This window comes from Numenius arquata, chromosome 8, assembly GCF_964106895.1.
Source record: "Numenius arquata chromosome 8, bNumArq3.hap1.1, whole genome shotgun sequence".
Taxonomy (NCBI): Eukaryota; Metazoa; Chordata; class Aves; order Charadriiformes; family Scolopacidae; genus Numenius; species Numenius arquata.
In genome coordinates this window covers 34,725,830-34,864,098 of record NC_133583.1, presented here as the reverse complement: position 1 = coordinate 34,864,098, position 138,269 = coordinate 34,725,830, and the positions used below count along the sequence as shown (strand labels likewise).

Below are 138,269 nucleotides of genomic sequence, written 5' to 3'. Positions count from 1 at the left end.
AACCAGTTCATAACCCATTTAACATGCTATCTATAGGTCTAGCATGGCGGTTTTCCCTTTTGCTCCCATCATCTGAATACCATGAAGCAACACGTGAAATTCCTTCCAGCTACGGAATGGCCTCTTGCAGCCAAACGGCTGCTCACAATGAGGAGAGACATCGCATTGGCTGGTCCGATGAGACCTTCAGCAAAGCCCGCTTGCTAACATGAACTGCGTTTGCACTCTTTCCCTCTGGCCTCTCTTGCCTCCCACCCCTGTGCCGGGGATCACAGCCCTTTCCAACGCCGAGCACCACATTAATGCTCTCCCAGTCCCACAGATCCTGGATGCTGCTCCAGCCAGCCCTGAAAAGACCCCTGGGTGTGAGTTATCCAGGCTTAAGGATTTTTAAAATATCTTCTCTAGCAGCTGTTTTCTCACATCCTCCTTCTTTCCTAATGGCCTGGAAAGCATTTTTCTTATCCCTCGTCCAGCTCTAGCTCAGCAATCTCTGTACAGTTCTTTGCTCTCCTTCCTAACAGGTTTGGCATCTCCATATGGTTCCTTGCCTTTGGTTCCCAACAGCCCATAAAGTCCATTTCTATTGCTCAGAGCCTTATCGGACCTAGATAATCCTCTGCTGTCTTTGGCATCCTTCTCAGCTTTCCGTACCTTGCTGCTATCAGGCTCTGTCTGGTCCCTCCGTGACACATCGCTTGTCTATTTTCCCGTCCCTGCTGCAGTCTCCAGGCAGGAGGACCCTCAGCTGGAGCCAATTTCCTGTGTTTTCTTGACCACTTCATAAACCCCGCTCAAAGCCATCCCTGTCCCCACACACATTCCTCTGTCTAGGCCTTTCCTCCCTGGGGCAGCTGCCTGCTTTGCCACTGTCGAGACATGGGCTCTCCTGCAGCACCCAGTGTACGCACCAGTGGGCGGTCCTGCCCACCAACCCCCTCTGGGCTCCCGTCCCTGGCCAGCGAGCTTCATCACCTAGTGTGGGAGCAGCAGATGGGATGCATGCCATCCTGGCACGCCAAGAGCCCCCCAGCCACCTCTCCATCCCACTGGCTGGACCAGCCCCGTGGTGCCCCAGAGCTGGGTTGGCTGCCCTCCTGGACAGCATCTCCTGGTCCCCAGCCCCATGGCTCCCCCGGCACGCAGCCCCGTGGGCGCAGCTGACGCAAGACGCCTGGCGCTGCGGAGGGTTGGCACCCAGCCATGGGCGAGTCGGACGCCAGGCAGCAAATCCCAGCCTCTCCGGCGCAGCACAGCGTGGTGGGGGCTCGGTCCCAGCATGTGGGGCCCCACTTATCTGCTCTGCCGGCTGCCTGGGCGGTTTTCCTAGGATGGGAGAAGCTGATGAGAAAGCAATGGTTTCCTGCCGTAGAGATGGACCCATGCTGTGGACAGATGAAGGAGGTGACGGTGTGATGGACCTGGTGTCCTGTCCTAGCAGGGATGGCAATGCCACCCCTCCAGGAGCAGAGCCCCTGCTGTATACAGGCCACCCTCACCTTCCCTGTCCTGAGCCCTGGTCCAGCAGGGACTGACAATGCAAACAAGCAACGACCGGCTGACGCACACTCTGATGTCACCATGTACACCTTTGAGATCACAGGAGACCGGTGAAGCCTCCGGGATCTCAGTATGGCAGGGGGAAGCAGGATGGAGCTGGTTCATTGGCTCAACCTGCCTGGCTGCTCCTATGGGACCGACCCCCAGCTCTGCCCCAGTGCCCGAGGCAGTTTCAGGAGGAGCCACACTGTGGGTTGCCCCAACAGTGGGAGCAGCCATGAGGACCACAATGGGAAGGGAAGATCCAGGTGGGTACTGAGAGGCCAGGGATGCTTCTCCTGAGGAGAGGTCACCGGGCTTCAGCCTCTCTCGGCTCCCTGAGCTTGCGTGATGCCGCGCAGCCGGCCGCTTTTGGCGCGATGTGACATCTGGGGTCATTTCCTCCCCGGGTGACTCAGCCAGGGCTGAGGGCGCCTGTTTGCACCCGCACCATGGCAACCCGCCGCCGCAGGCGGCCCCACTGTTTGCAGCCGTTGCCAGAGATGACAGCCGCATCCCATTGCCTCATGCAGATTGTATGCAGTAACGGCAATCTCTGCTCTCTCCGGCAGCAGCACGGCTTCCTGATGTCACCTTGGCCCAGCCCTGCCAAGGGGAAGGTGTGAGCTCTCCTTCTGGGAAAAAAAAAAAAAACCAAACAAAAAACTTTGCTCTTTTATTTTTTTTTATTATTTTTTATATTGCTTTTATCCCCGCAAAGGCACAGGCAGGAGCCAGCCTGTCTCCTGGCCAGGCCCCCGGGCTGTGCATCGGTGCTTCCCACGCTTCGCTGCCAGCCTGGGGCAGCCGGAGCTCTGCTCCTTTCCTCGCTCCTCTCCTCGCTCCGCAGCAGCGGCGGCGACGGCTGAGCAGACATCAGAGCAGAGAGCAGCTGCTCCCCTTGCCCGTGCAAGGGAGGCTCTGGGTGGCCGTAGCATTTCACACCCTGAGCAGATCAGGCAGGCTGCACCGCTTCCTATCACAAACACTTCCAGCTCCTTCCCAACGCTCTCTCAGCTCTTTTGTACACGCACTCTTTCCTCTCCCTGGGATGCCGGTTAATCCAAGCGGGAAAAGGCACAGTCTGGCAGCCAGGGAGAACATCATGCGGGCAGGAAGGAGCAGAGCAGCACAGGGGCTGTGAACACAGGCAAATGTGGGGCAGCGATGTTAGCCCCACACTGTGTGGGGAAGGGTCAGGGATCACAGCTCCCACCAGGTATGGAGCAGCCCCAGCATCTGATGATGAAGACCAGTTGTGGGCTTGTGTCTCCGCCAGCTAAGCAGCCTTCCCTGGCTGGGGAGAGGATGGTGCCTTCCAGACCAGCCACCCTGGGATCTCTGCTGATGGAGTCCAGCTGTCAGCACACTCAGAGCAGCCACATCAGGTTGCAAATAGGCACCTCCTTGCTGGAGAGCAATGAGCTGCCTCCCGGCACCACCCTCACAGAGGTGCTGATATTGCGGGGATGGCCAGCACACCTTTAGCACACTGAATAGCATCACATAGATCACCGGGTCCCCGAGAGGGGCCGTAACGGCTACGCAAATACTCTAGTGCTGGTTTTCCTGGACACAGTCAATTAAGTCCGCATTAGGCCTGTGTGGGGGCTGTAGTGCCAAAATTCAAGGTCAGCTCCCAGCAGTTGGATGCTTAAGAGAGGCGTTGTTATTTCAGCATCTGCACTTTCACATGATAAGTGAACTGGGAAGGATTAGAAAAAAAGATCTGGGGTCTTGCAATTCTCTGTTCTCAGGAGTTTCACCCTTTCCTTTTTCCTTAAACAACCAAGTTGACATTCCTCTGCACCGAGTGAAACTCCCTCTGCCCTCTTCCCCCTGGGCCTTTCACCCAAGACTCACTGAAGAAAGACAGAGGCTTCAAGGGGAAGAGCTTATACCTTCCCCCTTGGAAACTCTCCCTCTTTCCTCAAAAATAACATGAGAGGAGTAAAAGTAAAATGCAGCTCTAGCACTGTATGCCAGCTTTTCTTCTCAGGCTCCTTGCTGGGGAAAGCCACCCAGGACCTGGCAAAGGTCCCCAAGGCTCTGGGCATGAAACCACCCATCCCCTCCTCTCCTTGCTCCCTGACTAGACCTCAGTCTCCAGTACCATGATTCATGGTCTCGTCTGCTTCTCGTTACGCCTCTCTTGCCTTCAGTTATCTTCAGCTGCTTTAGTATTTGTTTGAGGATGTTGTTCCCCATCAGGAATGAGGTTTGACCCCCTCTTTGCCACCTCTGCAAAGCTGTTTCCGCTGGCGGCGCGGGGCTTCCCCAAGCCGCTGCTTTGCAGAGCTGAGCCGGGAAGTCGCAGCTCTCCACGCCAGCTTGCAGAGCTCCTGCTGCCCGACATCAGCTGCACAGTCCCTCTCACCATTGCCCAGATAAGAAGGCAGATTTCTGAGGTGTTAGGAGATGGGCAGACACTTTCTTGAGCTAAAAGAGAGCAGAGCTCTTTGAGTTTAGCACAAATCAGCCTTAAAAATACCCAAAGCAGTGGTGAACTGGATACCGCCCAGTCACAGACCAGCCCCATGAGGCCCACATAGCAAAGAGCAGGAACCCCCTGCAGCTGCAGCCCCGTGGAACGCTCCCTTGTCCCTGAAGGGGACACAGCTTTATTTGTAGAAACACACCAGCAGGGAAACAAATCGCTCGCCACCCCACGGCAGGTGCCTGGCCCCACCTGGGCCGCAAGGTCTGCTGTGCCCCCAAGGCATTGGAGTCTGCTCGGATGAGACATAAAATCACCACCAAGGGAAGTGCCAGAGGTGTCACATCAGTGTCCCTGTCAGTGCTGGCAGGGGAGGGTCAGCGGCCCCAACAGTGTCTCAGTGAGGCAACACTGAAGCAGACCCCCCCCCCCCGGCTCCCCAACACATGCTAGCCCAGATGTGAGCTACAGCTGGCTCCCGCAGGCACAATGGCAGGACACAGCCCTGTCCCTGGGCTGCGGCTCCTGCTTTCGCTAAGGACAGCCCTAGGGAGCGATGCTGAGGGCAGCACCCCGCTCTAAGGCTTCCAGTAAGCCGTCTCCTTGCCAGCTGTGGGCTCAGGGAGACATCTGTCCCCTGCTTCGGATTAAGGCCTGCCCCATCTGGGCTGGGAGGAAGATGCAGGGCCAGGCAACCCACACCCACCCCTCCTGCTTGCACTCTGCCTTCACCGGGGGCTGAAGCAACATCAGCACCTCTTATAGATTCATAGATTCATAGATTGGTCCAGGCCGGAAGGCACCTCCAAAGGTCATCTAGTCCGACCTCCCCGCAGTCAGCAGGGACACCCCCAACTAGACCAGGTTGCCCAGGGCCTCGTTGAGCTTCACCTTGAATATCTCAAGGGAAGGGGCCTCAACCACATCCCTGGGCAACCTGTTCCAGTATTCCACCACCCTCATGGTAAAGAACTTTTTCCTAATATCCAATCTAAATCTCCCCTTCTCCAGCTTAAAACCATTGCCCCTCGTCCTGTCGCTGCAGGCCTTTGTAAACAGACCCTCCCCAGCCTTCCTGTAGGCCCCCCTCAGGTACTGGAGGCCGCTATGAGGTCTCCCCGGAGCCTCCTTTTCTCCAAGCTGAACAACCCCAGCTCCCTCAGTCTGTCCTCATAGGAGAGGTGCTCCAGCCCCCTGATTATTTGGTGGCCCTCCTCTGGACCTGCTCCATCAGGTCCATGTCCTTTCTATATGGAGGGCTCCAGACCTGCACACAGTGCTCCAGGTGAGGTCTCACCAGAGCAGAGTTAAGTGGCAGAATCACCTCTCTGGATCAGCCAAAGGACCCCCCAGCCTCCCTTCTGCCTCTCTCTCCTTTTTTCTTCTGTACAGAAAGCCACAGAGCCAGGGCGGGGAACAGCAGCAGTTTAGTTTCTGAACCCGTCCTGTTTCCTGTCCTTGCCAAAACCTCTTCTGCTTCCCTACCCAGGGCGTTGGGGCTCGCCCGCACCCAGCTGCCAGAGGAACGGGTGACGTTGTTTGTGTTTTTTTGTCACAGTGATGAACTGTTTGTAGCAACTATCACTCTGCAATCCGCAAACTTCACTGATCTCAGCCCAAGCTTCCGAAATAATGGCAGAGGAAGCACAACCCCTTCCTCCGCGGTCAGCAACGGTAGTGTTTCAGGTCACTGAAGCAGGGGACCTTTGTGCTGGGCATCACCATGATGGAGATCACCCAACACCTTTTGCTGTCCCAGAAGGGCACCTTGGGGCTGGGGCCATGCCCTGACCCCACCTGCAATGGCAGCGATGTCCCCATGGCTGTTGGGTGGCAACCAGGAGGGACATGGGGGCTGCCAGCCACCTCCCAAGGGTCTCCTCTCTGCCTCAGGAGTGGTAGGAGCACCCAGTAGGGCACACTGAGCCAGCATCCCTCAGCTGCTTCCAAAAAAGGCTGGGATTTGCCCTGAGCATCCTGTTCTCGCCAGCTCCCCTGTTGCAGCAGCAGCACAGCCAGGGCATGGCTGCAATGGGAGGGGAGGGAACTTCCCTGCCTGTTCCTGGCTCCCACTGGGGCTTAGAGCCGAGAGCATCGCAGATGAGCTGCCTGTCTGTGCAGCTCATGCTCCAGGCTACAGAGATTTACTGTTCAATGGAGAAAATATTGTGTCTGCTGACAGCCCACCTCCCCAGCACGCCGGCCGCTGCTGAGCATCCCTCCACCTCGGAGGGGAGCGCCTGGCTTGGGCGTGGATTTCCTATCCAAATGCAATACAGCTGTTCCTGCTTCCTCTCCAAAGACCAAAGTGAGTTTTAAAAAATCAATTTATCATGTATTTTTTCTTTGACCAAGGCTCCTTGTGGATGTGGCCCGTGCCTGAACTGCCCAACCTCACGGCATCAAGGCTGGAGCAGGCAGAGAGCATGACTTGTACAAGCACAGAACTCGGACGGGAGTAACCTGAGAGCAAGTCCTGGGGCTAAACACCAAATCAGTGGGAACGCCTGTTGCGGCGCGGTCAGAGAAATAGGGCAGAAGGAGCTTTTTGGGAATCAACACCCAAGGGCTTGTCCCCAGAGCTTGCTTGAGGGACTCCCAGTTACCCACAAGGCATAGCATAGAGTGAGGCACCTGCAGGGTCAGGTTTAGCTTCTTTGCAGGTTTCCTGAGGCTGCGCAGACCTTGCACAGTGCCTACCTCCCTCTGTGCACCCAGGGCAGGGAGAGCTGTCCCCAGCCACCACACCTACCTTGCCAATTGGGAGCAGGGACTGAAGCCAACAGCATCCCTGGGCAGCACGCAGTAAGAGCAACACTCTGCCTCCTGCCCCAGCTGCAGCCACTGCCCACAGAAAGAGCTTTCAGCTGGAGGAATGGATGGCCCCAGCCTCTCCCCCGGCAGCACTTGTTTTCCATACCTCTCACTGGTTCCCTGCTCGTGCCTTCTAACCTGGCCCCTTGCACCTGGAATTAGCTGCTCCTGTAAATGACCCTGTTGGGAAAGACCAGGAGCCCAATTCACGGGTCCCTTTCCCAGCTGGACACACTTATGCAAGCCCAGAGAATGACGAGGCTTGTGTTTGCTGTTATTTTTAATGCTAAGGGTAAATGCTATCTCACTGGCATGCTCAAGGCTGCTGAGATTATATCACTAGTTTGCTTTGAAGCCCAGTTCGCAGAGGAAAGCCATGTCCCCAGTGCCCCAGGGGCAGGCTGGGTGCCAGAAGTGGTGCAGAGCGGCATTGTGTCTTGCTGGCTGGGAGCCGTGGGTGCTGGCATCCCCGGGAAGCTGCTGGCAACAGCAGCGGTGGGAGTGGGAGGGCAGGGGGCCCTACGAGCCCCGTCTGGCTGGGACACATGGTGGTGGCCACACAGAAATAGCCAGGGTTTGCCTTTGACACAGACGCCTGCATTTATTGTGTTAAATGGGTGGGAGGGGAGACAGCGCCGGCTGGTCAAGTTTGTCCCACTGAAGTGTGCTTGGTGGGTGCAGAGCCTTTTGGCACCAGGCACACGGGAAGTTTTAAGATGCTTATCAGGTCAGGCTGCTTTTGACACCAAAGATTTTGACATTAGACATGTACCTCTGACCCCTGAGGGTTTTGGCCAAGTCCCAGTAAGGCCAGCATGACAGTAAGATGCAGAGCAGTCTCTAAGGAAGTGCATGCATAAACCGTAGACAAAAATACCCCGGTGTGTTATGAATTATCTCTGAATATGTAAATGGGGTGGTTCAGGTTAGGGAAAGACATGGTTAAGAAACCATTTTAGAAACATCCCTCAAGTTGACATCTTTTATATCTGTCAGTTCTGTTCTTCCAGTGGGACAAAGAGTTTGAAACAAGAAAGAGCCAGCTCTCTCTTGTGAGCCAGCTCTCGCTTTGTAATACTGCACCTTTGCTTTTCTGATGGAGGGAGGCTGGCTCTGCCTTGCTGGTAACCTCCTCCTTACTTGGCCTTTCCGTAGGGCTGCTCAGAGCAAAAGCAGCAAACACCAGGTTTTCCTGATGTGACAGTCAACTGCTTCCCAGCAACACACCTCCCTGCCCCAACTGAGGGCCGAAAAGTGCCATCTCAGATCCTGGAGCGAAGAGCTGGGGGCTGCCCACGGGCATGGCTTTCCAGCAAGCACTGCCAGGGGCCAGGATGAAGCCAGGAGGTTGTTGAGTGCTGGAGAGTCTGTGGGTCAGCAGCCTCAGCCCCTTGTCCAGCAGCACCGCATGCCTCTGCTTGAACCCTGTTACAGCCACAGGCAACAAGAGGTGGCTCATGGCGGGAGCCACCACGCTTTACTCTTCTGCAAATGCCATGGCACAGACCCAGCAAGGCTGTAGGTGGGGTATGACCTTCCCCCTGAGCCCAGGAAGACCAAGCCTCTGGGCAAGCACTGGTATGACACCCACCACCCCTCTCCCTTGGGGCACACTCAGCCTGGGTACTCACAGCACCCGGGGGCTGCTTTTGCCCCGCATGGCTTGGGCAGCCCCCGGGTTGGGCAACCATGGGCAGGATCCCATGCACCCCAAGAGCAAAAGCACATGGAGCCATCACATGGTGTGGAGCTCGATCCAGAGGCCACGTGGGGTCCTTAGGCAAGTGGCAAGTGCTTTGCAAACGAGTCCTGCGGGACCTCCCCTTACAGAGAGCACAACCACTGCATGGGGGAAGCATCTTTCGGTCTGGGTTTATTAAAGACTGAGAATACAACTGTGGGCCCAGCCACGAGAGCCGGGTGCCAAAAGCAGGGCTGGGTTTTGGCTGGAAGGGTGTGGTCTCCTCTCCAGGCGGCCTTCAGCGATACCGGCCAAATTTCCTATCCGGCAGGGCGTCCCGACGCCCCCACCCCAGCAGTGCTCCATCTGGAGCAGAGCCCCTTTCCACACCAGCCTCAGCCTTGGTTACTTATTGCTTTTAACGTGCTAGTCTAGTAGAGAGTGAATTAAAAACAAAAATGCATGTCTGTCGCGGTGCGTTTGTGCTGTCTTCAGGCTGTGCTGGGAACCCTGGCCGTCAGACCTGGAGAGGGATGGAAGAGAGGGGCGGATGAAGTCAGGCTGGGCTGGGAGTGGAGACGTCCCAGGGACAACATTGCTCCGGGGCACACCCTGTCCTTGCCGACTGGCCACAAAGCAAAAGCCTTCGGCGTCAGAGCTAAGGGGGTGCTGACAGTCGCTTGGGGCTGGCGGAGAGGAGGAGCTGGCACCCAGGAGGTTGCTCCCAAGCACTGGCGCCAGGGCTGGGAGTCACAGAGAGACGCCGAGGCACACCTGCCTTCCCCGCTTCCCTCGGGGGGTCAGCCCCACCAGCCCGTGCAGCCGGAGGCAGAAGGGGAGCTCCGAGGGGAAGCACCAACCTGAGGTTTACTTGAACGTGTGGCTCTCAGCTCCTCCCCGGCCGAACCCTGGAAGCGAAACAGAGTGGGGTCAGCATCGCTGCGAGTGCACCGAGGGATGCACCTCACCAAGAGACAGGAGCCCCGAGCCCCCTTCCCCTCCCTCCCACAACCCCAGCCACAACAGCCCTACCTTTGGGCCCGAACAAGGCAGCGTAGCAGGGGTGGTTGCAGTACGGCTTGCCATCGTGCTGCGGGGAGAGAGAAAGAGCATCAGCCCCGACCATCCCCGATAGCCCTTCAGCTCCATCTCTGCCCATCCCACCGCTCCTGCAGCCCCTAGCTGCGGGGGACAGGGACCTCCTGGGCAGCAAACCTCACCTCTGCATGGCCTCCAGATGTCAGGGTCTTGTTACACTTCTCGCATCTCAAGCAGGGCCGGTGCCAGTCCTTCCCCAGAGAAGTCACCTTCTCGGCTGCCATGGAAAGGAGATGGGTTAGCTGAGGCACTGAACGGGTGCAACAAGTCGGTTTTGGCATGTTGGCCTCCCTACCACCAACCCTGGGGAGGACATTTTGGGACATTTTCTCAAGTGTACTTGTCCAGGACAGAGGGCACTGTGTTTCAAACCCAAGTGCTTGCTGTGCATGCACATCACCATGCCCACATCCAGGCACCTGGGTCTGAAACCAGCCAGGGTGAACACTACTGCATCCATGGAGATAGACCAACCTCTATCCATCTTCCAAAGATTTGGGGATCTATCCATCTTCCAAATATTTGGGGACCTCTCCCCTTCCAACACCTGCAAGAGGATGAATTTCTCCCCAGCCAGCTGGAGCCCAAGTGATCACTAGAGTTTGCAGGGTGAAGGGGGGATGCTGGCAAGGACCAGGAGGCAAAGCCATCGCCATGCCCTGCCCCAATAGAAACCAGTCCCCTCCAGCCGCCGGCAGTCTGGCCACAGCTCTGATTTTGCACACACCATGGAAAACCAGAGCAGAGCTGGAGCTTGGCCGGGGTTCAGGCGGCTGCGGAGGGGACAATGTGCTGTTTGCTGAGGCCAGGACATGTTTATGGAGAACAGGGTGGCTTTTAATTGCGGCACAGCGGGGGAGGTGGGTATTTTCTGCAGACACACGTGCTCTTCATATTGGCAGCTGTGCTCCTGGGAATTTATTAAGTGATAAAGCAGAGCTTTCCACAGTAACCTCGTCCGAGAACTCTCCCTATGTCTGCAAAAGGAGGTCGAGCAATGGGATCGAGCCGCTGCTGACAGCACATGCCCCGGGGGGGCCTCAACAGCCTGAAGCACCTCTTCTTTGGAGTCCAAATACGTCCACAACAGCTTATGCAAGGAGCAAGCCAGTGGCTGCAGAGGTGGGAGCGGGGGCAGCGCCCAAATGTCACGAGGCAGCCCCGCTGCTGTCCCCAAGCGGCACAAAGAGCCTCCTGTGCCCATAGCCTGGTGGGGGCTGCAGCATCCTCCCCTCGGGCAGCCCCAAGAACCCAAGGCTGGCTGTGGTGGAACCCTCCCATCCCAGGCTTTCTGGAAAGAGCTCAACATCCCCCCCTCTCACACAAGCATTTGCCCCAACACTCAGGCAGGAGCTCTGCCGAGGGTTGCTGCAGCAGGGCTCCCTCCAGCTCTCGGCCACTCAGCTGAGATGCCCCTGAAAAGCTGGTGTTGGCCCTGCAAACCCTGACCCCAGTCCTCTCGGCATCATCCCCTCTTCACTCTTGCTCTCTACAGACATGATTTGGCTGAAAGCAGCCCAAGGAATGCTTGAGCAGGACCGCCAAGCTCTGAGAGCCCCAGGGTGCACTGGAGCAGAGCTTCCTCTGCCGGCACTCCTTATCTCCAAGCACAGAAATCAGGCAGTGAGCTCAGTCCTCCAGCCACTTTTGAACCCTCCTCAGCCTCTGCATCAACAGAGGATGGTTTCGTAAGAGCAGCCTGATAAGCGTGGGGGCCAAACCCCTCCTTGATCAAATGGCCCCGTCCCCACACCTCCACGGCCGCACCTGTAGGCTTGGCAAACCCAGCTCACCCCGACTGGGATCAAAGCAGGTCCACAGGGACATAGGAAAGGCAGACACTGACACCAGGACCTTGATAGCTCCTGGTATCAAGCCACGTGGGTAAATGAGGTGCCCCAGGACCATTGGTTGCAGGAGGGAGCCACGAACTGTATTGTGCCAAACCCCCACCTCAAAGCCTGGCTGCAAGCAGTGAGTTCAGGTTTAGGTGGAGATGTTCCCCAACCACAGGAGCCATGTCCCCAGCAGCCCTCCAGGCAGCACCCACCCCAGACCCAGCACACCTCCCCAGGGCAGGCATCACTAACGAATGGACATGGCTCTTCGGCAGGGACAGCAGCCCCTGTGTTTGAGCCTCCGATTTCTTTGGCAGAGCCAAAGTAGAAGTTGGGGCACACACACAACCAGAGCAGAAATAAGGCAGAGAGACCAGAAGTTAGTGACAGCACTTGGGTCCCAGATCCCTCATCTCTAGTAAATTAAAAAGCAGCGAGTGCTTAATAAGCTGCTCCCAGCAAACACACCCTCCAGTTCATCTAAACCAGGGAAGTGGGGATGCCTGGCAGCCGGATCCCACCTGCTCCAGCAGCTGCTCCCAGCAGGGCAAGAGGCTCAAATCCCCCAAATATCGCCGGGGAGGACAGCGGGACCACGGCACCAGAAGGTGCAAGAACCTTGAGCTTTGGGGCCCCAGGTTGGGGGGGAGGACACCTGCCTGAAACCCAGTCAGCAGCCCAACAAGGCTCATGCCTAGCCTGCAATGGTGGATTAAAAATAACACCGCACGGCTGTCATCTCACTGCGCTAAACAACGCAGGACAACGTGCGGGCAACCCACTGACCCAGGAACATGCCTGAGGGCAGGATTTTCCCTTGGGAAGGTGCTTGCTTGCCCACCCAGTCTTTCAGAGCAGCAAGCTACACTGGCTGGGCCTTTGGGCTCCAAACTGACATGGGGCTGCGAGTGATGTGGGAAGGAAATAGGGCTGAGCTCCCATGCCGTGCTGTGGCCCTGTCTGCAGGCTGGAGGTAACCGCTACATCCCACACTGTGCAGCGAGGCACCTTCTCCTTGGGTGGACTTATAGGGCCACCCACCCAGGGCACCCATGGCGCATGGGTGCGCAACATCAGGGAACCCCAAGAATTTCCAGTGCTGGGGCGCACGACATCGGGACACCCTGGACCCGCGGCACTGGGGTGCACAGGGACCTGTAAGCACCAGGGTGCCCCAAGGACCCGCAGCGCCGGGGTGCCCCGGGGACCCGAAGTCTGGCGGGGTGCAGCATCGGGGCACCCCGGCTTAAGCAGCCCGTCCCCGCGGGGTGGAGGCGGCCGGGGAGGGAGCAGGAAGTCCTTACCGAAGTAGACCTCCTTCTGGCAGCGGGGGCACTTGGGCATGCTGGCGGTCGGCTCGGCTCGCCGCTGGCTCCGGCTGTGGGATGCTCCGCGGCGGCCCCGCCGGAGTCACTGCCCGGCCGCCCCGCCCCGCCCCGCCCAGATGTGCGGCCCCGCCCGCAGCTGGAGGCAGCCGCCCCGGGCACAGCCCTGCAGGGGCTCCCAGGGCGCGGCCCCGCACCCCTTCCATCCCGCACCCCTTGCAGCCCGACACCCTCTGCACCCTGCAGTGCCTCCACCTGCACCCCCCTGCCCTTTGCATCCTGCAGCCCTGCACCCTTTACACCCCCACACCCCTTGCACCCCTACACCCACTGCGCCCCGCACCCCCTGCACGCCCCACACTCTGCGCCCCGAGCCCCTGCCCACGCCTGCGGTGTGCAGGTGGCCGAGGGCCCCGCTCTGAGTGGGGCTGGAGGTGTGATTGGCATCTGTCAGTTAACCACGTTCCCAGATGGAGTCATGGGGTGCTGACCACCAGGGCTCACCCCCTCCGAGCACAGACCTGTGTCTCCTAAGGGAGTGTAAAAGTCGACCCTCAGACAGCGTCTCCTGCCCGTGGGGAAGTCTGGGGTATGAGGTGAAGCAGGAGGGAGCTGTAGGACTGTAACCCCCCTCTTGCAGGACCTCAGGAATGGTGTGGGTGTGGGACATGGCTCCGCTCACCCCAAAGAGCCAGCCCATCTGCATTGCTGACTGTTGTCATTTTATTAGGAGCGAGGACTTGCTGTTCCTATGTGCTTGGCTGAGAAGGAAATGAAAAGCCTATCCAAAGGTCTGTTTTGTATGAAACAATCTTCCCCAGGGCACGTTGCTGTGCTGCAAAGGTCACGAGGGCTTGTGAAACCCAGCACCAAGACGCCTAGCGTCTGCCTTCCGAAATGCAGGGCACGCCTCACCCTCCCACGGGCATGAACAGGGCCCTGTTGACACCGGAGCCCACTCATGGGTGCAGGAGGCGGCGAGCTGTGCCTGGAGGCACAGTTCATGGTTCAACTGGGATTGCTTTGTGACTCAGGCTGGCTCCAGCCTCCCCTCCCAGCAGGAGCCCTCATCCCATTGATGCTCCCCACTGCTGCCCTTGGTCCCAGGGTCACCCCACCTGCCGGCAGCCCTACTGCAGGCTGGGGAGCACCTCCAGTACACTGCTGCAAGGGCACCACTGGGCTCAGCAGGGTGGTCAGCATCCTGTGCTGGCAGGGACATCACTGGGAAGCCCGCTGCCCCAAAAGTTGTGAGTCACGCCGAGACAGTGTTTTACAGCATGGGAGGAGAGGTGTCCTGCTAGGACTGCTGCCTCCACCTTGCCTCCTGCCAGCCCGTCCCACCCTGAGGCACCACACACATGCAAGCACGGTATTTCAGCCACGCCACATCCCCCTGCACCAAGCCACAGTGCCCCATGAGCACCTGGCTGCATTGCCCAGGCCAGGACCCCCTCCCTGCACCACGGGGATTCAGCTGGCACCCTGATGAAATGTGGGGGACAGGGCATGTCCTCTCCCTTCTCTGGGGGCCCTGCTTCCCCTCCCATATGGTGCCAGGCTGCTTTGAGGCCACTGCCCAGCTAGGACAGCCAGTCTTTAGCTGTGCTCCCTTTTAAGGCAGGTTTTGTGCCGGCGGGCAGCCGAAAATTGTCCTCTTGCAGGTCTCCTCCAGCTGGCCCAGCCCTCCAGCCAGTCCCCACAGACCACTCAGCCCACATCAGGAATGCTCCTGTCCCAGCCAGGGCAGCCTGTGCCCCCACATGGCACCGCACACCGACCAAACCAGCTGAAGCAGAGCCCAGCTGCCCCCTCCCCTCAGTTCCCCATGCACTTACTGGATGGAGACTGTTCATACCACAGAGCAGGCACAAAACCCATGGCAGTTCTCACAAAGCGGGTGCTGCTGAGCCGCATGCTGCTGCTCTCTGCCAGCCTTGCCCACATGGGGCTTTATGTCTGGCAGCCACCCCTCTAGCCCCACTGGTTTAGCCTGGCCAGCCCTGCTGTGGGGTTGCTCACACTTTGGGCTACCCCCAGGCTGCTTCACGAAGGGGTGAGCCGAAGCCTGGTGCTAGCATGTGGTGTGCCATGAAAACCTACAGGAACTACGGAGAGCCAATATCAGGGTGAAGGTTTCCATGGGTCAGTAGCCCCAGTTTCTACGCCCTGCCGGGGCTGGGCATGCATCCTGCTCATTGCCACTGCCCTGCTCTCCCCCCATCGGTCAGTGGGCACATCCGGCAGCAAGGCAGCACAGCAAAGCCGTGCCATGGAGAGTCCCTGGCAGGGAAGGAGGAAGGGCTGCAGACGCTCCCGGAGCACAGCAGCACCTCGGGAGCCCGTGGGATGCAGCCTCTTGCTCATTTTACAGGGAGCAAGTCCATAAACACTTCTAATGCCGGTGTGTGAAACCCATCAGAGCGCCGTGGTGGGGCAATAAACTGAGCCCTTGCCGGCCCGGCTGGAGGGAGCTGGCTGGAAATGCAGCAGCAGCCCAACTTTTGGAGAAACCACTCCTTCTGCCATCCAGGGTCCTCCCAGGAATCAAAACCATGCCACGACTGTCTGCAAGCTGTTTTGGCGTGGCATTGAGCGGGGGCCACTCATCCCTCGGCAGCAGGACACTGCCCGTGGCAAGTGGCACGGCAGGCAAGGCCTGCCGTGGCCACGGCATGGCCACACAGGCAAGGGCAGGCAGCGGGCAAGCTCTGGTGCTGGGCAGAGATGGCTTCAGGGAGCAGCAGGAGAGGGGCAGGGGCGGTGTCTTCAGCAAAGCCAAGTCCCAGCCTGAGCACCACTTCAAAACAAGGTTCATAGCCTGCCAGGGAAACAATCCAGCCAAGACCATAGGAGAACAGCCTCCTCAGCAAACCACAGCGTTATCTTATCTGGAGACCTTGTTCCAGCTAATTTACCCATTAGAGCAGAGCACACCTCAGCTGTCTGTGCCCTCTGATAGGAATCTGTGGGTGAGGCTCCATCTCAGAGCATCAGGCGTCAGCACTCCTCGATGACGTAGCAAGGGTCCTCAGAAAGACCTGGGCTATCCCTTTTGTTTGTTTGGGTGGCGTTGTTATGGCCAGGGTCCCCTCCCTGGTCCCTTAGTGAGCACCGGCGAGAGCCAGCACCACCTTCCCCAGGTCCATCTGCAGCATATTTAGTGCAAGGTCCACCCCAGGTGTTTCCCAAGCTATTGGGGCAGGGTTTCCAGGCGAGAGCTCCTGGGCACACCGGAGCTGTGGGCACACGCTGCCTGCCCAAATATCCCCCTCAAGCAACTTGGTCCCTGGTAATTATCCAAGTAATGACTGGAAAAGTCATCGGCAGTTTAGCTGGCAGGGCGGGTAACATAAGCCGATTTGGGTTTGTTTTGCTAACATAGCAAGAAAAAAACAGCTATTTCCGTGTAGCAAAGCAGCCCATCTGCCAGGGCGGCAGCTCCCGGCTCCCCTCTTGCCCCCTCTCACTGAAGCAGAGCAGGGCTCCCACACTTCTTATGGCGTGGCCCCCCAGCACACTTGCACAGCGGGAGGATGATGCACTGGTGAAGGCACGACCCGGGGGGCTGGTGGCACCCCAGTCCAGTGTTTTCCCTGCAGTAGCACAACTGCAAGTCCTGCAAAATCTCCCTCCCCGGCCATATTTCAGCCCGTGCTTGTGCAAGTCAAGGGCCTGCTCAGCCAAGATGATTTGTTGTAAAATATGCCCTACCCAGCTCAGCATGGGACTCTAATTTGACAAGAAAATTACAGGGTGGCTTAAAAAGAAGCCCAGCAGAGGCTGGGGGTTGCTGCCGGGCATGTGATCCCATCAAAAGGCCCGCGAGATGCAGGCGCTGCGAAGCAGCACAGGGTACCCCGCGGTGGGGGGCCAGCGCACCCCCCTCCACCCACTCGCCTTCCATCACCTCCGGATTTGCACGCGGCTAATCCCATTACCGGCCGGCCGGGAAAAACAACAGCACGAAGGCGGCTGTCAGGGCAAATTACACCCTAAGGAAAAACTCTGGGGTACGTCTTCATAAAGCCGACAGGCGGCCGACGGCTGGGAGTAATTGGGAACAGGACGGCAGTGGGAAAGGCAGTGAGGGAGAGGGGGGCTTGGGGAAAGGGCTCAGAAAAGGCCACCCTGGGGGCTGCTGGCAGGGAAGCCCAGCACACCCACACCAGCACGCTGCCACTGGTGCTGTAAAGCCCCAAACGGTTTGAGCCTGTGAAACATGCTCGCTGCCGTGCCACAAGCTGTGCTCGCTGCCCTCCTGGACGCGGGGCAGAGTCCCCCCCTCCCTGGGCATGGGCAATCACACGGCTATTTCTAGCAGAAACTGTAAAAACATTTCCAGCCCGGTTAAGGTAGCTGGCTGCCCACAGCAGCCACTTGTCGGGTCAGCTCTCAGCCTCAAAAGCCAGGGCGTGAATGATTATCACGCGGTTAATATTACACTGCGTGAGCAGTAACAAACACGGGAGCCCCGGGGCCAGCTCCCAGCCCGGCGAGGCACTGCCACACGGCACAGGGACTCGGGGGGGATGGGGTGAGCCCCACTGCCGGCAGAGCATGGGGCTGCCTGTGCAGGCCCATGCTGGGGCTGCATCTGGGATTTCCATCCATCGGACAGAAGAGCGCGGTAGCTCTCACCCACCACTCCAACCCTTCCAAATCCCAGCTCCACAGAAAAATCTTCTCCAATTTCATCCAGGCACTGTTCCCTCAGTCTCCCTGCGTACGGTCTGGCCAAAGTCTCCACTACCATCTGCTCTTTTCTGCAAGCTTTCCATTAGTAGCATCCCAAGGAAACCTCCTGGCTAAATCCTGCCGGGGGAGGGTTTGGTGCATTTTCCTGGCACAGCCCCGGCTGTTTCTGTTGTGGCTATCAAATCCAGCCAGGATCATCGAGGAAGCAACGCCCGCTCCTTTGGGAAGCTGCCCAGCACTCATGAGGCATCTCCTCTGCCCGCCAGGAAGATGCACATCCGTGCTGGGGGCTGGTGGGGAGCTGCTCGCAGGGGACCAGTGCCAGGGACCACCTCCCCAGCCCTGCCCTGGCGTGGGGCACTCGGCAGGCAGCGCTGTTTGCCCTGGGCTGGGTCCAGGCTGTTGACACCACACCTTTTTTTCCTGGTTAAAAATTCACTGGAGGTGAGGCAAAGGGGAAGGGGTGCAGAGGTGTTTGCTCTCTCCGTCAGCACGCTGCCCGGCGTGGTCATGCCATGGTGGCAGCTCAGGGAGGGGAGAGGGATGTAGCTGCAACGCTCTGCCTTACCCAAGCAAGACGGAGAGTCAAGACAGAGCAAAAGAGAGGGAGAACAAGAGGAGGAGCCACAGGTTTGCACACCCATTAGCAGCGTGCACACCTCCATCCCACCAGCACAGGTATTCCTCCCCTGCAAACAGCCCCAGGGCACTCCAGGAGCCCCCCTGAGTTCCCAGGGCAGTCCCATGGCTGCTTACCCCACCTGGTGATATAAAGGCTGCTGCAGACCCCAGCCTACATTCTGGGGGGAAATTCCCAGGCAGCAACAAGCTGGGGAGTTGCTGAGGGACAGAGCCAGCACCTTCCTCCCCAGTGCCATGGCCAGAGTCTGCAACAGCAGCTCTCACTGTGCGACAGCCCAGTGCACTGTACTGGCAGGGGGATTTACAGCCCAAATCCTCCTTTGCTTGGTTTCATGCCATTCCTCCTCCTTCATCCCTGCCTGCTCTCCTACACCCTCTCCAGTATTTACACCCAGTACTTTAACCTTCCCTGGGGCCGAGCCAAAGCCTGTCCAAGCCAGGGAAAGCCACGCCACTGACTTCACGGAGTATTGAAGCAGCCGGTTCTTGGCCCCTGTGGAAGCAAGCTGTGCTTACTGGGGTCGCTTTTAATATCCCGTCTTAAATCACATCTTCCAGCACTTCATCCCTTTTGGCTCCTGTTTATTGACTTCCCAGCAAATGCTTTAAATGCGCCTTGCTTCGCTGCCCAGCTGTGCTGCTCCAACCCCTGTCAGGTCAGAGCTGTGCTGGAGCCACATCCATGCTGTCCTGCCATCTTCCTGCATTTCGGGAGCCCCTCCACACCATGATCGTTGCATCTCCCTTCCCTGCATGGACCGTCTCAGATGTTGTAGCACAGGGCTGCCCTCATCATTCCTACCCCCACAAAGTCCCTCCCTGGTGTTTTGCATGTGTGCAGCCTGCTGTGCCCCCCCTGGGACCAGCCTTTGTACACTCACTGGTCCCTTTTCTGTGTCACTAATGACAGCACAAGTGATGCAGCCCCGTTTCTGGTGGCACGGGTGCCCTCACTCTTCTGTTGAGAAACACCACTAGGTGACAATCCTGCTTCTCCCACAGCTTAGGGATACCCGAGCTGGCACCCATGATCAGAACTGCCCTCAAAACAGGTTGATCCCACCGTCATGGCAGCTGGTGGGATCCCTGCCCTGCACCCAGCGAGGAGCTTCAAGGCATGGCTCCCTGCTGAGCTCAGCTGGCTCCCAGGAAAGCTGGGAGCCAGTAAGGGTAATTGCCCAGGACAAGTTCACAGGGCTTAGGGGAATTCCAAGCAAAGCTGCATCCACTTTGTTCTCTGTTTTCCTTCGTACCCTGGAGAGCATGTCTGTAATCACCAGAGGCCTCCAACTTTTTTATCCCACTAGCAAGTCTGAGCTGAAAAAAAATAAAATATTTGACATCCCCAAGGGAAAGGATGTTTTCCAAGCCTCAAGTAAAGGAGCATTTTCAGCTCACATAGGCCTCCCAAAAATAAATACAAAAATGCATCAAGGATTAGAGGCCAGAGCTGCCTTCTCTGCTCATGCAAAGTGCCACTCTGCTGTGTCGGTGCCTCAATCCCCACACCAACCTGGCAGCACAGGGACAGCCCCAACACCTCAGTACACACACAGAGATAACCCCATGTGGAATCTCAAAGCTCTGCTACATCCTTCAGCTTCCTGGTCTTAACACCCACGCTGGGGCACCCACTGTACCTGGGGGCCACCTTCTGGCACGAGGAATGCCCGGCCCACCTCACCCCATCAGGATGAGGGGACAGTGAAGGGACATCACCCACCTGGAGCTTGAGCAGCTGGGTTGTCCCTTTTGGGGTAGCAGGAAGCTGTGATGGATGCAGGCTCCCCAGCATCCCCTTGCGCAACAGAGCTGGATTTTGTCTATTTTTATTTTCATTGCATTCCCCTGATACAACTCTCATGGGGAAAAGAAAATGGAAGCAAAAAAAGAAAGGAGGAAAAAAAAAAGCCAGCCCCAGACCAAAATAAAATCCTGTGTTTTATGGCAGCTGCCTGGGAGCAGGCAGCAGCCAGGATGCTATACCTTCCCTTGCCTGCCTGCCCCATAGCCCTTCGCATTCAGATCTAACCCAAGTACCAGCCATCAGTGCATCCCCTCCCACCCCTGCTACTGCCAAAACACCCTCCTTCATGTCTCAAGACCACTGGCTTAAATAGCTGCCAGCAGCCCTGCATCAGCTCCTTCCCATCCCATCACACTCTCAGTCTCAGGTGAGGGCCCCCTGCAGCAAGCATCCCACCTGGAGGCACTGTGGGGGGAGCCTCCTGCTTGGTCCCTCACTGAGGGGCCAGGGCCAGTGTCCACAGCGAGGATGCTGTCAGGGCTGCTGGGCTGGGCTGGGGTGGGCTGGGTGCACAGCGTGGGGCCAGGTGGGCACTGGGGAGGGCGACACTCCCCCCTGAGCTGCAGGCAGGGTGGTAGGGAGGAAAATCAGCCTGGGTAGTCCCTCCGGGAAACTCCCTGCTGCAGGGGATTACTACAGGCTAGCAAAAAAAGCTGTCATATTAAACTCATTAATTAACGATGAGAAATAAGGGTTGCCAAGAGAGCTGGATTTGTGCCAAGGGCTTCGCTGGCAGCTGTGCCAGGTCCCAGATGGGCAATGGGGTCCCCCCACCCCAGCACTGCTGCTGCTACGTGGGGCAAACTTGGCAAAGTTTGGCTGCGAGGGCCCAGCTCTCTGCTGCAGGTCAGGGAAGGAGCCGGCAGTGACACTGCTCTGATTTCCGCAGCAGCCTTGTCCCTTAAAACATCAGAGGGGTCAAGTCTCTATAGAAACCCCACCAAAACACGAACACATACGCAACCCATTTCCCGGCCCAGGAACTGCGCTGCCGAGCCCTCCGTGCCTGGGAAAAGGCTGCGTGCCGCTGGGATCACTGCCGGGAGAGGGAAAACCAGCAGTTCCCGTGTCCACCGCTCTGCCAGCTGCCTGAGCCTGGGGCCGAATGCTCTCCGCAGGCACAATGCACGGTAGAGCCAGCGCTCCTGTTCTGCAGCACCCACCGTTCCCTAGCCATGCCCGGGCAAGGCCAAGGCCAAGGGCTGTGGCCAGCACCCACCCACCCCTCTTCTGCATGGTGATGGAGCAGCTCCGGGGCTGAGGCTGCTACAAGGATGCAAAATATTGCAGGGGCCACCAAATCCTTGTTCTCCCCAGCAAACAGGGATGGTGGGGTACCTGTGTCCCCGGCAGGGGCACTGTCAGCAGGCAGCCCGATGGGCCTCTTGTAAGAACCTGCAGGAGGGGACAAGCTGAAGCAGCGGTTCCCAGAGCCGGTGTTTGCCTTGGCAGCCCCGGCCTCTGTGCCTTGCTTTCCAGACGCCGAGCTCCTAGGGGGAATAGCTGGATGTCTAAAACCAGGACTGGCAGCAGGGCTCTAGTATCTGGCAGGGCACATGGCAGCTCCCAGGGGTTGGGGAGAGGGGTGGAGGAGAGGTGGCCTGTGCCCCCACACTACATTCCTGCCCCGCTGCTGCCGGGCTGGGCTTTCCCACCAGCAGCCCCACTCAGGCACTGCGCCTGCTCAGCAAGCCCAGGCTGCGGGGAACAGTGTCCCCTGCTGCATTACACCCCTCTCTTAGTTTTTCACCTTGCAAAGCCAGGGAAGATAAGATCCCATCCCGTCCCATCCATCTGCAGGGTCAGCACAGCCCGCTCCAAGCCCATCCTGCTCACAGCCCATAAAGTGACCATGGCTCTGGCTTGGGCAGCTTGGGCTTGGCTGGGGCTAAGGCTGCTCTGTCTTGCCCCAGGAGGAGCCAGCTGTGGCAGGACCATAGTAGCAGGGTCCCCACACTGTCCCAGGACCAGAGGGATGCTGCACAGCACACACAGCTTCCCCCACCTCCACCCAGAGCTGAGCCACACAACACATCTCTCAAAACCTTTATTGTCAGCAAATAACAAAAGTCAGCCCCATGGTGGCACAGGGAGCCTGGAGAGAGCGGGGTGCTGGCACCCCAGGGCTCGCTGCCCCAGGAGTCCCTTGCACCAGGCCCCTCCACGACCGCCTGGGCAGCAGCGGGGCCGGGCGTGCACATGGGGGACGGGTGAGACTGGGGGGGGCACGTGTCATTCTCCAAAGCAAGGGGCACATTTACAACTGCTTATAAATAAACAACAACAATGAGAAACCTCCGGCTCTGGGAAGCAGGCAGGCGTCCCGCCACCAAGCCGCCAGCCCAATGCGCTCTGCCCTCCAAAGGCGGGGAGCAGCCCACTCCCCCAGGACTGCGGCCACCAGGTGTCACCTGGCACAGGCTCTGCTGCCGTGGGGAACCAGGCTGGATGGGGGGCACCAACCCAAACCAGCCAGCAGAGGGGGTTGGGCTCCTGCCCGGGTACACGTACAGAGACGCCCTGGGGGTGCAAGGATGGGGATGCAGGGAGGTGCCAGACCCTGCAACCCCAATGGCATCTGGGGTCCACAGCGGGCTCTGGGGAGAGCGAGAGCCAGGACATGGAGCCCAGGAAGGACCGGGAGAAGGGCAGTGCTGCCAGATGGGCCAGAGCCCTCGGGTGACACACGCCACAGCTGCACTGGTGAGGAACAGGGCTGGGTGCTCTGACCACCAGCCCCTATCCCCAAACGCCATGGGATGCCTGCCCGGCTCCACCACCCTCAGTGCAGGGGGCAGCACCCTCCCACTCCCACGGTGGGACTCCTGCCTCCACCTTCACCCCACTTTCAGCCCCTTGAGTGCAACCCGTTGTCCCCTGCACATGGTGACATCCCCACACCCGTTCTGCTGCCTCTCACGCTTGGGGGACTGGTGGGCGGGCTGGGGAGGGCAGAGCACATTGGGAACCACCAGAGACACCTTCTACCTTTGCTTTTAAACACTGAAGCTTATATTAGAGACTATGATATATAACCCGGGGGGCAGGGCTGTCCTGCCCAGAGTAGAGACAGCAGAGAGAGCACAGGTCCGTGGCCAGCCTGGCAAGGGTCTGCTCCGGCTGTGAGCAGGAGGTTAGTACGGGGGCACAGAGCAGGCGGCCGGGCAGGGGGACTCCGTCTAGGGCTGGTTCTTCGCCTCAGGGTCTTTGTCATAGATGTAGCTTCCCACAGCTCCGGTGTTGACGCCTGCACAGGGGGAGATGCAGGAGGTTGAGGACCCGTGCAGGAAGGTGGCACGCTCCAGGGAGATGTGCCCTCTGGGCAGTGGCATAAGCATCGAGAGCAGTAGCCCAGGTGGGGCGCGTGCCCCTGGACCGGCTGCCCACCCACGCACCCCCAGGCACTCACCCTTGGGCCCGAAGAGGATCCCGTAGCAGGGCTTGTGGCAGTACGGCTGTCCGTCATGCTGTGCGGGGCAGAGAGAGAAGCAGGTCACCCGGGGTGGGCAAAGGCTAGTCCCCAGGACACGTGCCCCTGGCTGGGCACCTCTCCCACTCTGCTCACCCCCTGCAGACAGCTGCACCCCGGCACCTCTGGGCTGCGGGAGCTGCTCCTGCCAGCCATGCCCTGCCCTCTTGCAAAGGCAAGGGCTGCCACACAGGTGTGACATGACACAGCTCAGCCAGGAGATGCCACGCCAGCATCCCCCATACACACTGCCTGGGGCTCTCGGGGAAGGGACATCCTTACCTCGGCGTGGCCCCCCGGGGTCAGTGTCTTGCTGCAGCGCTCACAGCGTAGGCAGGGACGGTGCCAGTCCTTCCCCAGAGAAGTCACCTTCTCAGCTAGAGCAAGGACAAGGAGGGAAGGTGATGTCTTTCCCCTGCACACATGCAAAGGGGGAGCAAGCCCCATGGAGACATCACCTCTGCATGCAAAATCCTGAGACAGCCCTGTGCATCCCAGCCTCCCATGTCTCTCCCACCCCTCTGCTGCCTCACAAGTGACAGGTTGGCTGAGGACAGCTATTAAGCCCACACCACCCACCTGGGATGTGACAGCGGGGGACAGGACACACATGAAGCCCTGCACCCAGGAGCTCCTCCAAGAGGACCCATCCCTGCAGGCTCCTCGGGCAAATCCCTCTGCGCCCCCAGCCCCACCTCTGAGCAAAAACCCCCTCCCAGCCCCTCTGTATGCCCCAGGGGTCCTGCATGAAGCCCCAGCACCGTGGGGCCATGCCACCCCAGGGCATGAATCCACTGCCTGCTTGCCATCTTACCAAAGTAGACTCTCTTGCCACAGCGCGGGCACATGTTGGGCTCCCCGGTGAAGGTAGTAACACTGGAGGCTGGAAGGAGAGAGGGCATGGGCGTGAGAAGAGGGACATCTCAGTCGGGACACACGGGTGTGGAGGACCCCACACACACCTTGCACTCCACACCATCAAACGCGGTGGCTCTGGACCAGCTGAATGCCATGGTGGAGGGCCAGGCTGCCCATCCTGCCCTGCCCCTCACCTTTGCTGGGTCCCTTGGGAGGTGCAGCGTTCACCTTCCTTTCCTCCACCTTCACCGGGTGCTCGATGGGTCCCGGAGCAGTCTGCCCCTCGATCTGCGGCTTCTCATAGATGTAGGACCCGGCGCCACCAATGTTCACCCCTGCAGTGGGGCAGAGAAACGTTGCAGTGGCCTGGGAGCACTCAGGGTCTCCATCCTCTTCCCACCCCCTGTCCCACCTCCCCCAGCCCCAATGAGCCACAGGGCCACTGCAGACACCGCTGCACTTCAGCCCCGGCTTGCTTTCTCCTGACTCAGGCTTTCTCCAGCCACGTCTGGGATAGGAGAGTGACTCCACCTTCTGTTTGAATGAGAATTTGTTTTTGAAATATTAAAAAAAAAAAAAAAAAAAAAAAAGACAGCTGTCAGGACAGATCCCTCCCTCCAGCAGCTCTCCTCTCCCTCTGCACAAGGGGGCAGCAGGGTTGGGACTGCAAAAGAGCTGGCTTGATGCTCAGCCCATGCCAACCTGGTTCCTGGGGTGTGCTTTTGGGGCCACGGCTCCCTGCCAGCAGGGATGGGGGAACCTGCCCTCTCCTGCAGCCCTGGCCGTGGCCACAGAGGCATGGGGGCAGCATGGACGTACCTTTGGGGCCGAACAGCGTGGCGTAGCAGGGCTTGTGGCAGAAGGGCTTCCCATCGTGCTGGGGAGAGAGGGGAGTGTTAGGATGCTGAGCGGCGACCACGATTCCCTCGGGATCGCTTCCATCCCCACTGGTGTTCAGAAACCACCACGGCCATGCCTACACCCCAAAACGCACCCAGCCTGTGGGTCTGCCTGCGACAGCCTAACGCCACCCGAGCGCTCAAGGATCTCGCCTGCATCAAACGCTCGGGCTGTTCTGCACATGTCGTACCATGGGGCTGGAGCACCAGCAGCCTGCGGCACTTCAGCTGAGAGGCATCTCCAAGCCCCAACCCGGCCGTGTGCCACTGGGACCCAGTAAGGCACCACTTTGCCCGTTAAGCATCCCGTGCACAGTCAGGCCGTTATTAGGCGCGTACACAGCGCCGTGGCTTCCACCTCCCCCCTCGCCTTGGCCTGAGATCAGAGGCCCCGCGCGGGCACCGGTCCCGGCCCAGGCGCTATCAGCCCTGCTATCGGCTGGGGGCGATTATCGCAGGAAGGCATGAAGCGGGCGATAAGCCCCGGAGCTCCCCACAGCCGTTTCTCATGGGCCAGCGGGAACCGAGTCCAAGAGAAAAGAAAAAGCGTTTGTGGCTGGGGCGGGGGGGGAGGGGGTTGGGGGGCAGCGGGGCTGCCACGCACACAGCTCCATGTGGAAAACCCACTGGGACCGCATCCTCGGGCACGAACCCACCCCATCCCCTGCTCGGCTCAATGCGTCATCCGCTTTGTGCCCCGTGCTCCTGCCCTCCGTCCCCTCTTGCTGCCAGGCAAGGACGCCTTGCCCAACACGGGCAGGGCGGTAGCTGAGCAGAAGCGATGTCCCTTCCCTTGCCACCTCGAGCGGTGCCGTGCCGTGGGCGAGGGCTGGCAGGGTGCGGGGGCAAGGCTGAGGGAGCGAGCAGGCAGCGGGCTGGCAGCAGGCAGCTGCCAAATATTGCAAGGCATAAATACCAGTGTGCTCGCAGCGTTACCCTGCCGGAGGGGAGGGTAAACATTTAGCTGGTCTCCCCGCGACACCTTTCCAACCCGGCCGGACACGCTGGCTTGAAAGGAGGGAGAAAAAGCAGGGAAGGGCCAAATCCTGCTGTTGGCGCAGTCGGTGGGGGCTTGGCTGCCGTCCCCCATGGGTGCAGAATCTGGCCTTATATGGAGAAGTAGCAAATGCCCAGGGTTTAACCTGGCCCGAAGCACAGAGCCACCCGCACAGCCCCACCCTCCCCGGCAGGACTGGCCCCACTCCCACGACGGGCTGGTGGCAACCAGCACGGCTGTCCCTGCTGCCACCGCCTGCTCCCCAGCTGTGCCGCACGCTAAAGCCTCGCTAAAGAGCTGGTGACACTCTGGCATGACAGGCACTGCGCAAAACCCAGGGCACCGGGTGTCACGCTGGGGCATTGCACAAGAAAAACACAGTTGCTCCCGGGCCCGAGCACCTGCCACCGCCGGCACAGCACCCTTGCACTCCCAAGCACTGGGCAGCTGCGGTGGCATCGCACTCCAGTGCAAGCCCCAGGACACCAAGAGCACTGATTCTGAGCTAGCATCACCATGGCAAATGGTGCATCCCCGATTTTCAGTGGTTTTCACCACACTGCGGTGCAGGCTCTCAGCACCCGCATGCCTTTGAAGCCAGTGTGATGCCCAAACAAGCCTGTCCGGTGCATGGAGCTGCTTCAAGCACTTGCCAGGGCACACTGAGTCTCACCACAGGCTGCTGGGAGCCCACACCGGGCTGGGCATCACACATGGTGCCAGCACCACTCTGTGGCTCGCCCAGGACTGTGCAAGAGAGCTCTTGAGCACCAGGGGTCACAGCATCTGAAGCCACAGTGTGCAATCCTGCCCTTGCATGCCACAGGAACAGCCCATCCCCATGGCATCGGGTACCTGCCCCAGCCCAATTCCTGGGATTCCCCATCCCTGGGGTGCTGGAGAGACCACCAGGCCACCCCTGCATGGCAGCATATCTCCTCCTCCCCATCCATCCCAGCAGCTCTTACCTCGGCGTGCCCGCCCGGGGTCAGGGTCTTGTTGCAGCGCTCACACTTCAGGCAGAACTTGTGCCAGTCCTTGCCCAGGGAGGACACCTTCTCGGCTGCAGGGAACAGGAGAGAGGGGTAAGCGACTGCCCAGCACCGGCTAAAGCCCCTGGGGAAGTCAGGCTCCAGGCACCATGGGGGGCTGCACTTGAGGAGGGCTGCTCATCAGCACGCTGTGCAAATTAGCCACACCACAGGGACCGTGCTGCTGCAGCCCCACAGGGTTCTCAAGGCCATTCAGGCCATGGGCACGGGCCCCCCCTGGGCGCCTGCAACCTCTGACCCCCCCATCCCCGGTTCTGCCATCGCACAGACACCCTTTCCCACGCACCAGTCCAGCAACGGTAGCGTTATTCTCTCTACTCCCTGCATCTATTTTTACCCACCACGTTACCCAGAATGACCCTGCTCCCATTCAAATATTTGGTGTTACCATGCCCACCCCACCCGGTTAGTCATGCCTCCCCCACGCACACGCAGCCTCTTGGGCTCCTGGGAGTCTCGGCCGCAGCTCCAGCCCTCAGCCTCCCAGTGCTGGTCCCAGGACACCCGCTCACCTCCCGACGGGAGGATGGGACAGCAGACATCCTCCAGTGTCACCAAAGATGGACGTTTGGCCCTGGAAAACACCCGCCTCTTGGGTGTATGGGTGCTCACCCTTCGCCCCCAGCCCGGGAGCAGGCATGATGTGCCGACGGGTATGCAGGCACCATCCCTGCATTGCCCCGGAGTGCCACAAACCTGCGGAGCAACTCGCTGCCGGCACCAAAAACAGTTTCAAAGCATCAGCGGGCAAATTCAGGGAAGGAAAATGCTTCCAGACCGGTTACGCAAATGCATCTCCTCCGGCTGGCCCTGAGCCGTACATCTCCAGGAGCACCCCGGGAGGTAGCACGGTCTGCCAGTCCTCATCCTGCATCCCCGGCCTCCTGCTGTCCCCCCTCCCTCCCAGCTCCTGGGGGGCCAGGTGCTGCCCTGTGCCCCCCACCAATTCCCGTGTGCCCTCCCTCTCCCCCACACGTGTGTGGAGACAGCTGGAAAACAGCATGATCCCTCTAAAGCCACCGTAAAACTAAATCAGAAGAGCCAAATAAAATATTTAACAAGCAAATAAAAGCGAAACCGGAGCCTGGCCCTGCTCTACAAGAAGACCTCCTCCGTAACGGCGGGTTTCCCAGCCCTATTTTCCCTGAAGACCTCAGCAAATGTCACCTGTTTGCATCAGGTCAAGATGGGGGTCAAGAGCTCCCCAAGGGCCGATCCTGGCTTCCAGAGCCACCCTCCTCCCAAGGCAAACAGCTGTGTCCGGGGCACACCGCAAGGCCAAGATAAGCCGAAACAACTGCCATTGCCACCCAAAAAAACAGCCCTGGTGCAAAACAGGGTGGGGGGTGGCAGAGGAGGGCAGTGCGAGGGGGCAGAGCAGGAACCATTTCACTGGGGTGCAGGGGGGAGGCTGGAGAGCACCCCCAAGCAAGCACATGGAGGACGGGCTTGGGGAACCAACATCAGCTGGAAGCAGCTCCAAACCGCCCTCCTGGTGATGCCACGCACGAGTCCAGGTTGGACCAAACCCCAGGTTGGAGCAGACGGCTGGGGGAAGGGATGCCCCTCCGCAGCCGGGGCTCTGTGCCCGCCTGCTCAAAGCTGCCAGGGCAAATCCCTGCTGGCCCCCAAGCCCGGGGGCTCAGGAGGGCTCACGCTTCCCCAGCGACTCACAGCAGGCAGCACGCGGGGAAGGGGCAAGGGCCAGAGCCTGCCCTCCCCTTCCTCTGCAGTCCTCGGCTGCCCCTGGGGGCAGAGGACCAGCCCAAGGGCACACAGCCCCTAGCCCCCCAAGCACTCCCCAAAAGTGAGGGGGACACAGAGGTCCCAGCACCCAACTGCCTTGGGGCTGTTGCAGGAGCCCTGCATCCCCCCAGCCGGAACTGGTGCCTCCCCGGGGCGACCAGGGAGGGAAACGGAGCGTGATGGTCTGAAAGCTGAGCCAGGGGCTTGGGGCCAAAGGGCCGCTCGGCTTTGTCACAGCAGATGCACAGCCAGGCCAGGCTGCACTTTGGCTGCGTCACCCCCGGCTCCCCCCGCCACCCTGGCCCAGCGTCGTCACAGCCCCAGGTACAAAGCAAGGAGGAAACTCCCGGCGGATGTTTTCCAGAGGCCATTGCAATTACAGCCAGCCACAGCCCACACCAGCTCCTTCCTGCCCCCGCGAGATGGGATGCTCCCCCAGTGTTCCCCCCCCTCCACCGTAATATTTCAGGCAGCTGTTAAATCCCTGCTGCTCCCTGACAAATACACCCCCCCATCCTCAGGCCGCGCAGAGCAAAAGGGACCTCACCATCACCTGCAGCCCCTGGCAGAGGATGGTGCAGGAGGGAAAAGGTGGCCCAGTGCACCATCCTGCTCCCAGGGCACGAGGACAGCCCGGGAACCACAGGGACTGCCCCTTGCCTGCGGGTGGAAACGCCACGCAGAGGTTGCTCAGGCATCCTCTGGCTGCAAACAAGGGCTCCCAGGGGCCATGGCGGGGCGGGACAGTCGGGATGGTTTTCCAGGCAGCATTGTTCGTGCCGAGCAGAGGAAGCAGCTTGGAGCCACCCCAGCCCATTTCCAGGGCAGTGGCGTCCCGCCCGTGGCCGCGCTGGCCCATAAATCACTGCGGAGGGAAAGCACCAGGGCCCAGATTTCCTGTCACCCGGCCACATCTGTTCCACTGTTGCATCAGCTCCAGAGTAGAAGTCTCTGCCCATGTCCTCCCGCCACGGCAGAGACCCCCAGGCAGCTGCTGGGGGGGGCCCCGTTCCGCACCCCCACCAGCACTCACTGCAAGAGCAGCCTGGGGCGAAGCAGCGCCCGGGCTCCGTGCAGCCCTGCGCAGGGGGCACGGGATGTCACAGGGCTCCAGTGCAGGCTTCACTCGGTCAGACATCACACCGCACACATCCAGCCTCTGCCACCAAACACCATGCCCCACCATGCCAAGCCACCCGAGGAAGGGATGGGCCAGCGCCCGTGTCCTCTCAGCATCACACCAAGCACACACATGTCCTGCCCCTACTTGCTGGATCATGCACCTACATGCTCAGCACATGGCAAGATCACAGAAGCCTAGAACGGTTTGGGTTGGAAGGGACCTTAAAGATCATCCAGTTCCAACCCTCCTGCCACAGACAGGGACACCTCCCACTAGACCAGGTTACTCAAAGCCCCATCCAACCCAGCCTTGAACACTTCCAGGGACGGGGCATCCACAACTTCTCTGGACAACCTGTTACAGTGTCTCACCATCCTCATAGGGAAAAATTTCTTCCTGATATCTAATCTAAATCTCCCCTCTTTCACTTTAAAACCATTACCCCTTGTCCTATCACTACACTCCCTGACAAAGAGTCCCTCCCCATCCTTCCTGTAGGCCCCCTTTAGGTACTGGAAGGCTGCTACAAGGTCTCCTCAGAGCCTTCTCTTCTCCAGGATGGACAACTCCAACTCTCTCAGCCTGTCTTCATAGGAGAGGTGCCCCAGCCCTCTGAGCATCTTCGTGGCCCTCCTCTGGACTCACTGCAATAAGTCCATGTCCTTCTTGTCCTGAGGCCTCCAAAGCTGGACGCAGTACTCCTGCTGGCCAGGCTTCTTTTGATGGCTCCCCTTAAGCCCACCGAATTTAAACCATCCATGCAGCACCCCCTGGGAAGTGCAGACCTAAGGGTACTCACAGCTGCGGGAATTTGGCCTCTGCCAAACATGCATGACGAAGGGTTTGCCTGCCCTGGGTTACCCACCTCGCCATGGGTGGGCATTGGGTGTCATCGATAATAAACCTCTCTCCTAGGGGAAATGCCCCCCCGTAGGAGAGGTGGAGGCACGGCCAGCTGCACGGCCAGCTGCAGGACACAGCCATGGGGTGGGTTTGCAACGTGCAGGGGGTGCAGCTCACAGCAACAAGGGACACCACCAGAGCCAGGGAAAATCAGAGGCAAGGAGCAGGAAAGCACCAGAGGGGGCTGCCAAAACAGTCTGCTCCCCAGGCTCCGCGCAGCCCCACCCCAGAGACAACGCGGCTCATCCCTTAATTACCCACTGTGCCCGGGCAAAGCAGCTGGCGTGGGCCAGAGCTAGGTGCATCTTTTTGGGGTGGGAAGGGAGCATCCCTCCTCCCAGCCTCAGCGCCGGGGGCCACGCCGAACCGGCTCCGGGTCCTCGCACAGGTATTTCCACAGCCTGACGTCAGTGCTGCTTCCAGCCCGAGGCTTATTCAGCAAAAGCAACTGTAGCTGAAGCCATGCCTCTGCAAAGGGCTGGGCTGTGCCCCATCCATCCCACCACAGCCCTGGGAGGATGCGGGGAAGGGCTGACAAAGCCCAGCCCAGTGATAAAGATGCCAAATCCCCACAGAAACCCAGCGACAGGCATCCCTGGAGGAGAGGGATGCTGTCAGAGCGACTGCAGATGCACTTCAAAGCAGTCACAGGCACAAAAGAATGAATAAAAGAGATAAGAGCAGGGAAAGGAGCCTGGTAAATGGCTGGAAACAAAGCCAGGAGTCCAGACAGTGGCAGCCTCATCCCCTCCTCATCCCCTCACAGTGCAGCCAGGAGGTGGAAAAAGTGGAGGGATGGCTTGAGGAGCTCATGCCATGCCATGCCATGGTACTTCACCGGCCCCCCAGAAGGGTCCGCACTGCCTTCGCACCACCCTGTCCCCTCCTGCCCTCCTCTGGCATGGCCAGGCCGCTCCTCTCCCCATCACACAGCCTGCGCCGACGGTTACGCCACACTGTGATTTTGTGGCCAAGACGTATATATTTAGCTCCTCCGCAGCAAGGCGAGGCGAGCCCTCCGGCCCCAAGCCGCTCGCTTGCTGGGCTCCCTCCAAGTGCGCAACAAAGCCAGCTCAGTACGGCCTCGCCGGGGAGCGCAGCCGGGGGCGGGGGGAAAACGAGGAATACCCCAGGCAAGGGGGGGTCCTGCTTTCCAGGGCCTCACTTTCAGCTCAGTGGAGAGGTGAGGTGTTCCCCAGATCCTGAGCCTCCACGTAGCTGAGCCACTTGGGCACAAGCGAGGGTTGTTTGATTTCCAGCTGCAGCCCTAATGCACGGCATGGCTCCCGTCCATCCCGCCGCTCCCTGCCAACAGAACCTCACCTACTGCAGGCACTTCCCTGGCTGCGAGCCTTCGACCTCCCGCTCTGGTTCAACGGGGCGAGGGCAGCCTCCAGGCTAGTCCCCCTCCATTTTCCACGGGGCTGCTGTCCTTCATCAAGCTGCATCCGCACGAGATGCACCCCTCCGGCTCCGAGGCCGGGCGGCTCGGCCGGGGCTGTGTGGGAGAGGGTCAGCAGTGTTTCTTGCCGGGCACTGGGTTCAAGAAGCAGGTTCTCAGCCTGCTTTCTTGCTGCGGCGCAGACCCACACGCAAGACATTACAGGCAGGAATGCAGGCAGCCTGCAGCCCTCCTCTCACCCTGCCGCACGGCGAGGGGCAGAGCAGACGGCAGAGAGCCGGGGCACAGGCAGGCACACGAGCAAACCCTCTCCCTGGGTAATCGCTGGTCCAGAGCACCGTGCTCCTCCTGCACGCTGAGATACCATCTCCGGTGGGCAGCGCCAGGAGGATGAGACAGTTTCCTGGCCCGTGTCAGTGAGAGCAGGAATCAGAGACACACTGGAGCAGCCAAGCCTGTCTAAGGGCGCCTCCGGTCCCATGGCTACTCACCTCCCCACCCTTCTGGCTCCCTGCAGCTGCAGGACACAACCAGCTCCAAGGGGTTGTGTCCAGCTGCCCCGGGCTGTGGGCAACACAGAATGAACAGAGACGGCAGTGGGAGAGGATGCTTGGGACCTCCCTGGGGGCCGCAGCACCAGTGCTCCCCACCAGCAATTGCATGGCAGGCTGGTAGAAGAGTTCTCCCCATTCGTGTGCCAGGACCTGACCCCCACCATCGCCTCCCTGGTTGCTTCAGGGCCTCCCAGCCCATTGACAGTGACGGGCACCACCACCCCACCACAGCCAAAAGTGGCACAATGACACACACTCCAGGCTCCGTATTTGATTGCAACATTGCAATGACAGATTTTCCATTACCTCTCGCTTGGGCGTTCCTGCTCCGCCTTTCCTTTCCAGTCCCATCACCTCACCTCTCCCCATCCCTGTGCTCCTGCCAGGGACAGGGAGGGAGGATGGGAACACAAGGAGCTCTGCCTGAGACCTGAGACGTGGGTGCAGAGCTCCACAAAACAGATACCAAATGGAGTCACTCAGGACCAGCCGGGCTTGCGGAGAGCTGCCTGCCAGCCCCAAGCCTCCGGCACCCACAGCCCCCGGAGCAGCACTGCTCCCGCAGGCTGGCGGAACAGGGAAAGAAGGATACCCAGGCCAGCCACCACAAACCCCTCTGGGCACGTCCACACATCCCTGTGTCCCACAGCAGCTGAACCCCAGCTGCCTACAAGGCAGGCAACCTCCTGCAAACATGCACACGAGATGCCGTGCACCGCGGCGTGCAGGAGCCCCAGCAGCTCCGGCAAAGCGTGCACTTCACAGGGCGCGAGAGCAAAGGGGGCTGAGGCCTCACACCGTCCCATCCCGCCCTCCCACAGATCACAGTCTATAGCTCGTGCTATTTTCCTGAGGGAAACGCTGATGCTAATCAGCCTATCCTTCAGCTTCCCACAGAGGCATTCCCCCCACCCAGCAGGGCCCTGCGCAGGGAGCAGGGAACTGGTGCATCCTTAGTTACCATTCTGCAAGGTCCACACACGCTCCAAGCGCAGCTGCCCCGAGACATGGGAGCAGGCAGGTACCCAAGGAGCCCAGCCAGCCTTCGCGCTGGCAAGCCGGGGGCCGTGCCGACACTGACATGCCGCCCGCGCTTGAAGAGCCGCTTCCTTTGTTAGGGACGGCTGTAATCAAAATAGAGCCCTCCTGCCTCTCCTGCTGGGCCACCGTCATACCCAGAGCCAAGGACAGCGGTTACTTATTAATTGCAGAGCGGCTTCTGCAGCTTGGATTTCTGCAGGGCCGCTCCAGCGGTGCAGTGCTCTGCAGGGAGGGCACCCCACACCTCACTGCACCCCATGTCCAGCTGCACCCCTCTCCTCCAGCACACTCAGGACATCAGCATCTGCTGTGGTCCCCTCTGACCGCACTAGGCTTGGACCCTCCTTGCTTCCCAGCTGGACGTGTCCGTGTCCTTAGTCCATCCCCAGCACCCCACCAGCAGACCATCCCCAGAGAGCAGTTTTGCTGCAGACACAGACAGGAAAAACCGTGGGGCTACTGGGCAACTCCCACATGCTTTTAGGATGCCCCTTCCCAAAGAAACAGAGCAGCAGCCTCCCACCAGCCCTCAGACACCCCAGCACGTGCAGAGAGCTCCCCAAAAACTGCCCGCTGGTGGACCCTGCTGCACGTGTGCTTGCTGCATCCCTGGGGCTTTCGCCTGCCCTGCGCTTGAGATGGGAAAACAGGAAACCCCCTGCCGACGCGATCCCCCGCAGTTCCCTGGGAAGAAAGGACAGGAGGCGGAAAGGCTTGGCCAGGGCTCCCAGCGACCCTGCAAAACTCATTTAAGGCTAGCGATGCAAAAGGGAGCGGGGGAAATGTGTGGCTGTTTGGCTGCAGGCGACTCTGGTCCCTCCGGCGCTTCCTGCCAGAAGAGATAACCCAACCCCAACCCACCGCCACCTGCCAGAGTGGGATGGGAACCAGCCCCGACAGCCGCCGGCAGCGCTGCTCCTCCGGTTAAACATTCACTTCATCCCTCCAACCTCCCCAAAGCAGGAAAGTTAGCCCCAGCCGCTCCTGGAAACAATGTCACAGACCTCAGCCTGCTTTACAAAAAAAAAAAAAAAAAAAAAAAATTAGAAAAAAAGCCAGAAAACTATTTTTATATTTCCCTGTGCTTTTTAAAGGAAAAAAGCTCATTCTGCAGCTCAGGAAACGCCCACATCCTCCTGACTGCGCAGGGAGGAGCCCGCTGGATTTTTCCAGGGAGCATGAAGCAACAGGCAGGCTGGAAATTAGTTTTCCATCGGTACCCACGACTGTTGGCGTTGGTCAGCCGCACAGGCACCGTGCGGGGCCGGGAACGGGACACAGTGGCATTTCTCACACATGACCCACGGCTGCAATCCCAGGCATTTGAGAAGTTATAGTTGCCAGCGTTCATTCAGCACAGGCGAGGAGCGCTCCTGAACAAGCGGGGCTTTATGAATCACCTCCCCGTTAAGCTTCGGGCCAGCCGAGGAATTCACAAGCGTTACCAAACCCCGGGCGCAGCGCTCCCGTCGCCTTCCCACCAAACCACGCGGTCCATGGGGTGGAAACCCCAGAAGCCGCGTCCCCGAAAGGCGTCTCAGAGGTTGCACCCAGTTTCTATGCATTAAATAAATGGACCTGGGTTTATTCTGCCAGAGCCTGGGTGGTTCCTCAAGGAAAAGCTCAAGGCGTTCAGCAAGGACAGGCTCCAGCCTATCTCAACTCTAAGCAGGGAGAAGTTTTTGGCTTGCCCCTGTTTTGACTCACCCCCTGGTCTCTCTTAGGGGCAGCAGGGGCTGTGTGGCCCCTGCAGGCAGGGGTGTGATGGGGGCTACCATTCCCCCACTGCTGGGGACCTGTCTCCCCCCTGCCTGCAGGACAAGGCGTCCCCCGGGGGGGCAGGAACGGGGAAGGCAAGGAGCAGCCGAGACCTGGATGTGGACCAGTACATGTTCACAAACCCATCCGGGGAGAGAGAGCCAACACTCAGCTGGGGGCATCGGGTATAGCATCATGTCCCCTCAAGCCACATCTCCAAGAGACCCACAAGTCCCCCAGCACGTGGGGAGAGAGCGAGCGAGCAGGCACTGTTAGGGGCTGGCGCTTCGCCTCCTGGCACAGCCTGACCTCCTCCGGCAGCGAGGGAGGGGTCCCTGAGCCCCCCCTCAGGCCCCCCCCACGCAGGGCAGGCTCGTCCCCAGAGTGAGAGGAGCAACTCTGACCCCGGGCCAGTGCCCAGCTGGCTGTACGGACACGCTATTTTCTGCTTAAAAAGGAAAAGATTCACACAGAGAAAGACATCCAAGGGGCTGAGCCCTTCCTACCCCCACACAAATAGGTTTATTTAAAGGAGGAAGAGAGCAAATTCCTATTTCTCTGTGTTTACTTGGAGATGGCCGGAAAGGAATGAAAGCACCAATGCCTCAAACGCTCAGGCACCATCAGGACCCTTTGGTATTCCTCCACCAAACAAACGTGCTGAGGCAGCAGGGGCTGGACCAGAGGGAGATGGGCAGGGAGGGATGCAGACAGGCAGCACCGGGCTGGGCCCCGTGGCCAGCAGGTCCCAGGGGACAGCTCGAGCTGGACCGCTGGATATGTCCCTAGAGCCACCCTGAGCCTGCAGCACAGTCCCAAGGATGCCCACCCCAAAGATGCCCGCCCTGAGGCAGGGTCGCCCCCGGGAGGCTCTGGGCTGGGCACTGTCACACAGGGGGCAAGCGGGCTGGGACAGGCTCCTTGAGGAGCGGCGGTGAGGCACCAAGGCGGGGGATCAGCCCTTGCTCCCACCTCTGCCCCCGGCATTTTCTGCAACCTGGGTGGCGGCACTCACTCCAGGATGCCCGATGGGAGACACCCCAGCCCCAGTTCCCAGAGATCCTGACCAGCCGCAACCCCAAGCAGGGCTCTCGGAGACCTGCAGGGACTCGCTGCTGCCCAAAGCCGGTCCGGGCATGCTGAGATGGACCTCCAAGCCCAGACGCTGCCTTTGAAAAAGTCCCGTAGAAACCCCAAACCATTCATTAGCTCACCCACCCGGGAACGGCCCTCAGAGGGCTGGGTGAGAGGAGAGATGGGGAGGGGTAAACAGCACACCTGGAGCGAGGTTTGCAGGGAATGGGAACAAATTGGCTGGGAGAGGGTTTTGTTTGCACCTGCCACCGCCTGCTCCTCCACACCAAGAGACCTCCCTCTCCCCTCCCCGCTCACAGGAGCCCCCTGCCCAGCACCACGTCCATGTCAGATGGGCTGGGTTCCACTATGACCCAAGCCGGTGGGGACAAGGGGACACAAGTCCCCCCCAGCACCAAAACAGTCTGCGGGCACACACCCCAACCAGGACTCCTCACCCCTTGCTTCACCTCCTCAGCCCAGGGAGCAGGGGAGGGTGCCCGGGACCCCCCTGCCACCCACACCCCCCGTGTCCCCCACCTCAGGACCAGCCAGCAGCATCCCCCAGCCCAGGGGATGTGGGTTCGAGTCGAGGAGGAGAGGGGGGGGAAGAGCAGAGGGGCCGCAGCAGCTGCGAGGATGGGGCCCAGGGGAGAAGCAGCCGGTGCGGGGCAGGGCTCTGGGTGCGCCCCGCTGGGGAGCCGCGGCCGAGTGGGGACCCGGAGATGCGCCGGGCTTTGGGGGCGGCGGACCCGGGGACACACCCCGGCGCCGGGACGGAGAAGAAAACCCGAGGATGCACCGGGGCTTGTGGAAGGGGAAGGCAGGGATGAGCGCCGGGATTTGGGGAGCGGGGACAGAGCGGGGATCCCGGGGATGCGCCCCGGCTCGGGGAGGAGGATGCGGGGCCGGGGCCCGGGGATGCGCTCACCGAAGTACACGGTCTTGTCGCACTTGGGGCACTTGGATGCCATGGCGGGAGAGCAGAGCGGAGCGGAGCCGAGCCGTGCCGTGCCGAGCCGAGCCGCGCCGTGCACCCCGCTCCGCCCGGCCCCCGCCCACTGGCCCCGCCGCCGCCCGGGGTGGGGGGGTGGGGGGGGCCGGGGCGGGGCTGCCCGCGGAGCGTTTGCCCGGCTCGGTACGGCTCGGTAACGGCGCGGTCCCCAGCGCGGCAGGTGCACGGTCCCGGCCGACGGAGCCCCCGCCCCGGGGCAAACCTCCCCTTGCCCTCTTCCCCGTCCCCGAAAGCCCCAAGGATGCAAGCGCTCACCGTTCCCCTTTCCCGGGGAAAAAAAAAAAAAAAATAAAAAATTAAAAAGGTTGCAATTAAGAAGCGTGACTCGTGGGGTTTTATCAGCTCGGTGCCCGGCCCCCTCCAGTGCACGCCCGAGCAGCGGTGTCACCTCGCCTCTCCATGGGTGAGTCCTGCATCCCTGCACCGACGCACTGGACCGGCAGGTCCCATTGCCACGAGCCCCAGCCCCTGTGCGAGAAATGGAGAAAAGTCTTTCCCCCTCTCTTAGAGGCAGCTAAGGGACACTTAGTCCCCCCTCTTAGGGACAGTGGGGAACCTGGGGTGGTGCGTTCAAACTCTCGGCACACACACACAGCCCTGCGTGGTTAGGCTGGTGGAGGAGATGGACTGTAGAGGGGTGTACAGCCAGTTGCTGTGGTCCTTTGGGGTGGCAGATTGGTGTCTGAGGTGGCCCAGTACCAAATGCACTGGTCGAGAGACTACCAGCTGCATCCTGACAGCAGCCACCCTCAGAGAGTCCAGCCCCAGAGCTGGGGCACGCACAGCCATGGCCACGCAGGAGCTGGTTTGTTGGGACGGTGCCCCGGTGGGGTGGAGGGTGCAGGGGCTGGTAGTGTATCTGGGAGGGGACCGGCAACAGCCCCCCACCCCGGGAAGCGCCATGCCTGCGCTGGGTATTCTTAGACACATTTTTTCCGGATGGGGTAACCGAGAAACCCAGATTAAGTAGCCGGGATGATAGGCCTGATATGGGAGACCTTGGCGGGGGGACGAGGGCGAGAGGCCCTAGGGGAGCAGAGATAGCGGTGACGGCAGGCGGGCGAGAGGAGGGAGGAAGGCACGTCTCCTGGTGGCCTTGCTAGCACAGCATGGCACGCATGGCATGGCGTCACGGGGCAACGCTGCCCATCACAGGCATGCCATGGCCCCAGGGCATGAGTTGAGGCTACCGGTCCTGGGCTTGGGCATCTCCCATCCCATCTGCCAAGTGAGCAGAGGCGCTCGCAGTCTCAGCACTCTCAGCCCTTCCCCGCCATAACCCTGCTCCCGCAGCACAGGCTGCCTTGCCACAGCGCCCAGCAGCCTCCTGCTTCCCGGCGCCATTTTGTTCTGTTGCCATGGAAACGCCCATGTCAAAAATCCCTCCGGCTGCCGCCGCTGCAAAGGGATGCTCGGGGAACCATGAAGCAATGCTGAGGCGGGAGTGCCGGCTTCGCTCACTCTAAAAGGTACCCCATGGTGGGGTGCAGAACCCCTGCACCGGGGGAAGCCCCTCTGTGCCCAGATGGCTGGATCCTGCACCAGGGGGCTGCTGTGGGCAGGGAGTGCACGGGAGGTGGGTATTCAGGGGAGGCGAGTGGGACATCAGGGCCCTTGGCTGGGGTGCTCCAGGGGCTGCACCCCTGCACCGCTGCCCCCCAGGCTCGGCCGGGTGTTGGTAAACAGGAAATCTGCTGCTCCCGAAAGCGAAGCCGTTGCATTATTCATCAGCCGGCAGCCTGGCTCTCCTCTGCCGCCATTGTCATCTAATTCCTCCTTTCTCTGCCGGCAGCTGGTGTGGCTGCCAAGCGCCCTCCCGGCCTCAGGCACAGGGACAGCACTGGGAAGGGGACCCAGGGCTCCAGGATGGGATGGCGAGACCCACAGGGACAGTTGGGACAGGGGATGCTTGACAGCGGGTTTCTCCACCGGCCGCGCACCCTGCCGGCTCCGGAGGACCCAGGCGTCCCCGTCACTCTGCACCCAGCTGCTGTCACAACAATGTGGGGCTTTGTGGCCTGCGGGGTCCCCGCGCAGGGGCAGGTGGCAGTGGTGCCCCCGGGACGCCCCAGCCCTGCACAGCCCCAGGGAGGGGTCGCTGAGCCCTGTGGGCTCCAGGATGGAGCCGGCGCCACCAGGGCAAGGCAGGAGCTGGGGATTTGTGGAGGTATTGATTTCTGGGAGGCCAGCTGCCTCCACCAACACAGCCCCACGGGCACTCATGTGGGTCCCTCTGCAGTATTCAGTGTATCTGCTGCCCCAAAGCACCCCATGGCAGCAGGCAGGTGCCAGCACAGGACCACCAGCATCGTCCCTGCACCTGCAGCAGCTCCTCTCCCCCACCGTGAGGAACATCCCAAAAAGGGTCTGCTGTCTAAATCCTCCGGATCTGCAGGAAATCTCAGCTGGTGTACCAGCCCTAGGGGCTGGGGGGGGGCAGGAGGAGGAGGAGGGAGGAGGAGGAAGGAGGAGGAAGGAGGAGGCTGCATCCATCCAACAGCCTGATGGGGCAGGGGGGGCACGGATGAAATCCCAAGCTTGGTCACGCTGCAGAACCAGCACCCAGCCCAGCTCTGACCCTCCAAGGGCTTTTCACACATAGAGGCTGGGGGGAATTAAGACAAATCACCTAAAGGTGTGAATCCCTGCCTGTAAATGTGCTAAATCCCAAGCGGATATGCTCGTTCTGGAGCAAAGTGGCTTTAACTGGCCGTGTCTTAATCTGCCTTGGCTTAGTCTCGGCATGCTCCCGCACCGAGGACAGGGCTGTCCCGGGGCTACTGGGATAGCAGGATGGGTGACTCAAGTGGCAGCAGCTGAGCAAGCAGGGGTGGCACAGCTGCTCTGGGGCCAACACGCCCGGTGCCAGGCAAGGGAGTGCACCCGTGGGACAGCCTGCCGCTGGGCCGGGATGCAAGATGCATGGCAGTGGCACCGTGACATGTGGGGGATGTCCCTGACCCTGCTTTGCCACATTCCTGAATGGCTGCATTAATGCCCAGACTGGGCACTTGTCTGCCACTGCACCAAGGCCAGAAAGAGTGGGCTGGTGACCAGCCCGGGGAGTAATCTTCAGCAAATGATGCATTTTACATCAGAAATTTGGAGCTCCATCCCCACCCGAGGGCTGAGCCGGGGTTTCCCTGGCAGCAGGTGCCAAAGCTTCCTTTAAGCAGCCAGGGGAGGTTTCCAAGGGGGATTGATGCACCCGCAGCAACGCCTGGGGGTGTCCCCAGGCCCTCGCCCCCCCCCGGCAGCGGGTGACCCATTTTCCTCCAATGGCGCTTGTCCCCGTGCAGCGCCGGGTTTTCCTGAGCCGCTGTGACCAGCTGGCTCCCCCAGCCCAGTGCACGTCCCATCCTGCAGCACTGATGTTTCATCTTTGCTGATCTGGCGGTGCCCGTTATTACCCACTCAGGGTAGGTGGGGGCATGGCGGAGCTTTCCTCCACAGCACCTGGCAGCCCAGCATCCCCATCCTTGATAAAGTGGGGGGTTTTAACCCAGCCCCTTCCCGCAGGGATGCTGCAGGGATGTGGCTCCTGCTCTGCTCTGTGCCACAGCCACACCTCTGCGGCATCCTCCTTCCCGGGTAGGACTGAGACCAAAGCAAGCCCAGATCCTAAATCTGGTGCCAGCATATGTGACCATCCCCTGGGCAGCAGCAACCGCTCCCAGGCCCGAGGGTGGCTGTGAGACATGGCGGGGGTGTTTTGCCGACCGTGCAGGGCCAGCCCTGGCCACAGAACAGGGATCACTTCCACCAGGAGCCTTCAAAAGGCGTGAGGCTGTTTGGGACCTCATCCTAGGGCAGGTCAACCAGAGAGCTTTGCAGGGAGATTAAGGGAAAGTAAGGAATAAATAAGGAATAACTTTCCCCAGGCTGCCTCTCCTTTGGCTCACCTCTCCCCCTCCCCGTGCTGACTCCCCTCAGCTCTTTCTTCTTCCTTCAGATGCAAATACCACGAAAACTCACGAAGTGAGACGGAGCCGCTCAGACGGGGAAGCTGGAAAGCTTTCCTCTGCTTGCCTCTGCTTGTGTGTCTCATGTTTTCTGGCACCTCGGATCGGTTGGATTTGTTACAGGGCAAGAAGAGACTGGGGGGAAAATATCCAATAAAAAAGGTTAAAGAAAAACAGCCTGCTGCTGCCTGGGTTCGCCCAGAGGACAGTCATCTATGCGTGGCCCCACAGACCATCAGCAGGCACATTGCATGCACCCAGACCCCTCCATCCCCCATGTTAGGGTCCCCCCCAAGGGTGACACGCTGGGTCTTTATGTCACCCCTAAAGCTCCCACGCCCTCAGATGCAGCCCAGGGCCAGGTGCTTGTGGTGACAAATGGCAGAGCAGCCAGCTGCTGCCACAGGCCATGGCGAGTGATGGCCACTGACTGCCTGCCCCAGCTCTGGCCGCATTTTGCCTTGGTCCTCACCATTTGGCAGGAGCTTCACGGCAAAACTGGTCGGGCTCCATCCATGGCCTGGGAGCAGTTCCCAGCGGGTGCTCAGGGATGCGACAGAGGAGCCTTTCATAAAACCAGGAAAAACGTTTGGGTTTTGTTGTGTTTTTTTTTAATTTATTTTTTCTCTGCACAGCCCTCCTGGATGCGAGGTGTCTGCCAGCCTGGACCCAGCCACCCCCTGTCCCTGCAGCTGCCTGAGGCCGGGATGCGCGGGAAGGCGGAGGGCGAAACCCGCTCCCCACCACAAGGACCCCTGGCCTGGCTGGGATGGGGATGCAGCCACACGCAGGGGGACACAGCCCATGGATGCCGAGTATCCAGGCTTGCTGCCGAAGGGTGGCTGTGGGATAAGCACACAGCTTGGGAAGCAGAGCCCAGGGGCTTTGGGAGGATTGGCAAGAGATGGGAAGATGGAGGATTGGAGCAAGAGCGTGCTGAGGGGCTGGCAGGACCTGGGTCTCGTCAGGCAGCACATGCCACAGGCCAGGGCTCGGCACATCACCGCCCAGCCCCGGCGCCCGCTATCTGGAGCTCCAACCATCCACTTGTCTCTCCTCTCCTTTAAAAGGCATCCGAGCCCCTGCCGTTATCAAGCCAGGGCAGATAGCACTGTCACGCCTGTGATAAACAGGTTTACAGACATGTCCTTGCAAGCAGGAATGGATGTCCCCATCGTCCCTGCCTCCCCTTCCCAAGGGGCAGTAGCTGCCAGCCTGCCCAGGGCCGGTGAGCATCCCAGCAGGCTGCAATGTGGATGCTGGGGATGCAGGTAACTTGGTGTGGACCACACAAACCTCCATGATGCCTCCATGAGGCGGGATGCAGGTGTCTGAAAAGCAGTGCTCTAACCAAAAAAAAAAAAAAAGGCAGCAAACCAGCTGGAGAGAGGTGAGCATGGCTCTCAAACCCCCGGTGGAACCGAGCACCATGGGGGGGGAGCTGCACAGCCAGCCCCGGCCACAGCGGGGAGGCCGTGCGGAGGGAGGCTGGCACCGGCGGCTCTCCCCTGGCTTTTCCCAGGGAAGGAAAGGGTGTCCCAAGGGATGGGCTGTGCTCAGAGCCAGGTTTTGGTGGCAAAGTTCAGCTTCTGGCGAGGCACCACAGAGTGGTTTGTCATTAATTTCTCCCCGACCACGTGGCCCATCCTGGACACCGTGGCCAGAGGTTGGGCCAGCCAAGGTGCAACAGTTTCAGGGGCTGGCGCGGTGGCAGGACAAGTGTCACTATCTGTCGCCCATGTGCACACCACCTCCAGGACACAGCTCTTGGTGAGCTCCTGGGGCAGGGAAGGGGCTGGACCCTGGTAACCTTGCAGTGTCCTGCAGGTGCTGCGATGTCCCCACGTCTCCTTTGGGAGCACGAGAGGGAAGACCCACCCCTTAGGATGCATTTGCTCCTGGTCCCCAATCAGACATTACGGGCCTTTTCCTAGGCTGCAGGGCAACGAGTGTGCAAACACACCCAGCTCAGCTCCACATCCACATGTTCCCCTCTTGTATGTCCTGCCCGGGGGCAGCCAAGATGCAGGCAGCAGGGAACAAACCCACTCCTGCTGGAACCACTCGGACAGAAAATCTCCCAACAAGCGTGACCTGGCTGAAACCCTCCGGCGAGGACCTGTAAATCTGCTGGCTGTGACGCTGCCAGCATCCCGCCGAGTACCGGATCCAGGTGGAGAGTCCCCGTGCAGTGGGGAGGGGAGGAAGCTGTCTGCAAAACGATGCTGAATTTATGTTACTCACGCTCACTCCAGGAATGCGGTGAACGAACTTGCAAAGCCCAGGGCAGGAATCAAGTGTGCTTCAGCCCTGACCTTGCCTGACTTTCTTCCAGGCTGAGGAGGAGACGGGGACAAGCCCCTGGCCCTTTCCCCTCCCCCGACCATCTGAATTTACCATGTGCCTCTTCTGGCAGCGGCTTCCCCCTCCTGAGAGCCCACACGGTGAAACGTGATCGTCGGAGGCAGAATCTTTCACCGGGTTCCAAAGCTGGCCCAGCAGGGCAAAACTCTTCTGTTCAGCCCCCAGGGAGGAAGGGGAGGGGAGTGGGGACAGGGGACACACACCAACCTCCTCCCTCAGGACCCTCATGCTCAAGACACGAGGATCTCCGCAGATGCCATCAGTGTTGGCTCTTGTAGGCTCTCCTGGAAAAGTATTGACTAAAAAGCACATTTACAGGAAAACAAACAAACAAACGCTCGCCAGCTAGAGAGGACTGTCATGCCAGGGCTTGCCCTTCTGCAGCCACCTCTCTTTTCTCCTTCTAACGCTGCTGCCAATGCTCATTTTAAGCTAAAAGTGTTTTTAAGCCTGTGCCCTCTGATGGATCAAGAAAACCAGAAGAGTTTCTGTAACTCTATCAAAACACTTCCTCCTCCTCCCAGTCAAAATCTGCTAGAATTTATTCTTGGTTTTCCCAGAAATCCCTCAGGCTTGCACAACTCCCATGCCGCCACCCTGCGCACAGTCGTGTGCCTGCGCCATCATTTGGGCTGCTCAACCGCCCCCTCCTCCTCCACGGCTCCATCTCCCACCTCGGTGGTGGAAAGCAACTCCACCATGAGGCAAACTGACCATCCGAAAGAGACTCTCAGGCTTCCCAAGGTCTGGCTTGTGTAACGCTCGCAGGGAGAGGAGAGCCTGCAGCAGAGCTGGCACGGGCTCCAAATTTCCATTTCAAAGGAAATTTCAGCGTGTATTTTGCTTTACAACTCTCCAGTAGTGTCCTGGTTACAGTCCACCTCCCACAGCAGGAATGCCAGGTTGGGAACTGTTAGTTTTGGTCATGCTTTGCTTTTTTTTTTTTCACATTATTTCAACAGCGCTGTTACAGACAGCGCGCTGCCTTCACGTTACAGCATCAAAAGCCAAGATCACAGGGAGCTGCTCCTGACAAGCTGGTAAAATTCAAAAGGCAAAGTAAAAAATTCCAAAGTTAACTAAAAAAAAAAAAAAAATCTGTAATAAAAACATTTTTGTCAAAGTATTGCAGGAATGTTTGGATTTTTGTTTTGTTTTTGAAAGGCTTTCCTGACCCAGCTCCCTGCTCCTTTTAAGCCTGTAACATGGTTAAGCATCGTAGCGGGTCTGGAGGTCAGCACGCTCCCTCCACGTGAGCACGAAGCACAGCCTTCTCCGAGGGACCGGAGCTGAGCCTGTGACACATCTGCTCCCACATCTGCAAAGCAGGACAGCAAGCGAAGGATGGGGATGCCAGGGACAGACGGCTACGGGAAAATATCCAAATGCACGTGGTAAAACTTACTACGGACTGGAGACCCTGCTCCAGGCAGGCGAGCACTTCCAAACGCCAGGCTCTGCACCATGAATCCAACACCAGTCCAGCATCTCCCATTGGAATTTGTCCCTACAATCTCAAGGGCTATTTAGAGGTGTAAGCAAGGAGTGGAAGGGACACTGAAAATGGGACACTGACCCAGCTGTATGCACCTTTATTTTTACAGGGCTCTAGAACAGGAGAGTGAATGATCAGAGGCAAATTCCTGCAGCAACAGCCCATCAGCATATGAATGCGAATACAGAGGAGTGGGGTTGGTGCAGGAGAGGCTTGGTGACAGCAGCCGGCTTAAGAGCGTGACGGCTCAGGCAGGTCCATGGTGGGACCTGTCATTCACTCTGCACTTCCCAAGAGCTGGTGTTTTTCTTTAGTTGCTGAAGGTATCTTTCCAAGCCCTCCTCCCAAGCCGGTATAAACGTAAGCCCGTGAAACACACGGGAGTGAAGTCTGCTACCGCACACCGAAAAAACGGCATCCATATTAAAGGACACGCAAGGGATCCTTCAAAGTCAGGGCAGCACAGGATTTTCTCCCTACTTGCCTGGACCCATTCCCAGAGTAATCGCTGGAGCTGCTCCAAGAAAGCTTTTAAGTTGTTGGAAACTGCAGGGCTGGCACCCCCAAGTGGTTACTCTGAGCTCTTCGTGCAGCCCAAACAGCTTCTCTGGAGTCTCATCGACGGCTCACCCACCAACAACCAAAGAGCATCTCCCCCAGCACACAGGGATTTCAGAGCTACAGCTGAGGCACCGGCTCCAAACCCCTCTGCAGAGGGGCTGATGCCAGTTAGGACACAGATTATTTTTTTTCAAAGTGATTTCTTCAGATTTCATTTCGCAACAGGAAGGAATCCCTGTGAGACCTTTCCCTCACAGAGAAAAATCAAGTGTTACAAAACCTTCCTGCAGTCGGCAATATTTCTTACGTACCTAGGGTTAATCCCACAGATTGATGGAGGCAAAGTAAAGCTGCCAGTGGTCTCTGGTGCAGTCTCGCACCGTTACTCCGGCCTGGAGCCTTTCTATCTACTAAGCTCAGTGCCCTTCCTACCGTAGCATGTCTTTCCGGAATGGCTGTCCCCTCCTGCTGCTTTGAAGTTATGGACAGGAAAACGTCACCAGCAGTACAGGACACACTGACAACATCTGCTCAGTCGCACAGCTGCTCACAGAGTAAATCTTACCACTCCGAAGCAGCAAACGAGACCAAAGATTGAGCCCGCTTTGCTTATCCCAGGAAGGAGCGAACGTAGAAATGAAGAAGCACTTAAAATGTCAGTAGGTTTGGTCGCTAACCCCCAGGGATCTCACTCTGCCACATGCCAGAGTCATGCCCCTGATCAGCGAGACGCATGAGCCACCAGGGACAAAAGGCTCATTGAGAGCTCCAGCGCTGCATCTGCTGCCGCGTTTAAAAGGAAGGAGGAGGGAGTCACAGATTTAAGCGCTAGAAATGTCTAAACTGCATATGAGGGGAATCAAAGGACGACTGACTCTTGCCCTGCACAACGCAATGGCAGCAGAGGGACGCGCCGCAGTTAGGCAAACACTGGAGAGCCGACGACAGCTCCGGGATGGGAAGGAAGGAGCGCCGAGGTGTGCGTGCCAGGGAGGCAGCACCCCGAGCGAGGGTCTTGGCAGCTATTTCAGAAGAGACAAAAAGCAGATGTTTCACAAAAGCTCACTTTCCAGGTTTATTAAGTAAAGTTAACTGAATTGTTTTCATTTTGTGGGGATTCCTTTCCGCCTAACCCGGTGGGTTAGCAGAGTTGCACAGAATCACGGTTGGACTGTGATAACCCAAATACAACTTTGGCTCATCTCACCGCTGACACATATGGAATGACTTGGGGGTTATTACATGCTGTGTCTGCTTGAGGCAGGTACATGTACAGATCAGCACAAGTTGCAAATGATAGTTTACATCCTTTCAAAACAGAGCAGGGCATTTGGCAAATGCACTGCAATGAGAAGACATATGAAAAAGAAATTATACAGACTTGCAAATACATAAGAAGTTCAAGAGATGCAAGAAACCTCAAACACAAGAAATGTCAAGGGAGGGGAAAAAAACACTTAATTTCAGACACAACGTGTTCAAATGAAAACCCAGCTGTAATTTAAATTCCCTTCAAAATGGGAAACATACAGTAACGCAATTAAAGAGAAACCAGGTCTCATCCTGGGAGAGATGTGTCCAAAAACACTGATGCACAAACAGGTTCAGAGTTCTAAGCAAAATGTCCCTGGGCATTGGTGTACTTGACTCTTGGAGCCAGAGCAAAGCAATTCATTACACTTGCTGGACTGCTGGGCCTACTGCTGGGTCTTGGTGGTATAACAGCACGTAGGATTCCAGATGTCAGAGAGAAGGCAGCACGCAAACTGCTGGTTACTGGGAGAAATGCCACGGGCCAGACCTCCCAGGGATCGACTAGAGTAAGGACACCTAATTCTGGTAGCCTGGCCTCCACTGCACACAATGTTAGTGTAATGTTCTGCAAGGTTCTTCAGTTCTTAGCTCACTCCTTTCTCAGCCTGAGTTGTTTCTGTCTTGGGCACGAGCACAACTGGCCGTGCAAAATGATCCAAAAAACATAAGGGACAGGACCAAAGAAAACTGGCTGAACCTGGGGCTGGCTTTCAGCTCCTATTTCCAAATATCAGTTAAAGGTTGGAAATTTATCTACAAAAGAAATAATATAAATGAAATAAAAAATGGCACCGTCCACAAAATTAAAAAAAAAAAAAAAAAAAAAAAAGAAAAATCTTACAACACAGCCTCATAAAAACGGCCTTGCAACGAGAGCTCAGTCACAAAATGAAGGATTCTAGCTCTTCGTACATCGGAAGAGGAAACAAAGCTAAAAAGTACTAGTCCACATTCTCTTAATAAGTTAAACTTACTTTCCCTCCCCCTGTCTCTACAAAAGGGGTAGAAGCAAAGGGGAAAAGAGGCTACCAAAAATTAAAAAAAAAAAAAAAGGAAAAAAAAGAAAGGAGAGAGAAGGAGAGAGCGCGCGCGAGAGAGAGAGCAGTCTGTGGTCAGAGGCTCAGAGCAGGGCTGAGTTCCTTTTAAGGGTTTAAAAGATGCAAAACAGTTCCTCAAAAGTTCCCTCTCTTCAACAGTTAGTTCAATGCTGTAGCCATAGAAACTCAAGTATATATTGGAGGAGAGATTCTTTCAGGCAGATCCACCGTCATCCGGAGAGCTGCTCAGCGTGTGTTAATCCTCAATGATTATGGGTTCATCATTCATGGGCTGGCGTAGCTGCACTGCCTGGATGGGCCGGAGGATAATAGGCTTGTAAGGGCGTCTGGCGGCTCGCTTGGCTTCAGAGGAGGAAAGCAGCTTGCGGATTTTCCTGCAGACAGTAAGGAAGAAAGGAATTGATTACAGAGACCGGACGCTAAGGCATTGTAGGTTTCTCGACTTCTCTGTTTCTCCAAGTGAAACCAGGCCTGCACACAGAGGCTGCTTGCTAATGGGATGGGCTAACACTGTTTATTTTGGCAATGTCTTCCCTGGGGAACTTTTGTTTTCTGATTTATAAACCCACCAATGAAGAGGAAATTGCATTCTCTGTTCCAGAATCCTTCCCCTGCAGAGCAGAAGGCATTCGGGTCCAGCCTCATAGGACCTGGGTCTACTGCTGCAAATATAACACGTGAAATAGTTTTGACACCAAGTTTCCATACCACTAATTTATTCTGATGCAGGCAGACGCATCAGTTGGACATGCTACAGGCAGCTTTGTGGGAATTTACAGAGCCAAGCTACAACCAAACATCTTTTGTCAACAACGGTCACTCCCCCGCCTGCTAATCCATCTCTCACAGAGCTCCCTGACATTCCCCAGCCCCAAGCAGGTGCCCACAGCTGCCTTTTCACAAGAAACCCAGCACAGCACAAACCAGCAACATTTGGTCTCCCATGGAGCTATGCCCTCAAGGCTGAGCTGCCGCAGGGGAGCTCCGTGATGGCCACTGACCAGTAAACCAATACTGGAGCCTTTCCCCCACACCAGGAACACTAACAGAGTGCCTCCCCCCTCTTTTTTTCTCCTACATTGTGTGTGTCCAACCCAGAAATGGATAATATTCACATCTTGCATTTGTTAAGAACGTCCCTTATGTGTTACAAGATTAGCAGCAAGTCTTATCAGACACCAGAAGCTGTTTCCCATGCGGAGAGAAAGTCAAAGAGAGAAGGAAGAATGGAGAGGACACACTGAAGTTTTAAAATTAGCAAAATAAGGTAGAAAAAGACAATACAGAATGATTTTCCTTTTGTCAATACCAGGCTTAGAGCTAAAGGAAGTATCCTCAAAAAAAAAACCCCAAAATCGGCAACAATGAAAAACGTACTATGCATTTAACATGAGGAATTCATTTCCAGAGGATGTTGTGGTGGTCTAAGGCATAGAGATTAGAAAGTGATATTCACAAGAGTAGTCTATAGAGTGAGTCTATAGACTCACTATACGCAGCCTTCAGTCCAGGAACTGGGGCGACCAGGAGGGTCTGATAAGGAGGTACTGCCTATCCTTACAGGCTCCTACCTTAACCATTTTTTAACTTACCATGAGAAACACAATACTCATTAGAGTAAGGGCAGCCACCTGGCTTTACAGTCCACAACTCGACTATCTTTCTCTCAAAGATAATTTTTACATTTTTGGTTACTCGACATGGTTGGGGTCAAATTTTTCATATAGAAAAGAAAAAAAAAAAAGACAAAGACGACAAGACACATTCATAGAAGAAACTGATCAAAATGCTGCCCCCACTAAAATTTACCTTCTCCACCAGCAGCACTGACAAATCAACAACTTCAGCTGAAGATTTTGAATCAGCTCTGGTGAGATTTGGTCACCTCTTCCCTTGCTTTTTTTACCCACTGAGCTGAACAAGCCTGCTACATAGAGCTCACACACAGACACACACATCCTTTGTTTGCTCAGTGTCCCCGTTTCTCCAGTGTCTTCTGAAGTTGAAAGGGTACAGGGTGGGGAAAAGGAGAGAAGAGGGTGGGGAAAAAAAAAAAAAAAACAAACAACTTGATTCTTTCCAAGAGTTTTTTAGCTAAAGTTGATCTACTTTTACTCAGTGAAGTTTCTTACAGTATCCGTGTGTGCTCAATTAGACACACCGCCATCAGAAACACGGCTTGTAGCAGTTGTAGATTCTGATCAGGTCACTCGCTGCCTCCGCTGGCATAAATTATAAATGCCGAGTTCCTCGCTGTGAGGCTTGAATTAAAAAACTTATTCCTTTCAATTGACCAACTTTTCAAACCATTCCCCTCAAAGCTATCCAGTTTTCTAGCACCGTTCTCAACAGCGCCACACAAAAGGGGGTGGGAGGGGTGCAGGGTCGGGGGTGTGTGTGTGTGTATGTAAAACTTTAGGGAAACCTACTTTCTGTGACTGAAACACAGCCTGACCCTCAGCTGGAGGAAGATATGCAGATATTGCTGCTAGATCGGAGCCAACACAAAGCTCAAATTGTTTCAGAGCTCACAAACAAGCCTTACATTCCTGACAGTGGAATGCAGCAGATGGTTCAGGGAAAAGTTAGAGGTGAAACGCCCGACAGAAAACCCGTGCCACTTACAATGCTACATCGCTCAGGCTTCCATGCTTTTCAGCAAGCTGCCAAACATCTCCTTTCAGCACTCATCAGCCAGCTAAGCAGCAAGGCTGTCAGACAAAGAAGCCCGTTCTTTTTTTTTTTCTTTTTTCTTTTTTTTTTTTTTTTTAATGGAAGAGAGAAGGTCTCACTGAGCTGATGTCTATCGCTGTGCTTCGATTTCTGGGTTAGAGATATGCTGGGTGCTCTGGGACTGATCTTTCCTGCCTCAGCTAGTGGTTCTATATGAGCAGACAATTTACAGTAAATTGTTCTCACGACCAACATCACACTTGATGAATGTTCTCGCTGTTGTGTACAGATCAAAGGGCAGGACCCTGTAGTAGTACTGAGACATTACTACCACAGACCTGCAGTATTTCTTGTGGGTTGGATGATAAAGACGTCAGGAAGTGTTTTGTAGATGCAGGATTACAAAATAAGCCTTGAGCATCCAAGGACTGAATTAAGAGACTGTATACCCTGCATCCACAATGGCACGGGAATTTGCCAGAGCTGCAGGTCTGTAACAGGATCCCAGAAGCTCTTTACCAGAGCAAGATGAACAGGAAGAAGGAAACTGCTTCCCCTGAAAATTAAATACTTCTCTCACTTCAGTTTCAATTATATTCGGGATCCCATGGCTTACTTTCACAGCATCTCACAGGAACAGAAAAGGAGAAGGGAAAGACAAGGTAAAGATATGAGCTGGTGTGAAATGCACAGTTGCGTAAGAGTCCATAGGAACAAGCCTGACAAAAAAAATTAATTTCATGTTTCTCCCGAGTTGTAACAGGGGGGTTTCCTGCACTGAAATCTGATGATCCAATAGATCAGTGGTTACTAACTTGAACGTTACCAGTCTCAGCTTGTCTATGAAGCCCATCTTTGATACTGGGCCCACAGAACAGTCACTTAACACTCAGACCGCCTTGCAGGCTAAGGAGGAGGTTGGGGATGCCAGGGCTCTATGCACTTCATGCTGAAGTAATGAATACTCAGAGTAGCGCCAAATTTAGTAGTACCAGAAGAGACGAAGTACTCAGAACTCCTGACCTCCGTGGTCACTTCTAAGGGCTCAGACATCCAGTAATTCCCATGTCCATCTCTGAAAGGTACTGGAGGGAAAGTAAGTGCTTGTCTGCCTGTAGGGGCTCTGATACTGAAAGTGTTGATAACTGCAGGCTCAGACACAAACAAAAGCCAGAGAGTACTTCTATTTTTGCAAAGAGGGCTGAAAAGCAGGAAAGTTTCTTTTACTATTTTTATCCTGTGGGCAGACTAACAAGAAGAACTAGGAGAAGCAGTACCACCATAGGAAGAAGATGGACAGTGCAGAGCTACATCTCACCACTACTGGTGACAAATATAAACCACCAAAGGCGACTCAGCCCCCAGAAACCCTCTGTGTCACTTGCAGGTCTCAGTACTCAGACACACGAGGAAATGTTCTGAGAGGTAATACATGAGACATCAGTGCACAGAGGTCTCTGTATAGGAGACTCCATTCCTCAGCATCACCCATGCACCAGAAGGCCCCTGTGCTGTTACTTGAGACACTGCGGTGGGACCTCCAAAGGCATTTATGGGTCTAAACCAGGTGATTTCCCCACCTCAATCTTCCTCTCCTCGTTGCCCTTCTCTTACAGGAACAAGAAGAATCTGCTTTCTTTGGAATGCAAGCACACGATGAGGCACATCAGACATTAGGTATATCACAGCCTTTTATCCACTTCAACACCAGCAATGGTCTCAGCATTTAGTTTGTAGCAACAGATCTGTCTAACCACAAAGTCAGCTGCAGCACCCACAAGGAGCATAAATCGAAAGAGCTCCCCTTAAATCCTCTTAAAGATCAAGTTTCCTACCTGGTTTCTTCAGTGGCCATGTAAAAAACATCATCTGGTGCATCAATCCAGTTCATCCTCCTCCTTTTCACTGGAGGCATGGATCCACCACGAATTAATCGAACTTTTGTTGGGTATGATTTCCCATTGAGCAGCAAGTTTCGGCTTGGTCCCTAACATGATACATAAAAAAGTACAGTTATGGACTGCAACTAACCTGCAGTAGCATTTGATAAGCACTCAAAGGAAAAGAGAATTACTCAGTTTTCTTATCAGTTGTTGAGAGTTTATGGTAAACATTTCCCCTCTTGCCCATGACTGAACACAGAATTCACATAAAAGCAATTGTCCACAAGCAGTAGAAGTTAGGCACCTTTAATATAGCACAGGACAGAAATACTCCAGCAACAGGACAGATAATAAATGGAAGGCATTACCAATCGTCTGTTGCTTGTGTCTGAAAGATGACATCAAGTTTGAAAGACTGAGCATAAGACTTAGATTTCAGCTACCACCATAAATCTAGAACAACTCTATTGATTTCAGGGATGGAAATCTAGCTACACAGCAAATCAAATATAAAAATCAGAATTTACAGTTATTCTAGGGTACCAAACTTACCCATATCCTTTTTGCTCTAGGAAGGTTAATATTTAATGATATATTAAATATGTTGTTGAAAACAAATCTAGAACTACAAAGCTTAGCAGCTTTTATCCTGAAATCCTTTTAGCATTTAACAACATAGATCTCCCATATGCAATACATTTGCTTTGCGAATCAACACAGGTATAATTTGCCAGACCCACAGTAGCCCTCTCCCACTCAACTGGAAAAACATGAGCTGTTATTAAGAGAGGTGCAGATGCAAGGGAGCAAAGGATTAAACTTCTCAAATGCAGCTGTCCTTGATCATTTGAAGTCCAGTTCTGCTGCCCCTCTTCCTGCTGATTAGCACATTGATAAATCACACTGAAATCAGTAACGCTGGACAAGTCAGGAAAGATGCAAAGTCAGGGCCCTGAAAAGTTCATACTAATAAATTAAAGCTGGTCAGAAAACATCCCAGTAGAAATTTAATTCTGGTATTTAATCCTCCGAGGCCAGACAATCTCCCCAGGTGCATCAGGGCATCCCCTTCTGCCCATGAAATGGCAAACTGAGGGTGTACATGGGGGATGTCTGGCCCAAGAGATCCACCTCAAAAGAAAAAGGTGTGGACATGATGTACTCAAGTCCTGAAGTATCAGGTTATGGCAAAAGCTCAACCAAATTTTAACACTTTGACTCAGAAAGGGAAGACTTCAGTCTGACAACCAAAAAAAAAAAAACAAAAACCAACAAAACCCTGAGTCTGTCACATTTTTATCTGAGAAGAAAACAAAAAATGATGGCTCTTTTTTTTTTTTCTGACCAGCCTTAATTAACTGTGCCAGCAAGATCTCCTTCTTGAAGAAAATTCGGACTTTAGAGCTAAACAAACAAAATCTCACCTTTTAAATTCCTACGCTCTTCAAAGCTGTTATATACAAGTGCAATAATGATTTGATTTCTTAGTTGCCCAGCTCCATGTTATACAAGACAACTTTGGCACCACAGCACACCAGTGAAATACTTCAAGAATTGCTTTTATATTTGAGATTTATTAAGGAAAAAGTTCCAAATAAAAAGCTCTTCTGTTGTTTGGGTTCTTCTACCCCCCTCCAGATTTCTCCAAGAAAATTCTTTCATGAGTGTTGCAAAGGATATTGTCTCTGCACATGCTACATACACAGAACAACTCCGTAGAAAGTTCTTGGAAATACCTAGAAGGGGCATCCCTGTGCTTCAAGGTTGCTTTTTCTCTACCTGCACGGCACAATCTCTTTTAAATGGTACATCCTGAAACGTGGACCTTTAATTTTCAGTTTAGTAGCACACTTTATCAAGTAACTAGAAATCAAGGCAGTTCAGGGGCTTCACCCTAAAACACCTAAAAAGCGTCAGGTTATCACATGATCTCTCCCACTGCACTGAGCTGGTTTATACAGCAGACACAAACAAGTAGCCAGTCTCCTCAGTGACAAGAAATGAAGCTGAATTCATGGAGGAATACAATTTACCACTTGTATCAGATGCTCAAGTAACAAACTAAATGAATGCTTCGTTGTAACAAGCAGCCTAGCCTGCTCTAATTATAGCCTATCCTCACGATACTGCACACTATCCGAGAACATTATTAGATTTAATAATGCTTGTGGTCTCCATTCAGTGACCATCATTCATACCTGCTGCTGACTGACCCCTGGCAGTGACTCTACTGACACTAGTACGTCATGGCAGTTCACCTAAGGAGGCAAGCTCCACTTTATCAACACCAGAAGATCATTTTTTGGGGGAAAAAAAATTATGCTTGAAGTTCTCTCCCATAAGTTTCCCATAGGCCATGCGTAAGGGGGAAAAAGTGATGCACAGCCTTTGCACTGGCCTCTTCACACCCGAGGTGAATTTCATGAGAAAGCATTTTGCCAGAGACACATCAATCAGACTGGCTATTTGCTTCTGTCCTTTGATAAAACTCAGCATAATGGATGAAAGGCTAGGAATCATTTTTACTCAAAAAAAAAAAGAACATAAAACCCAAGCATTCTCAGCAGACAACTTGCACACCGACTTCCTAAAAACAATAATAAAAAGAAACTGTTTTCCAAACAAACCCTTCCATCATTTAAACCTTCCTCCTTCAGCGAAACACATTCCACCTAGAAACACATCCAAGAACTTTGCTATAAACAGCCACTCAGTTTCTGTATGAGCAGAAACAAAATGTTCCATTCAAAACAGAATCTCATGTATATATAGATAAGATAGATTTGAGGTTTAAATTGTATTTAACCACTTCAATGTTTCACATGCCCCAAAATAATTATTTTTTTAAAACTTTTCAATTAATTGGGAAGTGTGACCAGCTGTAAACAGCAAAGACGGAAGTGAAACACTAGGGTTTAATGGGGTGTTCTATCTAGCACGGGTTAATAATTCTTCTTTTCCCTGTTTTGGTTAAATGAACATTCTCTTACCATTTGTCTGGTTTGTCCGTGGTTAGGCAGACCTAACAAACAGGAAAGAGAATAGAGCTGGTAAGACCATTGCTTTTCCAAGACAGAAAAAAGTACAAAATCAAAACACACGCAGCTATGATCGCAACTGTGTTGTTTTGCTAAAACCAGTTGTCTACCAAACTAACTTCTCCCCTTCTTGAAAGGTAGCTGAGAAAAGAGCTTCCTTAACAACATGGTTTGAAGAGCAGAGCCCCAAGTTAAAAACATGTTCCATTTGCTCAGTCTTTTCTCCATTTACTCACACCTTTCCTCAAACTACCACTAAAAGTACACCTCCTCTTTCAAATCTCAGGTTTTCCTCAAGTCTTGGGAAAAATCTGGCATTCCGTTTGAGTTTCGGAGGAATTCATTGACATCAAGAAGGAGAAAGTGGAAGGTACTATACACTGCCAGGACAGCAACAAATAAAATCTTTCCTATCATCCTTGGATCCCTAGGGAACTCTTCAGCTCAGACCTTAGCTACAAGCTGTTAGCAAACAGATTGTATCTGCTGAACCTACCACAAGTAAATACTTCCACAGGCGTAGTAGTAGCTCCATCAGTCACAGAGCACAGTGACTGCAGTTACTACACAAAGCCCTTCCCTAGTAACACAAACACCACCGAGCACAATGGCTTGGTTCTACTAGCCTATTTGCTGCACTGTCAGATACCCTGTCATGCTGCCATAGCACATGTACCAAACCGTACTTTACATATATGAGACCTTGTAAGACACACAAAGGTCTTGAGATATAAAAGAACGACACATTGCTACAAGGCAGCAGGGTATGGCACGGAATGAACTAGAAGACCTAATAAACCTTTTTGGTAACACCATTTAGTTTTCTAAGATGCATGCTCCCAGAAAACACCATTTCATTAACATCAGTGCACCAAACCACCTTTCTCAGCCCCTTCTGGCTGAGAACCAAAATGTCAGTACATCAAATCCAACAGGTACTAGAGGACAGGCATCAGCAAACGCTGTCGCTGGCTGCACACGGTATCAGTGTGAATTCTGCTTTCACATTTATAGCAAGCTTCCCAGCTTAACTTCTGAAACTTCCCATTGCTAATGAGTTAAGCTGTGATGAAACAGCAAAGCTTTTTAAAGAATCCAGCAAAAATGAATTTTTACAGTTCGCGGTCCCATACTCCAGCAGATTCCTTGATGTTCTCCTTGGTAAAGCCAAACACAATGTACTCACAGCAAGTCTGCCAGGAAACACATGGCACAGCAACGTATCGGGAGGGAGAAAGGCGGAATGGGGGACATTCTCTGAGCATCAAGTATCACAACACCACATTAAAATGAACAGTTTATATTGTGTATTTTCCACTCTGTGTAGATGTATGCTGTTAGCTACTTCAAACCTGAAGACACATAGTTTCAATTTTTGCAGCATTTTTGAACTTAAGTACACACAGAGATGAAGAAATAGTTGCCAGAAAGATTTCCATCAAATCTGTAGAACAGATGTACCAGGCACCAAGTAAGAAGACCAGTAACAACCTTTAGATGTTGACAAAAGCAATGTAGGCGCCAGATAATCATTCCTTTTTACATGGGAGCAGCAATTGCATCCAAAACACAGCTGTGAGCAGCTGTTGGAGATGGACAGACAAAGAGCTCCTCGGATGCTGGGAAACAGCACAGCCAGCAGGACGCAACCTGAATCTGTTGGCTTCAGAGCTGAGCTCCAGTACTTGTTTTTTCTTCCCTCTTCCATAACAGAAAGATAACATTTTCTCCATTCACTGGAGCTCTGAGAGATGTAAATCAACTGCTGTTAGTCCCTGGACTGAAGCCATACATTTCATTTTAAACCACACTCCTGATCATCTCTTTTTTTGTAGTAAGAACATTCTTGATGCCAGAAAAGACTGGCCTACAGGAGCAGCTGATACGTGGCTGCTGTAATGGCTATTGCTGGATACACAACAGACAGTAAACAGTGCTATTCCCAAGCACCAGAATTAACCCAGAATATTCTGCGGTGAGAGGAGATGTTGAGACTGACACAAACTAAGCGAAGGCTGAGCAGATTTGCTACTTACTTTGAGCCCCAAAGCTTCAGAGCCCTCCAAAGGCAAAGCAGCAGTGCTAAAAACTGGGACACACCTCACCCCCTAAACAGTAATTTCTAGAATAAAGCTGCCCATAACAACTTTTTTCTCCAGTAAAATAGGACACAAAACAAAGATACAGCTTCAATACAATTTATACTCTTGCTATCACAGCAGTAAGGTATCAATTAGCATATTAATCTTAGCTATCTGGGAATTTTCCCTTCAGTCACACTTCAATAACTGGAGTTTGAGAGAATGAAAACAGACACTAAAAAGACTAGCTTCAGTTTGCAATAAAAATGTCATTAGAATTATGTGAAACCGAAGCACGGCTATTAAATGAGCAACTTTTACCCACCGTGGTCACCAAAGAGATGCAGAGAGACAGCACAACATCTGTAACCCATTGTAGAACAGCTGTCAACTCAACAGGATGCATCTGTACTGGAAACAATGGATTCTCACCCAAAACTACTTGGTGACTTCTGTGTGAGAGATGAGGTCTGCGAGACAGGCACCCCGAAGAACTAAACCAATCCTTCGCCTCTCGGTAAGGAGTGACAAGCAACTCGCCATATGAAACTTAGTCCTCCCCAAGGTGCTTGCTCCATTCTCACAGATCGAGGTTTGAGAGAGACTTCTCACACACGTACATCCACAAGTGGTTTAAAAAAGTAGGGCAGCATATGAATATAAACCAGGAACAAAATCCAACAAGGTTCTCACAGCTCCTCTACAGGAAAAAAAACTGTCTTTATTTTATGGGAGGATGTCTAGAGAAGCCATAAGGTAGAAAGTGTGAATATTTCCGTCAATGATATCTAAGGACCGACTGCTTGAATTTACATAGCTCCACATCAGAAACTATAGTAAACTCCTCCAAATAAGGAAAAAAAAAACAAAAAAAGGTGACCAAACCTTTAAAACCACAAAGTGTAAAGGTCTACAGTGATGAATCTAAGCCGATCTTCCACTCTTCTGCAGCCAAAGAAATTGAAATATATTCTGAAAACTCAAGATTAAATGTTTTTTCCCATAGCACTGAAAAAACCCAGAGCCCTACATAATCTCTTCCCATTCAATTTCTCCTGCCAAAGTCTCAAAGGAAGTCCCAGAGGATAAAACGCAGACACGGTAAATTGAAGGTATTTCTGCAGATAAGCACAGATGTCCTTTGCCATAGACGATTCCACATTGTAACTGAAATGGCAATAAAACAACTAATCACAGCACAGAGACTGATACCCCTCATGCCTCAACTCCCCACAATCTGGTGACAAAGACCTCAGAACTGTTGCTCAAGCATAAGCACAATTACTGAGATTTTGGCTCAAAACCAGACACAGCAAGTTACTATGCCCTAATGATCCTTTCATTCTCCAGGTATTGAAGCTGCAGGTGAATATAGTTTCATGCAAAAAAAATGCAGGTGGTGAAGCACTGTAACAAACAGCAACTGCAAGTCTGTTACTACTGTTATTTTGCAGCTTTATCTTTTGGGGATGGGGGAAACCACCTCTCAGTCAACCAACCTGTTTCTTTTCCAAGAATACCATATCATTTGAATCTAATGCTTTCAGAGTTGCTAAATTTAAAATGAGAGAACACCCAAACTTCCTGCAGCAACTAAAGCACCAGCCCCAGAGCATGCTGCAGGAGTAGGGAATAGTTGGCACCCGACAACACTGAGGGGAGCAGGGGAATCTAATTTCCTGGTGGGAAGCAAACCAGCACATCTGGTCCCACTGGAAGCCTGAGAGTAGACACGCTCCCTCTTTGATGATCCAGTCCCACTTGAGTCCCGCGAGTCCAAGCGAGAGGTCCTCAGCATCTGGGTGGCAGCATTCAAAAATTACTCCCACTGCACAAATTCAGACTGCTTTTTTTGCCAGCTCCACACAGCACACAACTGCCATTTCGAGAAGCAGGAGAGCCTAAACCCTCAGCAACGTGCCCAACACAGACGAGTGCAGGGATAGTTCCGTGAAGTTACAACAGCAAACACTGAGAAGCTGCAGAATAAGCACCAGCCACAGCCACTTTTCTACTTGGGTAGAAATCTTCTGGTGCTTTTCCATGCCTGAACATACACACCGTTGCCTGTATATTTAGACCATTCATAGCCTGGCACAAGTCTGTACAGAGCTGACCCTAGCACCAAGGAGGAAGAGTAGACCAACTTCCAGCCGCTGGACACAACTTGGGAGTTGTAAGAATTTATATTTACTCAAAGTTACTAACTCCAATCTTCAGCATATCCACCACACACAAAAATATGGGTCCTTCATCTCATGTTAACATAATACATCTTTTCTTAGTTTCTTTTTTTTTTTTTTAACCAATTAGGACATCGAGCAATTAAGTCACAGATGGTATTTTGGTTTTAACTTCTGTTTACCAAAGAGAAGTATCATGCGGAACATGCAATATGCAGCAACATTCATAAGCATGTCTTCAGTCACAATGAATGAGGAGAATTTAACACAAACTTCCACAACCAGCAGGTTTACTATACTAAAATACATTGCTCTCAAAAACCCATACACTCTTCATATGCATTTTCCTTTTCCAAAAGTAATCCTCCTTCTGGGATTCCATCTTTCCCAGCAGTAACAAAAACATCAACAGTTCCACATTTGTGAGCAAGCTAGAAAAAAAATATAAAAATGCATACATGAATGAGGCTTGATGAACAGGGATTTAACTTCCAAGTTACTGGTTCACTTGAAGTAGTCTCTGTGTGTTGACATACACGCACATACAGTTTTTGCAAGCTCATAAGAATGTTCTAGTACCCCTCTCTTTCTTAAACTGCCAAGAGCATGATACTGCTGAGAGCAGATCTAGTGTCCACCTTCTAACGATCAAAGGCCATAAACTTTCAGGAATGCAAGTGCAACAAGCTTGACAGAGCATAAATTGTACCAAACACCACCTAGACTAATATTTTCTTAAAATTCTGTTGTAGATAAAAACAATGTTAAAATTGCAATTTACTTACCTAAGTAAGTTCCTACCAAGATTGGCAAAGGAAAAGGAAAAAAAAGATTTAAGGTTAAAAAAAGGAAAGATTCACGCAGTTCAGAACACAGTAGCCCAGCCCCATGCAACAAATATAGAAACACAGACTGTTTTGGTTGTAATGGAACACAGAAGTGATCGCAGTTCTCTGTTGAACAGATAAACCCAAGACAACATTACACAAACAGTAACTCCAGATGAGAGATTCCACAAAGAAGAGCTTTAATTTTGTATGAGTGAATAGTGGTTCATTACCCACCTCCTTCCACTAATCCCTGCACATTAGCCTCGTTGGATTTGGACAGTACTTCCTAAAATGCTTGGTCTAACATTTCACATTAATTTGCTTCATAGGATCTCATAGATGATGTGTTTGTTCATGCAAAGCTGTACCTTCTGCTAAGAGTACTTTAAGGACCCTACTGACACTTTATGGGCAGTGACATCCAACTACAATGAGTCAGCAGCTACCCTTGGACAAATATGTTGAGAATGGAGTTGGTATCTATCTTGGTGTTGAGTCAATAACTACTACCCACTCGCACTGCTAAAAAAGCATCACAGTATATTCTGGTCTGGCTGTAACGCACTAAGTGGTTAAAAAAGAGAGGCAATAAAACCACATACCTCACTATGTTAGGATTTGCTGATCCAAACTACGTAAACTAGAAACCACTGAATTATTCACTGTTCTTAGAATTGGGGGTATTACATATCATATACACGTATGTGTGTGTGTGTATATATATGTATGACATGTATCACACGTAGCTTCCTCTTAATTACAAGTTCAGGCTTTGTACTATCAGGGGCATTTGCAATTCTGCCCTTGCATTGTTAAGTACTCATTTCCTCTCATAGTAATTACACCTGCTCCCTACCACTGCCTTGGGATACACACTCTCCTCACCCTCAGTCAACGTTTGCATCTGACTCCGTACCACCCCTCATAAAAGAAACAGCTTTCACTAGTTGATCCACAGAGAATAATGCCCATCCCCTGATTTCATTTCCAGATCTTTCTTCATAACACAAAAAGAAAGTAATCGCAGTGTCATGGCTAAGCTGAAGGCAAGTGAAAAAAGTTTTACTTAACATCTGAAAACAAAATCCGAAGTACATTTATCAAAAATAATCTGTACTTTTGGTATATAATCTAATGCAAGGAAGTTACAAAGACACACGACTCTTGAGGTCTCCAAAAAGCATCTAAAGAACTTGTCATTCTTCCCAGCTGTGCTGCTGCTAGCCAGAAACACTCATTGCTTTAAGATGCACTGAGCATCTTCTTTCTTAACACTAGTCAGCATTACCCTGGTTCCGATATCAACAGCTAAAGTCAGGACTTTTCCGTAGTATCCCATGTATCGTATTAAAGGAGCAATACTCCCTGCTGTTTACAGTCATTCCTGGATGGGCAGATTTCCTTTGGCTGGTTATCCTCAGCTTTGGAAGGGCAGTCAGCGCGACTGCTGCTAAAAGCAAAATTTGGATGCAATTTATGCATACAGGTAAATTCAAATTTTCTGCAAGGCCTATGTCAGACAGGAAAAAAACCCCTTTAGATAATTCTGGTCACCTACATAGCTGATGCTAGAGAACTTCCCTGTATTCCCACCTCGATAGCTGTTTTTGATCGAAAGCAGTATTTCGACTTTCATGCTCATCTCTTGATAATTAAACTAATGCCATGCTAGGCTGATGAATGCTTCCAGTTCTAGGAGTCCATTCACATTTCCCCAAAAGGTGAGAAACAATGAACCGTAACATGTTAAATTAGATCGACATTCCATTTTGGTTTAGAAATCCCCAGTAGCAGAAGCAAGGTATTCCAACAGTTAATTAACCTCACTCAAAAATTTGCAGCTTGTTTCCAGCCAAAGTTTTTCTGCTGTACCTTCTGGCTACTGCAGCTCATTATTCCATTCCCGGCTAGACTAAAAAGCCCTCTATTATTACACTTCTGCCGCTCCTGTCAGCAGAGACAAACATCTAAAACTTCCACTTTGATAAAAGCATTTTCCATTATACAGTGTGTTTTCCAGTCCCTTCACCATTTTCATGGCTCTTCTATAAACCCTCTCCAATTTTCAGCATTCGATCCGCTACCATTTTATCAATGCAAGTTTGTTGCTGGGAAAAGCCTTCCCTTTATTTCAGCAACTCATTCATGTTCTCTCTCTTTCTGCCAATTTTAGAGTGCATGTGATGACCCTGAAAAACAAATTTGATTAGATGAAAGCTAACATGGTGTAAAAAAAGAGAGGAAAAAAATAAAAAAAATCTAACAATGCTCCCTCCCTTCCCCCAGTAGGAATTTGCATAGACAAATATCACATAGATCCCATACTGGACAGCTCTGAGGAAAAAAGTAAACAGGGTCCAGAAGATAAAACATCATCTCTATCTTTCTAGAGGAAGTTTAGTGGCAAATATTGTCTGTCAAGCTCCAGGACACTAATTAAAAAGCAATAAACTAGTAATTTTTTGACTTCTTACTGTATTCAATAGCTTATGAGACTCTATGTACTTTTCATGCTCCAAAAATAGGATTCTGCAGGAATTTGTCCAGGCTAATCTAATGTTGAGGGAGAGCTGGGAAGGGCACTGTATGCATAATGATGCCTCCAGTGCGATTTAAAGAACAGGAAAACAAAATAGATGAAAGGACTACACCCTTATAAAATAGAGTGCAGGTAGTGAGAAGAGATTAAGAATATCTTCCTGTTCTTGGAATTCAAGTACCAGTTGAAACTCCAGATGCCTGGCCAGACAAATCATATTCAAAGCTTGAAAAAGTTCAGCTCTCTAGGGTTAAGCAGGGATGATTCAGAAAAAGAAAAGTTAAAGATACTTAGCTGGAGTTACAGTAGCAAGAGAAAAACCAACCAAACAGCAAAATTCCAAAGGAAAAATCTGAAGTACTCTAAGTTTGGCAATTTCCAACTTTTCCATAATTAGTTTTAACTAGTTCTGCCCACAGCCCACTAACAACAGCCTCCTTTTCTTTTCCTCCTTGATCTCTCACCGCCAAGGATCCCCTTTTCCCAGCCTTTCATTACTTCCCATTACTACCTCTCCTCACACAGAGTTCAACCGGATCAACCTGCATCCATCCACAGACTAGGTGGTTTTCCATCTCCAAGCCCTCCACTCTCAGTCATCGTTTGGGCACATTTAAGAACAGTGTTTCCATTTACACAGAAACGTTCAAAGCACGTCACTGATTAACTGTTCTGAGGGCTGAATTTTAACTACTGACCACCCATCGTCCTAAATACCAAGGGGTGGTAGAGCCTCAGATGAAAATCCTCCAGCAGCGCTGCCTGAAGAACACCCAAAAACCTACATAAGCGGTTCAATTTTCAGCAATGTTAAACAACCCAATTCTAAACAAAGGCAGCAGGTGCCAAGGGAATTTAAATGCCTTAGAAATCTGACCACCAATACATACGTATAAACATGGATCTTAATGCTTTACGCTACGCAAAAATACAAGCTGCTACTTGGCTCATTCCCTGCAAAGCAATCTCTTGATTTTGCATTGCTTTTACAATCTGGCCAGGAGGAAAGCCTTACAAACTCATCACATGCCATCAGCTCAGCAACCAGCCATAATTTACGGTATACATACGCCTCCCATGAGATTGGAAATAACAGCCCAGCACCAAAAGGCTTTTATCACCAGCAAAGAGACTTCAGCTAAAGCCCACCACAATAGCTGTCCACTGTCATACGTCAGAGACTTTGACACAGTGACCTCTCCAAACCATAAGACACCTTCCAGGTGCCACCAACACAGCACATCAGCAGGAAGCAGAAAAACCCTGGGTAATTCATGTAACATTGCGGTAGGTTAACAACTCCTTGAAAACTATTTCAGCATAGGTGGACAAAGTGTCTTCCTGCACCTAAATTTGTGCAGAAAGGTATTTTCAGCCTCTCCGTGCATTCATCTTAACACCAGCTTTTCTTTGCAGTACACTCCTACAGTGACCTAAACCAGCCAGTACGCCACCACGTTTCACTAAGGGGAAAGGGAAACCAAAACCAACAAAGAAACCCCCACAGTTTCTCATAGTATCTATAGGAACTATGTAAATGAAGAATCTCACTGGTTATATTACTCTTATTAATCTTTTCCTTCTATTTTAGGCCAATTATAATAAAAAAATCAGTCATTCTGGGTAGATGGGTTTATTTCAGTCCTTTTATACTAACTCTTTAATTCTGGTCACAAGGCTTCATCATTCTTGCTGCCATTCACCCCTTCTTCACAATGGTTCCAACTCGTGCTCTTCCTCTCCTCTGACCCCCTCCTCTTCCTTCCCTCCAGCAGCCCCCCACACTAATAAGCCTGGACGACTCCATTCAGAGCCAAGAAGTCTCAAACCATGTTCCCAGTTCTTGCATGGCACAGGAAACCAGCATTAACCATGCCTAGAGCCAGCAATGCTCACCAGCTCACATGGAAGGCTACTGGAAACCAGTGCTAAGTGGCACTGGCATGCAAAATGTCTTCAGGCCAGAAACAGATCCATCGAACTTCCACCATCTGTTTCCCTCTGCCCAGTAGATCTTGATCCAAGTTCTTTAAACCTTGTTTCATTGCAGGTGGTTCCCTTCCCTCTCTGTCTCAACAAAGCTTCCAGCAACCCAGGGTCAGAAAATATTCCAGATGTCGAAACTGCAGCGTAACGAACATCTTCCATACACAAATAAATCTCAACCAACAAGTTTAAGATGAACTGCTCACAAGAATATCCAGTTAACACTCACTACCCCAGCAGGTAAACAGATTTGGGGCTGAATTGTACTCTGCTACTGAGCAGTTATAGGAGCAAACACTACTACAAGTATTTCAGTGGCTGGCTGAGAACAGACCGAGCAGATAAAGCAGCAGGTGCTTGGTGAGAGCCAGCCCCTGCACAACTATGCACATAAGTTTCAGAGAAACCCGTATTCTGAGCAGCACGAACAGGTACTTCACCGAGTCCTTTTTTTGCAAACTGCTCCAGCAACAGTTATGACTGAAATATACCTAATCAAATATGTACACCAATGTTTTGTGTACATATTACACGCACAGACAGATGTTTTAAAACACTAAAACAAGAATCCTTCATTACAAGTAAGTAAACAGTCTCAGGTTATCAAATCCAGTGCTCAGGGAGAGCCTGAGGGAAGGGTCAGTTCTTCTTCCACTTGCCTCCTTTGGGCCACAACATCTCTGAGCTTCAGAAGTGTGTTAACTACTGACTCAGCAGTCACCTTGCTGATGAAGACATACAGCAGAGGCAGTCACCAGGAGCTGTGGAAATTCAGTGAGCTACTCTGCATCTACATCCCTCATTACTGGACAAAGCTTCCAAGGAAGCCAAACTGACCAAGGCAGCAGGGTTTTGTTACTCTTCCCAAAACACAAGAGCTAAAAAGCACATTAAAAACTCAGCAACACAATATCAAGGTATAAATTCCCAAAGAGAGCAAGATGGTAGAACAATCGCTGTCCTCATTCTTACTGTATTCTCCACATGCACTCCCGTATGCATGCATGTAAATACTGGTAATGGTCATCCACTGTCTCAGCCATTAACATAAAGCTTAATGTCAGGGCATGCAGTGTGGGCCACTTCGTGGTAACATGTAAGCTTAAGGTTTTGTGTTCACCTGTCTCATGATGACATCTGTATATCCAAACTATTCAAAATCGGTCTGTTCCACTGCATTTGTTTACGTGACATCATATGTCTGTTTCCTGCATTATCACCAACTAAAGCTTCCGGGGTCTATTCAGTAGTCAGAACAGATTAGTTTTTAATCTGTGGAAATTTTGAAAATCATTTCTACTGCCAGTAGAGAACACGCAGACAGTTGCTCACCAGTGAGACTGTCCACTCACAGTGGAATATATAGAGGCTTAAACTTGGGACCCGATGTGAATACTGTCTGCTATTTCTTTTGATCGAAGTGAATTTAAAGTAGTTCAGGACGCATGAAACTGATTTTTTATAAGTCAAACAGTGAAACAACACCTAGTGTCAAATCAACCATCACATCCTCAACTTGAGGAATTAGTAATCAATTCTGAACATGGCACTTCATGTCTTCAGCACAGTTGTACGACTTGTCATCTGCATGTGAAAAGCCTGGAAGGTGAGCAGCATAACCATGGGTGGAAATGGTTACCCAAGGAACACTTAGACATCAACACAGAAAGTGCACACAGACTCATTAGCCACAAAGCACAGACAAGCCAGCAGATGAAACTAAAATTTGCTCTCCTAGCATAAGCTGAGCACAGCTTCAAGGTCTTACCCCTGCTAGGCATCAACAGGCGCTTCTTCATGTTGCCTGATAGAGCACAAGTGAACAGAAAAGAGAAAAACATCACATCAGCAACCTGAACAGCAGCAGTTTAAAAAGTTCTTAACGTTAAACTACAAACAATGAGATATCAAATGTCTGTAATTATGTTTCAGATAAGTCATATATAAAGTTAAAATTAAAGGTAAAAAAATTAAGAAAGATTTTCTGTATCTCCCTCCCGGCTCAGAGTCACAGTTAAACCAACTGTTCCTTTCCCCTCTTAAGGAGAGCTACCCTCCATCTTCTCACTCATGTTAAGGCCGTTTGAACAGACCTTTTTATCCTCATCTGAGAAAAAGACTGGATTTTCTCTCCCCAACACTCTCAGGCAAGACCAACTCTTCAGAATAGAGTCCTGGAGTCTGTGCCAGGAACATCCTGTGCCTATCTCCCGCTTCCAACACCTTCCCCTTGCTTTTTATTCTTGAGGAGATGAAGCCTAAACTCCACTGCGCAGAGGTGCTCAGTGACGGGGCCAACAAAAGCGAATGCTCTGGTTCTGCGCAAGGCAGGAGCACGTTTATTCCACCCCAGATCTGGCAGGTCTGCCTCCCTCAGCTAAGCAGCAGCCACCTCTCTCAACGGCATGGAGGCTCTGGTAGCTTTGCTGAAAGCCAGGTGATCCCCGTGTTACATAGAAAGCCACCTGGGAACTGCACAGCTACTACCTACAGACTAAAAAAAAAGCTGTAAACCTCAAAAGAAAAACAAAACATCACTGGGAAAAGCTATTAAGGTTTTCTTCATATTACTCATTTAAACATTGAAGGGACCACCCAGCACACACCCCATGTTACAACACCCAGAAGGAGAAATGGGACATGTAACTTTTACAAAAGGAAAAAATTAACACCACCACCACCCCTCCTCCAAGAATAAGAAACTTTGAATTTATACGAAGGGCTATGTTTTAAACAATCTCCTTGTATCTGAAAGGACAGAAGAAAAAGCCTATACAACAGATGATATGTATTTTGCAGAAAAATATTTACCATCCATTCCATTGTGTTGTTCATAACTTCTTTTTCCCAGGATAGTTGGGGACCCATTATTAATAACAGGCGTAAACTTAGCAGGAGTCAGATTGTTGAGAGAACTGGACAAGCTCTTTGCAGGATCTGGTTTCGGAGGACATGGATGAGACTCTGTTGTGAAACAACAAGGGGGTTTTTTTATTAGTGAAGATACTGAAATTATAAATCTGAAAACAACCTGCAAACTTGCAATGTGACCAAGTATATATACCTCCCCTTATATAGAAACTATCTCAGTCAATAATTTTGACTGAAGATTGCTATTTTTATAAAGCATTTTAAGTATATTTAGGAATTAACCTCTACTGAAGATGTTAAAACCAATGCCATAACATTCACTGTAACATATCATTATCCTAAAATAAGAGTTGATAAGAAAAGCACTTTTGATCTATTTCCAAAACACTATTCTCTGACAATTTGAGATCATTTGGGGGCTGCTCTGTATTAAAAGCCATCTTTGGGCAGTCCTGCAACCACCTTAAACTCTGTGGAAATTACAACTTTGCCAGTTTTGCAAGGTTTGTAAAAAATGTAATTTCTAAACTGGTCAAACAAGTGAGAATTCAAAGCACCACCGTAAGGAACACACAGAGACTCTGAATTCAAACTTCTGGCTGAGGCAGAGATGATCAAGCACATACTGTTCAACTGAAAAGATTTTGAGAAAGTTACAAGCCACAGAAAATGGGAACTTCAACCGAGTTTTTCTCTCGCAGCCCCAACAGCCAAGTAACGTATAACTTAAAAGTACACTGAGCACACCACCTGCAAAAATATGTTCTTACCAGTCTATCAGTATCCCTCCATTACTTTCACTCTCTTCTCCCAGCCCAATAGTCAAATGGAGACCCTGACAGCACTCTAGTGAAATCTCAAAACCTACTGCTACATTCTGTACAACTACTAAAAGTAGGATTTTATCCAACAGCAAAGCTTCTCCCTTTATTTGCCTTATTTGGTTGCACTATACATATCCAAAGGTTTCTCAATCTGTATATCTCATTAGTATACAGCAGAAGTACAACACTCAACAGAGAAGCAGTAAATATTTAATAAACCCTGAGCCTTACAATATTTAATCAACAAAAGCGTTCAAAGAAGCATAAAATCAACTCTAGTGTTTCTTAGCAGAGTAAAAAGGCAATCAATTTCCTTGTTAATCTGGAAGCCTTCAAAGTGCCACTGTCCAAGCTAGCTTTCTGTGGTTAGACTCACATTAGACTACTGTAACAACCTGAGACATGTCTTCAGGGTATCTCTAGCAACTGGCAACACTAGGGAAAATGATTTTGCATTCATTTGTAGTCAGAGCTGGCACGTCACGTAGCTGGCCTCTTCCAGCACCTAAGACTTACACCAATGTCCTGGAGAGAGCTACTCAATACTCTCCCACAGATCAGCTGATGAGACCCAAGTCCTCAAGAAAACCGTAAAAAAACCCACCCCAAACTAACAACCAAGAAGAAAATAAAGAAAGGAAATATAGTCCTCTTGTCTAGCTCAAGCACAGAACAGCGAGCAACTGATTCACAAGCTGTGGGACACAGCGCTGTCCTAAGCCTGAGAGGCTTCCTGGAGCACCCAACTGTAGGAACTGCCTCCAGACAGCCCAAAAATTGGAACAGTGGACTGACCAATTATTGCCAAGATTATGTTCACACCTCCATTAGCAGATGGTAAGTTATCCCCACATACATTGAAGGTCACAGCAAACACATCCTTCCCTTCACTTGAAAAAGTTTCTGATACAGCTCCATGAGCTCAGAGTGGACTGCTGAGCCACTAGGTCTGGCAAATTAAGTAAGAAAAGGAAAAAAGGACAAGTTCAGGGGAAGGTTTCCATGTTTTGCTTTTCGATCCAGAACTAGCATCTAAACCCAGAGCCAAATGGAAAAAGAAATGGTTAGCAGAATTAGCTAGTAGGGTTTCTTGTTTGCTTGGGGGGTTTTGTGTTTGGTGTTTTTAATACCTAAATACCGGAGTACTGCTTCTAAAGGCTTTCGAACCACTTGCTTTAATAGCAATGGGTTTTCTGATGCCTCAGGTAAACGTGCTGTGCCTGTAAAATAAAGAAAGATAATTAGAGGGTAAAGGCATTTAGATATTATAGCAAAACTAAATGAGTAACTCAAGTGTCCTGAAAGATCTTTCCAATCAAAAGGAATTTTACAGGTTGCAAGCATGTCTTGGCAACAGGACACAAACACAGAATTCTAAATGTAACAGCAAACATGAATATTTTAAAACAAACAACTCATGAATTTTCAAAGTTATTTGCCTAGCCTACAATCAGTTAGAACACTCCCCAAGTATAGCTAGGTTTTTTGAAACCACTAACTACGTGCAACAGAGCATCTCAAGAAGTGGCAACACAAACTTTATAGGAAAAGAATTTAAGAATTTCAAAGGGCTTGTTTGCAGGTAGGTCCCAGCTGCATCACCACTCACATTCTGCTTTGATTGCTGCGCTGTTAATAGGCAGATAGGGATGTCTTGCAGCATGCCAAGGGCGCAAGATATCTCGACATAGACGTCTGGCAATTCTTGTCAGTTTTGTTGTATGGAGATAGAAAGCTTGTCGTGTCTTCATAGCAAACTTGGGGCTCCCACTGTTTCGTACTGGTACACCATGAGGACTCTAGAAAGAAAGAAAAATAAACATGGTTTCTAAAAAATAATTATTAGAAAGTATGGTTTTAAAGAAGAGGAAGAATATCATATAAAATCACTTTCAACTCCTGATTCCCAGACATAAGAACAGAAACAGTATTGCGGATGAAAGTATTTTCGGTCCAGCTATTTCTGATTTCCCAGATCTTACCCACAGACATTTGGAATTTTCTTCCAAAATATCTCAAAGGATAAAATGACGGTAAACATTTTCTCTTCACAGGGAAGTATTTATTTCTGTGCTGTCCCAAGTCTTAAAGTAGGGATCCAAAAGCCAGACCTAAAGAAGTTATACATGATGCTATCAGATGACTTAGCGCTTACAGAGACAACAGAAGGACTCTCAAAACTTTGGGTGCTTAGAGTTGCTCTGGCTTATACAATGCAAACTCCTTGTAACAAAGCATTTGGAAGAGGGAGAGGAAAATCAGAGAGTAGCTATGTGGCTAAAATATACATCACAAACTCACTGCCCAAAGCAAACTTACAGCATGCAAAAATGTCTTTCTTTCAAAGTTGCAAGAATTTTTGTTTTAATTCTTACTCTGAACTCAATGAACGCATTTACAGAGTTGTCGAATATTCACTAGATGTAACAAAGAGCAATACTGGAAGATATTTATCTGCTACAGAGAAGAGAAAGCAGAATCTTCATGAAAAGCAACTAAGTCAACCAATAAAATAAAGAAAGTAGTATCTTCCTATCTCAAACCTGCCCATGGTTGGAAAACAGGAGGAAATTTCAGTTTGGGAAGAACAAGGCTTCCCCCTCTCTGACTATTTACATCCTTTTTAATTAACAAACAAGAGGTATAAGGCTGATAAAACCTGACAGTTATTTCAGCAATTAGGCAGCTTCAGATGCATGGAAAGAACAGAGGTTAGATGAAAGAAATAGAATAGAAAGAGAATGATAGCAAAGTCTTGCAGGGAGAAAAGAAATTAATCTAAGACCAAAGTTCAGTGTGCACTATCTTCTGCCCATGTGATGCAGCTACTTTTTACAATCAGCTCAATGTATGATGCTTCCAGACTGAACTTCCACCAAATTCAGAAAAATTCCAAGAATTCTGGTTTTTAAATAAAAGGGGAAAAATTAAACAGAAGCTCATAAAATGCTTACTCCAATCTATCCAAAAAGAACGAGGATTAATTAAAAAAAAATAGGATGAAGTAGGAAATCAAGATAAGGAATCTACAAAAAGCCACTAGCTATTTGGGATATCTAATGTTGAATGTGCCTTGGGAAAGGGAACAGGTTTCAGGAAATACCGAATTGCCTTATGGAAAAAATTAAAAAAAAACAGGCCCTCTTCCCCCTACAGCAAAAATAATGGAAACCTAATACCAGAAACACTTGCTGCCTTTTCAGTTTTTTCATCTTCATTAAGTTATCCCATGCATTTAATGGCTAGTTTGCTAAACAAATGTTGGGTTTTTCCTCAGGGCAGTACTTGGCAACAAATTACTTATAGCCAAAGTTAACATGCCAGCTTTTGCGAGACATGAAATACCAAACCCAAGAACAACAATGGACGCTGAAGGCATTCTTTTTATTGTTAAATATTTAAGAACAGTGAACAATTATTTAGATAGCACGGCACCTAGCTTTTCAGGCCAGAGCACAGAGCTCTTTGCTTTGAGGATACCTACCAAATTATTGCGGTTTGGTCCTGGTCTCTCCCCATCTAACCGTGTTGGCATTTTCAAGCCACCGTATTTCTTCCAGTAGGTCCAACAGGATGCACAGAGGCGACACTGCATGTTAGGGGGACCCCAAGAATACCACTGGTAAGACTGTGTGGCTAGAGATAACAAAGGTGGAAATTATATATATCCTCAAACAGGATCACTTTTCAGAGCTTATTCTCTTTAGAACCATCACAAAAGAAAACCCACACAAAGACAGTGCAAAGCTCAAAAGATCTTAGAAACCTGATGATGCCTTCACTGTCATCCCCACTGTTACACGTACTTGTGATTTCAGCAAAATTAATTACACATGTAAAACCTTTCTAAAACATTAACAGAAAAAATAACTAGTAGGATGGAAAAATTTCCTGCCAATGAAACAAAGCTCTCACTTTGCAAGACTGGTAGACAACAATTCCTGCAGAGCATGGGAGAACAAGGGGAGATTGTCTTCAGGAACTCCCCATACATTATTTTTCAACTAAAGAATGTAATATAAATCTGTGACTTGACTTCTCACACAGTCCTACATGCAAGCATCTCTAAAGGCTCCCCATAAAGGAAGACAATCATTAGAACTCAGCACATAATACCAGGCAGCAGATCAAATACAAAGATATCACTTGTTTTGAAATCTACTAAAAAAATATGAAAAAATTGTCAACTCCACACCTTGGTGATTAAAGTCATTGCTCAATAGCTACCTGCAATTACATAGAGCATTTACTAACTCCCCCTTAAGCATTTCATAGTTATATTTACCAATGTAACACCAGTAACCCCAAAAAACCCCCAAAAAAACACCCAAAGAATAGCCCCACTTTGCTTAAATGCTGCTATGTCCCCCCACCCTCCCAAAGCCTTTTCTCCCACCTCCCCACCACAACACAGCTTTTACTTTACTGTTTGCAACACAGCACTCGCGCTCTCTATGCACAACTGCCATACTGGCATGTCACTTACTATAACAGCTTTCACAGGCCCGTCCTGCTCCCGTGTTCTGTGCCTGTACTCCAGTACCATTTACCACTCCGGGTTTGACATTATTTACATTGATCTGGTTGGGGTTTGGCTTGTTACTTAAAACACAAAGCAAAAAGGAGGACAAACATTAATTGAGGCATGCAATTTCCTATGTGACTTTAAAAAATATGGCCCAAAACATTTGAGGATTTAAATTTCACTCATCGTGTGGCTTCCAGAACAAGCTGTACTTACCAGCAATCTGACTTTCATGAACACACTGTCTCCATTAATATTTAAATAACGCCGATAATAAAAATAACTATAATAATAGTTAGATATCATTTTCAAGAGTCCAAAACCTTTTAAAAACAATAAACCAGTGAGGCCAGGTAGGTATTGTACTTACTATCCCAGAAATGCTAATCTAGGTGATAAAAGGTCTTATTTACGGATCTCTCCCGGTCCGCAACATGATTTTTTACTTTAACCTCCAAAAAGAAGCCTGGGGGAAGGAGCGGTAGAGGTAGATGGAGAAACATCAACCCCTGCCTTATTCAGGAAAAGATAACCCTAGACTGCAGTCACAAATATTTCCACATTGCCTTACTGCAAAGGTTTGCATCATGTAGCCACCATTCACACAAGCTCACTCAACACATCAAACAAAATCTTAGGACATGGTGTATACACAGAGATATTAATGAATACGAACCTTCTGGAAAGTCTTAAACTATGGTCTGCACTTTTCTAAAAAGCATTTAGGTTTCTACTAAATGGAAAAAGTCTGAAAGCTTAACATTCGCGGAGCAAGAAATGCATGGATGGCTGTCGCTAATACATGAATCACCTCAGCTCATCTCTATACTCTCTTAAAAATGTTGACTCGGGGAAAAAAAAAATGCTACTGGCAGGAGCTGAGAATGAAAAGGGCAAACAAAACCTTGGCACAGAGAGCAGTATGGAATAGTACAAAATCTCTGCAGAGGAAGAGGTGTCAGAGGAGGAAAAGAAGGCATTCAAAAAACCCTTGGCATGAGAAGGAACAAGAAGGACAGAGAACTGATATTGCAGGGACAGGTCTTCTGGGGAATGGAAGAAAAGGAGAAGTCACACAAGAAGTTTCAGAGAAGAACACATGAGGAGCTTATGAAACACGCAAGGACTCCCAGGTGCTGTTAGGAGCTCAACTTATAGAAGCAACAAAAAGCAGGCAGCCTTGGGTGCCAGCTTCTGAACATAAGCCTAAATCATAGTGAAGATTACATTTCCCTAACATTCCCTTACCTGAAGACTGAAGGGAGTGGGCATACTCCTTTTATTTCCAACTAATAAACCCATGATTTGGAAGCCACTTTTTCCAAGCAGAAATATCTTAAAATGGCTTTCTGAAAACCCGTTTTCTTACACATTAGTTGCACACTGACACAGGAGTCACAGTGGTTGCAGTGTCCCAGAACACCTATTACTTTTCACCCTGGCTAGCGCTGCAAAAACAGCATTGTGGGAATATGGCCAAATTCGTTTGTTTCTAATGGGGCATCCATATCAGGTTTCACATTCTCAGCAATGACCCCAGAAAGCAAAGGAGTTCCAAGTGACTGAACTCTGAAGACAACTGGCCCTTGCAGCTCCAGAACAAACCCAAACGCTACTGGAAAGCTTACACTGCCCTGGAAGCCAGAAGATCATCTGTCTCCTCATCTGAAAACGTCCGATCAAGCACTGAGATACAGAGCTCAGTAAAGTTCCATTTCTATAGATACAAAATAGATTTGGCTGTGAATGACCTACAAGGACCCCACATACATTGCATAAGGAGGTAAGACAGTATTTGCCCTGTCTCAGAAAAACTTCAGACAGCATTCTGATGGTGCTCCTTGCTGTAAAGTTCAGGGCCTTTCTGCAGAAGAGAAAGCTTAGGAGGCTACATGGCACCAAAACACTGCAAACTGTTTGTTCCTTCAGTACACTGAGGAGCCTGTCTGCAGCCCAAAAGCAGCAGAGAAGAGAAAAAAATTAAGGCATTTAGATTAACAAGCCTGATTAGATTTTCTTCTCCTTTTGCTTACTAATTTGCCTAGCTCTTACAAGGATTAAACTGTTTTGGGGTGCTCATAGAATGGCATGAAGTTCTGACACCACAGATGGCAGGAGATCCGCAGACACATTCAACAAAGGAGAAGTTGAAAGAGGGTACATTCATGCTACCCACCATTTTCTCTGGGATGTCGCTATAGTAACCTGCTGCAAAAGAACTTTTGCCAATGATTCACTAGCAAAGTCCATATGCAAACATTACCAAGATGCTGTAAAACAAACAGTCCTCACAGATGCACACTCTTACATGCAGCGTTGCTCAACAGAGAGAGCGAAAGACCAAAGTAAAGGAAACTAAGGTTCCACTCCAGGTCCTGTGGCTCAATATCAGACATGTTGCTTCCCTTCTATACATTTATTTATCCTCTGAAAAATGCAGTAAAGGAACTTAAATCCATCAGTAAAGCATATTAAAAGGTTTTGGCCTTTTTGAGGAGTGTGGAGGGAAGCCCTGACATGTCTGGTTGTAAACAGGAAGATGAGATCAAGACGGCACTCACTGGCATGCACATCCAAAGCACTGTGCAGAAAGGAGGGTGATGGCCTGACTCCGCTGCCCTCTCTACAACCTTCATCAAACTTGCATTTCAAACACAAGTGAAAGGGAGGTGTGCGTGAGAGCTGATCACCAAATTGCACTGATCACTAAACTGTCAGGCTGTAGTTGTGGCAGTAACTTCACTTCAGGATTTCTGGAGCAGTACAATTAACGTAGGTGCAAGAAGCACCAGAAAGCATCCTTCTCCAAAGCTAAGGGCAAGTTTCACAGGGGCAATAACAATAAAATTTAGGCAGCTAATGTCTTCATCACATGAGAGGCAAAAAGCTCTTAATTGTTGATGATATGTTAATTAAAGTTGTTTGATATCACCAAAGCCTGCTACAGCTATTAACAAGAGAATTAGATGAATAACTGGATGAATCATTAGGCAATTAATGAAGCTCAAGTGAAAGATGCAAATAAGGTAGTGAGAATACTGATGGTGCGGTAAACTATCACTTCCAGTTCTTACATCAAGAATGGAAGTCTTTTAAATGGGTTTCAATTGTGCTGGAGCAATCAGCTACACTAGAACAGGGATCACGACGTGCAGAGTTCTGGGCTGTACCCTGCAGGAGATTAGTCTCAACTAAAGAGATTAAGGTGATAAAGCACACGCAGAAAGAAGGCACTGGAAGCCAGCCATCATGGAGCGAATCCCCTGCCCAAAAAACCCAACCCGAAGATAATCCTGAGCCACGCAGAACACTGAAATCCCTTCACTACGTGACTAACTAGCATTTGACCCACAGCATAGTGATAAAATTGTAGTTGTTAAAAATAACTATAAACTTAACACCATCAGTGAATGTTTCCTGTTAGACGGCTAGATGCAATACAACAATTAAGAAATAAAGCCTCAGAAATAAGAACAATTTTAAATGCTTTGTAAGGGTCATTTATGCCATCTATCTCTAGGCATCTAATGCAAGTGTCTGGATTCCTCATCCAGACAACAGAGAGGTGAGCTCTCATCACAACTCTCCAGGCTACTGTAAATACCCACTTCTAAGAGCAGGTCTAATGACTGATAAACAATGGTCTCTGAAAATGAGAACCTTTCTCCAACAAAATGTTGAAGATTGCCTTTTTAACAAGTACAGCTACAACAGAAAGAACGGATTTGCGCGTTTAGTTTTTCTATGCTGCAATGGACCTCTGCGCAATTAAACAGAGAAGGAAAAAAGTCTTGTTCCTCAGGCAAAGGACAACCAAGAAACAGATAAATGAATTATCTTCAACTTGTTAAGCAGTCACCCCTTGTAGTCATCCAAAGCTTTGGACTGTTCTTCCAGTTTCCTTATTAGCTTAAAAAAAGAGGCAGAGTAGGGAATAATATTTCCATGCATTACAAGTGGTTGTGACGCATCATTTGCACCTTTAAAAGTGCTTTGAGATTGTCAGATAATATACTGTAAGTAGAATGTATTAATTTACATTTACAGATGCAAATTTAAAATTTACATTTTGGAGACTGGGGATTATATGGAGGACTTCATTCTTCCCTTTCTGTTCTTACTTCTTCTGCTATCACTTAGATCAAAGCAAAAAAGAGAAAAACCACACAAAATTGTATGTCTCAGCCGTCATGATTTGCAGATGTTCTAATCCCAAAAAGCACCAGCTATACAACCAGACTGTCAACAAAAAGAAGCCAGTAACTAGCACATATGATGCCCGTAAGATTAGTAAAACCAGAATATGATTTCCACAAGAGCCTGAAGAGTATGTTTGGGTACAGACTAGAAGGAGAAAAAGTTTGAGACTACATCTGTAACACGAAAGGTCTCCGAGGCCTGCGTTCACACTGGGTGATGGCAGGAATATCTTCATTCAGGCTTCTGTTACTGCTTTATTTAACACCACTTCCACTGACAGAGAAATTGCTACAGAAAACAACTAAAAGACTTTTTTTCAGTATTTCCTGAATGCAGAAGTCAAGTGATTTTATACTTTTTCTTTTCACCAGGAAAGCACGTTTGCGCTGTTCAACCTAAGGGATGCATTAGAAAGCCACCCATGCAAACACTGGATTCAGTCACATCAACTACAAATGTCTGCCCCAAAACCAGGGTTGTTCTTGGAAGGAGCACAGAAATGCTTGTCTAATATCTAGGACAGAAATGTACTTCCGATATCTAGGATGTTGGTTTAGGACTTGATAACCTCACATCAATTACCTCCATGCTTCAGTTACCCACATTTTAAATTTGATGCAAAGTCTTAAATTAAAAAAAATATCAACTCTAAAGCTTCACGTAGAGCTGTTATTTTTCACTGTATAATATGTATGTGACATAAGAAATAACCTTTGAAGACCACTTCTGTTGTTTTTCTTATTATTTTCCTTCTCTCTCCCTAGATTTTCTTATTAACATCACAGGAACAGACGCGAGTCTTATCAGTAGAAGACAGCCAGGGATAAAAAATAAAAAATTAAAAAATTGTTTGAGTCTGATATCCTCCTGGGTCTCTCTTTGCAAACAATTTTACACCAATTATTGTTAGAATAGGTTTCATTAAATCAGCTGATATGCTTCTGCATAGGTCTTGTGACAGCCTACATCAAGTAATTTATTTTTGAGGTGACAAGTGGATCATTATGGTTCAAGCCTCGAAACAGGAATGGGCTCAGTAACACGATAAGGACAAATCAATAACATTGATATTTAGATCCCTACACCATGTATTGCTATTACAAGCCAAGAATATAATCTTCTTCTAGGTCACAAGATAATGTAGATGCAATATATTCCCTATGTGGCAGACCTTGTACTGAAACTTCAGTAGAAATAATAATAAAAAAAATAATCTTAGAAACACTTAATTGTTGCCACATTTGGAAGTATTAATAGAAAAAAAAAAGGCAGCAGAAGCATTCATGTGGGATTAAATAAATCATGTACAGAATTGCTACTTTTCCTGATACACATGAAATTATATTGAAGGAGGAGGAAAATTTGACACACTTTTACCAATTAAACAATATGTAAGTTAAGGTATAACATTCACAAAATCAACCGTGACTGGAAATCAAAGCCAGAGATAAAAACAGCAACCACACGTGTAGAGACAGAAGTCTCTTACGGAAGTGGAGAGGTAAGTTGCTGATTTGATTATATTCTCTAGATAGCAACACGAACTATCTTGCTGAGATACAGTGTTGAGGAATAAGATACCATTCCAGACAGCCATTATCAAATGAGCACCATAACCCTTCAAACACAAAGCCCTACCTACATATATTATAATCCAAGAGCAACAGCAAGACTTAACAGGATCTCTTGTCTGCAATATACTTTTGCAATCACAGTCTAAATTACATTGGCTTTTGCTTTCCAAGCTTATCACATTATGAATTCATGCTTAATTTCATGTCCAGTGTCCCCCTGCAGAGTAACACTATCCACAAAATGCAATACTGTTGAAAAACTGCATGCCAAGAAATATATTTGGTGTTACTCTGAATATTACATCTAATTTTTAGTAAGTTCACCTGAGAGATACCAACATATTCCAAAGTAAAAAAGAAATCGGGGATCCTCTATTTTCACAAGAAATAAGGGACTGTCTTGCAAGCTAAATATGTAAAACTTAGTTTTGCCTTAAGTAAAGAACACATGGTAGAAGTTCATAAATATTTGAAAGGAGATAGCATAAAAGAGTAAAGGGTAACACACATGGGAACATATCAGGAAGAGAAAACTGAAAAGAGAAAGGACAGGGGAGAATTAAAGCTCCACACTATAACAACTGTTGACTGGGTTATGCACAGGAAATGCAAGAGAAGCAGCACGCTTTACTACAAATTTTTTAATATATATTTTTATAGTTGTATACATATTATATAACATTATATATTAATTTTAATATAGATCTATATATAAACTTACATATATCTAAATGACATGAGGAAACAACCACACACTGGTGATCCATTGATGACAAAAAATAATAAAAACATGTATTATTGAGCAGTTAATTAGCTACCCTTTTGTTCACAACCATGCTGACCTGCCACCAAGTCCCCAACTCCCAGTTGGCATAAAAATAAAAATTAGAAGATAAGTAATGGTCGCTTCAGGATGGGAACATTATATAGAATGCAGGAAACGAGCCACATGACAGCACAGCATCCTAACCAGGAAAGCCCCAAAGGGAAAGTCCTCGGCTGCCCGTGGAGGAAATACCCTGTGTGCCAGAAGTGGAAGGTCAGCGTGTGGAACAGCTCTGTCTTTTACGCACTCATAAGCAGCAGCATAACTGTACTGGGAGGAGACCTGCTTTCTTCTAGCCAGCACTCAGCTATAAAGCTACCGTGTTTTCTTCCACGGGGCTCCTAGTTGTTTGTTAGCATCAGGGTGGTTAGCATTAACTCAGCTAAAATACAAAGCTATTCAAGCATCAGCAGAAGGTGCGTTATATTGGTAACCTAATTTAATAGTTCCCTGACATGTTTGTTCGACTATGATGTCTCTCATTATGTAATTAGAGCAAATACATAATACTGGCAGGCCATGGAAACTGCTACACCAGACCCTCTACAATGAAATAGAAACCAAAACAATGCAAAAAGATACTTACTAGTTGGGTATATACACTTGTTTTAGCTTGCTTTCTGCTTCTGCTGCTTTCAATCGTTTCTTTAAAAAGAAAAGAAAAAATAAAAAAGTTAGAATAGAAATAAAATAAGGACTATTCTTCCTAGAAGTCAAGTAATATACCTGTAAAAACTTTAGCGCTCATTAACAATGAAGTTTTTCGTTTCACTGAGCAGCTATCACAAAATCCTTTTCCAACAGGAAAATATCCACTGAAAACAACTGCAGGCATCAAATGACTACGCACACACTTTTCAAAAGTCAAAGAGATGACAATCTACTATTTATAAAGACAAACTTCTCATTCCCATTCACTTCAATACAAAGTCATGCATTGTTCCCCTCACAACTCTTTTCTTTCCCTGCAGAGGAATATCTGACATCCCAGTTTGTTCTCCATGATAATATTCACCAACTGGACAATACGAGGCATAGTAATGCACCTTCTCCATCGTATTTCCTCAACACCTGAACCAATTCAGAGTTTGAAGGAAGACTTTTTTTGTTGATAGTCCTCACTTTTGAAGACTGACACAGGAGATTTCTTTAGAAGTACACCCCATTTTTCTCTTTAGTTCAGTAAAACCATCCATTAACTTCTGTCCACATTTCTGGAGTAAATGAGGATCCCTTCAATGGGATGTATGGAGTAAATTCCCCCAGAACAGCACTGCTCCTTTTTTTTTTTTCAGCTACAGCTGTGAACTTGCTGATAGCCCACAAGAGCAGAAGTAGGCAATTAGCATAAACTTTACTAACTGGATAACTCAAACCTTCACACCATTATAAAGTAAGAGACATTCTGAGGTTCAAGTTTCCTCTTTATTACATAAGTTAAATCAATTTAGGGTGAACTTCTGGAGGCCTCTAGTCCAACCCTCCTGCTCAAAGCTGGGCCCATGTGCTTCAACATTCATGCTGGTAACAGTGTTCTGCATAAAGCCACAACATTTTCCAGACAAACCAGCAGCGTGGTGATATTCTAGACAAACAGATTAGCTTAACATTTTCTATGCAGCAGCCTCAAGGCACAGTCTAGGAAAATTAATGTAAAGCTAAAGTCAGTATTCTTCACAGACACAGGCAGCACCAGAAAATGTAATAAAATTGAAGTGTGTCACTGAGGAACTGGACAAACATAAAAATCCTTTTTACAGGGACACAATGGACACACATAGAAACAATGGAGTACAAGTTTCCCGAGAGCACAAAGCTTGCTTTGATCAGAGGGACAGTCTTAAGCAAAGGTTTTCCATTTGACAGTTCCTTGACAAAGCTCTCTAGACTCCTAAAAAATTCCCCACTTCCCTTTTCCTGTAAACTAAAGTCAATCCATCTTAGAAATCAAAGAACGAAGTTGTCAGACAAGAAAACAAGGACTGGGAAAACAGAAGTTCTGAAAGTTATCCTGAGCCTATGGGTACACCTTCACAGAGCTGCACCCAAAAGCTGTTTTCTTTCTGCTGGTGTAGGCAAGTTTCCCAGATTGCTTTTGTTAAACCTCGTCGAGGACAAGGATGGCTACCTGGAAACTGTCCTCAAAAAAACCCAAATGAAGACTTTGTGGAGACAATCCTTATCAATCCTATAGACTTGGAGAAATCAATAATGCACATTTTGCTGGCAATTGGTGATGGAACTAAAGAGGTTCTCCCTCTGAACACAAACCACAAATTCAAAGTTGAATATTTTCAAAACACCCTCTTCAAGTCTTTTTATATAAGACTCTAAAGATGGGCCTCTAAAAGCGCTGTGACAACGGTTCTCCAACAGCATCAGAAACCCCCTCTGTCTTCCAGAGAGACACTACCCAACAAAAAGCCATCCTTTAACAAAATGCATGCTTTTCAGGTGCATTTTGGCTCATGAACTGAAGGCTGTTCCACTCAGAGCCTGAACTGAAAGAGAGGTCTTCTTTCTCCAGGCTCTCACTACCACGGGCAGTTATATCAGCAGACAAACTGTCACAGAGCTCATAGTCTCCCCAGGAATTACAAGGAAGTCCAACATCAGATACTGATAAGCCGCTTAAAATATTGCTTGATGAACTTTGTACAAGAATCGTATTTCCTTGAGACCTAAGCAGGAAATACAGGGAACTTCCACTGGTAGAGAACTTTTCTTTTTTCTTCTTCCTTTTTTTTTTTTTTTTTTTTAAATTTCCACTAGATTTCTAGATTGTGGGGGGAAAAAAGCAGCAGTTTCCTTGACAGAAGCTCCCAAGGGGACCACCTAGAGTCATTATGTTATGACAGTTTTGGAAATCTATGAATGGAAAAAGCTTCATGCAAGCGCAATGTGTTACCAGCAGCTGAAATATTCTACTGTCCACAATGTAAAGTCATTTGCCTTGGAGACAAGGCAACATTAAGCAACGTTTTAGTAAACTGGTGATGAATGTTAACCTCACACCACGGATTTTCCTTGTGATTGATGACCATGGTGCGAGCTCTGAGCTAACAACTGCCATAAGTCACCTGGACCTAGCAATACCATCTCTCCTACAGCTGCCTGGGGATCAGCGCAGAGCAAGACATACAGCACACATACTCCTTTATTACGAAGTAGCATACCATGAATACTGAAGGTTTTCAGAAGGTACCACAATGTACTGGATAAGAAGAGGTTGGGTTTGCACTAAGTACTTGCGGCTGTGGACAATCAACAGATATGATGATTGATATGATCAATCAGATATGATGAGTTTCCTATTTTCTGACAGTGACTGGTACCAGAAGGTACAAAACAAAGGTGCCTGAAATGTTGTCATGCACAATTTCAGAATATCCCTTCGCAGAGAAAGTGCTTTGCTAGGTCCTTTGCCAGTTATTAATTGATTTGTGCCTGAAGCGTATTTATGCTATAAATTCTTAATGTTGTCCGATGCAGTTATGAATGTCCTCATCCACAAAGCAAACCCTGAGCATTTATAACGTTTTCTAATAGTTTGGTCTAAATGAAATCTTTTGTCTTGGAGTTATTTATATATACATGTCTTAAGTATATCCTCTTATTCACCTCATCTCATTTTCCCCATCTATAAAAGGGAGATGGTATCAACTTGTCTATCCCCACAGGTACCAAGGGATTAAACCATTAAGTACTGTACATTCAAGTTGGGGCAAACATCTGTCCTTTATATATCCTCTCTCTGGATCTGACATCTTTCATTCTACACATTGAGCTTGAAAGTTTTTTAATACGTGCCATATCAGAGCAAATGTTTGTGGTCATTTTCTAAAGAGCCAACATTTATAAAGAGGAAATAACAGAAGAAATCCAGGAACGCAGGGGATATTTCAGGGCCCATAACTCAAGAGTCGAGGCGGTAGACAGCACAGGGACGCCTCTAAGCCTTTATTAGTTGATGATGGGGAAGACAGTCTCTGGAACTCATTTTCTGGATTTAGAGAACCTTCACACTGCTCATTCTTTTTCAAAACTCTGAACACACAAGTGCTGCTGGGAGGCAGAGGAGAGGAGAGATGGAGCAGAAAAGATGAGGAGTCCATAGTGCATTGGGCAGAAGCATTTCCAGCTGCTTGTGCTTCAACAACACACCTCAGCACTGATGTGTGGTACCTATGATCTCTGTCACTTGCTTGCCAAAACTGCCGTAGTTCCATGTTACTGTAGGCTTAACAGGAGGTGTTTTGGAATAAAGTGTCCTTCGTATGTGGAAAAACATTTCTTTGATGTTATTTCTACTTTGCTACCACACAGTACTTTATGAAGGCTAGTACTTAAAGATGTCACACTCAGCTCTTGGCTAGGTACAAAGGTTTGCTTTCCTTAATAAAGATGTTTTCTGTCTACATCAAGATTTACCCAGAGCTCCCTCCTTTAAGGTCCTTACCTCATGTATTCACATATAATGGCACTTCCAATTTCTCTGGTATCTTCTTAACGCTATTTGTATCTTAAAACTCATTTTCTCTCTTTTTCCTACGCTTTTCTAATGGCACTTCCACATAACAAATAAAACAGTAGAAATTCATAATATTTCATCTTCTTCTTGAAGTTACGTGCTCCCCAAGCACAAATAAAAATACAAAACAAATAAATTAAAGTCTTCAGCTTTCAGAAAGCACATGACTAATTCAGTCATCTGCTACTGCCATGTCCTGGACTCTTCTCAACTGCGTTTTAACAGCTGAACAGTGTTATGTTTTAAAGTTTTCAGGACTTCCCCTCATGATATGCAAAACAGCAGGAACATTTAAAGATCTTAAAAAAAAAAAAACAAACAAACAACCACCCTGGAATTCACAACTATGTAAGAACTCAGCCTTTATTTTTAATGAAAATGTAGGCATACCCAAACATTACATCAACTTTTGAAGATGGGGGGGAAGCCACCAAACAGCAGTTACTCAGTGGATGCCATTTCAAACCTTTCTGAATCAAAAATATATGCTCTTGTGAATTGACACAGGAAATGTGTCTCAAGAAATGATGCATTCAGATGAGACATGGAATATTGAATTTGGAATGCATCTCCCTCTTTTTCTTCAGGACAACTCTGAAAGGGTGTTTTTGACAAGAAAACTCTTTGGATCACTTTGGACAGACATTCAGGAGCCCACATCAGACCACAAATTCTGCATTGACATTGCAGTAGAATTACTCCTTCTAGCAGTTCTGTTCTTGGAGGGTCAGTCCTTCTCTTGAAATGATTGAACTCCTAATTGCACTGGTAACCTTCAAAAGCACGGTATAGCTGTAGCCAAATGAAAATTACTGGATAAGAGATCCAAGTGCATGCTCCAAAACAAGTCGAGTTGCATGTATCTCAATCACAGTACCCTACTCACAAGACAAGGAAATGCTGTATTAAGCCTTTCAATCTTAGGTATACCAAGACAGTATAGACAGTAACATACAGCCTTGGAATATAATTTAATCATCCCCTTAGAAGGAAGGAAACAACTTGGGATACACACTTTTCATATTCTTGCTTAGTACATTTTCAACATCTTATGTACAAAAATGCTGTTAGCTCCAGAACCATTTTGTGGTATTAGACTAAGAAAAGAATCTACACAGACAAAACACTATGAAGAAACAGATTGAAAAAGTGCTGAGGGATGTGCTTTGCCAAAGACTCTGCACGCCTCAAGTAAAATATAAATGTAATACACCATTATTTCAACTACAACTTCCTATGCTGTCTTTGTGGCTATATATAGATAGCTCTCCCAGGTTTTTTTATAAATGTTTAATAGTATTACTTCCTTGTACAAGCTGGGAATTTGAGATGAGGTCTTCAGCTAAGTTCAGCCTTAATTGATGTGGTATCTCTGTATTGCAATTGCTACCTGGTCGGCTTGTACTCCTACTGTCTCAAAAGTGCAGAGCCTTTAATTGGAAGTTTTCCCCAAATCCCACTCCCTGGTACACTGCTGGGCAGCACATGCAAGGTACAAGCTAACCATGATAGAAAAACCACTGTATAGGAATACAGCAAAACAGTACAAGAAACTGTAGATTTGTTGAGGTTTTTAATTGCTGCAAGAACAAATAATCAAAGTCATTCACGCAACTATCCCCTATGCAATTTTGTCTATGTAATAGGAAAAGTTCAAGAAATTGGAAAAAGCAAAAGAATTTAACCAGCTCCTAACCAAGGCACAGTTCCTCCAGTTGTTTTGCTTTCCCATCACATAGGCCTGGAAGCAAACACCTGGGTCGCCATTCTGATCTGTCTCCTATGGTACCTAAGACTGAACACCAAGGAAACTGCTCCCTACCACTTATTCCCACCACCACTGTTACATACCTCAAGGTGGGCAGAAACAGAACTTCACTGTTGTGAATGTGTCATGGACTCTCAGCAGTATGGAGAACACTTTTTGGTTTAATCTTTCCCAAGAATTCCTACAATCGTTTGCTGTTCTGACTGCATGGGTGACACTTTCATGCAATAACCTAAGTTTTCACTGACTGATAAAATAACTTTCCTCGCTTTTTCTGATACCTACCATATTGCTAGATGGATTTTTATCACTAAAAGAAGTGAGGTGAGATCAAAGATTCTTCTTGGTGCCAATACTGAGCGCAGTACATGCTGAGTACACTCAGCTATTATCTCCTGAACAGCTGCAGTCAGACAGTACAGCAGCACTTACTATATCAACTATACACACAGTTCAAGGGGGAAGGAAAGACCATGAACTCATTTCTCCAGCACCTTTTTTCCCCCACCATGCCAGCTTCCATCACCATTCCACTTTCTGGCCATCCATTTCCTTACCGGAGGGAAAAGTTTCAAAGAATGAACTTGGGGAAAACACTGGAATGAGGATGCAGTTAGTATTTTTAAAAAAAATTAATACAGAATTGATGCAAAAAGGAGTTCTCATTTGTCCTGAGGATCCCTCTAATTTAAATACTGTTCTGATCAGAAAAAAAAGGGTAAAAAAAAAATCACATGATAGACCAAAGTGCCCAAATATAGGGCATGCCAAATATTGGTAAATGCCTCAGGCATTTAGTCTGTATCCCAAGCTGAATTTCCAATGAAGCAAGTTACGGCAGGAGATTTTTATAACTCCACTTTTTCTAACACTTCAAATAGATGCCTAAACACAGTACTGATAATTATCATGAAAAATCCATTATATATTTCTCCTTTCTTTTAATTAATTTTTCCATTAAATATTATAAGTAGTTTTCGGCAACTGATACTCTGCAACATTTTGCATGCTGCTTGCGTTGTGCTTTCTGTATTTAAGGGACCAAGCAGCCTTCATATTTAAACAAGCAGAGATAAAAATGATTGTAAACAGTAGTCAAAGTTGATCCTCAAGTATAACGAGTCTGGGAATTCGAGCCATCAACGCTTCCCAGACAAACATTTTACTCCCAGTGCTTACACGGGGGAGCCTTCACGCATCTGCAATTGAAGTCATGGGCAGGCAGAGGTGAACTAACACAAGTGCCCGTTGTACAGCAACTGCCCATCTCCCCATAAAAAAAAAAATAAAAAACCTGAAGTTAATGCTGACCTTGAACTTTACAGGCAGAAATTAACTGTATTCCCTTCCTCAAACTGCCCAATTCCCAAACAAATATCTGAAAGCTCTAAACAAATCAAGTAGCAGCAAACATGAAAAGAAAGCACAAATGGCAAGGCTACATGTTTGTTATCTATGGAATGGCTGACGAGTTTAGTGACGAGAGATTGTTCAGTGCTTCACATCATTACAGAACCCACCTATTGGAAAGGCTGAACCCCAAGAGGGAGAATAAAGGAACAATGCTTGGTTTCAAAGGCAAGAAAAACACCTTCGGTTAGAATGAAAGAGGTGATTCTGACTCTCTTACCTGCTGAACGTATCTGTCTGTAGTTTTCCACATATAGTAATATTCTATTATGCTTGTTAAGGACTTCCATGGGAGCTAGGGACATAAAGGAAAAGCAGCAGTCATTGCAGGGAGCTGGCACACAGCCTCGCTCAAATTCACAGGATTCCTTTGACAGTTTATAGCAGAGTCTTGCAACTACTAACCTTCCTAACAAAACAAGACAGTCAGTGTCTGAATCTCCTAAGGGCATTAGATGCACATAGAACCCATGTCAAATTAAATGCCCCTTCAAAAAAACAGCGTTTGCTTTCAGTGTAGAAGTAGAGCAGGTTACAGGTAAATCCTCATGCCGCATTGGCTTCCCAGCAAACCATCCAAGAGAGGCACAGTGTAGAAGGGAGCCCACTGGCTCTGACTCTCTCTGCTTGAGCAGCAAAGACTTGAGCAAGAGTCACAACCACAGTATCACGGTTCTGATTTGCTTGGCTTCTATGGAGCTGGCCCATTTAAAAAACAAAACAAAAAAACCCAAAACAAAACCAAGTAATAACTACTAACAGAACTGTGCCCTGCCAGCTCTGTTCTCTGCGTGAGAAGCACGAGGATTTCAGCAGGACCACAGAGAGTGTTGTGCTGTTTCCAAGTCCCCCCTCTCAAAGATTAGAGCACGGGACAAGCAACACTGAAACTACTTGTTTTGTTCCAGAGGGCTCAAAACAGCGATACAGTGAAACTTGGCTCCCTTTACAGTGCTCCATTCAATCTGCAGGCTGAGCACCTAGGGTGGAGCTTTGGCCAAACTACAGGACACTTCCCTTGGATACCCAAGATTCCTATTTAAAACTCTCAAAGGGCCCTTTCTGAAATAGCATTATAAAAGTGACTAAATTTTCACATTTCAGAAGGCCCAGTACTTATTCTCCTTCAAACACAAATTAATCTTACAGCAGCTAGGCTGTCACAACACTTTCCTAAATCCTCCCTCAGCTGTAGTGGAGCAGATGATTTTAAATTAACGTCTCTAAAGGAAAAGCTATCATCTGTGATTTGAAATTCTGACTGTACAACAGGCTGTCATCAGTATGAGGTCTGCCTTTCCCCAATTTACAGCAAGACACATGCTCCAGTTCAAAGCCCTCTTCTTCAACACGAAGGAAAACAACACACTTTAGACAAGCTGTAAACCAGCTCTGTCACTGATCAGAACTGATCACCATGTGGGCCCCCATTTTGCATACTTACAAAATCTTGCTGAATGTCAGTGAAATCTTTTCCATATTTTTCTAGTGCTTCCTCAAAGAGGTTTGCCTCTGAAGCAGACCACTCCTCCATCTCATCTCTGCACAGAACTGGCCCACCTTGTGGCACAAGTGCAGAGATTGCCTTGGAAATGTCATAGACATTTTTGTGCAAAGTGTCCATAGCATGGAACTGTACGGTTGTAAAAGAGAAAGATAAATGTAAGGACAAGCATCTAGGGGGGAAGAAATGCTTAACAGTGAAATGGCAATAACAAAAATTCTGCACCAAGATTTGAAGGCGCAGTATTCTGTACCTAACACAAAGTCAGTAAAAACTTGTTCCAACCTCATGCTCACTGTAATTGTCAGCACACAAGTCTAACGTTCACTAACAATAATGGGGTTTGCGGAACACGAGCCCTTGTGTATCAGTAATTTCTACTTAGGTACTCACCAGCACCACCACTGTAGCACTACTGTAATGAAAACGCAGAGGACAGAGACCTACTCACCCCAGAAATGAGCAGCCCTGTTAAGTACCATCCACAGATGGGGAATTAAGATAGAGGTCCAAGGGCCTATTTTCTAATAAACTTAACCATGCACTTTCTTTGTCAAATAATTCACAAAAATTGCACATAAGAAAAATATTTAAGAACAGCAACACACGCAGTCTCCTCAGGGGCCAGAAATCCCAAAAAGGATTCAAGACAAATCCTACAGCATAGCTGAGTAGGAAAAAAGAATTACTCCTAGGAGCAATTACTCCTCAGAAAGCTGAGCTATGACTGTCTACAACTTGTGATTTACAAGGGCTGAGAACATGTTCCAAGGGAGGAACTGGCATTAGTAAATGAAACCTTGGCTTTACTTCCTGATTTCTAAAGTTTTAATCAGGATGTTATTTGCCTTTCATCATACCAGTTTGTGCATGTGCATAATTAATCTACAGTGTTCTATCCTAGAATTTGTTCTATATATGATTTTGCGTTATTTCAGTTATGAGGTGAGGCTTTGATAACAGTTCTCTGGAGACTTCATAAATTTTATTCAAATTTTCATTAAACTTTCTCTAGCATAGAAGTTCAAGTTTTCCCTTTCTTCTATCTACTCAGAATCATTTATGATTATAAAATATTAACAATGTCACCACTCCTCAGGTACTCTAAAAGAAGAACTGGATCAACTGAAATTTCTTATCTGACCACAAGCTTTTCCCCCAGATGATCTTGCCCAAGGATGCCAGTGACAAGTCTGGTGTTGGGGAAGTGAAGAGGAACGGATTCTGGCATTACAAGATTGCAGTCAGATAATCATTTGCATTCTTCTCAAGACAGCTACTAAGGCCATGCAAGAGATGGGCTGTGAAACATGTCATCAAAACACTTTAATGAAACAAAACAAAGACAATATCTCATAGAATTATCCATGATGGATCATAAGAGGCACAAGGCCAGACAAAGTTACTTCATATGTAAATAAAGGGTTCCTTTACAAAGACAGGATCTGCTTCACAGCAGGCCACAATTACAATCCATCTGCCCCTCTCTCTTTGCCAACTGTTATCGCTGAGGTGAATATTTTGCATCTCTCAAAAACTTAAGGTCCTCTTAAAAATCTTACCAGCGTGATGTCCCTAGAGGCTGCTGCAGCACTCATGTGCAAACTTGGCTGTCTGACAGAACTACTGCAATCTAGTGCTCGGGCAAACGTACCAACAGACCTGAAAGAAATTAAACAGAGCGTTAACTTTGCATGCAAAACGAGCATAAATATAAACACCCAACCAACACTTTTGAGATCAGCAGACTCCATTTCTCAGTAACAACATTACATGGTTTGGTGCCTGTTCAGAGCCAGAGACCATTCTCTTTAGATGTGGTTTGTTATTGTGAATGCTTTACTCTACTTGGTTCATACAACCAAAAAGGCTTAGGCGTAGGAGGGGAAAGACTCAAGGATCACAATCAGGGAGTTTTGAACTCCTCTCTTACCCCTTATCTCTCAACAGACTTACGCTTTAACAGAAACTGAGCACAAGCAAGCTTTATGAATGGCAAAAGTATCCTCCACAACTGCAAGAGGCAGTGCTGCATTGTCCAATGGCAGATGCCAAGATTAGACAAAAAAAGTGTAGTAATGCAAGCATTTTTTAAGTTTCAGTAAAGTTAAAAACACTCTTTATTTTACAACTTAATACTGTATAATACATGTCTATTATATAGCCTGCATAAGAATACAGCAATTCTTCAATACTTCCCAATGCCAGCCAGTCTTGCATCTGAGGCCACAATCCCCATGCTCCTCATTCTACTCCTAAAGTTGGAGAAACCTTTTACAGGATCATTAGTTCCAACAATTCCTACTCCCCTTGCTGCTTGCTACAGCACATGGGTGAAACGCTTGTGCTCCTGCACAGTGAACTGGAGCTGAACTCCTCTGAGCAACTACAACAACAAAAAAAGGTGGATTTTTTTTTCCCTCCCCTCAGATCACTTCCCCAAACTATTTGAGCACACAGAGGAACAAACCAGTGGCAAGCGGTGCAGGAGTAGGAAAAATAAATGCTTAAGCAGTAGTTGTCATCAAATACCTAATTTTGGCCAAAATCCAAAACAGCCTTCCCCACCCAAGTTTCTGTGGCGATTCACGCTTCGCCCCCTCCCCAGCCTCCCAGTTACTATCCCCATCCCTGCTTCACAACTCCCCCATCCCCAGCTTCAGCTGAACTGATAGTTTTTGTGTGTGGCATCTAATTATAAACTGGATCACTTTGCTGATTCTGGACAGAAGCAATTTTCATACTGATCTTTACAGTGATTCTTGTTACAGCACACACCTTCGAGCAGCTGTATCAGCAAACCCAGTGGGCAGCACTGAACAGCCAGAAAGAACTACTAAAACCAGCTTTGTCACCAAAAGCCTACACAAAGTGGAAAACCCATCACAAAAAAGCTCTACGGTCACTCAAAAGCAACCCAGGTGAAAACCCCCACCCACCAGGGCACTTCTACCCTCCCGCTTCCTGCTGGGTCTTCCTGACACCAACACCAGGGCACTGTCTGTCTGAGTGGCAATCTGAAGCAACCCTGCTGAAAATTAACACAGAAAAACAAATTCTTAGCTTTTTGGTGGTATCCTGTACTTCACTTGATTGGAAGCAACTGTGAAAACTGCAGCCTTGTCAAGAAGGGTCCCTTAAGAAGCAGGAAACCCCTTTGCTGGAGATACCACAGCTCCTCTCATCACTCCTTCATCTGTTTGTTCCACATCGCTGGTGGAGATTATCCTCTCCCCACTTTCATCCATTTCCCTATGTCCATCTGATCAAGCAGAATTAATCCATTGCACATAAATCACTTAGTTCAGCCAGTTTGACTTTACTGTTGGCATGGGTCACAGGAAATTGCAATATATCGTGTAAGCAGCACAGTGAAACTTCCAAAAGCCTTAATTTTAAGGTGATTCTTTAGTGTAGCCAGAGAACTATGAAGTTTATGAACCTTAAAGTCTATACAACAAAAAGCATGTGTTTAACCAAAGGCAAAAATGTATTAATGGATTCCAAACTGTGAGATTTTCTTCAATCTGGACTGCAGTTAACATTTTTAACCAATGTAGTTTCACTCTTGGCTCCCTGTTACCGGAACTCGCAGAAAAGGCCCAAGAAGTCATGTAAAGGTTTTTCAGTGCTGCAATTCAGGTTAACCGTGTTTTTTTTTAATTTTGGGCAAATTTCATAATAATAGCAAGTTTTATCTTCAAAGTACATAGAAAAATCGATTTGGGTGTTTATTTCTGAGTACACACACTTCCCATCTCGAGTACTTAACATCGCATTTCACCATCTCCCTCATTTTCCTCAGTTCTACTTATTTCCCTGAGCTTGAATCATTCAGCATGTTGAATGATGTTTGACAAAGGCACTCTCATTGCGTCATTCAAGAGCTTCAATCCAGAACTGGAGGGCCCCATCCAGGCAGATTCTTACACACAAGCTCTAGCGTTGCCTCTCTGGGGAGCATCCCATGAGCTCACCCCACAATGAGTATGGCAATGCCGCATTCAGGAAAGCTCAGGAGGAAATTCCAAGCATGATCACCCAAGAGGGAAAAAAAAAGAACCAAAAGGTGACAGAACCAGGGCCCAATTCAACAGATTATCTGTAACATAGGCATAACTCAGTGTTCCCAGGCTAAAGCCTGCAGCTGAAGCAGGCAGCCCTGCAAGTCAAAGTCCACCTCTATCAGACACCACGGCCAATGAACAGAACCGTCAAGACCAGCAAACCAGATACTACTTGCAGTTGTAACTCTACACACTCCTTTCCTAACCATATCCAGTGATAACTTGCCCCACTGACTAAAAACATCAAAAGGTCCAACTATCCATCTACTCACACCACTTTCCTCCCACATAGTCCTACAATCTTACCTGGAAGACCCAGAATTTGAAGAGTATTACCTCTTTTCTTTATTTCTTTTCAAAATTATTCAGTCACCAGTTGCTATGAGAGCCTAAAATTTAGTATAGGCTTCTGTGCATATAAACGCATATCAATGAAAAAGTTCAAGAACATTTTAAAAAGCACAAATTGCTCAACAAAGATTGTTTTTGACTTAAAGAAAAGCACATATTTCACCATCTGTACAGATGGGGCTTTGAGCAACCTGGTCTAGTGGAAGGTGTCCCTGCCCATGGCAGAGGCTTTGGAACTAGGTGATCTTTAAGGTCACTTCCAACCCAAAACATTCTATGATTTGCAGTGTTTTACTTTATTATGCCTACCTAGGCATTAGAAAGCATCCATGCTCCATCAAAAACACTTTACCAGACTTCTTGGCAAACTATTAATGGATGTTAAAAGGTCACTGGATTTGAAAAAGGGAGAAAATAGAGTAATGAACTGTCAAGAATTTAGTTCGCTAAGCCTTCTGCATAGTGGCCAAAGTATTTGAAAAACCTCACCTATTACAGGAGAGTTTTTACATGCCGTTACTTTTCTTTTATGAAAGTGACTAACTAGAGTTGTAAATCTGAGTAGCTGTTCCCAAACTCATGCAATTCCCAAGAAGCCACATAAAATATCCATCATTTCAAAATGGAGAAAGAAATGAAGCAACCAAACCCAGCATTCATACTAGTAAAGCAAAAAGAACGTAAAAAGTGCTTGGGTAAGTTATTAACATTTACTTATTCAAACGAGAGGTAAAATGTTCTTACCGTGCTACCACCAGGAACTGGTCTATCTGCTTGTCTACTAGTGGGTTAAAGGCTTCCCAAACTTTTGTTTCAAGTTTTGACTGATCTCTTCCATCATCCTCACCTGGTCCAAAAAAAAAAAGTTAGAAATGCTTGGTATGGCTGTTTGAAAATAAAAGTACTTTCTAGATTTTTTTATCTCATAATAATTGAACTGTTAACCCTTTCAGTTACTCTGCCTAACAGGCCAGCGTGAAAATTTCATTCACTTATTTCTCTGTGACAATTTCAGCTTGACAGACACAGCAACACAGCTCGTCTGAATCTGGCAATTAGACTCTGAAGAACTGGTTTTAAAGGACACAAGTAATGGGAAACAGAGTACATCCCTTTCCCAACTAGACAGTCTCTCTTCAGCCCCTCTCCCCAGCTTCTTTCTCTTTCCCCTTGCGCAGCAGTTCCAGGAAAAGACACACTCCCAGCTGCTCTGAGCAGGCAAAGAGTAGCTGGTTCAACTTGCATCAGCTGCTTTCTAAGGGCAAAATCATGGCATCAGACTCTCTTGCTTTTACTTTCTTGACTCTATGCAAACCAAAATACCCTGAAAAAATAAGGCTTTTTTTTTTCTGTTCCCTTTAAAACATCTGGAGATTATCCTTCTCTGAAGCCCCGTGTTGGCCTGCTGAGGGAAAAGAATGCCTTCTAAATTAGTTCATCCTCACTTAGGAGGCTTGCCCAGCTGCTGAATAAATACCAGTTTCATAGACAAATTAAACAAGAGTCCTGACCAACTTGTTTGTCTGTTCTAACATGAGGCCAACACTATCAGCAAAGCTCCTAAGCAAAGACAGAAGTGACTGGTTGCTTTCACATCTCTGCCCATAAAGTCTGGAGAAGGTCCTTCCAAAATGGCTTCCAAAATGGGTCAGCCCCTGCTCTCTTAGGAGGACCATACTGACAGACCTTTCCCCACACATTACATGGATCTCAGGAAGGAGCAACTAGATGCAAATACTCCCCATCCCTCTCAGTTTTTCCCCCCACTTCTGGATCTGTGTAATAGTGCAAAGACAAATCTAAAATTAGTTATTATTTGGTAACTACTAACAGTTACTGCTACTACACCCTTTTTCTTGGGCCAGGGTCCCCGTGGTCCTACAGCTGAGGTCTCACAACATGTTCAGGCCAGCAAATTCTTCCTCCTGCCTGTTCTGCAGGTGAGAGGTCTAGGCTGGCAGCCAACACCGCGGATGGGGAGAGGGCTCCAAGGAAAAGGCACCCAGCAATAATGGGCAAATTGATGAGGGGAGACAGCATTTAATTGGCAGTAATATGGGAGGGGCTCTTATAGGGAAGTGAGCCTTGATTAAAAACACAAAAGGCTTTACAGACCCAATGGAAATTTGTGCTTCCCATGGAAATTCTCAAATCTCTTAATAAAAAGAGTGCAAGCTCTGAGAGAGCCAATTAATTCAATTTGTTTCAACAACTTTTATGATTTGGACAAACGCCCGCTTAAAGACTGGTTTGAGAGGTAACTAATTGCATTCAGCAGGCAACACTTCAGTCAGTAACAAACCAGGCCATCGTTGTATGCATGACCTGGCAGTGGAAACCTCCATCTCCCCACACCTATGCAGGCTGCACACATGAAAGTGGCTACATTTGGCATGGCCTCTCAACAATTTCAATAAATTATGGAAATTACCCTCTTTTAATAAGTCTGTTATATCTGCCTGGTATCTGTTTCCGACTCGAATCTCTCCTTTATCAGCGAGTAGGGTCTTTTGTTGAGGATCATATACTAGCGAATAAAAGAAGAAATCCTAAAAATAAAACAAGAACAAAAAAGTAAACATTATTATTAGCTTTTACTTTCAGCATTACGTACATACTAGCAAGTTTTTACATTTTAAGTTTGCTACATACAGATTTTAAAATTGAGTGAACAAACAATATATGAATCACCAGTTTTAAAACCCTATGATAAACGCTACCAGTTTCTTCTATATTATAAGGGTAACAGGTCTCCTCAAAAGCATCCATTCCCTGAATATACACTCTTTGCAGTTGAAGTGAGCACAGCTCCTCTTGCAGAAACAGGGCTCAGAAGAACCAGGAGATAATTCTTAGTAATATCAGCTGTTTCAGAACACAAATTTGCACTTTCCCATATATGAAACTACCAGTAAGTAGGTGCTAGTGACTTATCTGCAGAAAAATATTGCTACAAACTAACGCATAACTTCAGAGTGTTACAGCTACACCAACAAAACATAAAGACCCAGAAACCTCTGTGGTCTCTGCTGGACTTGGTCCAGTATGTCAATGTCTGTCTCATGCCAGGAGGCCCAAAGCTGGACACAACACTCCAGTAGTGGTCTTACAAGTGATGAAGAGAGGGGATGAATCCCTTCCCTCCACCTGCTCGTTACACTCCTGCTAATATAGACCAGGTTGTGGTTGGCTTTCCTTGTCACAGGGATGCACTGCTGACCAACTTCTCATCCATCACCATCTAAGCTTAAATCCCTACATCTCCTTCTGCTTGTGACTGGGAGAGGGGATGCAGATTTGGCAGCACCAGTAATTAGCTGCACGTGGCACTACATTAGTTTCTTGCTTTTGTTCAACCAGATGAGAAAAAGACTGAAAAAGCTGCTTTGCTTCTGTCACCTGAGCGTGTAAAATTAAAGCAAGAAGTCATACGAGAATGAGAATGTCTCGCCAGGGTGGAGAAGGAAAACAGTCAAAATTTGAACAACTTAAAACTGCACAGTCTAAGTAATTGAACTTTTCTGCACAGATTGCGTGACAGATCGGAGACCAGGTATTCTCCATCAAAGCATAGTGTGGGATACTGGGCAGGAAGAGAGCTCTGGTAGGACATGAAATAACACACGTTTTGTAACTTCCGTCCACAGCAACACCATCATCAAGAGGGAAAAGTGTTTCTGAACAGAAACACAAGATGCGACATTTTTCACGTCTCAGGTTTCTGGCTCATTTTCCCTTGCCCCATATTTCTGTTTCAATAGCAGGCACCCTGTCTAAATACATCTCATTTCATGCTCACCTCATCTTCCCTTTTCCTACATTTGTATGTGTCAACAGCATGCAACAAAAATTAGGACAAAACCAGCATTCAGTTTCAAGCCCTGCTCATCTTCAGGAAGAGGTGGCAAGGGAAAAGAAAGTCCCCCAATCTGTCGTACATAGCCAAAAAAGGAAGAATCACTGTGAGTTTCTCCAGTAACATGGCAAAAATTCTGCGGGCTAGGGTTTCAAAGGTACATGCTAGTTCTGGTCTCCAGCCCTGTGCATTATACATTAATCTAAGACTAATGCGATAGAGGTAAGTTCTCCCTTGTTTTCTTTAGATGTATAATGCATCCAACATCCAATTACAGAATTTGAGAGTGTTAAACATGGTAACTCTATATTTGCTGCTCCAATTTTAATAAAAATCAGCATTTTTCTGGGAAGAGATCAACATCTATGGAAGGGAAAAAAGAGCCAAGCAAGGCAGCCAAACCTGCTTTGCTATCTGAGAAAGCTACTGCACAAAAAGGTACCACCTAGGCAGCACGGCACAAGAGACAACACAGGAATTCACACCGATCTCCTCCAGCACAAAACATGCCATTTCCTCACTGTGAAAGCATGAACTCCAAGGGCAGGAACAATCACACATTATGTCATGATAACAGGATAAAAGTCATAGCTAACACTTGGAAAAATGATGCTCTAACACCCAGCCAAGTTAACTGGAAGGGTTGTCTGTGGTTGGGTTTGGGGGGGATTTGGTTGCATCCTAAATGAATGATATTTTTGACAGAACCGATTCCTGTTCCCACAGGCACCAGGGTCAATTTACATCAACCTACTGACAGAAGGGAACTTCAGAGCAGATGAAAACTCATTTATATTATAGCTGTGTAAAGAAATCTGGGTCTCTTGCTCCCTGACATATAGAAAGTTCAAGACATTACAGTATTTTGAGGATGCATTGATGCACAAATAAAACATAAGAAAAGCTTTTGTCTCACAAGCTTCCATGTTATAAATTAGCATTTTGTTTGTTGCAGCTCCAAAATACCTAACTGTAGGATGAAGTATACGCAGTGCAACATTAATGCTTTTCAGGCACATTGCCAGCAAATATGCAAACCAAACACTGTAGTATAACAACACACTGGGCCCCAAGGAAGGCCAATTCTACAGGCAATTTCTTAACAGTCTTTCTTGGCCAGGGAAAGTCATTCACTGCGGAATGGTTTTCTCCTATGGTATTTGACTTTAGATACCCTATTGCTTCTATTGATTATCACTATGAATTTTCTCTACAAAATATAACCCATCCTTCTCTACCAGTCTCAGGTAGAGAGATCTTTGTATATCTTGTCCAGTTTTGTCTTGAACCAAGCAGGTTGAACGAATGAATTAAAAGCCCCTGGGGTCTTCTCCCCAACTAGACCTTCCTCAACAGAGAAAAGAAAGCTTAGGGGACTCAAGTATGAATACAAGACAGGCTGTCATCTCCAGAAGTAATGCAATACCACTATGATCTTCCCCCATAAAAGCATGAAATTCAGCTCATGCAAACCGAGTGGGATTTCTGAAAACATTAATAAATGTTAGTTCAGTGCCAATGCAAACTACGGTCTAAGTAACAAAGCAGATACTTGTATACTCTAAAGCACATGTGAGCTCTTGATCACCACTACATAAGAACAATTTTTCAGAAGAGTTTCACAATAAGAGTGATGCTCACGACAAAACAACAGGGGTCTTCAAAATCCTCCATGCTCATTTTAGCTGTCAAAACCGTATGCTGAGTTTGCAGCAGTGAAAAATAGAAAAATAAGGGTTCTCTCTTTTAATTTCAGATCACAGAAAACACCCAAAATGTTTGGAAAAATTAAAATGACCTGCCAAGAGTTAAAATTAAACCATGACTTTCTACTTCTCCAAAGTGTTATACAGACACATATGCTCAGAGCTTCCCTTCCCAAGCCCCTAAGCTACCCGTAGTTATAGCCAAGAACCAAAGCCACTAAGAAACTGCAGAACTGGAAAAAGAAAACAGGCTCAAAGTAAAAGTACAGTACCAAAATAGTGGTTAGTACATTAGAGCTTGCAAACTTAGTTTCATGAAGTCAGTTCAGGTGAAGGGGGGGGGGAAGCGGGAGAATATATTTTAACTATACAGCATTTGATTTTTAGGGGGGTACCAAAATGCCAGACATGTGCCAAGCAGGCAAAATTCACCGAAGCCTCTGCATATATCCTAGCAGAGCAGTAAAATAGATGGTACATATGAAAGTTTCCTGCAGAATAGGGAAATGTAATGCTTTTGCCCTAATTGGCTATGCTCTTCTCTTGATCTCTCTGGAAATTCAGTATCTATAGGAAATTCAGGTTGCTTCCCCCCCCCCCCGCCCCCCTTTCTCCTCCTATTCCTCACTCCTGCTACAAACCCAGTTTTGCCAGTCACAGTAAAAATGTCAATGCTGGTCCTCTTCAGCCTGCTCTTTGAATGTAACAGAGCAATCTTCCTGAGGAAGATGACAGAGAGAGGGGAGGAGGAGGAAAACAGAGATAACACAAATGTAGTTTTGCTATGCTTACTATCTCCCTACAGTTTCTGTCTGCATGTTTATCTTCCTTCGAGGTAGACTTGGGCTGAAAACCTACTTTTAGTGGTCACAACATACAAGAAATCAAACGACAGAATCCCTAGCACTGATGAGGTTTTACTGACAAAAGCCATATTAAATAAAAAAACAAAACAAAACAAAAACATTTTGAAAGCAAAGAACGGATTAAGAAGGGGGGAGGGAGTAGGAAGGGAGAGAAGAAGAAACAGTTCAAAACAATACCATCCAGTGCTAGGAATTCACCAGGCAACATCTATCTCCTTTTCTTAATCTCTTTACCCTCCACCCAAGCACATTTGTGTTCCTGAGCTTTTAATTTCTTTACCATCTGTCCAAGTTAGTTTGCACCACAGCAAAATACAGTGCTAAGTGACAGGACACATTCAGGGAACTCTCTCACTCTGTGAAATCTCTAAGTGCCTGCTCAGTTTCAAAAATAATCCACATCATTCATCTTGCATTTTGAGAGTTCAAAAGGATGAAAAAAAAGACATCTCTTTCTATTCCTACATCTGCAACTGCATAGCTGCATGATCAGAGGAAGCCAGCTCCCTTCTGTCTCAACATACCTACCTGTAACATTAGTGATATTAAAAATATGTTGGGAGCAAACGAGAACGAATAGTACTTAAAAGTTAGGTACTAGTAAATCTACAATAATTTCAGTTTTATTAACTTTTGCTTTTCAAATTGGCATATCCCAGGCTGCTAGCTGGCAACAAGCATTTCTGAATACAACAGCCCTTGTTTGATGCGTTGCCATTTGGCAGCCCTAAGCAAACTCGACATGTTTCTGGTTTCACATTCTAAAGAGAAACCCTACTATTTAATCCCTGTGCTTTGTTTAAAATTCTCTTAAACTAGAGTATCAGATTAAAATTAATCTTACACTTAACTAAATACTAAAGATAGCTAAAAAAGCATTTAAAAAGAAAGCTCAACTATGAGATAGACTACAGTATGCTCCTTGCAAAAAATTACCTGTTTTTTCCTTGTTTCTTAAAGGCTGCTAATAACCATTACCCTACTGCTTTTAATTACAATATTTCCTCTCTTGTATAACGTTTTAATGTTTTCAAATGCAAATGTAATGCTTGCAGATGTATTCAAATAATAATATACTGAAATTGTTTGCTAATCTCCTAAAGTAAAGGTCCCAGATTGTCAAATTCCAAGACTGTCTAACCCAGCTGGAAGCCACAATTAAAGGTAAATGAATATATTTAAATGAATTGTAATTCTTAAAATCACCAAATACCTGAAAAAGTAAAACCCAAGGTTTATAGTCTGAGTAGTGATTAACAGCACAACTCAATTCTGTTTCAAGTGTTCGGTTTAAAGTATCTTTAAATAGCCAGATTGTGAAAATTTCTGCAGGACTCACAAGTTAACTGACAAGTAGATTTTCGAGAAATTAGGTGTCTGTGCTGGCATATAAGACTACAAGTAAACAACAGTGAAGAATGAACTTGAAAAATAGGGAACTAAGCTTCTCAGAAATTTGAGGTGTGATCAAGCTTAAGCCCTATTAACATAAATCTGTTAGATCTCAGGATACAACAAATATATAGAAATACAGCTTGTTGGCTTGCTCCCTCTTCACATTTACTCCATCTCCCACCCTGTCTTGTCTGGGGCATGAGCCTCCAGGTTTGAACTTTCAGACTGCCAGGCTGATGGGGAAGTAGGGCGCTCATTACAGAAGGAGAGGCAGCTTCCTGTCACAGGGATGTACAGAGCAGCTCCGGCTTCTAGATCCATGAAGTTTTACATCAGAATGAAAGTGGTAAGAATCCTAAAGCATCCCACTCTAAGTGCCCGTACAGTACATGTAGAAATGAAAGAACCACCTTCTCGTTAGAAAACTTGTGAAAAGCCACCAATTCTGAAATGTGCCAGAATAAACTGCTCAAGCTTGACAATTTACAAAATGGGTTCATACCTCCCGTTCCAGATATGATTTAAGGGATTCTGTCTCATTTAACAGAGTAACGCTGCATTTGCCTCTAAAAAAAGAGAAACACATTTTATGAAAAAACATCTTACATGCTCATGTGATTCACAAGATGGTATTACTGAAGTGGTACACAGAATGTAATCTTACATTGAAGAATAATAATGCCGTTTGTGTTTTTTTAATAAAAGCACTGGAAGAAAACAGTCATTACCTAATGTGTGTGGCTGGCAGAGATTCCAGCTGTCGCGAGAGAAACAACTCACGATGTCGTAGCTGATGCTTCTGTTTCTCTGGTAAATCAACCATTTCTGGATTTTCCATCTCTTCTTCCATTTCTCCTAGTTATAAAGAGACAAAATTGATCATCAAGAACAGTGCAAATATTGATTCTGAGCCATTCAGGATGAGCTGCTCCAAAACCTTTACTGAATAATACGCATTATTTAGATGAAATCTACCTTCATCTGAGCCCTCAATTTCAGACAACTGAACAATTAAATAATTAGTATAGATCCTTTAAATGATGCCTGTGAAGAATTGTTATCTATTCACCAATGGGATCAAGGCATTCCAGGTACACACAGGTCACACTGGCTCACCAAGCTGAGAAGTCATATGAAGAGTCATAAATCATATGAAGAGCGGCTGAAGGAGCTGGGACTGTTTAATATGAGGAAGAGGAGGCTGACGGGAGACCTCATCACCCTCTACAACTACTTCAAAGGACACTGTAGAGAGGTTGGTGCTGGTCTCTTCACACAGGTAATGACAGAACGAGAGGGAATGACTTCAAGCTCCAACAGGGTAGGTTTAGGCTGAACATTAGGAAAGAATTCTTCACAGAAAGAGTGGTCGGGCATTGGAATAGGCTGCCCAGGGAGGCGGTTGAGTCACCATCCCTGGATGTGTTTAAGAGACGTTTAGATGTGGTGTTGGGGGATATGGTATAGGGGAGAACTTTGTAGAGTAGGGTAGATGGTTGGACTCGATGATCCCAAGGGTCTCTTCCAACCTAGATTCTATGATTCTATGATTCTAAGTCACACAAATCTGCTCCCAACAGACAAGCTCTGAAGGGAGCTGCTCTTGGAGACCATCACTGCACTGTTCGCTTCACTGGGAAGAACCTGGCACACAATAAATGAGGCAGTAAAAGCAAAGTCTTTGCTCTTTGTCAGGCATCAGCCACCTTAGACCTTACACTTCCTCCAGGATATCACAGACTGTCCCATCCCAACTTCAACAGCTTTTGCAGGAAATGCCCACGGAAAAGGTTAGTTTATTTAGTGTATTTTATTCTCTTCACCCCAAGCAGAGTCAATAGAACATAGTCACAAGATTAACTGGAATGTAACCAAGTGCCTAAGGTCGGTCTTGTAACCAGCCTGCCACACCGCACGCAGGACTGCTGCATTTCAAAAGCTCACTTTACTCTGCAGTCAGTCAGGATCCACCACCTCTGGCTTTGAGTTATCCTATCTACATTCAACCAGCTTTTAAGTGAATGCCAAGGAAAATATATGGAATCCCATCCACACCGATACACGACTGATCCAAAACATCTCCAGGCACCTTTCTCATAAAAAATAAATTACTAGTATGTTTTGTGTTATCAAGTATCCTGTCAATTATGCAAGATAAAGCTGTAAAAGGCAAAATACTCCAAAATAAGCTGCAAAGCTTCTCCATGATGATGGACAGCAAAAGAAACAGACTTTTTCCTCCTTAAGAAATTAAGGCAGTTACTGTATTTTCCAGAACCATGGGTAAAGTTTCCAGACTATAGTAGAACAAGCTATAAAGTCTCATACATGAACAGTAAAACTCTAATTTTATGGCAGCAGTACCCTCAGAGAGCAGACTTCTGCCTGCAGCTTAATTCAATAGTTGTTGCCAAGAAACATTTCTAATCAGAAATACATACAGGCACAATTATGATTTATATACCCTTAAGCTTATTTAACTATAATCCTCATAGTTATCCCAAAATAAAGCAAACATTTTATAAAACACTAAAATTGCATTTAGTTTTAAATAGGCCACCATTATGCCAAAGGGGGTGACAAAAAATTATGTATCCTTCAGGTTCCCCACAATTTATCACTGTTTTACTGTCTTGGAAAAAGACCTGTGGTTTATATGCCCCTCAGGTAAGCTGCTCCAGCAAGGAAGGAAAAAAATAGTAGCATAATTAAACCAGACTGCAACATACAATAGCTCTTATACCACACGAGCTGTTAAGCATACAGCAGCATGCACTTAAATTTTAATATTTTCCTAGGAAGTAGAACACCAAATTTATATTTGTGCCACAGTTCCATGGTTCTGCAATTTATTTACTGAAGTGGATTCTGTTTTAGTTGAAAATGAATATTGTGGCTGCTGACCTACACTATAAATATACCAGCAGCAATCCACAAACCAGTCAGCAAGTTCCAAGCCAGCCTGCCTAAAAACCCAAGGATGCACAAAGGAAAAGGCATTCATGCCTGCACTTAGAAGTTTTTGGAGAATAATAGTGCACTGTGTAATGCAGGAAAAATACCATAAGGAGCAACCTAAAACACTTAGTATCTTCAGTGTATTCAACAGCCTAGAGCTGTTAAAAATTACATTTAAAAAAAAAATAAATATATTAACCACTATGTGCCAATCAAATCTACAAACAAAATGAAACCAGCCAGCACACCCAAGCTAATCTCTGGAGCTGCATCCCTTTAGCTAGGCTCATCTTCCAAATAGTGTTTTATTTATGCGTCTAGCTTTTGTAATAAAATAAGGAAGGTGGGAAGCACATATTTTCTTCTTATGCCAGCTCTGCTATGCACAACCTTTCAAAATAAAAAGTTATAAATTTAAAAAAAAAAAAGTAGTCAGACATTTCTACAGGTAACAAACAACTTCCCCCACCACCAGCCATAAAATTGTCACAGTTCCTGAAAACAGAGGGAGGAATATTCCAAGAAATAAGAAACAAATCTACACAAGCACCTTCCCTCCTTTTCCACAGTCATGATTTATTACTGAAGGGAATGAACCTGGGAAATACATTTGGAACCAAGGGAAGGAGAAGATAATACAGGGCTGGATCCAGCACAGGAACATCTCTGCCTCCCTGAAGTCATGCTAAAATGGCTTTGACAAAAACCGCAACTAATACCGCCTCACTGCCTCTGCGCAGACGGGAAAGGCATGTCAGGCTGTAAGTGACAACAGGCGCTGGCCCAGCCTCAGGTTCCAGAACAAGCCTGTCTGACACATCCGTGCTCCGCCCTCCTATAGCTCAAGCACTCAAAGCTCCAAGTGGAATGGTGGCCCCTGAGAAATAAGGACCATAGTCTTCAAAACCAAAACAAAACAAAACACCACCAAAAAATCCCAACAACAACAAAAATCTCCATGTTTTTAGATTATATAAAAAATATATAAAAATAAAAATCTTTTCAGAAAGACTTGCCTGTGTTTATGACAGTACCGCAGAGCAAGTGGTACGGGAATACAGTCAGTAGGTGCAGTATATTGGGACTTCAGTGCTCTCATAAAACCTTACTTCAAAATTAATCTCTCTGCTTGATAGATTTGCTCATGCAGATTTAAAACTAAACATTTAGTCTTAATACAAACAGCAATATATCAACTATGCAGAAGTAGCCAGTGGAATGCTGCAAGGAGTATATTAGATGAAGTATTATTTGATATTTGATGACAGAATCATTAATAGCACATGAACAAAGCTAGAAGATGACTTATATTGGGAATAAGAGACAGGCAGATTGGACACAAACAGCAAGACTCATGTGAAAGCTAACATATACAGGGAGAAGTAATTAGAAAGAGTAAACTTTGAGTTAGCAGAAGAAATCCGTGAGGCAGTTATTGTAATTTTAAATGACTGGGTGTGTGAGACGAGAAATTAAACATCAATATTTGCTAGACACTAGAAAGAATAGCAATTTGCTATAGATCAGATAGGGCTCTCCACAACATCATAAGTAGAAAGCACCAGCCTTTTCTCTGTATTCTGGGTGTCATACAAGTACAAAGGCAAACAAGATACAGAAATTAGGTTGGAGAGCACACGAACTAGGATGTCCAGCATGGGAAACAGTCCGAAGTAACAGAAGAATTAGAATCATAGAGCGGTTTGGGTTGGAAGGGATCTTTAAAGGTCATCTAGTCTAACCCCCCCTTCAATGACCAGGGACATCTTCAACTAGATCAGGTTGCTCAGAGCCCTGTCCAGGCTGACCTTGAATGTTTCCAGGGATGGGGCATCTACCACCTCTCTCTGGGCCACCTGTTTCAGTGTTTCACCACCCTCAATACAAAAAATTTCTTTGTTACGTCTAGTCTGAATCTACTCTCTTTTAGTTTAAAACCATTACCCCTTGTCCGATTGCAAAATGCCCTACTAAAATGTCTGCTCCCATCTTTCTTGTAAGCCCCGCTATAAGTATTGAAAGGCTGCAGTAAGGTCTCCCCAGAGCCTTCTCCAGACTGAACAACCCCAACTCTCTCAAGGTTTTCTTCATAAGTGTTCTAACCCTCTGATCATTTTCGTGGCCCTCCTCTGGACCAGCTCCAACAGGTGCATGTCTTTCCTGAACTGAGGACTCCATAGCAGAGTAGAGGAGCAGAATCACCCCCCTCAACCTGCTGGCCACTCTTCTTTTGATACAGCCCAGCATACAGTTGGCTTTGTTGGGTGCAAACACACATTGCTGGCTCATGTCCAGCTTTTCATCCACTAGTATCCTCAAGTCCTTCTTGGCAGGGCTGCTGCTCTCAATCCCTCATCCCGAGCCTGTATTGATACAGTAGATTGCAGGGTCCTCCACTTGGGTCGGGGCACTTGGCCTTATTGAACCCCATGAGGTTCACATGGGCCCCTTCTCAAGCTTGTCCAGGTCCCTCTGGATGGCTTCCAGTCCCTCAGGCGTGTCAACTATTATTACTAATTACTTATCACGGTATCACTAGAAACAAAATGTAAAGGAAAAAGGAAAAAAAAATGGGTCAAAACATTGGGAACCACAGGGAAGCCAGCGCTATTGACTTGTACAACAGCTCCTTCAGTAGCGAAGGAAGCTTAAACTCTTGGTATTTTAAAAGCTCAACTAAGCAGCTTGACGGACATGACAGAATTATTGCATTTGAAAAAATGAACAACACAGCACCACAATCCTTCTCATAGGTTCAGTTTCAAATGGTCTATATTAAGCTTCAGCCTTATTAATTTTCTCTTTACCAAAACCCAGCTACTGATTCATAGCTATAAAAAAAACATGGTGAAAGTTTTAACAAATAAAAGTCCCTATACCTTGACACTTCAGAAGGAGTTTGCCACATTATCAAGACATCCCATTACAATCCCATCCCAAACTTCTTGCGATCATCTTTTGCAGCCATGGCCACAGAGCAAACAGACACTATTTTGGACACTTGGCATATCTTTCCTCATTACACCATCCCCAGAAGAGAAAAAACAGTTTCCTCTTCTCAGTAACAACAGAGCCAAAAGTGTCATTACTGGATTAACGAATTTGACTCCTCTTAAATGTGCACTTGTGGTGTTGGGAGAAAATGGAGAAAGGGAATAAAATGGAAGAAATTAATAAAAATAAAAAGAACTCATTTATGACGCTGTTGTCAAACTGCATTTATACTGGTGTTATCTAAAATTTTAAATAAAAAAAATAACCCAAACTTAATGGACCTCCTACCTGTTTAGGCACACAAGTCTTATGCAATTCATGGACTGATTGAGTAATGACACCTCACCGCTGCAAGACATTTATTTTTAGAAGCTTCGGCACTTGCAAAACCATGCTGCCGTGTGTGCCTGGCACCCAAACATCAGCTGCTGAAAACTAACCATAAACCTGCCAAACTGGGTGGCACTAACTAGTTGGCCCTCCAACCATTACCAACTAGTCATTCATTGTTTTACAAATCAGGATAAACATTTTTAATGAAGCAAAAACCATGGCCATAAGTCAGATCACAAGTATCTGGAGCTGGATGGAGATGGATCGTTAGAAGGGAGGATAGGAGGTTGCGTTACTGCTGTTGGAAATATTTACTTAAGAAATTATATAAGACATTATACAGAAACTATATGTAGAGGAAAATACATAGTCACAGCATCCATCAATAGCTTGAGGAGTAAACTATCTTTCTCACTTCTCTTCCATCAAGTTCTGATTGCAATCTTGTTTGCATACAATATGCTATCTTAAACCACTACAAAGTCTTTGGGCAAGAACATTAAATAGTCTCCAACTGGTGAAGCAGGTTCATTTCAGAAACAGGTGGAGAAATTCCCAAGAATAATTTGTGAGGCGACTACAGAGGCTTATGAATAAAAAGTGCTAACAATGTATGGAAGCCATTATAAGGCTGAAAGATTTATAGGACAGCCCAGACAAGCTTTGTATCATGTAATAAAAATAGTAAGATCACAGATCACATCCAAAAATCGGGTTGCATATATCAGGTACTAATTTACAGTCACCAACTACAGAATAAGGTGCTTCCAACTCATTTCTCTTTCTATAAAAAGTTATGAGAAAAGACAATCTCTCTCAGACTTGTCTGTTTCAGATATCTGATGGATTATACAAGCTAAAGCTTAAGTGTTGGGGTTTTTTTTTTCCTATATTTTTCTTAAACTTTGCATCATTTCACAGTCACTTTTTCCCCTTTATTGGAAGGGGGAAAAAAATATTACAAAAGATACATCTCTTTTTTTCCATTCATGTTCTGGCCATATCTTCCCGTTACTTAGCGCTCTCACTGCATTATCTCAACAGCAGGTCTAAAATAAAGGCATCTTAAACAGAAGACTGTGTGAATCCAGAAATGTCTGCAGTCAGAAAGCTCCATTAATCAGCTGAACAAAGGCAGTTAAAAGATCAGCGATGCAGATACGTACATCTACTGCAAATGCATCAAAATGAGGCAACAGGAGACTTTATGGAAATGAACTCAAAGTCAGTGACAGTGTTGAGTATCTGTACTAGAATCTTAACATCCACTAAATTTAATTTCATTATATCATTCAGGATGTAGATATTTTTTCCTGAGCAAAGAACTAATGGCTGTCCAAAAGCTTAATTTTACTCTCTTCTCCCTTCTTAAGAAGTACGGAAGCCATGCAACAGCACATCTATCTAAATAAACAGAAGTCATTTAGTAGCGGTTTTATTCTGCACCAGAAAGAAACATACTGGAAAAAATGTTAGTCACTAATGAAATTTACACTAAGAGACAGCCTCGGTTGACTCTGGTGGCTCTATTAATAGGATTGTGCTACAGAAGAATTTTCCTGTCTTTCAAACACATGTGAAAATGAACAATGAATTATTTGTTTGCATTAGAAAAAAAAATAATCTTAGATTTCTTATCACAAAAAAGAAATCAGCCTTTGCAGGTTCAAAGAGCATTTATATGGGTTCAAATATTTTTCATTTTCAGCCTCAGACATGCGCTTCTTTGAATCGTTCCTACCTGCTTCCTTTGCTAAATCTAGTGAAATGAGACACAGATGAAGAAATCAATAGTCATGTTGTTTTTGGTGAAGCTCCTATTAAGCTTCAGTATTTTTGGATAAAACGAGTACTGCTGCACTGAAGAGATATCAAAAAAAGCTTTGCCTGCTGCCACAATTCTGCAACACAGCCAAATCTCATCTCAGTGCCACATGACTTTTTTTTTTCCAAGGTACAGTGGCAATGGGACTTATTTGGACTTGAATCTACAACAGAAAATATTTAAATTTATCAATAAGGAACTAGTTTTGCTGCATGTTTTGCCCAATGGCACTACAGTGCTGAGAACACAGCAAGACATTATATTCATTGTTAAAACTGAATATCTGATTTAATCAATCCCCATGCAGTACAACTATGTAGATCTGTATTACATATACATCACAGTCTATTCATATTTACACCAAGAAGCACATTAAAAGACAGTAATGCTTGGCAGCTAAATCATAATTTTGACATGCCCAGATCCGATTGCTTCTTTTTCATTTGTGTATGTGCCTTCAGGAAAGCCTTGAATTACAAGGATTGATATGGCTGTCCATACTTTCTGCTAAATTTTAAGCAATCTTAACAGCAACATCTCACATACTTAACTATTTACACGTAAAAACAGTTTAGTAATTCCACCTGCTTACTCTTTTTCTCCCTTTTAACACGTCTGTTTTGGTAACTATCCGTTTTGTTAGCACTGTATCCATCACCTTGCAAAGACAGGAGGAGAGGGACACTGAACTGGCGGAGGAAGGTGTAATGAGCCTAAATCTAATCCTCACTGGCAACTAGGATGGAGTCAAACAGGCTGGAAGCACCACAGACAAATTGCCCATCGACATGTAATATACTGCACTATTTCTCCCCTGGAGATGGATACTCCACTTGAAAGCCAGCTAGTCCACCATGCTCATCCCCTTCCGAGTTTAGAATGCACAGACCTACAGCAGCTTCTCAGTTACTGTGTGTGCTTTTTTTTATTTTAAACTATATGAATTTTTTTGCAATATCTTGCCTTACAAGTTTATAAAGGCAAACATTTAATCTACACTGACACATAACTTATTTTTTATACGCACTTTTTAGAATTTTAAAACTGTTTCTATAATTGGAAGACAATTGTAACACCAATTTTTTGTTTAGAAATAAGCTTCCATCTCTACTCAGCCAGGTAGCTCACATGCCTCCAACCTCCTTGGCAGAGCAGTTCATGTTAACATGAGTTAACAAAACATTCTGTAAAATAATAAAAATCAAGAAATTAGTTATTTAACGCATACATGCAAAGGAGGACTAAGTAAGGTAGCATGAACAACCCCCTGAATTTTATAATAGTTTATTTTTTATTTTATATACATAATGTGTGTTTATTTTTTTTAAATCGTAAAGTACGGTAGTCAAAACAAAGTTTAGTTTTCAAGTCTCCTCTCAGTCTAGACATCATTTTTTTTCCTAACAAAAGGATTTGTAGTATTCCAAATAGTGCTAGGATATCCTAAAATTCAGTGCTTTTAAGATGTATTCACTGAGCATGTTCAGACAAAAGCTATGTTACTACGAAAAATATTACTAATATTGAAATTTAAAGAGAATTCTTGTTAACCAAGTTTCAAGCTGGCCACATTTCAAGTCGGTTTCCTCTGATCAGACTATTTGGTTTACTCATAAATAAAGTCTGAGGCTTTTTTTTTTTTTTCCATTTGCAAACCAAACCAAATAATTCATGAGCAGTAGTGTGAGACAAGGAGAATAGTTCCTCTCATCCCCAAAATTAAGAAATTCACTTCTTTGAAGCAAATAAGATGCCTTTATTCAGACCTAACTGAAAACTTCTGGCCAGTCCTTACCATGACAGCCAAACTGTACTCCAAATGAGGTTTTAAAAGGTTTAAGGGGTGAGGAAGAAAGAGAAAGAAAGAGAGAGAAAAGTCAGCCAAACAAGTAAAACAATTTGCTGAAGATGAATACAAGAAAAGGACATTTAAAATTCATAATATTGATACTTGTAACTGCAATATCAAAGTTTAGCAATTTTGTATAGAAGCAATTTGAACACAAACAAGCTTACTTGCATGTTTGTCTGCCAATACAATTAGTGTACTTGATATGTCTCTTCTTCTGTAGAAACATACCACCTTTGCTTCCACATTTCCATTGGCAGTCTGAAACAGCAAAAAAGAAAAAAATGAGTACAAATCAAGAACTGAACTGTACACATCCAACTAGAAAACTTCACAAATAACTCGGAATTTTGCACAAGAGCTACAGAGCATCACCTTTTAGCATCCTCCAGCTGCACACGTTAGATAACACACAAACTTCAGTGTGATCCATTCCAGGGTAGGGAAAGAGTATGTCCTTTCCTCCTAACTATTTCTGCAGGATCATCATTTTTAGCAGTCACAGATGTTTCAAGGGGTGAGGAAAAAAACCACTTACCTGCAGTTACAACATATTAAAAAGCCACTTTGCTACTTTTCAAGAGATGCCTACGTTTAATAGAATTCAAAAGCATCTTTAAAATCCTAATAACAACAACTGTGGAATACAACAACAGAATTCAGGTTTAGGCTGTTCTCCAAACTCTGCAGGACAGTACGAAAGCAGGAAAGAACCCAGCCATTCTTACTTGCACAAAAGAAATCACATAAGGTTTTCTTTCTCTGACAGCACTGGTGAGCTAAACAATGACCAACACAAAAAAAAAAAAAATCATTCCAAAAGGAGAACCAAGGAAGCTGCACCAGGCAACAAACTCTATACCAGTGACAACATACAAAAAAGTCTGCGTTTTTGAAAGGTTTGAGTTTTTTTTTTTTCTCTTTAAATAAGATAGGTGATCAATCACTTGTAGGGTGGCACCTGCAAAGTTGCGAAACTGACTTTATACAAACTCTAGGGGAACTACACCTACTGCTTTGTAACAGTAGGTCTAATGTCTCTAAAATAAAAAAAAATAATGAAAACATAACTTAAAAGAGTTGTATCCTACTACTGAAGAGTCCTGGAAAATCAGAGCGATGGCACACAGTTTAAGAAACTAAAAGACTAAGATACAAACTCCCCTCTGGGAATTCTCCAAAAAAAAGGCAGTGGACCAGCAATCTGTCCACAAGGAAACAAAATAAATACTGATATACATACTTGTTGCTAAGATGTGAATGGAGGAAAAGGTTAATCTTTTATAATACCAGTTTTCCTAACACAAAGAAAAAAATAATCAGATAATACATACATGCACAAATATTCCCTCTTACAATGCACCAGGTTTTGGTACAGAGCCTGCAGAATTTCTATCCTTTTCCTTTAAATTTTGAGGAACTAAAATACAAAGGCAGGAGCCATCTTGTTAAAACACAGACAGCTACAATGTAGAATTATTTATTTCATTTAATTGCCCAGGCTTCATTTACTCCGAGTGAAAAAAGGCAACACAAGATACACGATTCATTTCAACCTGAAAGACCCATTCCAAAGAAGTCAGAGAAATAATGGGAGGTGGGATGTGGAGAATGAAGAGGGAAAAGAAGAGCGTGTGTGAGGGAAACCCACTTTCCTAGAAAGTCATCAACAAACCTGTACCCTGTAACTGATGGAATACAGCTAGTGATATCTCAGGTGTATGGATCCACTCTCCACTGGGAACATTGTAAGTACTCACTCTTGTTTCATTAATGGAAGAGAGACCAAGTATTTCTGCAAAAGACCTCCACTAAAAAGAAATAGTTACAAGGAAGTCCTAGCCTTCGGATTCATTATTTGTCATTATACTGATAAATTTTCTCTTCCAAGTAACTGTTGTAGAAAGACATGTTTTTCCATCACTGGTGGCTGAAGAAAAAAGACCTAATTTTAGTCAGTTCATTTAAATTCAAATCCAAACCAGTGATGTTATATTCCTTCTGTGTGGGCTGCAATGGACACGCTGGTAACAAACCGGAGAAAGTGGCATGTTTAGGACACATAACGGCTTCAGAACAGTCTTCCCTCCTCAACTAGGTGAAATTTCAGCATCGACGACTTCAACTGGCTTCCCACATGCAAGCTATCACGTTTGCCTTATAGATTCAATAAAAGGGAAATTTGGCAGATGAAATAATACACTGGCCTGAAGGACAAGCAGCAAAGACAAAGTCTTAGGAAACAGATAATAGCTCCAAACCTTCCTGTTGAACTAGAGTCTCTCCCAAGAAAGATCATATTACAAAGCTCTCTGTCCTCCTGACAAACTGTTATATTATCTTCATATTGCATGATCCTGGCACAGAATTGAAGAACTGCAGAAATGTCCTGCCCTACAGGTGGGCACAATCACCTTGAGAATAACCTACCATTGATGCTCTCTGTCCTTTCATACCAAAGGAGAAGAACAATCTGGCAGGTCTCAAAGCATTCCAGAAAATTATCGGAACAAAAGTATTTTTAAGCTTCTAATTACCAGAGAACCGCTAAAGACTTGTTTTGATTTTAATCAAATAAAACAGATCATAAATGAAATTAACTTCAAACACTTGATGGAAAAAATTGTTTACCTTATTGAGCTCTTCTATTCTTCGTATCAAATATGGGTTACTTGAAGAATTTTCGAAGTAGACATAATCTGACAAAAAGAAAAAAGACTCTTTAAAATATGAACTGCTATAAATTGAATCAAAACCTCACATGTCTACCTGTTACAGACACCATACCAAATTCATTTCTTGGCACCGTCAGTATTTCAAATGTTCCTACTAAATCCAGGCTTTCAAGCGAGGAAATACAAAATCCACGCCAGTATAAGGAACATACATTTGTGCAATCTGAAGGCAATAAACTCACTTTTGCGGGGAGGGGGGAATGGAGCTCTACTGTCAGCCTGGAAAGCAAAGCATATGATCTTCCTTCTCCCTCTGATCAGATTATTTCCACTTTGATCACACTGATGACTGTTACTTGCTTCCTCTTCTTATCAAAATCAGCCACTTCTCATGGGCACTATGCCGATCTTTCCTCTTCCCCTCCAGCTCACCCTACATTAGTGCCCGTTTACTTTGAATACCAATAGTTTCATTCTTTCTTCCTTATCTTTTTCTCTACTTCCTGGTCTTTTACACCTATATTATCCTAGAATACCTTCAACAAAACTCCACATAGTAAGCCAAACAGGTCAGTAACAGGTCAGTAACACTCCTATTTTCAAGCAGGATAAACGTCTTAAATTACAAGAAGAAAATGACTTATTTACCCAAGGTAGTGCCTTCAAAGAAAAATTCAGAGAAGCATCAAGGAGTGCCATATAAATTATTTGGTATTACTGAGCTCCAAGCTTAAATACTCCTTTTTAGAGGTAAGGAAACAGAAGCTCAAGAGTACTGAATGGACTTGGACTTTATCTCCCAATACTCCAGACGCCAAAGTGAGGCCAAAAGAGGGCTGTATATCACCTCCCGCCCACAGTCACACACCATCGGGTGCTGACCTTGCATGCAGATCTAACAACGATTCCTTCCAAGACTATCTACTAAATTTAAGACGATTTGCCTCCAGATTTCCCAGCTCACTGGTGTTTGGAGCAAAACGCCCATAGCCCCTGGGCACCACTCGGATAATCTGCAACGAGGACATTAGCATGATGCTCTCACGATGAATGGACGTTTAGCCTTCTGTAAATAGAGACAACTACCGAAGTTGTTAGCCTCAATCTCCCTGAAATGCTCCTTAAAAAGGTAGTCGGTATTACCTCCTCCCCAGCCCAGAGGAAGGACGGCATCCCCAAGGGCCTCTGCTCCTGAAAAGCTGCACCGTGAGAGTAAGATTCCCTTCTTACCTCCAGGGTGGCCAGAGAAACACCAGAGCATTCATTCTCCCATCACGTCCTACAGTAACCCTTCCAATTCCCAGTGTAGCACTAACTCAAGCTCCAGTCACACAGATTTTTTTCAGACTACTGCCTACAGCTCACATTATCCATAGGTATATCCTGGAGTTAACAGGCCAAGCTACTTGCTGCGTGAGACACGAGCACAGCAGCGACCGCTGGGCAAATGACCCAGCAGGAACTGCAGCTTCCACTGCCTGCAAACAACTCAAGCACCCTCATGTTCCTTCAACAGGGCTGGGCTGCCTCAGGAGAGAGGTCACAAGTTAAGAATCCCAAGGGTTACAATGCCAAAAAGTGACAATTTTAAAGGAAATGGGTTTCCCAAGGTCTTGTCTTACTAAGGAACGTGTCATATGAGTTGCAAAGACACCTTGACAATGAAGCCTCAACACGGTCTTGGTTGAAGTGATGAATGAAGAGGTTGCAATGTCAATACTCAAACAGCGCACATCCTGGGTTGTCTGTGTACCTTGAGTTACATAGTGCAATCTGGACTAATAAAGCATAAAAATACTAGACCTTTTTTTTTTTTTTTTTTTTGGCATTCTGTGCTCCAGACCTCTCAGACCTCTCATCCTCTGTCTTCACACTAACACACATTTGAGAGACTCCAAAACTTTCTCCCTGCCTGCAAGAGTCGGTTCCTCTCAAATGTCACTTCCCTGCAGGCTTTAGACTGGAGAATGATCTCATCTAAGGAATTCAGACTGGATATCTGGTTTGTAGAAAAGCAAAGCTCCCAGAAATGGTTAAAACACCCAAGTAACCAGAGCCTAAACTGCCACTCCCAAGCACCCGCTCTGTGCAGCACACCAAATGGGAAACAACGGGCTCAACATTACTTTGACCAACTCTACCAGAAGTCACAAAACCAAACAGATATTTGGCAGCTTCAGCAGTAACAACTGCTGACTGAAATAACAATGACAGGCTTTAAGTAATTTACAGATCAGCAGAGTAAAGAGAAATCTTTTCTCCCACAGCAGAACCATCCGTGCCCTACAAGGGCACTGCAATGGAGAATATGGAAGCTTCGAGGTGCCTCCAAGCCTACCGGCCACCTCTCACCTCATGGCTCCACCACCTGAACAAAGGACAAGTTCATTCCCTCTACCCCTCTCATTACTCCCAAGACAACCAGCTACCCCTCCCTTCGGGTACTTTAGCTGAGGCCAGTGAAAAAAAAAATAAAAAAATGTTACATTTGTGAATACTGTGACAGAAAATAAAAAAATGAAAACTAAAGGAAATGCCAATCTCTGCATTGAAAATATAACCCTGTCTTTAATTCCACAGGTTTCAGGTGACTGTTACAAATGTTCATAGTTCATTTTTCTAACAGCTTTTTTGGGTGCACATATGAGCATATATTCTCACAGACACACTCTCCACCTCAAGTGAAGATTAACTCCATTTTTCATGTAACTACAGTTTATTGATTGCAAAATCTGGCACGGATTTAAAGAAAGTTTATCACAGATGAATGGTTTACCAAAGAATAGCTCACGGTGGTAATCCAACAGTTTTAAATAATAAAATCCCCAAAACATTGTTTTGCTCAGCAGCAGGAACATCCCCAAACCCACACTCCGTGATCAGCAGCTGCAAACAAACCTCACACAAAACAGCCAACTGCACGTTGCTGGCAGAAAGGCAGCGCCGAAGCTGTCCCATGGGATCCTTTAAGCGCTGACACGTGACACAGTGTAGAGGTGCAGACTTAGACCAGTGCTTGATGACTTCATCATGTCACAAATGCACAGCCCAGTACATCTCATCCATGTTTTAGACTAATCCCACAACTATGTTAAGCATTTCACCAGTAGCTACGCAACTAATGGAGACCTATTTCCCATTACTCAAATTACCTGGAAAAGGGTTTCTTCCTCTCTGCAAGTAATGCAGGGAGCACTGCAAATCACATAGACCAGAATGTGAGCAGATAGGAGGGGAGTCATTTCCATTTTTCATAGTTTTAAAATACTTCAACTAAAATTAAAATGTTATCCTGCACAGAGAAATGCTCAAGTTACTGTTCTACATGTACAACAAGGAAATTTTAAGTTCAACGAACCCCTCTCCAAACTGATGCTTTGGCAGGTGAGAGCACTCCACAAGCAACAAAACCCACGAAGGCTGGTTTCCCACACACCAGGTTCAAAGGAGGTACAGCACCATGCTCCACTGACCCCTATGCTCCAAAACGCCTCGTTTCCCCCTTGAGCAGCACTTCCCCTCCGTCATCTCCAGCTTCCTCCCATGTCGTGGAAGTGCATCCTCCTCAAACTGCCCACCCAACTAATCCTATTCCCAGTTTGCTTTCAGGACAGTAGCTACAAGTGCACACACACACATCGGATAACAGAAACCTTCCACAGGCTCCCAACAACCCAGTCGTCAATGGGAGACATCCTGTATGTGTACAACAGCCAGAGTCTCCGTGCCCTGGGCTGAAAGAGAGGATGGGGAAAGAGACAAAATTAACAAACCTCTAAACAACAGGAAGATATGCATCTCAGCTCCTACCGCAGAACAGGAAGGAAAGAGTACACTAAAACAAACAAAAAAAAAAGTCTAGGGACAGAAAAGTAGAGCCTGATAGCAAGCAAAATGAGTCAGACTCTTCAAACATAACAGACTGTCTATCCTTGCCAATTTATTGGCTTGCTTACTTACAGGACTGAAGAAAAGGACTAGCCTATCCACTCTGCACCCCACAAGCACAGCACGTCTCCTGACCCACAGCTCCCGCCGCAACACACAAAGCTCACCCCTCCCCTTACCACACAACCGCCTCAACAAAAGTTGGAGACTCAATCCCATATCTTCACAACAGCTTGCAGCTTAAACTCACAATGCCTGAATTAATCAGCCATACATCCACATCACGATCATAATTAACAGCATCACTCGTGCACATTATGGAATTCCCTATGATTAGGCTAAAGCAGTGGTTGAGGAGCGTGGCAATACTGCAAGGCAGTAAGAACCATCACATATATCACCACATTCTGGCACAAACTCAAGATTAATTTCTTCCTCTTGCCTGTACTTTTATAGAGCAGAAGCACCCACATATGCAAATCTACCCCAAAAGCCTTTCTATCCTATAACATTTTTTTCTGAAGCTGAGTATATACACAACTTATTAGAAAGCAATACTATAATACACAGCTACTGAACTGCTGTAACACAAAGACAAGCATACTTGCAACAGTCCAGCAGCTACAACTCGAATGACAGCCTACAGACCACAGAAGATGGAAATTTTCCCACAAAGGCAATAAAATAATTGTTTTCAATTAGCAATAAACGTAAGAGACTTTCTTTTTGCTCTCATATACTTTTAAAATGCTATTGCAAAATAGCTTCCCCCTCTGCTGTCTTCATGGCAGCTGTTGATTAAGTCTACATGGGTGCATGGAAAAGAAAATCAGGAGGGGGTACCGCGAAAGAAAGAACACACATTGTCTAGAGGTCATATATTTAGAAGATTAGACATGTCTGAGCTACCTAATAACCTTATGGGCTTTTAGGTGATCAAGTTGCAAAAATGCCCAAAAGTATTTTTATCCTTCCCAACTTACATTTACCTTTCAAGCTACAAGCGGTTTCTGAGGACTGACCTTGCCGAATGCTCCCTACCTTTCCTCCCCAAAGTCTTACACTGTGGACCACACTAGCCTACAGAGGTACTGGGGGTGAAGCCATCCTCTTCCCACACTCACTACCACTGTTGGCTACAATGTGCATTTCCAGACACGTGATAAAGAAGTAACTTCACAGTTGCAAATATTTCCTCTGCCCAATCCACAGAGCTGCTGCCCTGAATTAAAGATGAGCGTCAACAGAGTGCATAAACTTATGATGACCTGCTTACTTTATGACTTATCTTACGGGAAATACATGCCTCCTCATACTCTGGATTTCCGATTCAATTTCAGGCCAGTTTCTTTCGGTAAGCTCCACTTTTCAAATTATTCAGCAGCTTGGTCCTGAAACTGTCAACCACTTTACATTTTGGGTAATACAATCCCTCCTGGTCTATATTCTCATGAAAGAGGAGGCTGGAGAGGCTAACACTGCTTTCAGCCTACAACTCAAGCAATCTCACCTGGCAGAGCCCAGGTTCCATTGCCTTCTGGCTGTTCAAAAAACAGCAACACTCACAACAGCTGTCACCTGATGAAATGTTTAGTTACAGAACTATAGAGTTTCAACAGAGAAAGCCTTACCAGCACAATATTTTCATTACCAGAAAAGCAAAACTGAAACATTTGTTTCTGTTGCTAAAAGAGCGAGGAGGTCAAATACACCTAGCAGTATACATGAACCAGGTATTTACAATTAATGTCCTTCATGCATCAACAAAGGTATTATAGAGATACTGTCAGCACAAATCCAATTCATATTTACTGGACAGCAGTATTTTGGCTACTGCATGCACAGGATACTTGCTGCCTTGTCCTCTGCTTGCTGCACCACTACTACTCCTTAAAACAGGAGTGGAAACGGAGCAACAACGCAAGCACACAAGCATCCGAAATATCTACTCATTTAGGGAGGGATGTGGCAAAAGCAAGCACCACCTCCTAAAGAAATCTCCACTCTGTACAGTTAACAGCAAACCATCACTAAATTTAGTAAGGATAGTTGAGGTACCCCAGTTAAATCAAGCTAAAGGTGGCCAAGTCAAAAGGCTTATGAGGATAGAGATCAAAACAAATAACGCTTGACTGAAATCATTAACCAAGATAGGTCTCAAACAGGACCATGCTCGTGAGAAGAATCCACTGCTCACATAACCTGCTCCCAAGATTAGCTGCCTGGTCTCAATAAAAAGGCTCAGCCACGAGAAAACGGAAAAATTACCTAAGTGACAAGTTCTCACTGCTAAAGCAGAAAGCCTGGTTTTCACCAACGGATCAAGATTAACACACCACTGCACCACTTCCTTAAGCCCAAAGCCTGCAGGAAACTTCCTAGATATAAATTAGCAATGATAGCTCAACTTGGTGCATGCATGCCCATCCAGAACAGCGACTACCCTGTCTCTAAACACGCACTGAAAACAGTCCCAAGTCAGGTAAAAACAGACAAGGCTTCCTTCAGCAAGGAAGGCTGCCGTCCTTGAGAGCTACCAGTCACAGGACCCAGCAGGCTCTGGCAGTCAATCAAATGTTTTAGGTCACCATCAGGTCTACAGATGTCACAAACTCTGTTCAACGAGGGTGGGATGGCTCCACGCAGAAGCAAAGCGGTCCACAGTTAAATTCTCCTGATGTACTAGTAGCTTCTCAGACTGGAGCCAGAAAACACTCTTAAAGGAACTGTTTCAGCCCTACCCTTCCCTTTATGATTTCCTCCTTCAGCCTGGCAGTTAATAATCTTCACTTGGGAGTTTCTACAGCATGACTCCTCTGCTAGCTCTCCAGGTTCAGTAGATGTTGAGAGTTGGCCTATGCAGGCAAGTTATATGAGCACACTCCCTCCAAAATAGCAGTTATACCCAGTTAATTACATGCTGAAATTGTAAATTAAGATTTTTCTATACATATAATGCTGTTTGTAATTATGTAAAACATTTGTTTCTCCTACGAGACCACCCTTACAATGGAAAGTTTATTTTACCCTCCCGGAGGGTGTGCAGACAGAGTAACAAGGGTGCTTGTACAATCCTGAGCCTATAGGGATGTACCAGGAAGACATCATCCTAGATACTGAGAAGGAAACACATCATCATAACACCCATGTGCCAAGCATTTTAGTGGTAAGCAAGCGTACAGCCTTTCCAGATCCTATCAGCTCATATAATAACTGTAAAACCTCGAAGTGAATTTACAGATGCACATACACAAGGATATGCTGTATGCTCAGCTCAACTTCCCCCTTCCACCCTTTCTCCAAGAAAAACAGGACCCGAAAGAAACTTGGGGCTGTAAAGTGAAGAGTCCAGATACGTGCAAGGAAAGGACAACTCAATTGCATTTAATAAACTAAAGCCTCTATAAGACAACCAAATTCCAAGCATGCATCTAAAAACATACACATGCAGAAGCACCACTCAAGATTGCTTTGTACTAAAGGAAGTTCAGCCTCACATATTCAAAACACATGGCAGAAGTCCATGTTCTCAGTTGCATACCAGCTTCTACTCTTATTTTCAATAATAAAACATAGAACAAGATGCCATTCTGGCCCCCAGCAGTGAGAAGGAAAACAAAGAGTGGCACATTCACGAATATGCAAGTGTGAAACCCATGTACTTTTTGCCAACTCCCCGTGAAACATGCACCTGTATGAAAAAGGGTAGAAGCTGATCATCAGTGCAAATATCAACACCTTACTTTAACCCAGAGTCAGCATGCTTGTAAGAAACAGGTAGTTGATTTTCTTGAGTTTGTTAATTGATTTCTTTTTCTAATGACTGCACTCTCGTTTCTAAGGGTAGGTTGCCCTGGAGAACATGATCAAAGCTACAAACATCAAGAACGAGGAATAGACTTTTATCACTTCACCTTAAAAATTCCCAAACTGTAAAACACTCAAGAAACAAGGATTATCTACACATTCATGTGGTAAACAAAATGTTTGCATTACATTTTCTTCCAAATGTGCAAAACTTGTACATAGAAAGGGACAGCCAAAATAACTTGGCTGTTTAGAGATGAAAACCACATTATCAGTTTTCCTGACTTGCCTCCAAAAATCCAGGTTCAGTATTCCTGAAACTGTAACCCTAAAGTAGGAGCAATTCATAGCAAGGTCCATGTAAAAGGACTATGGATTATAAACAGAGCTATGAAAAAGCTGATACAAGCTTTTATGAGTGCAACCTCTCATGTCGTAAGAGGTACTACCAAAAAAACCCAAATAAACCCAAAATCAAACCCGTGAAGGACCTGTAATGGTTACAAACAAAAACTCAAATATCTACCACACAGAACTCTACTCAAGCTAAGAAATACTCTCTACCTTTTTTGGTAAAAAGAAAACCCCATATAAGTTAACGACATGCAACTTGCTTGGAAAAACTGATGGTTGCCTGATCCAGATTAAACTCTGAAACATTAAGGGATTTGGAACTTCCCAAAGGTCTTCTGTTTGTTTTGTATCATGTCAAAGGGGGGAAGAAAAATTCCTGTCCAGCTGCCTCATATAATTTTTTTGCCTGATTCTTAGTGAAACAAGGTTTATGCAACTCCATTATCCATGCATTAGTTCTTCCCTATTAACTCCTGAACCCTTTGTTTGATTTCAATCATTTCACAGAGGGACAGAAGTCTCAAAGATAATTAAGTTCTGATCACTGTTCCCTATCTTGAATACAGAGATACTAAAACTACAACTGAGAAAGGTAAGACTAATAATCAGAGATATGAAATGGTTCCCATTTCAGAAACAATTAATAGACTAGGTTTGAAAGCAAATCACTGCTGTGTTTGGGGGAATTACCAAAGGCACTTTCTTATGCACCTCCCAACACCTCCATTGTCAGTGCTGTTCCAGGCAGGTCCTGGGCTCAATTAACTTCTGATCTGATTCATTATGACCAAGTGTGTTCCCAAAAGTTTACCCTCTCTAGTGGGGAAGAACCTAGGTACTCTGTCTAGCAGCAACAACCTAAGAGACTCGGGATCTCAGCTCTGGATGAGGCATAGAGTTCATATATATGGATCCTTTTCCAGTAGAAGTCCAAAATTTCAAAGGAGCGGGAGCAGAAGGGGAAGAACAAACACAAATTTTAGATAAAGTCGACATCCTTATTTCAGTTCCTCACAGCACTGTTGGCTGTTTTACAGTTGAAGAAGATCTGTGGGAAAAAAAATGAAGGACAGCAATCTGCTGGCACTTGTGAAAAAGAGGTTACAGGTGTCAGCTGTGCTTCATGGGTCACTCTTCTTGGATAAGAACTATGCCATGCTGATGTAACTGCTACTACAGATGCCAGCTTAAAGGTAAGGTAGAGACACTGTGTACAAACAAGACTTGAGAGTTTGTGAGAATCCTGAAAATAAAATTAAGCTTCCAAAGTACTACCCTGAGGACAAAGAAGCAATTCTGCTGCTAGAAATCAATTATATGGCACTACAAGGAAACACATTTCAATTAATCTGCTTCCAATATCGCACTCCATATAACTGAGGCACATCTGCATGTGGCACTGACCCTTTAGGTTCACTAAGTCAACTCCCTCCAGCTTCCTGCAGGACAAGAATACTAAATATTCCTGGAGAACTACTTTTTTATTGTCAGCTTTACATGAGGTAACTAAGCATGACTCAAAGTCCTCTGGACACAAAGCCTGTTCTGTATTACTCCTTCTGCCACTTCAGTTCCCAAGGATGTAGGCCATACAAACGTTTTCTGCAGTAGCAAAGTTGTGAGCCTACGTAATTTCAGCTGCGCCAGTACAACTCTTTGTGGGGTGATACCATGAACCAGCTCATGGAAATAAAAAAACAAGGTCGGTTGTAACGAAAGATCAGGGTGGTCTACTTTACAGAAGAGCCAGAGAAACACTTGAGCAGATGGAGAAACTAGTAAGAAGAGAACTCCTTAAAATATGGAGGAGTATTTTAGAGTGGGCGGGGGGCATACGGGAGGAGTATCCTCGAACTGCACCCTAATAATGTTCTTCTTTAGCAGCCAAGAGAACAGCCTGTTCCATTGCAATTCTCATGGTGAAGGACAGATAAGAAAGACATTATTTTCCAAAAGATATTTAGGCAGCACAGAAGATGACAAGAAATCAGCTTTATGTTCTCTGCAAGCATCTCAAGAGCTTCAAAACAAGAACCCCTGAAGCACTCAGACACCAAGTTCGGTACCACCCTCAAGAAACAAACAAAACAACAAAAAAGTTTGCTTTTTGTTTATGTTTGCTTAAGAGCAATGTTTGACTTCAGTTAGCCAACCTGAATTAACTGCTTAGGCCAGGGTATGACAGTATATTAAGTCCAGGAGTAAGGCTTTCAGTGCCAGATCAAAACCATCATGGCTTCACAATGTAAAACACGGATCCAGTATAAACTACTGCCATAGTTTCACAGATGTTTCTTCAAACAAGAGTGCCAGTGAAGCTGATTCATCCCCCGCCCTCTCATACCACCCCCTCAAGTTGTGACAGCTTCTCCTTGGATGGGAGGAGGCAGGCACACACGCTGTAAACCCTATTAGGAACTCACCTGAGTCAAAAAACTGTCTCCCAACCAAACCAATTCCCTGATGGGCTTTGCTGCACAGCCATGCTGAGCTGCGTAAGCCCAGCTAAGGAAGAAACGTGAGGACAGTAACAAGTGCCTGAGAACAGGCGTTGGTTGCTTAAATCGACACCAATACCAAAAGAAACATCCACAGAAACTGTCTCACTTGGCTGGTTCAAATTGGCTCAGATGTTGACAGCTTAACTCTGTAAGGACAAGCTCTGTGCTAAATCAGGAATCATCTGCTCACATCACACTATCTTTATGCTTGGTCAAGTATCGTCTGTCCCCCTACATCTTGCATAAAAGCATAAAGTCCCTGAATTAACCAGAGCGTACATGTGCAATTTAACAGAAACATTACCACAGGCCACATCTGACACAGATGACGTTTGGTGATCTGGCAATGCACAGAACCCGAGCTGTGAAATCTCAGGCGCCACGAAGACTAAACAGCTTGCGAGCAACACACATGTAAAAGACTAGAGAAGCCTAAAATTTCTCTTTCGCTTGCAAACTCACTTCAAAGCTGCCAACTAACTTCTTCACTTTACTGCATTGATCAACGCCAAGTAAAAGTTATCTCAGGAACAACCCTCCTTCCTAAAGACCATCTAACCAAAGAGCTGGAAAAGAAGACCATGCACATGGTTCCTTCTGGGCTGGGCTACACAACCTGAAAGCTTCACGGGTACTTCACAGGTCCCGCCCCTAAAAGTGATTCATCTGCCTCCTCGCTTACTTTAGCAAGCAGAAACGGTGGTTTAGTTAGAAGTGATACACCAAAAACAAACAGATGTTTCATTCTGCAGGAGACCACAAAGAAAACCTCATTCTTCAAGACTTAAGCCTTCCCTTACGGCTTAAGGGGATAACAAATTGAGGAAGTCTTCACGTTTCTCACAAGACACATTACTCCGGTCCCACAGGCAATGGAGATGTACATAAAGGACAAGTCCCCACAGAGGCAGTAAACGGATCATCCAAGATATGGATCAGGAGCTTCCCTTAAAGGGTCTCCTCTGCTCAGTCCAGCCTAGGTCTCAATACAACCATCACAACTTTTAAATAAACACAAACATTTTTCATAGATGTCAAGCTGAAATTTCAAGGGGTTTTTTTGTGAAGCAAACAAGTAAATCAGAAGTACACAGACTATTGTCTTTATGGTCTGAATTCCTCACTGAGATAAGAATGGTTTCTAGGCACATAGTGTTTAGTCCACTAAGAATATTTCAAAAAAGACTGGTGTGCAAGAAGTGCAGGAGCAGCATGGGGGAGAAGGCTTCATTTCCTGAAGCTTCCAAAAGAACACTTTCTTCCTTAAATTCATGTTAGGCTTTACTGTATGTTTCAAGAAAATCTGTGAAATACATGAACATAAAAAGGTTGCCAGATATACTTAAAGTTTAAACTTTGTAATGTTTGAATATCCAGCACCAACTCTGAGGACCTCACAATGTATTAACTTCCAGGAACAGCTGTATGCCATATCCTATCGGACATGAGAAACTTGCCACCTGCAATGGAGAATGAATTAAATTACTCACCTAAGAACCAGGGTTCAATCCCCTTTGAACTGTAGCGTAACAAAGTTCCTTTTAAAAGAAGGTTGTGTCTTTTTTAATGCAAAAAAATCCTCGATGTGTTTCCCTACTGAAATGCTTTCTTACACATTAAATAATTACAACAGAAACTCATTAGTTCTTGTTAACAGCAAACAGTCCAACAGACCAAATTTGGCTTTACAAGTAAAGACAAGGGGAAGAATCATACCAGACCTAAAAAAGCATTTTGAAGCAGGGCCTCTTTAGATATTAAGATCTATGGCAGTAAACTCTGAGATACTAAAGACCTAGAACTGTAATATCTTAACAAGAGCACCTTTCCCAACAGTTCCAGTTAGCTAAACCTCATGGGAAACTCAGGCAAAGCAGCTGAAGCGCTTGGTCCTGTTTGGGAATTTAAAAAATAATGAACTTGCAAAGCAGTAAGATACAGTGTAAAACTCATTACTTGGTGGCAGAAGTAACACAGACTTAGCAGATTACTTGTTGCCAGAAAATGTGCAGAACTACAAGTAGGTGAGTTCCAACACTTCATATCCATGCTTTCAAGTGACCCCAAACTGCTCAGGAGTAGTTTACAATCTGAAGTAAAAACAATAACAACCACCACTGTATTCTCTTCTTGTCCTACTGTGGAGAGATTAAGTACTCTTTATTTATTCAAAGTTAAGTTGTTTAAACATCAAAAGTTGCTTGAAAAACAACTACATACAAGTGAAATGAAAATATCTTACATTCACCCAAAATCTCACTAGTAAAACAAAAGGAGATGCTTAAAGAGTTCAAAAGTTCCTTTTCCACAATTTCTTATCAAGTGTGTTATATTCACCATGACTGAAAGGCAAAACACACAAACACCACCAATGGGCTCCAAGGGCCGCCAAGGAGAACAGCAGCGAGTGGGCACTGCCGAGGTGCAGCTCAGCTGCCCACCAAACCACTGCCAGCCCTGACCACAGGCCCACGGTGTCCCCCCAGCCTTCCCGGCAGGCCACCCTGGCACAGCCTCCCACACACAGCTCCAGTAACTGCTTAAACTCACTAAACCCAGCAGAAAACTCTCTTGGTGGCTGTGTTGACATTCTAATGGGCCAGCGACACCAATCTGGCCAAAGAGGCAGCCAAGAAAAATGAGAAGAGGCAGTAGGTGAGCACCACCCTGCCAGGGACAAAGACGGGGGAAGCCAGGTTTCCCCTCTTTGGCAGAAGCAAGCTTAGTGCTTTCGCTCCATTTCGCCAGCTGCAAATGGCTTTGCAGATATTACAAATCCACAGAGCATGTATCGACACAATTGTTATAGGTCTAGCCCCAAACACCTAAACTGGCTGACAACACACTCCCCCACCATGCAACGTTTCCCAATTAAAGGCTAATGATGCTGAAGCAGTCTGATATGGGGGAGAGAGGGAAGAAAAGGAAAACTGTAAAACATAAGAAGATAAACTAGAAACAATGAGAGGAAAAGAGGAAGAAACCCACTGCCTGGCTGTTGCCGAAACATGATAAGCTGGTAGCCTTCCTATATTTATTAGGGCCAATGACCGCAGAAACCTATTAGTAAGTTGCGAGAATAAACTTATTTTTACTATCTTTACTGGTTATTTAACAGCCCTCTCTAGACTAAACCCACTCTCAGCTCAAGTTACCTTCAAACACTCCACTTAGCTAAAAGTTAATAAAGAATAAAAAAACACAAACCAAATGCCAAAACAAGAAAACCCACCCTAAACCCTCTTGCAACCCAAAATACATACACACTGATAACAAAGGAAGGGGACAGGAGAGGGTTTACACATGCCCCTGCAGTGAAATTATCTGAACTACATGCTCCAGATCCAGACTCAATGACATGTTTCTGTGCAAACTTCCTTAATAGCTCCGTACCTTGGTTCTTTAGCCGGAAGAGCACAGAAAATTATTATTGACATCATTATGATGCCAAGAGGACCAAGGCACCCATCCGCTCGCAGCTCTCCAGCAGCAGTACCGATCTCAGGAGTCGTACACCGCCAGGAGAGTCTGAATTCCAAACAGGGGTATGTAACGGGATGGGGGCAGGTCAAACCATGGTCCCCAGCCACGCATTAATAACACCCTATAATAACAGAGATGATGTCATGCTGCCATTCTTAAAAACTTTGGGGATGGCTACGCTGAAATGAGAAGTATGACTGCAGCACAGACAGGCACACCAATACCAGGTCTCACCTGGTGAGCAAGAGTAACACCACCAACTAAGTTGTGGAGCTTCAGTCTCCAGCACGCTGGCAGAAAGCTGCTGGGAATTTTAGGTGCCCATGCCAGGCGCTGTGGGGTCAAAATTTCCCTTACTTTAAATGTGTTAGTTGTGGCTAGCACATATGTGCTTGACTGACCTGTGATCATATCTTCCAATGCCTTTTTGACACATGTTAAATATACCATAGACTTGAAAACAATGATAATTTTGTAGCCGAGTTCACTCCCAAACAAGAGGGCAACTCTTACAAGTCAGGAACATATAAAAGGCTTTTCATCTAAAAGCATAAACTGACATTTGTCTCAGCAAAAGTGTTGGCTTCAGTAGTTCTTCCTCCATCCTTCCTCTCCTTTCTTTCCCCATCCCCTTGTTCCCAGCCCTCCCACTGAGCCCATTCAGCTGTTCACACAGTCCCACGGTGAACCAGATCGGGTAGCTGATGCAGATTAAAAATAATCCAGGAAAAAACAAAGAGTGAGGAGGAGGGAAGGTGGAAAATTTAAGTTCCTTAAATCAGTGCAAGATGGAAATGCAAAAATCATCGTTTCACTGCATCAAGGGAACGCCACACGGGCATAAACCTGCAGTGGGGCTCAATCAATTACTGCTGGTAAAGAAATACTTGTCATACTACAATTAAACTCTCCCGGAGAAGATGGAGACAGAATAGCTGTTGGAAAGTCTCTTGATACCGAGATGACCTGTTCTCTTCCAAGCAGCTGACACAGCACTCTCCTGAAAGCGGAGCCTGGCACTAGCTAGAACAATGAACATCTCTCTCCCACATGCATTTTTTCATCAGAGGCCCCAAATTCCAGCTCAGAGGTCCCAAGCTTCTCAGATCTGGTGTTTATCCAATGTTCCCATACGATCTGTGATTGTGCAGACTGCCAGTCCACTCCATGAAGCAGGAGACCAGCCCACCATGACTCCTGCCAAGCAGAAGCAGACCACTCTCATCGTGCTGCCATTTATTTCATGGCTGTATGGCAGCTGTTAAGAAAATCTTCACTTCATTAGAGGCAGGCGATTCCAGGATTCCCTTCTGGAGAGTAAGATCCCGTATTTCATTTTGGAATTTGATACCCTGGCATCCTCCCTACACATTTAGGAAGTTTTACATCCCCCAAGAACTGTGCTAACTTATGAGAGTCCCATTTGTACTGGCCTCCAGTAGAAACTTGGCAGGAACCAGGAAAACCAGTTGCTTTCTCTAAGCAACTCAACACACCAGTCAACTTACCCACAGAGTCTTATAACCATTCAAGTGGCAGCTCCTAGCCCCCTCAAGCATGCTCACTGCATGACACAACACCAAGAAGAAGACTTGCATGCCATTATTGGCCCCCATAGTGCAGGCTCCTCAGCTCCTCTATAAAGGAACTACTGTACGTCAACATTAAAAGAGAGCAAGACACTTAGCGCCCTCTAGAAGAGCTGTCAACTATGCGTTTAAAAATCAGTCTTTATCAGAGAAGTGCAGCCCACCTACTGGTTTTCTGAAAACAAGAATTCATAGTGTTTCATGATTAGGCCAAAAGCGATCATCTTTCTTTCTGAGTCAATGTATACTTCTAGGAGTGCTATTGATCTATAGCAAACAAGCTGCTTTTGGTAGCTGTTAGGTCTGGAGTTCATACAATACAATTCAGGAGCCATGAGAATATTTACAGATTATCTGCTGAATGTTTGTCTTCCAGTGGGAAGTATACAAAATGACTATGCACAAATCCCATTCAGGGTTTAATCCTGCCCTGGAGTTCACACTCAACTGGAGATACCAGCACCAGAGGTCAGAAATAATTCAATAATGCAAACTCCTCCGTCTCAGGCTGAACAGAGCGCTCACACAGAAACAGCTGCATCCATCCATATGTTGGTCTTGGTAATATGTCAAATCAAGACTTCATCCATATGTACAATAACAGAGCACTGTAACCTCGGCTATCAGCCAACTGCCTTGCCCTCTGCCCGGAAAGGTTACGGAGCAAATCCTGGGCACCATTTCCAACTACAGGAAAAACAAGAAAGTGACCAAGACCAGCCAAAATGGATATATCAAAGGCAAATCATGCCTGACTAGCCTGAATCTCCTCTGGGATGAAAAGGCTGGCTCTGTGGCTGAGAGGAGAGCAGAGGGTGTTATACACCTTGACTTCGTGTCAAAGGCTTTGCTAGTCTCCCACAGCATCCTTCACAGCAAAGTGCTGAGGTGTGACCTGGATAACCGGACGATAAAGGTAGGAGAAATCTGGCTGGGATGCCAGGCTCTAAGGATTGTAATCATCACTTACAACCTTCATCTGGCTGCCGGTTACTAATGGTATCCCTCGAGGATCAACACTGGGGCCAGAGCCCTGCTTAGAAGATTTTTAATGACCTGGATACGGGCTAGAGTACACTCTCTAAGAGTTGGGAAAAGCGTACCACATGCTGGAGGGCAGGGCTGCTATTCAAAGGGACTTCAGCAAACTGGAAAATGGGTTAACAAGAACTGCAGCAAGTTCAACTACGGCTAGAGCAAAGCCCCACATCTTGGGTGGGATAACTCTCTGCAGTGGTACAGGCTGTCAGCACAGCATCTCTGTAGGAAGGCACCTGGTAAAACAACAAATTGCCCAGGAGCCAACAGCACACCCTTGCAGCAAAGGCAGCAACATCGCTGCGTTACCAGGAGTGCAGCCAGCAGAGCAAGGGGGCGGATCCTGCTCCTCTGCTAAGCACTTGTGAGAGCTGGGTCCAGCTTGGGCTCCCCAGCTCAAGGGTGGTGACATACCAAGGTGGTCAGTGCTAGAGCACAGGACACGCAAAGGAAGGCTGAGAGAGGCAGGTTAGGTCAGCCCAGGAAGGAGAAGGCTCAGGGAAGACGTTACTGCTGTCTACAATTACTGAGCAAGAGGGAACAGGCTCTTCTCAGAGACGCGCAGGGATAGGATGAGGGACACCGGACACCAGCCAGAACACGAGAAAATCCAACCAGGCACAGAGAAACAAGTATTTGCTATAAGCGTGGTCAAATACTGGACAGGGCCTAAAGTAAGGGTGGTATCACCATCCTTAAAGATACTCAGAACCAGGCTGGACACAGCCCCAAGCATCCTGCTCCAACAGGACAGCTTCTAGCAGGAGGTTGGCCTAGAGATCTCTAGAAGTCCGTTCCCACCACCCGTGGGGTGCACAGTGCAGATTTTGGCATACAAAATACTAGAGACGCCATTCCACACAAAACTGGAGCCTATAACAATAAATGCCAAACAATAATTTCCAGGAAACGATTCCCTTCGTAAGTTACACCAGGAACCGAGCTGTAAATTTCCACAACTCATCTTGCCCTTTCTCTTTCTGTTCTCAGCATCTCCAAACCAACATAATGCTACATGCACCCTATCAGCTTGTAGCAATCCAAGAAACAAAGCTGGGACAGCCAAGAGGCACACCTTATCCCTCTGTGAAACCAAGTGCAACCAGGAAAAAAAGTATTAACGTGACAAAAGAAGTGGCATTTTTCAGAGCACAAAGTAAGGGTAGGCCAGAAAAGCAGAAAGAACAGAAAGTAGTTGTTGATGGAGAGCAGCCAGACAGGACGCCTTGGCCACCTTTGCTATATTTTTTCCCTTGTTTACTTTACTCCAATTTTACAGAACTCCACAAAAAATGAGGTATTTTGAAAAGGAGGGAACCCCACAAAAATGTTTTCCTGCACATCCTATAGTCCTGGGGAGAAGGAAGCTCCACAGAACAGCTTTTATGAAGGAAAATGGCCGAGCACAAATTCGTGCCAGACCACCCCCGGTTTATATTCCATAAAACGCAATCCCAAACCCTCTTGCCTCTCCTTTCTCTTCACGTGAGTCAAAACAAAGGACAATCAGACAGGAGTGCAACCCTGAATAGAAGACTAATGGGAAGCTGTACAACAAAACAGCAAGGGTGGAAGGGGAGGCCAAGATCTGCAGGACGTGCCTCACCACCAGTCCCCTGGTCTACCAGCAGCCTCTGCCCATCTTTGTGCTCCTTTTTATCGCAGCAACTCCTCCTTGGTCCCCATCCCTACAACCTCGCATGACCCCCATCCCAGCAGCCACCCTGCACCCCAGGCCCCAGCCTGACCCTGCTTCCCCACGGCCTCTCCGCTCCTGCTTTCCTGCCTTGCCCCAGCCCCACTAACCCATCTCACCCCGCCTGTGCCCTCCGCACCTCTCTGCCCAAGGCCCCTGAGCACCCCCAGCCCTGCACATCACATGCCCCATACGGCCCCAGATAAAGCTGTTCTCCGCTCCTTACCCCTCACCTAAGCCTTCTCCACATCCCCGGCTCACATAACTCAAGCCCACCGCCCCCACAAGGGCTCCCTCACAGCAGCCCTTCACCCCGTTTAACCCCACGCCAGGCCTCCTCCTCACCCCGCGGCTCACCAGGCCCCTGCCCCGCTCCTGCCCCACACGCCGCCCGTCCCGGAGCCCCCACCAGGCCCCGCGCCCCACCAGCCCCCCCTCCCGGGCTGCCCCCTCGGCCCCTCGCCCGCCCCAGGCGCTGCCTTGAACCCCGGCCCCTCGCCCGCCCCGGCCTCCCGCCGCCCCGCTGGGCCGCCGCCCCGCCCCGGGCCTGCCCCGCCGCCGCGGCCCGCCGGGCCCCCGAGGCGCCGCTCACACGCGGGAGGGAGTGAGGGGCGGGAGGCGCGGCGGGGCCGGGCCGGACCACGGCGGGGCCAGGGCCCCGGGGGCTCTTACCTCCCACCCGGTACATGTTGGCGGCCATGCCCGGGACGGGGCCGGGTGCGGGGCGCGGGCCGCTCCCGCCGCCGCCTCCAGGTGCCGGATCCGCTGGAAAATGGAGGCTGGAGCGACCGGGCGGGGGAGGGGAGCGGGGGAATTAAAGGGGCCGCGCCGGCTGCCGCCCGCCCGGCCGACAGGGAGGGAGGGAGGGAGGGAGAGAGGCGGAGGGCGGGGCGGCGGCGGGCCGGGGGCGGCGGGCCCGGGCGGAGAGGGGCCCGGCGGCGGCGGCGGCAGGGAGGGAGGGGGAAGGAGCCGGCCCCGCCGCCCAGCCCGCAGCGTGTGAGGGCGGCGCTCGGCGGCCTGCGCCCGGCGGGAGGGGAGCGGGCCTGCCGGCGGGCAGCGCCTCGCCTCGCTCCTCACACACACACACACTCCGCCTGTCCTCACACACACCACACGCACACACACACCCCCGCCTGTCCTCACACAGCCCTCCTCGCACAGCTCGCCCGTCGCCACACAGGCTCAGCCCTCCTCACAGCCCCCGCCTGTCCTGGCGTGGACAGCCCTCCTCAGACACACACACATACACACACACAGTCGGCCTGTCCTCACATACAGCCTGACACACACACGTTCAAACACCACCTGTGCTCGCACACACTGCCTGTACTCACACACACATCTGCCTGTACTCAGCCCTCCTTCCACACGCACTGGGTATCCTCACAGCCCTCCTCACACACACATCCGCCTGTACTCACAGCCTTCCGTACAGACACACACATGTCCGCCTGTAGTCGCATCCCTCCTCACACACACACACACTGGGTATACTCACAGTCCTCCTCTCACACACGTCTGCCTGTACTCACAGCCCTCCTTCCATACACACTGGGTAAACCATCACATGCACCTGTCTGCCTGTACTCACAGCCCTCCTTCCATACACACTGGATATAGCCTCCTCACACACACACACGTCCGCCTGTACTGACAGCCTTCTTCACACACACCAGGCCTTCTCACACACATATCCACTGCCTGTATTCACACACAGCCTCCATGTACAGACAGCGCCTGTTCCTGCAGACAGCCCCCACGCTTCCTGTCCTCAAACACATCCACAGCCTGCTCACACCATGCAACAGCCCCCTCACACCTGAACCTACATCTGTACACTGCCCAGTCTCTATGTACACCCCTCCAACCCTTCACACGCACATGGAAGTCCCATGCCGTACGCACAACTCCCACTCACACACTCCTACCCATCCTACACCGTCTCCCACAGCTCCCCACAATGGCAAGGGGCCGCTTGTCCCATCCCCTCCGCCACCCCCGAGGCACTGCCATGCTGGGGCTTTCCCACCCTCCTCAGGCATCAGCCCAGAAGGTAAGATGTCGATGATCACCTTAGCTTTTCCTTGCCCACTGACCTGGGGGTGTCACCGTCCCTTCTTCACCCGCGCACTGCTCCTCTCCAGGCGTCTCCTCAGCAGCCCTGCAGCGGTTACACGGTTGGTGATCAGTCCCCAACTCCAGATGGCTCTGCAAAACTAGGACATTGCCATTTCCTCTCCTACAGGAACTAACAGGCTGATGCCAAAAAATACCCCAAGCAACCATCAGTCTTTGGTACATAACACCTTTACAGCAGGTCCCCCAGTGAGGCCTGACAAAGTACAGCACAGCAGGTGACCAGCCACCCCCCCGAGTATTTCTCCACACACTTGGCCGAGGCCAGGTGGTGAACCCCAAGGAAGAGCTACACCTCTAATGGTCAGCATAGGTGGACTCGGGGCACCACTGGCCTCTCTGTCACAGCAGGACATTTACACTCGCTCCTCAGCTCTGGTGCCGAGCTGGAGAATCACCTCATGTTGCCTGAGCCCAAGGTGTCAGCCCAGGACCCCTCCTCACAGTCATGATGGCCAAAAAAATATCCCTCATGAAACTCTTTGCTGGTGTTAAGTGGTTGATGGCACAAACGGTCATAACCTGTACCAGGGCTGGGCACAGCCACTGCCTGCACTCTCAACCCCGGTTCTCATAAAGCCCTGAAACAGCTACAGAAGACTGCCCAAAACACATCTATTTGAAAAAGAACAGGGCTTTCGTTAAAAAAAAAAAAAACAAACGTCCCGAATCTCTGACAGCCCTGGGGTCCCAGTAGGGCACGGGGCTCTGCTTTCGTGCCTCCAGTGCCTGCAAGGAGCACGTCTGAGGGAGGAAAGCACCTCGGGGGGTGAAAATTGGTCAGCCAAAAGAGTTCAATGCGCCAGGGGGGCACCACCGTGATATATTTCCCCCTTTCAGAGCCAGCCGGGGCAGCGCGTGCCGGCACAGCCATCGGGGACACCGCGGGACGCCAGGGCTGGCTCTCCCCCGGCTGCTTCTGCAACTGCTCTGCAGAGCAGAAAATAATTCAGTAAGACACAGAAAAATTATCCAGAATAAATATTTACAAATCGCATCATGGGGCACTTGGTAGTTGCACACGAAGCAGCGGTCAGTCACGTGGTGCTGCCTGCTCTTTCCAGATGCTAAATTGTTTTTTAAATGATAGTAACAAAACCATGTCGGAACTTCCCTGCTGCTCCTCTTCCAGGTTAAGCAATAGCTGCGGTCACCGCCGGGGCGTTGGGCAATGGGAGGGAGGGGAGCCGGCGGACACAGCCTGGGAAGGAGCGGGCTCTTGCAGTGCCCCATCTCCCAACACCGAACCCCACTCCCACGGGTGCCGCCGACTCCCACCGTGATGACCCCAGTCCTTCCAGAAGGCTTCTGGTGCATCCTGGCAGGGCATCGCTTGCATTTGATGCCTCTCCTGTGGCGGTGAAGGGTGCACCTCCGCTGAGGGAAGCCAAGACCTGCAGAAGGAAGATGCTGGCACTTTGAGAGCCCAGTCCAAGGTTGCCTGGCAAAAATCAGCTTGTCCCAGCACGTGTGGGTGACGGAGGTTCTCCGGGCCCATTGCATATGACCTGACACACCCAGGTCCTGACCCATCCTTGCTCCACCCAGCTCTGTTTTCCTTCTCCTCCCTTCCAGAAGACAGGGGAGTGTCCCCATGGCCCCACCAGGACTTTGGGCTTGGCATGAAGAGCTCATGCATACTCCCCAATGATGTGGACTCTGCTCCCCTTGCCAGCTCCTGAGCCTTCCCACCACCCCAGTCCCCTCTGCTTGCACCCTCCTTCCCGTGCTGAGACAAGGTCCTCCATGGGCTCTAAAAGGCAAAGCTCAGACTGCGCCTCTTCCTCGTAGCCGGGCCCTCGGTGCACGTTTACAGCTGAACCTGTGCAAAAAATACATGGCCAAAACACAGCATTGACCCACTTCTCTCCCCTAGCCGCCCTACGGTGCTCCCCCCATCTCACCAGCAGCCAGGCCTTCTTCATGGCTTTTGGTGCTCTCTCTGCACTCAAGTCCTGAATTTGCCCCCTCCTGAGCTACTCTACTTCCTCCTGCATGGAGTTCTCCAAGCCCCACTCAGTGCCACCTGGGTGGGACTTGTGTCCCCTCCTCCAGCAAAGGGCTCAGGCCATAGATGCGCCTGCAAGCCTGGCCAGGCCAAGAGGAGGACTATTGAGACCTCTGTGCTTTGAGAGCAGCCTGGCCCGCTGCTGCCTCCAATGTGCTGTATCCTGGGGACCACAGCCACGGGCCCATTTCCTAAAATTTCTTCACCTTTCTGCCTCAAGACAGCTGCTTAGCTCTTCTCTTTCCTTATTCTCTCCACCTTTCCACTCCCCAGCACCAAGCACAGGGTGCTTGCCACCCCACACATCCCGGTCCCTCTCCCACAAGCACACACAGCTTCAGGCTACCGCAGCCTCAGTCTTTCCCCAGTAAGACCTCCCCTCCATACCCTAAGACCACCGTGTCCATCCAAGGCAGCCCCCAGACCAGAAATGGGCACCAGCCTGGTCCCTGCTCGCTGTGAGCGGGTGAGGATCGGGTGCTAGAGAGGGCTGTCAGATCCTGGAGAGCTGCAGGAGGTGAGCGGGTCCCTCTGGGAGAGGAAGCATCAGGAGCAGAGGGCAGCAGGGCTACAAAAACCACAGGAGGACTCAGTGCTGAGGAGGACATGCAGATCCACCAGCTCTGCCCTGGAAGTGCCACTGGGCAACTGGATACATAACGCAAGAGATACCCCCACACTAGAAAGCCATGCTGCTGTCTCCCACTGGAGACAGTTGCCCCAGTCACACCAGAGCAGCCCCTGCCGAGAGATGACTCAAGGGACGGGTGTGTGCTTTCATGTCCAGTTTTATTAGTGTTGCATTAGTACCATAAAATAGTTGACGAGGTTGAGCACGTTGCAGTTTGTTCCAAAAAAAGGCTATTTACATTTAATCTGTCTTCATTAAAAAAAAAAAAAAAAAAAAAAACAAACAACCTAGAACCCAAACAATACAACAATGAAACAGATGGACAACTCGGGAATCTACAAAGTGGTAATGTCCCCTCGTATGCCGCAGTCCGGACGAGGCTGGTGACATGCAGCCCCGGCACACCCGGTACCCACGCTCGCAAGGTGCTTCCCCACAGCCATGGCACATACACAAGTGGGAAAGCAGCAGCTGACTGGATGTGGCCCCAGAC

At 48.0% G+C, this 138,269-nt stretch overlaps 3 protein-coding genes across 3 annotated transcripts; all 3 read right to left on the bottom strand.

The window, feature by feature from the left end:
• Positions 1 to 8,634: 8,634 nt before the first annotated feature.
• CRIP1 (cysteine rich protein 1) lies at positions 8,635 to 12,786 on the bottom strand. Its single transcript, XM_074151351.1, has 5 exons — positions 12,712 to 12,786; positions 9,692 to 9,786; positions 9,504 to 9,561; positions 9,332 to 9,379; positions 8,635 to 8,994 (listed from the first exon to the last, which is right to left on the bottom strand). The coding sequence occupies exons 1-4, from the start codon at positions 12,749 to 12,751 to the stop codon at positions 9,339 to 9,341; spliced, it is 234 nt and encodes a 77-aa protein (XP_074007452.1). The 5' UTR covers positions 12,752 to 12,786; the 3' UTR covers positions 8,635 to 8,994; positions 9,332 to 9,338.
• A 9,127-nt stretch (positions 12,787 to 21,913) lies between these two features.
• Positions 21,914 to 37,809, bottom strand: CRIP2 (cysteine rich protein 2). Its single transcript, XM_074151350.1, has 8 exons — positions 37,687 to 37,809; positions 27,071 to 27,165; positions 25,026 to 25,083; positions 24,401 to 24,541; positions 24,163 to 24,231; positions 23,631 to 23,725; positions 23,289 to 23,346; positions 21,914 to 23,126 (listed from the first exon to the last, which is right to left on the bottom strand). Exons 1-8 carry the CDS (start codon positions 37,727 to 37,729, stop codon positions 23,059 to 23,061), a joined length of 627 nt encoding a protein of 208 aa, XP_074007451.1. The 5' UTR covers positions 37,730 to 37,809; the 3' UTR covers positions 21,914 to 23,058.
• A 9,410-nt stretch (positions 37,810 to 47,219) lies between these two features.
• On the bottom strand, positions 47,220 to 133,701 carry MTA1 (metastasis associated 1). Its single transcript, XM_074151775.1, has 20 exons — positions 133,674 to 133,701; positions 114,602 to 114,669; positions 112,138 to 112,231; positions 102,740 to 102,866; positions 102,514 to 102,577; positions 96,620 to 96,737; positions 94,933 to 95,035; positions 91,333 to 91,432; positions 89,711 to 89,899; positions 88,487 to 88,561; positions 81,144 to 81,202; positions 73,919 to 74,034; positions 72,917 to 73,068; positions 71,042 to 71,231; positions 70,563 to 70,652; positions 68,549 to 68,701; positions 67,506 to 67,541; positions 56,071 to 56,102; positions 53,033 to 53,184; positions 47,220 to 48,898 (listed from the first exon to the last, which is right to left on the bottom strand). The coding sequence occupies exons 1-20, from the start codon at positions 133,699 to 133,701 to the stop codon at positions 48,760 to 48,762; spliced, it is 2,085 nt and encodes a 694-aa protein (XP_074007876.1). The 3' UTR covers positions 47,220 to 48,759.
• Between the last annotated feature and the right edge of the window lie 4,568 nt (positions 133,702 to 138,269).

Excerpts from the sequence above, each read along its gene's own strand:
- CRIP1 (XM_074151351.1), bottom strand. The coding sequence starts at position 12,751 with ATGCCCAAGTGCCCCCGCTGCCAGAAGGAGGTCTACTTCG. Across the intron at positions 9,562-9,691 it reads CATCTGGAGGCCATGCAGAG|CACGATGGCAAGCCGTACTG; the intron begins GTGAGGTTTGCT and ends CTCTCCCCGCAG. Across the intron at positions 9,380-9,503 it reads TGCCTTGTTCGGGCCCAAAG|GGTTCGGCCGGGGAGGAGCT; the intron begins GTAGGGCTGTTG and ends TTTCGCTTCCAG.
- CRIP2 (XM_074151350.1), bottom strand. The coding sequence starts at position 37,729 with ATGGCATCCAAGTGCCCCAAGTGCGACAAGACCGTGTACTTCG. Across the intron at positions 25,084-27,070 it reads CCCCGGGCGGGCACGCCGAG|CACGATGGGAAGCCCTTCTG; the intron begins GTAAGAGCTGCT and ends CTCTCTCCCCAG. Across the intron at positions 23,127-23,288 it reads GATCCTCTTCGGGCCCAAGG|GCGTCAACACCGGAGCTGTG; the intron begins GTGAGTGCCTGG and ends CCCCCTGTGCAG.
- MTA1 (XM_074151775.1), bottom strand. The coding sequence starts at position 133,701 with ATGGCCGCCAACATGTACCGGGTGGGAG. Across the intron at positions 102,867-112,137 it reads ATTGGCAGACAAACATGCAA|GAGAAATGGAAGAAGAGATG; the intron begins GTAAGCTTGTTT and ends CTTTATAACTAG. Across the intron at positions 70,653-71,041 it reads CGCAGCAATCAAAGCAGAAT|GCACAGCACGTTTACCTGAG; the intron begins GTGAGTGGTGAT and ends TTTATTTTACAG.